Consider the following 144179-nt stretch of genomic DNA (forward strand, 5'->3'; position numbering starts at 1 on the left):
GTATTGGTTAAGCAGTGTCTCACCAGGGGGGTACCCCAGTATTCAGTCCTTGATGAACCAAGTCTTCAATGATTGCGATGGTGTCAGGTACAGGAACTTTGGTGAATAAGGAAACCACAACAAAACTGACAAGCAGGTCGTCTGGGGACAGGGAAATCCCCTTGATTGTCGATACCAGGTCAGTAGAGTTTAGTACCGCAGAGGTGGTTTTTCCAGTGAAAGGCCGCAAGATTTCAGACAAAAAACGAGCCAGTTTGTAGGTGGGGGAGTTGATAGTAGAGACAATGGGACGAAGAGGTGTATCTTCTTCATGTATCTTTGGCAAGCCATATAATCTTGGTGGCCTGGCTGCAGAAGGTTTCAACGAGAACTGTTTGGTTTGATCAATTAATGCGGTTGAATCAGAAATTATTTTGTTGGTTTTAATGACGAGGCTGTTGGCGGGGTCTCTTTTTATTTTTGTATAGCTGCCATCGTTGAGTAGTTCTTGAATTTTATTGTTGTATTCTATTTTGTCCATGATGACAGTGGCATTGCCTTTGTCGGCTGAGAGGATGACAATGTCATCCCTCTTTTTTAATTGAGCTAATTCAAAACGCTCAGCTTTGCTGATGTTGCTAGCTGGCATCTTAGCGTTTTTGAGGGTTGCAGAGATTTCAGATCTTGCTACGTCTGCAGCGATGTGACTGAGGCCCTTGAGAGCCACATCTACTCGGGCAATGATATCATTAACTGGTATGTGTCTAGGTGTGACTGCAAAGTTTAGTCCTTTAGCTAAAACGGATTTCAAACCATCAGAAATAGACTTGTTACTGCGATTAATTACGACTTTGTTAACGTCTAGCTTTTCAGTGTGTGGGTCAGGTCTCTTGTTTGAGAGACGGTTGAATTTGGAAATCAAGTTGTCCTTACATTTGGTCGACATAGCGGCAGTTGAAGAGGCAGTCATTTTGTCGACATGTTACCAATCCGATGTGGACATTGTTGCAGTCAAAGATAAGTGTGATTTGTAGAGTGTCTTGTCTAACTGATTTAGTTCGGTGCGCGTAAGTCTGATTTTCTCTGAGATAAGAGCTAAGCTAGTTCTAGACATAATTCGTTTAGCATTAAAAGAAGTTACAGCAACAGAGGTTAGTGTAAATGCGATTGGTATTACCTTAGAGTCGCGGCATCTCTTCAGAAAGGTGAGAGACTCGATTAGCTGAGCCTTTATATCCCGGAGTTTGTTGAAAGATCTTAAAGTTTTGTGGAATCCCACCCCGTAGTAGCGGTTAAATTTCGATTTAAAGCTTTCGTGACTGCAGGGATTCATCTTCTTGGTTCTTTCGGTTAAGTCACGTAGAATGGAAATAATAAAATAATAAAAATAAAACATAATAAAATAATTCTCACGACGTTTCGGCCACAATGCAAGCATCCGTCCTCAGGTGAAGAACAGGTCTGTCGAGAAGACAGAGTCTGAATGACACACTCCAGGCTTGGAGCGACTATTTAAGCTGGGACAAAATAATTTGCATATCAAGAGGAGTTTAGCATATTTATGGGAAATGCAGATATGCGATTAGTACTACTTGTGAAATGGGTAGGAGGTTTAGCGGATCCTGTTGAAGGATCCTGTTGAGGAGCCTTTCAAAACCATCACCTTACCCTACATTGCTGGGGTCACAAAAACGATCTCCAAAATCCTGATAAAACACAAGATCCAGGTCCGATTCAACACAGTACATAAAATCCGTGATCTGGTCCCGTCTGTAAAAGATGTGGTTCCAGACATACAGTACCCTGGCGTCTACAAACTAAGTTGCCTCTGTGGTAGCAGTTACATTTGTAATGCGAGCAAGGACAGGGTGGGCGCTGCCTCCGCACCACTCACACGGGCCGGTGTATTGGAGAGGCGGAGCCTGGTCGTCGGGGTGAGTGGGGGCGGAGACAGGGGCGGTATGAGAAGGTGGAGTTTGGGTCACGTGAGAGAGGGGATATACGGAGAGAGACGGAGGAGGAGCGGGGAGAGAAGAGAGTGAACCACGGAGGGAGCCACGCTGGCGGTGGAGGGAGAAGTGGCACCATTGCCACGTGGTCAGGGCCGATAGGCGTACTGGGGTCCAGCGTGCGTGGGCAGCGGAGCGTGCGGGACCGCACGGAGAGAGAGAGAGCCAGCAGCGTGTGCGGGGTACCCGAAGGGCGAGATGGGGCCCATCCCAGCGGTTCGCCATCTTTGTCCGGGTCCTCCGTCCACGCAGCCATCTGCTCTCAATGGCGCAAGCTGAACTTGGCGTCCTAACACCGAGCTACCCAGCGGGACGTCAGCGGCCCATGGCTGCACATGGGCAGCGAGATGCCCATTTCTTGCGACAGTTCAACCATCCTCGTAAGGATGAGAGGATCGAGAAGGTCGGCGGAGGAATCGGGGTAGGCGGCCATCGCGAGTGCCAACAGCGCGTCGCGATATACGCCAGAGGCGTTTCCTCGGGGCCCCGACGCCGCTGCATAAATTTCCTGTGAGCGGCTGATGGCGGCTCATAAACCTCCGCCATCTCAGCGAACGCGTCCTTCAGCGTCTTCTTCTTGTCGGCCGGGATGGAGCGGAACACCGCCAATGACACGTCGTCCAGCAGTGTAAGCAAAGCGCCCAACACCTCGGCCTCCGTCCACCGCACAGATCGAAAAGCGAACTCAAACCACCAAGTAAAGGCACTCCGGTCACCACCGGCAACAAATTCCTTGATGTTGGGGAGGCGATGGCTGCAGCCACCATTGTCATCTTTGGGTGTGCCCACTCCCTCCACCCGCGCGACATGCGGCTCCACCAAAATGGCGGCCACAGGCGGCGCAGCTGTGACCGTGCCCAAGATGGCGGGCTCACTCCACTCGGCGAGCGTAATGGCGGCCGTCTCCTCCGAGACCCCCCGAGGGAAGCCCTGGTCGTCCGCACTCGGCACCACATCCCGAGGCCGTCCCGGGGCAGCAGACGACGCGACCAATGTGACGAGGCTCAGCAGCACCGCGCGGAGAGATTCAATCTGCTCTGCCACCCGGCCTCTCCACGCAGCGCGGCGCCCAGCGCAGCAGCGGTCGCCGCAAGCGGCGCCGTCGCCCCCTAATGTAGCAAGCTCTGGTCGAGAGAGTCGTCGTCCAACGGCGGATCCGGTGGCTTCTTCTTCTTGAGGTGCCTAGACATCGTTGTTCTTGGCCCAAGCGGTCTCAAAAGTTACTTCTGACACCAATGTAATAAATTCGCTCCGGACGATATCGTGTCTTTTGTCTTTTTTTTATTCGTTCTTCATTCCACAGCTCATTCACACTCTGGGTTCCTCTTTCCCCTATTACTCCGTTCGCTCGCTGCCTCGCTCCCTCACACTGCTGGTTGATGGTGTGTGTGGGAGACAGCCTCTGGTCTGCCACGTGGCCGCTGGCGTGCCGGTGGCACAGACGTGGTCCCTCCTCAGCCCCTCTCCACACTGACCCGGAGCTGTCTCTCTCCACCCCTTATAACACCTGGCCCACGTGATACCATGCAGCCAATCATCAGCCTCACCTCCTGGAACCTTCCAGATGTTGCTATGCAGCCACAGGGCTATGCCCCTGGCTCGACGTCCCATTGGCTGTGGGCTGAGGCCGGCAGAGCCTATCACCATGGCCCAGTTACCCCCCGGGTGCATCCTCATATTACACTGGCAAGACCAATTCAGCAGTACTGAATTCAACTCACTTGGTCTCTCTAGTCAAGGACATTTCACTGTCCCCTGATGATGTCCTCTTCAGTTTTGACGTGGTCTCTCTATTCACCAAGGTTCCAGTGCCAGACACCATAACAATAATTGAAGACTTAGTCCAACATGGACTGAACTCTGATGTCCCTACACTGGTTAGGCACTGCCTCACCAACACGTACTTCACCTGGAATGGTACCTTCTACAAACAAAATGAGGGCACCCCTATGGGTTCCCCCTTGTTACCAGTGATAGCCAATGTTTTCATGGAGAAATTTGAGACAGACGCCATCCAGACATCCACCCTGTGACCTTCCCTGTGGAAGAGATATATGGATGATACTTTCGTCATATGGCCACATGGCCTACCAGCATTGAACCAATTTCTCGACCACATTAACTCCATACACCCATCCATCAAATTCACCATGGAAGTGTAGAAGGATGGCAAGCTACCATTCTTAGATGTTCTGTTTGAGAGAAGGTCCAATGGCTCTTTGGGACATTTTGTCTACAGGAAGGCCACCCACACAGATTCCTATCTGAATCCTGATTCCCACCACCATCCGGCATAAAATAATTCCTCTAAGCACAAGATCCAGGTCCAAATCAGTACAGTACACAAGATCCGTGATCTGATCCCATCCGTAAAGGATGTCATTCCTGACTTACAGTACCCTGGTGTCTACAAACTGAGTTGCATTTGTTGTGACTGTTATATCGGGGAAACGAAACGACATATATCTGACCGCATTCGCGAGCACAAGTCAGATTTAAAACACGGTAGGACGAATTTTTCTGCCGTAGCTGATCATTGTTACAACACAGCGGGTTCTCATGATATTGTTTTTTCCGATACCAAAGTACTCTGCAAGCCGTCTGGATACTACCAAAGATTTGTCCATGAAACATAGACATAACTTCAACCGAGAGGATGATTTCAAATAAAGCAATCATTGGAAGGATGTCATTAACCAAGTTAAACTTTAGCTGCCTTATAGTTTATAGTCATATCCATTGTTCTAGTCTTTAACTCCCAGCTTTATACACCACCATCACAAAGAAATGTTGATGTACAACGGTGTTTCAATAGCGCAAAAATTGTCCCCCATCCCACTCTCCCCTGCCCCCCCCCTTCTCCCCCCCCCATCCGTCGTACAGGCACTCTACTCACCCTCCCCCCGAAATCACAAAGATAAAGATGTTTATTTATCGGCTTAACTCAGCGAATCCCCTGCCCAACCGCCTGCGACGCCACACGGCCTGCCGCATGCTCCCCCCCCACGACTCCTTGGCTCCTCCCCCCCTTAGTACCGGAAATAACCACGTGTCTCTAAATAGCTCTCTTTATACGCTACAGTAATTTGACCGAGCAGTCACACCTGATGACGGAGGCTTGTGTTGCTTCCGAAATGTGATTTAATTTAGTTGTTTTTATTTTGTTTTCACCTACGTGACTTTACCGAAAAAACCAAAGAGTATAGTGACACTGGCTTAGTTGTAATGTTAGTTTAATAACACTGGCTTAATTGTAATGTTAGTTTAGTAACACTGGCTTAGTTGTAATGGTAGTTGAGCACCTGGCTCTGTCTGTGTGTGCTCTGAGAACCTGGCTTTGTCTGTGTGTGCTCTGGGTACCTGGCTTTGTCTGTGTGTACTCTGGGCACCTGTCTTTGTCTGTGCTCTGAGCACCTGGCTTTGTCTGTGTGTGCTCTGGGCACTCGCTTTGTCTGCGTGTGCTCTGGGCACCTGGCTTTGTCTGTGTGTGCTCTGAGCACCTGGCTTTGTCTGTGTGTGCTCTGGGCACCTGGCTTTGTCTGTGTGTGCTCTGGGCACCTCGCTTTGTCTGTGTGTGCTTTGGGCACCTGGCGTTGTCGGTGTGTGCTCTGGGCACCTCGCTTTGTCTGTGTGTGCTCTGGGCACCTGGCTTTATCTGTGTGTGATCTGGGCACCTGGCTTTGTCTGTGTGTGCTCTGGGCACCTCGCTTTGTCGGTGTGTGCTCTGGGCACCTCGCTTTGTCTGTGTGTGCTCTGGGCACCTGGCTTTGTCTGTGTGTGCTCTGAGCACCTAGCTTTGTCTGTGTGTGCTCTGAGCACCTGGCTTTGTCTGTGTGTGCTCTGGGCACCTGGCTTTGTCTGTGTGTGCTCTGGGCACCTGGCTTAGTCTGTGTGTGCTCTGGGCATCTGGCTTTGTCCGTGTGTGCTCTGGGCACCTGGCTTTGTCCGTGTGTGCTCTGGGCACCTGGCTTAGTCTGTGTGTACTCTGGGCACCTGGCGTTGTCTGTGTGTGCTCTGGGCAACTCGCTTTGTTTGTGTGTACTCTGGGCACCTGGCTTTGTCTGTGTGTGCTCTGGGCACCTGGCTTTGTCTTTCTGTGCTCTGGTCACCTGGCTTTGTCTGAGTGTTCTCTGGGCACCTGGCTTTGTCTGTGTGTGCTCTGGGCACCTCGCTTTGTCTGTGTGTGCTCTGGGCACCTGGCTTTGTCTGTGTGTGCTTTGGGCACCTGGCTTTGTCTGTGTGTGCTCTGGGCACCTGGCTTTGTCTGTGTGTGCTCTGGGCACCTGGCTTTGTCTGTGTGTGATCTGGGCACCTGGCTTTGTCTGTGTGTGCTCTGGGCACCTCACTTTGTTGGTGTGTGCTCTGGGCACCTCGCTTTGTCTGTGTGTGCTCTGGGCACCTGTCTTTGTCTGTGTGTGCTCTGAGCACCTAGCTTTGTCTGTGTGTGCTCTGAGCACCTGGCTTTGTCTGTGTGTGCTCTGGGCACCTGGCTTTGTCTGTGTGTGCTCTGAGCACCTGGCTTAGTCTGTGTGTACTCTGGGCACCTCGCTTTGTCTGTGTGTGCTCTGGGCATCTGGCTTTGTCCGTGTGTGCTCTGGGCACCTGGCTTTATTCGTGTATGCTCTGGGCACCTGGCTTTGTTTGCGTGTGCTCTGGGCACCTGGCTTTGTCTGTGTGTGCTCTGGGCACATGGCTTTGTCTGCGTGTGCTCTGGGCACCTGGCTTTGTCTGTGTGTGCTCTGAGCACCTGGCGTTGTCTGTGTGTGCTCTGGGCACCTGGCTTTGTCTGTGTGTGCTCTGGGCACCTGGCTTTGTCTTTGTGTGGTCTGAGCACCTGGCTTTGTCTGTCTGTGCTCTGGACACCTCGCTTTGTCTGTGTGTGCTCTGGGCACTTCGCTTTGTCTGTGTGTGCTCTGGGCACCTGGCTTAGTCTGTGTGTACTCTGGGCACCTCGCTTTGTCTGTGTGTGCTCTGGGCATCTGGCTTTGTCCGTGTGTGCTCTGGGCACCTGGCTTTGTCCGTGTGTGCTCTGGGCACCTGGCTTTGTCTGTGTGTGCTCTGAGCACCTGGCTTTGTCTGTGTGTGCTCTGGGCACCTGGCTTTGTCTGTGTGTGCTCTGGGCACCTGGCTTTGTCTGCGTGTGCTCTGGGCACCTGGCTTTGTCTGTGTGTGCTCTGAGCACCTGGCTTTGTCTGTCTGTGCTCTGGGCACTGGCTTTGTCTGTGTGTGCTCTGGGCACCTGGCTTTGTCTGTGTGTGCTCTGGGTACCTGGCTTTGTCTGTGTGTGCTCTGGGCACCTGGCTTTGTATGTGTGTGATCTGAGCACCTGGCGTTGTCTGTGTGTACTCTGGGAACCTCGCTTTGTCTGTGTGTGCTCTGCACCTGGCTTTGTCTGTGTGTGCTCTGGGCACCTCGCTTTGTCTGTGTGTACTCTGGGCACCTCGCTTTGTCTGTGTGTGCTCTGGGCACCTGGCTTTGTCTGTGTGTGCTCTGGGCACCTGACTTTGTCTGTGTGTTCTCTGGGCACCTCGCTTTGTCTGTGTGTGCTCTGGGCATCTGGCTTTGTCCGTGTGTGCTCTGGGTACCTCGCTTTGTCTGTGTGTACTCTGGGCACCTGGCTTTGTCTGTGTGTGCTCTGGGCACCTGGTTTTGTCTGTGTGTGCTCTGAGCACCTGGCTTTGTCTGTGTGTGCTCTGACCACTCGCTTTGTCTGTGTGTGCTCTGGGCACCTCGCTTTGTCTGTGTGTGCTCTGGGCACCTGGCTTTGTCTGTGTGTGCTCTGAGCACCTGACTTTGTCTGTGCGTACTCTGGGCACCTCGCTTTGTCTGTGTGTGCTCTGGGCATCTGGCTTTGTTCATGTGTGCTCTGGGTACCTCGCTTTGTCTGTGTGTACTCTGGGCACCTCGCTTTGTCTGTGTGTGCTCTGGGCACCTGGCTTTGTCTGTGTGTGCTCTGGGCACCTGGCTTTGTCTGAGTGTGCTCTGGGCACCTGGCTTTGTCTGTGTGTGCTCTGGGCACCTGGCTTTGTCTGTGTGTGCTGTGGGCACCTGGCTTTGTCTGTGTGTGCTCTGAGCACCTGGCTTTGTCTGTCCGTGCTCTGGGCACCTGGCTTTGTCTGTGTGTGCTCTGGGTACCTGGCTTTGTCTGTGTGTACTCTGGGCACCTGTCTTTGTCTGTGCTCTGGGCACCTGGCTTAGTCTGTGTGTACTCTGGGCACCTGGCGTTGTCTGTGTGTGCTCTGGGCAACTCGCTTTGTTTGTGTGTACTCTGGGCACCTGGCTTTGTCTGTGTGTGCTCTGGGCACCTGGCTTTGTCTTTCTGTGCTCTGGTCACCTGGCTTTGTCTGAGTGTTCTCTGGGCACCTGGCTTTGTCTGTGTGTGCTCTGGGCACCTCGCTTTGTCTGTGTGTGCTCTGGGCACCTGGCTTTGTCTGTGTGTGCTTTGGGCACCTGGCTTTGTCTGTGTGTGCTCTGGGCACCTGGCTTTGTCTGTGTGTGCTCTGGGCACCTGGCTTTGTCTGTGTGTGATCTGGGCACCTGGCTTTGTCTGTGTGTGCTCTGGGCACCTCACTTTGTTGGTGTGTGCTCTGGGCACCTCGCTTTGTCTGTGTGTGCTCTGGGCACCTGTCTTTGTCTGTGTGTGCTCTGAGCACCTAGCTTTGTCTGTGTGTGCTCTGAGCACCTGGCTTTGTCTGTGTGTGCTCTGGGCACCTGGCTTTGTCTGTGTGTGCTCTGAGCACCTGGCTTAGTCTGTGTGTACTCTGGGCACCTCGCTTTGTCTGTGTGTGCTCTGGGCATCTGGCTTTGTCCGTGTGTGCTCTGGGCACCTGGCTTTATTCGTGTATGCTCTGGGCACCTGGCTTTGTTTGCGTGTGCTCTGGGCACCTGGCTTTGTCTGTGTGTGCTCTGGGCACATGGCTTTGTCTGCGTGTGCTCTGGGCACCTGGCTTTGTCTGTGTGTGCTCTGAGCACCTGGCGTTGTCTGTGTGTGCTCTGGGCACCTGGCTTTGTCTGTGTGTGCTCTGGGCACCTGGCTTTGTCTTTGTGTGGTCTGAGCACCTGGCTTTGTCTGTCTGTGCTCTGGACACCTCGCTTTGTCTGTGTGTGCTCTGGGCACTTCGCTTTGTCTGTGTGTGCTCTGGGCACCTGGCTTAGTCTGTGTGTACTCTGGGCACCTCGCTTTGTCTGTGTGTGCTCTGGGCATCTGGCTTTGTCCGTGTGTGCTCTGGGCACCTGGCTTTGTCCGTGTGTGCTCTGGGCACCTGGCTTTGTCTGTGTGTGCTCTGAGCACCTGGCTTTGTCTGTGTGTGCTCTGGGCACCTGGCTTTGTCTGTGTGTGCTCTGGGCACCTGGCTTTGTCTGCGTGTGCTCTGGGCACCTGGCTTTGTCTGTGTGTGCTCTGAGCACCTGGCTTTGTCTGTCTGTGCTCTGGGCACTGGCTTTGTCTGTGTGTGCTCTGGGCACCTGGCTTTGTCTGTGTGTGCTCTGGGTACCTGGCTTTGTCTGTGTGTGCTCTGGGCACCTGGCTTTGTATGTGTGTGATCTGAGCACCTGGCGTTGTCTGTGTGTACTCTGGGAACCTCGCTTTGTCTGTGTGTGCTCTGCACCTGGCTTTGTCTGTGTGTGCTCTGGGCACCTCGCTTTGTCTGTGTGTACTCTGGGCACCTCGCTTTGTCTGTGTGTGCTCTGGGCACCTGGCTTTGTCTGTGTGTGCTCTGGGCACCTGACTTTGTCTGTGTGTTCTCTGGGCACCTCGCTTTGTCTGTGTGTGCTCTGGGCATCTGGCTTTGTCCGTGTGTGCTCTGGGTACCTCGCTTTGTCTGTGTGTACTCTGGGCACCTGGCTTTGTCTGTGTGTGCTCTGGGCACCTGGTTTTGTCTGTGTGTGCTCTGAGCACCTGGCTTTGTCTGTGTGTGCTCTGACCACTCGCTTTGTCTGTGTGTGCTCTGGGCACCTCGCTTTGTCTGTGTGTGCTCTGGGCACCTGGCTTTGTCTGTGTGTGCTCTGAGCACCTGACTTTGTCTGTGCGTACTCTGGGCACCTCGCTTTGTCTGTGTGTGCTCTGGGCATCTGGCTTTGTTCATGTGTGCTCTGGGTACCTCGCTTTGTCTGTGTGTACTCTGGGCACCTCGCTTTGTCTGTGTGTGCTCTGGGCACCTGGCTTTGTCTGTGTGTGCTCTGGGCACCTGGCTTTGTCTGAGTGTGCTCTGGGCACCTGGCTTTGTCTGTGTGTGCTCTGGGCACCTGGCTTTGTCTGTGTGTGCTGTGGGCACCTGGCTTTGTCTGTGTGTGCTCTGAGCACCTGGCTTTGTCTGTCCGTGCTCTGGGCACCTGGCTTTGTCTGTGTGTGCTCTGGGCACCTCGCTTTGTCTGTGTGTGCTCTGGGCATCTGGCTTTGTCCGTGTGTGCTCTGGGCACCTGGCTTTGTCCGTGTGTGCTCTGGGCACCTGGCTTTGTCTGTGTGTGCTCTGAGCACCTGGCTTTGTCTGTGTGTGCTCTGGGCACCTGGCTTTGTCTGTGTGTGCTCTGGGCACCTGGCTTTGTCTGTGTGTGCTCTGGGCACCTGGCTTTGTCTGTGTGTGCTCTAGGCACCTGGCTTTGTCTGCGTGTGCTCTGGGCACCTGGCTTTGTCTGTGTGTGCTCTGAGCACCTGGCTTTGTCTGTCTGTGCTCTGGGCACTGGCTTTGTCTGTGTGTGCTCTGGGCACCTGGCTTTGTCTGTGTGTGCTCTGGGTACCTGGCTTTGTCTGTGTGTGCTCTGGGCACCTGGCTTTGTATGTGTGTGATCTGAGCACCTGGCGTTGTCTGTGTGTACTCTGGGAACCTCGCTTTGTCTGTGTGTGCTCTGCACCTGGCTTTGTCTGTGTGTGCTCTGGGCACCTCGCTTTGTCTGTGTGTACTCTGGGCACCTCGCTTTGTCTGTGTGTGCTCTGGGCACCTGGCTTTGTCTGTGTGTGCTCTGGGCACCTGACTTTGTCTGTGTGTTCTCTGGGCACCTCGCTTTGTCTGTGTGTGCTCTGGGCATCTGGCTTTGTCCGTGTGTGCTCTGGGTACCTCGCTTTGTCTGTGTGTACTCTGGGCACCTGGCTTTGTCTGTGTGTGCTCTGGGCACCTGGTTTTGTCTGTGTGTGCTCTGAGCACCTGGCTTTGTCTGTGTGTGCTCTGACCACTCGCTTTGTCTGTGTGTGCTCTGGGCACCTCGCTTTGTCTGTGTGTGCTCTGGGCACCTGGCTTTGTCTGTGTGTGCTCTGAGCACCTGACTTTGTCTGTGCGTACTCTGGGCACCTCGCTTTGTCTGTGTGTGCTCTGGGCATCTGGCTTTGTTCATGTGTGCTCTGGGTACATCGCTTTGTCTGTGTGTACTCTGGGCACCTCGCTTTGTCTGTGTGTGCTCTGGGCACCTGGCTTTGTCTGTGTGTGCTCTGGGCACCTGGCTTTGTCTGAGTGTGCTCTGGGCACCTGGCTTTGTCTGTGTGTGCTCTGGGCACCTGGCTTTGTCTGTGTATGCTGTGGGCACCTGGCTTTGTCTGTGTGTGCTCTGAGCACCTGGCTTTGTCTGTCCGTGCTCTGGGCACCTGGCTTTGTCTGTGTGTGCTCTGGGCACCTGGCTTTGTCTTTGTGTGGTCTGAGCACCTGGCTTTGTCTGTCTGTGCTCTGGACACCTCGCTTTGTCTGTGTGTGCTCTGGGCACTTCGCTTTGTCTGTGTGTGCTCTGAGCACCTGGCTTTGTCTGTGTGTGCTCTGAGCACCTGGCTTTGTCTGTGTGTGCTCTGGGCACCTGGCTTTGTCTGTGTGTACTCTGGGCACCTGGCGTTGTCTGTGTGTGCTCTGGGCAACTCGCTTTGTTTGTGTGTACTCTGGGCACCTGGCTTTGTCTGTGTGTGCTCTGGGCACCTGGCTTTGTCTTTCTGTGCTCTGGTCACCTGGCTTTGTCTGAGTGTTCTCTGGGCACCTGGCTTTGTCTGTGTGTGCTCTGGGCACCTCGCTTTGTCTGTGTGTGCTCTGGGCACCTGGCTTTGTCTGTGTGTGCTTTGGGCACCTGGCTTTGTCTGTGTGTGCTCTGGGCACCTGGCTTTGTCTGTGTGTGCTCTGGGCACCTGGCTTTGTCTGTGTGTGATCTGGGCACCTGGCTTTGTCTGTCTGTGCTCTGGGCACCTCACTTTGTTGGTGTGTGCTCTGGGCACCTCGCTTTGTCTGTGTGTGCTCTGGGCACCTGTCTTTGTCTGTGTGTGCTCTGAGCACCTAGCTTTGTCTGTGTGTGCTCTGAGCACCTGGCTTTGTCTGTGTGTGCTCTGGGCACCTGGCTTTGTCTGTGTGTGCTCTGGGCACCTGGCTTAGTCTGTGTGTACTCTGGGCACCTCGCTTTGTCTGTGTGTGCTCTGGGCATCTGGCTTTGTCCGTGTGTGCTCTGGGCACCTGGCTTTATTCGTGTGTGCTCTGGGCACCTGGCTTTGTCTGTGTGTGCTCTGAGCACCTGGCTTTGTCTGTGTGTGCTCTGGGCTCTTGGCTTTGTCTGTGTGTCCTCTGGGAACCTGGCTTTGTCTGTGTGTGCTCTGGGCACCTGGCTTTGTCTGTGTGTGCTCTGGGCACCTGGCTTTGTTTGCGTGTGCTCTGGGCACCTGGCTTTGTCTGTGTGTGCTCTGGGCACCTGGCTTTGTCTGTGTGTGCTCTGAGCACCTGGCGTTGTCTGTGTGTGCTCTGGGCACCTGGCTTTGTCTGTGTGTGCTCTGGGCACCTGGCTTTGTCTTTGTGTGGTCTGAGCACCTGGCTTTGTCTGTCTGTGCTCTGGACACCTCGCTTTGTCTGTGTGTGCTCTGGGCACTTCGCTTTGTCTGTGTGTGCTCTGGGCACCTGGCTTAGTCTGTGTGTACTCTGGGCACCTCGCTTTGTCTGTGTGTGCTCTGGGCATCTGGCTTTGTCCGTGTGTGCTCTGGGCACCTGGCTTTGTCCGTGTGTGCTCTGGGCACCTGGCTTTGTCTGTGTGTGCTCTGAGCACCTGGCTTTGTCTGTGTGTGCTCTGGGCACCTGGCTTTGTCTGTGTGTGCTCTGGGCACCTGGCTTTGTCTGTGTGTGCTCTGGGCACCTGGCTTTGTCTGTGTGTGCTCTAGGCACCTGGCTTTGTCTGCGTGTGCTCTGGGCACCTGGCTTTGTCTGCGTGTGCTCTGAGCACCTGGCTTTGTCTGTCTGTGCTCTGGGCACTGGCTTTGTATGTGTGTGCTCTGGGCACCTGGCTTTGTCTGTGTGTGCTCTGGGTACCTGGCTTTGTCTGTGTGTGCTCTGGGCACCTGGCTTTGTATGTGTGTGATCTGAGCACCTGGCGTTGTCTGTGTGTACTCTGGGAACCTCGCTTTGTCTGTGTGTGCTCTGCACCTGGCTTTGTCTGTGTGTGCTCTGGGCACCTCGCTTTGTCTGTGTGTACTCTGGGCACCTCGCTTTGTCTGTGTGTGCTCTGGGCACCTGGCTTTGTCTGTGTGTGCTCTGGGCACCTGACTTTGTCTGTGTGTTCTCTGGGCACCTCGCTTTGTCTGTGTGTGCTCTGGGCATCTGGCTTTGTCCGTGTGTGCTCTGGGTACCTCGCTTTGTCTGTGTGTACTCTGGGCACCTGGCTTTGTCTGTGTGTGCTCTGGGCACCTGGTTTTGTCTGTGTGTGCTCTGAGCACCTGGCTTTGTCTGTGTGTGCTCTGACCACTCGCTTTGTCTGTGTGTGCTCTGGGCACCTCGCTTTGTCTGTGTGTGCTCTGGGCACCTCGTTTTGTCTGTGTGTGCTCTGGGCACCTGGCTTTGTCTGTGTGTGCTCTGGGCATCTGGCTTTGTCCGTGTGTGCTCTGGGTACCTCGCTTTGTCTGTGTGTACTCTGGGCACCTGGCTTTGTCTGTGTGTGCTCTGGGCACCTGGTTTTGTCTGTGTGTGCTCTGAGCACCTGGCTTTGTCTGTGTGTGCTCTGACCACTCGCTTTGTCTGTGTGTGCTCTGGGCACCTCGCTTTGTCTGTGTGTGCTCTGGGCACCTGGCTTTGTCTGTGTGTGCTCTGAGCACCTGACTTTGTCTGTGCGTACTCTGGGCACCTCGCTTTGTCTGTGTGTGGGGTTTGGATGTGGCCGTATCTCAGCCGATCGTCACCGCCGCACCACGCTCCCCCCTCACTCCCCGCCTCCCCCTCACTTCCCCCTCACTCCTCCCTCCCCTCACTTTCCCCTCCCTCTCCGCGGGGTCACGTGGGGGGCCCTCTCGTCGCTGACACCGTCCCGGGGTGTCATGGACGCCTCCGGGCTCTCGGCGGACGATTGGAATTACCTGGGCGAGGGAAACCGGAATCTGGTCGTCGCTCACCGCGAGGTGCCATCCCCTGGCCGCTCACCCCTCCCACCTCCCTTGACTACGCCGGCGCCTTCCCCGTTCGCCTCGTCTGCTCCCTCGCGCGTGTGCCTCGGTGTCTCGCGCCCCTACCCCCCCTCTCGGCTAGTTTCCCTACCTGACGAAGCGCGCCTCGGCCGGTAGGACGAGGGCCGGCGTACCGGTAGGCCTCATCGTGATCGGGAGTTTCTCTCCACACTCCCCTCTTCACCCACCATGATTTAAATCACGACAGCGATTAAACCGCTTCGGGGATCGTAAACGGAGTGGGGGTACAATGAGGTGGTGTCTGTGGGAGTCGGGGTGGTGTCTGTGGGAGTCGTGGTGGCGTCTGTGCGACTCGGGGTGATGTCTGTGGGAGTCGGGGTGGTGTCTGTGGGAGTCGGGGTGGCGTCTGTGGGAGTCGGGGTGGTGTCTGTGGGAGTCGGGGTGGCGTCTGTGGGAGTCGGGGTGGCGTCTGTGGGAGTTGGGGTGGCGTCTGTGGGAGTCGGGGTGGTGTCTGTTTGACTCGGGGTGGTGTCTTTGGGAGTCGGGGTGGCGTCTGTGGGACTCGGGGTGGCGTCTGTGGGACTCGGGGTGGCGTCTGTGGGACTCGGGGTTGCGTCTGTGGGACTCGGGGTGGCGTCTGTGGGAGTCGGGGTGGCGTCTGTGGGAGTCGGGGTGGCGTCTGTGGGACTCGGGGTGGCGTCTGTGGGAGTCGGGGTGGCGTCTGTGGGACTCGGGGCGGCGTCTATGCGACTCGGGGTGATGTCTGTGGGACTCGGGGCGGCGTCTGTGGGACTCGGGGTGATGTCTGTGGGACTCGGGGTGGCGTCTGTGGGAGTCGGGTGGCGTCTGTGGGACTCGGGGTGGCGTCTGTGGGAGTCGGGGTGGCGTCTGTGGGACTCGGGGCGGCGTCTATGCGATTCGGGGTGATGTCTGTGGGACTCGGGGCGGCGTCTGTGGGACTCGGGGTGATGTCTGTGGGACTCGGGGTGGCGTCTGTGGGAGTCGGGGCGGCGTCCGTGGGAGTCGGGGTGGCGTCTGTGGGAGTCGGGGCGGCGTCCGTGGGAGTCGGGGTGGCGTCTGTGGGACTCGGGGTGGCGTCTGTGGGACTCGGGGCGGCGTCTGTGGGACTCGGGGTGGCGTCTGTAGGAGTCGGGGCGGCGTCCGTGGGAGTCGGGGCGGCGTCCGTGGGAGTCGGGGTGGCGTCCGTGGGACTCTGGGTGGCCGGAATTGGTCAGTACAGCAAGTGGGTTGAGGGGGTGCTGATGGAGCTGTGTGTGTGAAATCACGGGACCGACCGCTGATGTCTCTCATCGCGTCTGTCCAGTGACACAAACTTTTTGATTGCCAAAAACTTTCTGACCCTGTCAACATCTCGAGACTCGGTGGAAGTTTTAACGGTATATGGAAATACTTATTTGTTTAATTGGGTATGCACGCGTGTGTATTGTTGTCGGTGTGGCGGTAAATGCACGCGTAGTGTAAACTACACCTTTTGTGTTACCAGATAAAGCCCACTCTGAGCTATGCAGATCTTTTTCAGAAGAGACCTGGCCACACACGATATCACAACGAAGTGGCTTATCATCATCACGTGTGACATTTATAGCAGCCAAATACTCCAAACGCATGATGGTCATTCTAAATGTGGAGGGGAAAACCGGAGGACCCGGAGAAAAATCCACGGTGACTACGGGGAGAGAGACACACACGCAAACTCCAAATATACAGCAGGCGTCAGGGTCGGAATCGAACCCACGACCTCCTGCATACCAGGCGAGGAAGTTAACATCTCCTAGCCACCGCGGCGCCTAGTATGCTGTCATTATCAGCCATGGTCAATCCACTGCTGGATGAACGCCTTCTCGTGTCGTCGCCGTCTTCTCGCGGGTGCGATTCCTCTGTTGGCTGCCACTCCGTGCTTGGTCTCAGTCACGGCTCTCTCCTCTTCGCGACGCGCCCTCCGATGAGCACGTTTGGTTCACATACGGTGCGAAATAAGTCACGCACATCCTGCCCATGCCTTCATCCCCCCCCCCACCACTCTATAGTTTCTTGGTGGTCAATACGATGCCTCCAAACTCGCGCTTTGTTCTCCCGGTCCCTCGGTGTACCCCAGTGGAGTTTTCTAGCGGGGTATTTATCCACGCGTTTCTCTACAATCGTCAGATTTGTGTTTTGCTTCACTTTGCCGTTGTCTACATGTCTGTAAGCGATCGCTTTAGTGCATCGTTTACACCACGCGTTGTTTACACCACGCATCGTTTACACCATGTTTATTTATGGGTCCTGTATTTTTTATTTTTTATTCCTCATGATAATACCATCGTGTTTCCGGCCGTATCTGCATTACAATTAATATGGCAGATTTAAATGAGTCTCTTATACATTAAACGTGCTATTTTACAATAATCTATATTAAACTTCTTTCTTCTTGAAAAAGTACATTTTTATATTGGGATTATGATTTGCTGTCTATTTAGTATTTTGCTTATCTGTTATTGTTTTTGTGACCAGAGCACGCCAAAAAGCAAACAGTACAATGCCAATGCACTGTCATTAATCATACTCTTGGGTCTTTCGGTCAAGTCACGTAAATAAAAAAAAATAGATCACGACGTTTTGATCGCAACACAAGCAATCATCTTCAGGTGAGAGAGAGAGAGAAAGCTGTTGAGACAAGGTCTTATATAGGCCTGAGATGGGTGCATCAAGGTAGGAGGGTGGAGCTAGAGATGGTCCAACCAACGGAGGCTGGGGCAGTGACCTTTGTATTGTGAGAGATTAGCATGTCAATGGCTGGGGCAGTGGCCTTTGTATTGCGAGAGATTAGCCTGTCCTGAGAAGGGTGCATCAAGGGGGTGGAGCTAGAGATGGTTCAACCACAGACGCTGGGGCGCTGGACACCCAGCCTGTCAATACAAAGACATCCAACCTAGTAATGAAACTCAGTCAGGTGACATCGGTAGAAAGGATGGAAACATCATAGCAAGTTAAGACTTTACCTGGTTAATCACGTCCTTCCAATGATTTCTCAATTTGTACCCATCTTCTCGGTTGAAGTTGTGTCTGTTTATAGATCTGGATGGCTTCATCAACAAATCTTTGATGATAGCCAGTGGGTTTGCAGAGTACCTTCATCTTGGAAAAAATCTATATTGTGTGAGCCCACAGCGTTAAAACAATGATCAGCCACGGCCGAAGTATTGGTCCTGCCGTGTTTCAGATCCGCCTTGTGTTCACGAACATGGTCCGAAACATGTTGTTTAGTTTCCTCAATGTAACTACTGCCGCAGACACAACTTAGTTTGTAGACACCGGGGTATTGCATGTCAGGGATCACATCCTTCACAGATGGGATCAGATCACGAATTTATGTACAGGGTTTAATCGAACCTGGATCGTGTGTTATTTCATGATTTTGGAAATCTTTTTGGTGACCCCTGCTATGTATGGCAAGGTAATGGTTTTGATTGGGTCCTCAGATGTTTTTTTCCCTACGGTTGGGGTGACAGCTTTGCGGATTGTACGGTGGGGGTTATCCATTCATCTTGAGGGCCTGGTGTACGTGCTCCAGTTCACTGGCTAGGTGCTGGTCGGAGATGCAACAGGCCCTATGGTGTAGGGTTTTGATGAGGGAATTCTTCTGGGCTGGATGGTGGTGGGAGTCAGGTTTTAGATAGGCATCCGTGTGGGTGGCTTTCCTGTAGACAGTGTCCCAATGAGCCATCTGGTCTCTTTTCGATTGAAACATCCAAGAATGGTAACTTGCCATTCTTTTCCACTTCCATGGTGAATTTGATGGCTGGGTGTATGGAATTTGTGGTTGAAGAATTGGTTCAGTGCTCGAGGGCCATGTGGCCAGATGACGAACGTCACCTTCCACAAGGAAGGGCGTAGGATGGATACCTGGATGGCATCTGTCTAAATTTTTTCCATGAAAACATTGGCTACCACTGGCGATAAGGGAAAACCCATTGGGGTACCTTCATCTTATTTGTAGAATGTACCATTCCAGGTGAAGTAAGTGTTGGTAAGACAGTGTCTCACCAGGGTTGGTGCATCAGCATTCAGTCCTTGTTGGACCAAATCTTCAATGATTGCAATGGTGTCAGGCACAGGAACTTTGGTGAAAAGAGAGACCACATCGAAACTAACAAGCAAATCACTTGGAGATAGTGAGATGTCTTTAATTACAGAAACCAAATGAGCTGAATTAAGTACAGCTGAGGTGGTCTGGCCAGTGAATTGAAGCAAGGTCTCAGACAGAAATCGGGTCAGTTTGTCGGTGGGTGAGTCAATGGTGGAGATGATAGGACGGAGCGGTGTACCTTCTTTATGGATTTTTGGTAAGCCATAAAATATGGGTGGTCTAGCAGCGGAGGGTTTTAGAGAGAGCCGCTTGGTTGGTTCAATTAATGATGTTGAATCAGTGATGATATTGTTGGTTTTTGTAACCAGGTGGTTGGTAAGATCTCTATTGATTTTGGTATAGCTGCCATCATTGAGTTGGTCCTGAATTTTGTTATTGTATGTGATTTAATCCATGATGACAGTGGCATTGCCCTTGTCAGCTGAGAGGATGACTGTCATCTCTCTTTTTCAGTTGAGCAAGCTCAAAACGCTCATCCTTGCTCAAGTTGTTAATGGGTGTCTTAGTGTTTTTGAGAATTGCAGCGATTTCCGATCTCGCCACATCTGCAGGAATGTGTTCCAAACCTTTGAGGGCTACGTCGACCTGGGTAATGATATCATCAACTGGGATGTGTTTAGGGGTGACTGCGAAATCAACCCTTTAGCTAGTACCGATTTTAGGCTGTCAGAAATTGGGCTGTTACTCTGATTGATAACAATCTTGTTAACGTCTAACTTGTTAATGTGTGGATCAGGCTTCTTCTTAGACAAGAGGCTGAATTTGGAAATCAGGTTAACTTTACATTTGGCTGACATTAAGGTGGCTGAAGAAGCTGTCATGTTATCTACACGGTCACAATCAGATGTAGACATTTTTTCTGTCAATGTTAAGTGTGATTGTAAGAGAGTCTTGTCTAAACTATCTAGTTCAATGTCATTTATCAATTAATGCATTAACCATGCACAGTACTTGTGGTGAACATGCAAACAAACATGGCTCTGATAATATGATGCATTGTCTATGAAACTGATTGGCCTACACCAGAGATAGCAGCCTTCTTTAGGGCCTAGTCTCACCCAGTGTCTAACCAGAGAATAAAGCCAAAACGCAAACAGTACAAAGACGATGTACGTATCAGAGCATTTATAGCTCGGGGTGAGCAGCTACAAAGGTCCCCATGATCTCGCTGTTATTCATTAAATCTTGACTTAAAGCTTTCGTGACTGCAGGAATTCATATTCTTTGGGTCTTTCGCTAGAGTCACGTAGATAGGTTCAAAGAAATAACAAAAACTATGACGTTTCGATCGCAACACAAGTGGTCGTCATCAGGAAAAGGGGGTTATCTTCATTGGCTGCTGACATTTGGGCTACGCCCATTTCAAACCTTTATAAACAGTTTGCCTTTAGAAGCTACCCCCCTTTTCCAGATGACGACCACTTGTGTTGCGATTGAAACATCGTAGTTTTTTGTTATTTTCTTTTAACCTATCTACGTCACTTTACTGTTCTTCATTATCTTCTTGGTTCTTTCGGTAAAGTCACGTAGAAGGGAAGTAATAAAATAATAAAAATAAAACATAATAAATAATTCTCACGACGTTTCGGCCACAACGCAAGCAGCCGTCCTCAGGTGAAAACCAGGTCTGTCGGGGAGACAGCGTCTGAATGAAACAGCACACGAGCTTGGAGCATATATATAAGCTGGGTTGGAAGGGGGGGAAAGGGCGCTTCGACAAAAGAATTTGCATATCAAGAGGAATTTAGCATATTTATGGGAAATGCAGGAATGTGATTAGTACTACATATACCCGTGCATTATGCAAGATTAGCAGCATCAAAGGGAGGGGATATGGGAAATGCAGGTATGTGAATAGTACTAATTATGCCCGTGCATTATGCAGGATTAGCAGCATCAAAGTAAGGGGTAGCATTAATAAAGGGAAGGAATGTTAATAGTATGTAGCTGCAGTAACTAAAACCAACACGTAAACAACTAAAGTATAAACTACATAGTATCATCAGTATACTAACTATACTCTACAATAAGCTGAGTTACTAACAGTAAGTAATACATTACAATTCTACGTCGTAAAAATTATATAATATGCTTCCATCTAAACTTTATTCTCTTACAACACACGAGTCTACACTGCACTATATACTGCCATAGACAAACCCAACATTAAATTACATACTGTATTGCTATAAACCACCCTATACCTTATACATTATAATATAACACTATGTATTATTCTACCCACCCTAATGTATATCATACTCCTATATATTCACTATACAATTACGATACTATATATTACTTTGGACATTTATTAAGCATATAAATGTTATACTATTTGTTATTATACACTGTACCATTGACCGTCGTGTCAATGGGTGAGTAGTGGTAGGAAACTTGCAGCGGAGTAAAGAAACCATTCCCTGCAGAGAATACAATGCCAGTGAGTGGAACGCGGTCTGAAAGTCACCGTAAACGTGAACACAATCAGTTAAGATCCGAAATGGTTTATTACGTCCTTCCAATGATTGCTAAGCCAGAATCCATCTTCTCGGTTGAAATTGTCTCTGTGTTTGTATATGTGGATTGCCTCATGAACGAATCTCTCATGGTAGCCAGATGGTTTGCAGAGAACCTCTGTCTTGGAGAAGTCAATGTCATGTGACCCCACTGAATTGTAACAGTGATCTGCCACGGCTGAGGTGTTTGTCCTACCGTGTTTCAAGTCTGCTTTATGTTCACGGATGCGGTCCGAGACATGTCGTTTCGTTTCTCCAATGTAACTGCTACCACAGAGGCAACTTAGTTTGTAGACGCCAGGGTACTGTATGTCTGGAACCACATCTTTTACAGACGGGACCAGATCACGGATTTTATGTACTGTGTTGAATCGGACCTGGATCTTGTGTTTAATCAGGATTTTGGAGATCTTTTTTGTGACCCCAGCAATGTAGGGTAAGGTGATGGTCTTGAAAGGCTCCTCAACAGGATCCTTCTTGATGGTTGGAGTGATGGCCTTGCGGATTGTGTAGTCGGAGTAACCATTAGCCTTAAGAGCTTGGCGTACGTGTTTGAGTTCACTGGCAATGTGTTCCTGGTCTGAAATGCATTGGTCTCTATGGTATAGAGTCTTGATGAGGGAATTCTTCTGGGATGGATGGTGGTGGGAATCCGGTTTCAGGTAAGCATCCATATGGGTTGCTTTCCTGTAGACAGAGTGGCTCATTGAACCATCAGGTCTCCTTTTAATTAGGACATCCAAAAAGGGTAGCTTGCCATCTTTTTCGACTCCCATGGTGAATCTGATGGCTGGGTGTATGGAATTGATGAGGACGGCTGCTTGCGTTGTGGCCAAAACGTCGTGAGAATTATTTTATTGTTTTATTTTTATTATTTTATTATTTCCCTTCTACGTGACTTTACCGAAAGAACCAAGAATATGAATCCCTGCAGTCACGAAAGCTTTAAATGGAAATGTTCTTCATTAGTGATTTATTTAACTGTGACATGTTTCCTACGTCTGGGAAGCGGCGGTATTGTCTTTTGTTGATGAAACCCGATTCAAGAGCTTATTGGCTCAAAGGATCATTCAAAATAAACTTGAAACTGAACTGAACTGCCACAGGAGGGAGAATAACAGCACTCGATGCATCGTGTAGGGGACACGTTGGGCGCGTGTCTCGAGGCCCTCCCTCAGATTTCCCGTTCGAGTGAGACTCGGCATTGGTGGTGCTCGTCTACGGTTTGCAGCCCTGAGCCCAGCTGTGGAAATTTCCTTATTCCTCACCACTTTTTTAATGCTTCATCACAAAGGGGGTTACTCATTTGAACTGATGGGCTGAAACCGACGACACCCCAAGCAGGATTTGAACTCGCGACCTTGAGGTTGCTGCGGGCGCCCGATCTCACACCGAGCAGCCGCCTTGCTGGTGAAAACTCCGAGGCAGCGGTGGCCAACTGGCGTCTTCCGAGCCCAGCACTCGCCTCTTTAATCCGCGTTGGTGAGATGTTGTGAGGTGTTAACTACCTCGCCTGGTATGCAGGAGGTCGTGGGTTGGATCCCAGCCCTAACGATGCCTGCTGCTGCATATTTGGAGTTTGCGGTGTCTCTCTCTCTTCCCGTGGTGGCGTGGATTTTTCTCCCGGTTTTCCGGTTTTTCCCTCCACATTTAGAATCAACATCACAAGTTTCGAGTATTTGGCTGCTATAAATTTCCACGTGATGATGATGAGCCACTTTGTTGAGTTTTCATTTGTGATAACCAGGTTGCTTCTGAATAAGAGCTCCATAGCTCAATGGGCCTTACCTGGTAAAATAAAAAGTTTAGTTTCAATCGAAGCGGGCAGGATGTAGAATGCCCTATCACAGTCGTAGTAAAGAATAATGAACGCCTCGTGTTGTGCTGAAAATTGCCAATATAACACACACACATATATATAGACACATATATATAGCTGTTTGCAGAACTGACGGCTACTTTTTGGTTCTTGGTCTGTTACAGGCTTTGCCAACCCCTGCTCTACGTCCATATTTCGTACGTGTCCACGCGTATCTGCTCTATTTAGCATGTGCAGTCCGACAACTATTCGATGCAAGGATCCTTCTGGAAAGTAATATACCGCTTTCCTGCGTAAATAGGGGGATTTAGTAGCGGAGGGAGGCTCATTTAGGCGAACGAAGGGCGTAGCCTTGCTTGCTGCCTCACCGCACAACAGCCAACTCGGTGGCAACCAGGTATTTATGAGTCACGCTAAGCGGCCGTTAATTCTCACTGGTGGTCATACGTGGAGTGATCCTACGACTCCCAGTCTCAGATCCGGCTGGAACTACTTTACAAGGGCGCACAGGGCGGCAGAGTGGGCCCAGTAGTAGCGCATGCGCCTCGAAGCAAGAAGGACCTGGGTTTCATTAACTAATAAGGTGCCTTTCTGTATGCGGTTTGTTTGTTGTCCCTCTGTTGTGCAGAGGGTGAGCATGTGGCTGAGGTTGTGTGACGAGGTGAGTGGTAGTGTAGCGGTTAGCGCTACGCTGCGCTATGAACCCGGAGACCCAAGTTCGATTGCCGCTCACGGCCAACACCAGTGACGGTTATCTGAATCGGTCCTGGGCCTCCCTTAGGTCGACTCAGCCTCAAACGAGTACCTTGTGCGGTGTGTAAACATCGCCACTGGGGAGACAATGGCGGCTGGGCGTGGTGCTGGCCACCCACCCGCTCATGTGCCGTACCGGCCTTCATAGGTGCTCGCTAACAGCACTTGCCCAACAGTCTGTTCAAGCTACATGGGGGATCTTTGTCTTTGTAATTGAGTGAGTGTTTGCAGTTTGCATGTCTTTCCCTGTTCTGCATGGGTATCCTCTGGGTTCCTCCCATAAATAAGCCTTCGCTTGCCACAAATGAACCACAATACCTCGCTGATCTCGTCAAGGAGCAGAAACCATTACGCAAACTTCGGTCACCCTCGCAGCAATGGCGGCTTTTGGCCGGCCATTGAAGAAAAACGGTGGTTACTGCATCACGCGCTTTGGCATGCGTATCTGCGGCTGTCTGGAACGCTCTTCCTTCAGATGTTAGGAAGCTACTGCGTGAGCTATGCACTTTTAAATCATCTATATTGAAAACTAATTTCTTTATAACAGATTTTTTTGTGTTTCTTGTCCTTTCCCTGCATCTACGATTATCGCGGTTGGCTACGTACGGTGCGAAAGGCGTTCAACGTGCACACGTACTGCAATGTAACCGGTGTTGGTCGAACATTCCAATGCTGAAAACCACCTGCAAATTATCATTCAATTGGGATTACACGGTAGCGACATGAGAAAACGTGGCAGGACGCTCACGAGACTCCGCTGCCGATCGAAGTCCTCGCATCACGCCGTGTCGGCTCTCGGTACTCGTTTGGACGTCCCTCACCACTTCCGGGCAGTGCGGACTGGTGACGGCTCATAAGTGGATAACTGTCCCTGTCGCGTTTTGCGCACGCCCGTCAATTACACCGCCAACAAATTTAATGAACCCACGTGCAACCAACGCGGCGGATATCAGGATGGATGAATTTCCCCGTGACTTCCTTGTGGCACCCATTTATGTTGAGACAACAGTGAAACCTTGGATTGCGAGCATAATTCGTTCCGGAAACGTGCTCGTAATCCAAAGCGTATATCAAAGCGAATTTTCCCCATAAGAAATCATGGAAACTCAGATGATTCGTTCCACAACCCAAAAATATTCATATAACAATGATTAATACAAAATACTGTACCTTTTTATATTTAGATTTAAATTCAATATAAAGTAATCAAATGTATTAATTACATTTAATCGTGGCAGGTGTGAGGGAGACGAGAGAGAGGAGAGGAGGAGGGTTATTGTGTCGGACGACTTTCACTGTCAGTAACGGAATCACTGCCATCTGTTGGCTCACTGGAATCTTTTTCTTTTTGAGCGACTTTAACAAGGAACCTATCCAATGACACTTACTTTTGCCCCATTTTAAACCTTTTTCTTCATGGGGGCCATTGTTGCAGTACAGTTACTAAAGAACAGTCACTATACATGGACACAAAATAAAAAAAATGCTTTACGCACACACACGTGGTCACAATACTATAGTAAACAGTATACGTTCGCACGGATGTTGACTATACGAGTGAGGCACGCCGACTGAGACCGAGCATGGGAGATGGTTACCCACAATCCCGCAGCGAGAGAGAGAAGAACCATTGGCTCAGTTGTGATCACGTGACGCTCGGCAGACAAAGCGTATACTGTACGTACTGCTCGTATTGCAAGACCTCGCTCGTTTATCAAATAATTATTTATTTGAAAAAATTTGCTCGTCATGCAAAACACTCGCAGACCAAGTTACTCGCAATCCAAGGTTTCACTGTATTTGGCAGCTGTTCTACATTCCACGTGATGAGCCACTTAGTTGAGCTGTAGTTTGTGATCACCAGGTCGCTTCTGAAAAAGAGCTCAGAATGTGGAGGGAAGACCCGGAAAAAAATCCACCCAACCATGGGAAGAGAGACACTCACATTCCACCGTGATGATGATGAGAGAGAGAGACACGCAAACTCCAAATATACAGCAGGCATCAGGGTTGTGATCATACCCACGACCTCTTGCATACTAGGCGAGGTAGCTAACATCTCATCACTGTGATGATGAATGAGAGAGAAAGAGGCAAACTCCAAACATTCAGCAGGCGTTGCAAAATCTCACGCACAGCCGTTTCAAAACCTTCGTGAAATACAACTGAGCACAAATAAATAAACGAGTTGGAACGGCTTTCTGCTGCTGCCCTGGAAAGCTGGTAGTGAGTCTATATTTAGGACAACCACTCTGCTGTTTATCTATCCTTCAAAGTGGTGCTTGTGTTAAAGACCCTGGAGGGAGGGATGATGGGCTGAGTCAATCCACCGCCCCTACCAACCGGGAGTTGAACTCGCAATCTCGCGATCGGTGCGAGCCGCTCGCTCCACTGCTGAGTCCCCTGGCCGGTAGTGCAGATGACAGGTAGCAAACGGGACTGACGGTGCAGGCGTCGCTCGCTAGAATCGGTGGTAACGGCACTGACGGTGCAGGCGTTACTCGCTAGAGTCGGTGGTAAGGGCACTGAAGGTGCACGAGTCACTCGCTAGAGTCGGTGGTAACGGCACTGACGGTGCACGAGTCACTCGCTAGAGTCGGTGGTAACGGCTGTGATGGTGCACGAGTCACTCGCTAGAGTCGGTGGTAACGTCACTGACGGTGCAGGCGTTACTCGCTAGAGTCGGTGGTAAGGGCACTGACGGTGCACGAGTCACTCACTAGAGTCGGTGGTAACGTCACTGACGGTGCACGAGTCACTCGCTAGAGTCGGTGGTAACGTCACTGACGGTGCACGTGTCATTCGCTAGAGTCGGTGGTAAGGGCACTGACGGTGCACGAGTCACTCGCTAGAGTCGGTGGTAACGTCGCTGATGGTGCAGGCGTTACTCGCTAGAGTCGGTGGTAAGGGCACTGACGGTGCACGCGTCACTCGCTAGAGTCGGTGGTAACGTCACTGACGGTGCACGAGTCACTCGCTAGAGTCGGTGGTAACGTCACTGACGGTGCACGTGTCATTCGCTAGAGTCGGTGGTAAGGGCACTGACGGTGCACGAGTCACTCGCTAGAGTCGGTGGTAACGTCACTGATGGTGCAGGCGTTACTCGCTAGAGTCGGTGGTAAGGGCACTGACGGTGCACGCGTCACTCGCTAGAGTCGGTGGTAACGTCACTGACGGTGCACGAGTCACTCGCTAGAGTCGGTGGTAACGTCACTGACGGTGCACGTGTCATTCGCTAGAGTCGGTGGTAAGGGCACTGACGGTGCACGAGTCACTCGCTAGAGTCGGTGGTAACGGCACTGACGGTGCACGTGTCACTCGCTAGAGTCGGTGGTAACGGCTGTGACGGTGCACGAGTCACTCGCTAGAGTCGGTGGTAACGGCTGTGACGGTGCACGAGTCACTCGCTAGAGTCGGTGGTAACGGCACTGACGGTGCACGCGTCACTCGCTAGAGTCGGTGGTAACGTCACTGACGGTGCACGAGTCACTCGCTAGAGTCGGTGGTAACGTCACTGACGGTGCACGTGTCATTCGCTAGAGTCGGTGGTAAGGGCACTGACGGTGCACGAGTCACTCGCTAGAGTCGGTGGTAACGGCACTGACGGTGCACGTGTCATTCGCTAGAGTCGGTGGTAAGGGCACTGACGGTGCACGTGTCACTCGCTAGAGTCGGTGGTAACGTCACTGACGGTGCACGAGTCACTCGCTAGAGTCGGTGGTAAGGGCACTGACGGTGCACGAGTCACTCGCTAGAGTTGTTGGTAACGGCTGTGACGGTGCACGAGTCACTCGCTAGAGTCGGTGGTAACGTCACTGACGGTGCAGGCGTCACTCGCTAGAGTTGGTGGTAACGACACTGACGGTGCACGAGTCACTCGCTAGAGTCGGTGGTAACGGCACTGACGGTGCACGCGTCACTCGCTAGAGTCGGTGGTAAGGGCACTGACGGTGCACGCGTCACTCGCTAGAGTCGGTGGTAACGGCACTGACGGTGCACGAGTCACTCGCTAGAGTCGGTGGTAACGGCACTGACGGTGCACGCGTCACTCGCTAGAGTCGGTGGTAACGGCACTGACGGTGCACGCGTCACTCGCTAGAGTCGGTGGTAACGGCACTGACGGTGCACGCGTCACTCGCTAGAGTCGGTGGTAACGGCATTGACGGTGCACGTGTCACTCGCTAGAGTCGGTGGTAACGGCACTGACGGTGCACGAGTCACTCGCTAGAGTCGGTGGTAACGTCACTGACAGTGCACGAGTCACTCGCTAGAGTCGGTGGTAACGGCACTGACGGTGCACGAGTCACTCGCTAGAGTCGGTGGTAACGGCATTGACGGTGCACGTGTCACTCGCTAGAGTCGGTGGTAACGGCACTGACGGTGCACGAGTCACTCGCTAGAGTCGGTGGTAACGTCACTGACAGTGCACGAGTCACTCGCTAGAGTCGGTGGTAACGGCACTGACGGTGCACGAGTCATTCGCTAGAGTCGGTGGTAACGGCACTGACGGTGCACGAGTCACTCGCTAGAGTCGGTGGTAACGGCACTGACGATGCACGAGTCACTCGCTAGAGTCGGTGGTAACGGCACTGACGGTGCACGAGTCACTCGCTAGAGTCGGTGGTAACGTCACTGACGGTGCACGAGTCACTCTCTAGAGTCGGTGGTAACGGCACTGACGGTGCACGCGTTACTCGCTATGGTCGGTGGTAACCGGACAGGCAAGAATCCGAAACGGCGCTGTGGCTGGAATCGTGATACCAAATGACGACGGCGATTTACCGGAGCGCTGCGCCCCGTGCCGGGGTGGCAGAGGGGGGTGGGAAACGATCGCCGAAGCCGCAGCCATGTGCCACGACGGGCCGACTGATTCACTGTGTCCAACCCGAGCCAACTTATCCGGCGCCTCCGTGCCGGCGTCGGTGCACAACGGGAGCCGTGTCTCCGCATGCTTGGGGTGGCGCGAGACGCCAGCGGCGGCGCTATAATTCACCCTTGGGTACGAATCGGCTTGGGCAGCATTGATTTTACACAATTAGATACTCTGTGATGACCATAGGGGTCTCTCTCTGTTGCTCCGTCGCCGGCGCTGTCTCCGCGTGGCTATTCGTGCGCCTGTTTAATTTGCATCAGGACCACACCGCACCCCCCCCCCCCCCCTTTGCCACGGCATTGAAAATGTGCACTGGCCATCTCTGAGCATCCACTCTCTTTCTCTCTCCCAGCTTCTCTCTGTCCGTTAGCTCTGAAGAAGGGCCATTGCCCGAAACGTCTCGTAATGTAATGTGAATGCCGCGTGGTGCTGCTGAGTTATCGTGAGCCGGCCCCGTCCGAGATTACACTCCAGTTCAGGTTTGACGCCACTCTCACCCTGCTCGTCGCGTCACTCTCCCGAGTTGCACAAGCGGAGTGCTCAGTCCCCCACTCAGTCCCCCGCTCAGTCTCCCACTCAGTCCCCCACTCAGTTCCCCCACTCAGTCTCCCACTCAGTCCCCCCATTCAGTCTCCCACTCAGTCTCCCACTCAGTCCCCCCACTCAGTCCCCCACTCAGTCTCCCACTCGGTCCCCCACTCGGTCCCCACTCAGTCTCCCGCTCAGTCCCCCGCTCAGTCCCCCGCTCAGTCCCCCGCTCAGTCCCCCGCTCAGTCCCCCGCTCAGTCCCCCCACTCAGTCCCCCGCTCAGTCTCCCGCTCAGTCCCCCGCTCAGTCCCCCGCTCAGTCCCCCGCTCAGTCCCTTCCTGGGGCCAGGATGACGTCAGACCTCAGGGAGTTGCTCTTTGTGTCACTGAGAGAATAAGGGAGGCGTGGGATCGTGGCAGTGACGAGGCGGTGGTGTGGGTGTTTGTACACGCCTAGGAATGTGTCCGAGCGAATGAATGTAAGCGGTGGCGTACTGGTTCACGCACTGCACTGCAGAGCTGGCGATCCCGATTCGATGCCCGCTCGCGACTGCCATCGGTCACGAGTATCTCAATGGGTTCTGGGCCTCACCTGGGTCGACTTAGCCTTACATGAGCACCTGGTTCACTGTTAAACATCAACACCGGGGAGACAAAGGCAGCCGAGTGTGGTGTTGGCCACACCTACTCCCCTTGTGTGCCGTGCCCGCCTTCATAGGTGCTCGCAAACAGAACTTGCCCCAACAGTCTGTTAAGGTTGTACGCATGTCCGGCCACCACATGCCCAGCCACCGCATGCCCAAGCAGCTTCTTTTTGGCCATATAGAGGGGGCTAAACGGGCGCACATGGGCTAGAGAAGAGATGGAGCTGATGCGATACAGGAGGGTGTGGAGCGGAATGGACTTACCAATGACCGGTGCCAGCGGTGTCAAGATTGGCCTCTGTGGAGGAGGTGGCTCGTGAAGGATGCTTCTGAGTAGTTGGAGGTAGTCGCCCTCTAGCAATAACGGAAGGCAGAGGAGCGACGCTCACAACAACGAGCGGAGCGCCGTGCAGCTACAATGCAGTTGGCACCGCTACTCGAAAGCCAGCAGCCCTTGCCGCCGTTGCACCCGGCTTGGCCGATTTCCGCGGCATGGGAACACCGTGCGGTCACCGGACCAATGGGGACATTCCCCTCCACATTTAGCAACGCGCGTTTAGAGTATTTGGCTGCGGCTGTAAATGTCCACGTGATGATGATAAACCACTTCCTTGAGCTGTCATGAAGAAGAGCTACGTAGCTTAGTGGTGGGCCTTGCCTGGTAAAATAAAAAATTGTTTACAGTTTAAATAGTTTAAGTGACTCAGCCCATCCCTCCCGTCTCCCTCCCTGATAGGAATAAAAAAAAATTTGTTCGGCCATTAGATTGTTGCTTTGTTTATCCCGTCGGTTTGGTTGTTAATGCTTGTAGTTTGCAGTTGATGATGATGATAAGCCACTACATTGATCTATCATTTGTGGCTAGGTTGCTTCTGAAAAAGAGCGACATAGCTTAGTTAGCCTTACCTGATAAAATATTTTTTTTTTCAGTTTTTAATTGTTTATATCAGGGGCGGGGAACCTTTTTTCTGCCAAGGGCCATTTGGATATTTATAACATATTTCGCGGGCCATACAAAATTATCAACTTAAAAATTTGGCTGTTATATTTGGTCAAACATTTAATTAACTCACCCCTAATGCGATGGGCTGGAACTGCTTCTCTTTGGTGATGCGTGTGATGTTAGCTGGTATTAATGATGTTGCTACTCGCAACTGCTTTTCCAGGTTTACTCCTAGATTGATTGAATTTCGAGTCCGGCCAGCGGTTGCCTTGGCAGGGCCAGACCAAAGGATTTCGCGGGCCTCATACGGCCCGCGGGCCGGACGTTCCCCACCCCTGGTTTATATGATGGGTTAGAATAAAACAGCTCCCAGTGAGGGGTTACGAGACCACTGCAGGGCAATGGTGATAGCAGGACTTAATGATGGAAGTGAACCATACTCTGGTTCTTTCGGTAAAGTCACGGAGGTAGAAAATACAATAAATCACGACGTTTCGATCGCAACACAATCAGTCGTCCTCAGGCGGACACACACCTGAGGACGACCGCTTTGACAGCTTCAAATCTAGATTGAAGTGAACCAAGTTTCAAATATGATTTGTAACTTTCATCCTAAGCGCCCACCTGGAATGCCCTTCCTTCCGATATTAGGATATTGGGAGCTATGCACTTTTAAATAATCACCGAGATTCATATTCTTAGGTTTTTTCGGTAAAGTCACGTAGGTAAAACATCAAAATTAATGAAAATAAAATAAAACAAAAATCACGACGTTTCGGAGGCAACACAAGTCTCCGTCATCAGGTGGGACCGTCACAGCCGAATTATCTGCATCAAGTGAGGCAATGATTCAAGATGTAATCCCTTATGAAGGGGGGAGGAGAGGGGGGGACTCATCAGAATGTAGTAGCCAATGAATGGAACGTATCGGGAGGGAGGGGGGCGGGGCTCAAAGACAGCACGGAGTGCTAAGTACAACGCATCGGGAGGGGGGGGGGCGGGGCCAAAAAAATGGACGACGGCTTGGACGCGGTTGCTGCTGCACACGTCAACACAATGGACAGAGAGGGGGAGGGGAGGCCTGATACACATGATAGACAAAAGAACGAAAATGCCCATGTTTATACCAATGCTGGCTGAACAATGAAGAGAGTACTGTTAAAAAATGACTGGGGATGTTAACACTCGGTAAAGTAAAGTAAAATAGTGCCTGTCAGATAAGATGGTCCAAAAAAGTGTAATTAAGTCTTTTTTGCGTGGTTGATAACATCTTTCCAATGATTACTAAGTTTGTACCCATCATCACGGTTGAAATTATGTCTGTGTTTGTATATTTGTATGGCTTCGTGTACAAACCTTTGATGGTAGCCGGGAGGTTTGCAGAGAACCTTGGTCTCGGAAAAGACAATTTCATGAGAGCCCACCGAGTTGTAGCAATGATTGGCAACGGCAGAAGAATCAGTTCTGCCGTGTTTCAGATCTGACTTGTGCTCGCGGACACGATCAGAAACATGACGTTTCGTTTCTCCAATGTAGCAATCACCACAAATGCAACTCAATTTGTAGACTCTAGGATACTGTAAGTCAGGAACGACATCCTTCACAGATGGAATCAGATCACGGATTTTATGCACTGTACTGAATCGGACTTGGATCTTATGTTTGTTTAGAATTTTGGAGATCTTTTTGGTCACGCCTGCTATGTATGGTAACGTGATGGTTTTGGTCGGAGTTTCATGTGGCTGTTTCTGTGTGGTGGGAGAGACAGCTTGGCGGATAGTACGGTCAGAGTATCCGTTCATCCTGAGGGCCCGATGTACATGTCTTAATTCACCGGTCAGGTGGTGTTTGTCAGAAATGCCATGGGCTCTGTGGTATAGCGTTTTGATGAGAGAATTCTTTTGAGATGGGTGGTGGTGGGAATCCGGTTTCAAGTAGGAATCTGTGTGGGTGGCTTTCCTGTAGACAGAATGTCCCAATGATCCGTCAGGCTTCCTCTCAAACAGAATATCCAAGAATGGTAGTTAACCGTCTTTCTCCACTTCCATGGTGAATCTGATGGATGGGTGTCTAGAATTGATGTGGTCCAAGAAGTGGTTCAATGCTGGGAGGCCATGTGGCCAGATGACGAAAGTGTCATCCACATACCTCTTCCACAGGGAAGGACGCAGGGTGGATGTCTGGATGGCGTCTGATTCAAACTTTTCCATGAACATGTTGGCTATAACTGGTGACAAAGGGGAGCCCATAGGGGTACCCTCATTTTGTTTGTAGAAGGTGCCATTCCAGGTAAAATAGGTGTTGGTGAGGCAATGCCTAACCAGCGCAGGTGCATCAGAATTCAATCCATGTTGGACTAAGTCCTCAATTATTGTTAGGGTGTCCGGTACTGGGACTTTGGTAAACAAAGATACTACATCAAAGCTGACGAGGATGTCATCAGGAGATAGTACCATGTCCTTAACCATAGAGACTAATTGGGTTGAGTTGAGTACTGCCGAAGAGGTCTTGCCTGTGAAAGGGAGCAGAGTATCTGATAGAAAACGGGCTAGTTTGTACGTAGGAGAGTTTATCGTCGACACAATGGGTCGTAGCGGGGTGCCTTCCTTATGGATTTTGGGAAGACCATAGAGTCTGGGAGGTCTTGCCGTCGATGGTTTTAGAGAGGGACGTTTGCTTGGTTCGATTAGGGAAGTCGAACTCGTGGTGATACTGTTGGTTTTCGTCGTTAGGCTTTTAGTGGGATCGTTTTTAATTTTGGAGTAACTCCCATCATTAAGAAGGTCCAGGATTTTGTTGTTGTATGAATCTTTATCCATGATGACCGTGGCATTGCCCTTGTCTGCCGAGAGGATGACTATATCATCTCTCTTTTTTAGGTCCGCGAGTTCAGAGCGTTCGTTTTTGCTGATGTTACTAGTGGGTTTCTTAGCATTCTTAAGAATAGTAGCTATTTCAGCTCTTGCTACATCCGCATGGATGTGTCCTATGCCTCTGAGGGCTACATCAATCTGAGAAATCATATCCTCTACTGGTATATATTTAGGGGTGACGGCGAAATTTAGTCCTTTGGCCAGTACCGTTTTTAGAGTGTCAGAAATTGGGATGTTACTCTGATTAATCACGGTCTTGTTAACATCCAGCTTTGCGATGTGTGGCTCTGGTTTCTTCTTAGATAGGAGGTTGAATTTAGAAATCAGGTTAGCTTTGCATTTGGCTGACATTGAGTCAGCAGAAGCAGAAGTCATGTTATCAACGTGGTTCCAATCAGAAGGTGACATTTTTTGTGTTAACATTAAATGTGTTTGTAAGAGAGTCTTGTCTAAATTATCGAGTTCAGATCGGAGTAACCTTATTCTCTCCAAGATTAGTGATAGGCTAGCTTTAAATAAGATCTGTTTAGAGTTCGGTGAGGACACAGCAGCGGATGTGAGTGTGAAAGCGATGGGTATTACCTTGTTATCTCGGCATCTCTTGAGGAAGGCCAGCGTCTCGAGAAGCTGTGACTTCTTGTCTCGTTGTCTGTTAAAAACTCTAACAGATAGGTGGAATTCCTCCCCGTAGAGGGCATTAATTCTAGATTTGAAGCTTTCGTGACTGCAATGATTTATATTCTTAGGTTTTTTCGGTAAAGTCACGTAGGTAAAACATCAAAATTAATGAAAATAAAATAAAACAAAAATCACGACGTTTCGGAGGCAACACAAGTCTCCGTCATCAGGTGGGACCGTCACAGCCGAATTAGCTGCATCAAGTGAGGCAATGATTCAAGATGTAATCCCTTATAAGCAAGTTGAAGGGGGGAGGAGAGGGGGGGGTCATCAGATGAGCCCCCCCCCTCTCCTCCCCCCTTCAACTTGCTTATAAGGGATTACATCTTGAATCATTGCCTCACTTGATGCAGCTAATTCGGCTGTGACGGTCCCACCTGATGACGGAGACTTGTGTTGCCTCCGAAACGTCGTGATTTTTGTTTTATTTTATTTTCATTAATTTTGATGTTTTACCTACGTGACTTTACCGAAAAAACCTAAGAATATGAATCATTGCAGTCACGAAAGCTTCAAATCTAGAATTAATGCCCTCTATGGGGAGGAATTCCACCTATCTGTTAGAGTTTTTAACAGACAACGAGACAAGAAGTCACAGCTTCTCGAGACGCTGGCCTTCCTCAAGAGATGCCGAGATAACAAGGTAATACCCATCGCTTTCACACTCACATCCGCTGCTGTGTCCTCACCGAACTCTAAACAGATCTTATTTAAAGCTAGCCTATCACTAATTTTGGAGAGAATAAGGTTACTCCGATCTGAACTCGATAATTTAGACAAGACTCTCTTACAAACACATTTAATGTTAACACAAAAAATGTCACCTTCTGATTGGAACCACGTTGATAACATGACTTCTGCTTCTGCTGACTCAATGTCAGCCAAATGCAAAGCTAACCTGATTTCTAAATTCAACCTCCTATCTAAGAAGAAACCAGAGCCACACATCGCAAAGCTGGATGTTAACAAGACCGTGATTAATCAGAGTAACATCCCAATTTCTGACACTCTAAAAACGGTACTGGCCAAAGGACTAAATTTCACCGTCACCCCTAAATATATACCAGTAGAGGATATGATTTCTCAGATTGATGTAGCCCTCAGAGGCATAGGACACATCCATGCGGATGTAGCAAGAGCTGAAATAGCTACTATTCTTAAGAATGCTAAGAAACCCACTAGTAACATCAGCAAAAACGAACGCTCTGAACTCGCGGACCTAAAAAAGAGAGATGATATAGTCATCCTCTCGGCAGACAAGGGCAATGCCACGGTCATCATGGATAAAGATGCATACAACAACAAAATCCTGGACCTTCTTAATGATGGGAGTTACTCCAAAATTAAAAACGATCCCACTAAAAGCCTAACGACGAAAACCAACAGTATCATCACGAGTTCGACTTCCCTAATCGAACCAAGCAAACGTCCCTCTCTAAAACCATCGGCGGCAAGACCTCCCAGACTCTATGGTCTTCCCAAAATCCATAAGGAAGGCACCCCGCTACGACCCATTGTGTCGACGATAAACTCTCCTACGTACAAACTAGCCCGTTTTCTATCAGATACTCTGCTCCCTTTCACAGGCAAGACCTCTTCGGCAGTACTCAACTCAACCCAATTAGTCTCTATGGTTAAGGACATGGTACTATCTCCTGATGACATCCTCGTCAGCTTTGATGTAGTATCTTTGTTTACCAAAGTCCCAGTACCGGACACCCTAACAATAATTGAGGACTTAGTCCAACATGGATTGAATTCTGATGCACCTGCGCTGGTTAGGCATTGCCTCACCAACACCTATTTTACCTGGAATGGCACCTTCTACAAACAGAATGAGGGTACCCCTATGGGCTCCCCTTTGTCACCAGTTATAGCCAACATGTTCATGGAAAAGTTTGAATCAGACGCCATCCAGACATCCACCCTGCGTCCTTCCCTGTGGAAGAGGTATGTGGATGACACTTTCGTCATCTGGCCACATGGCCTCCCAGCATTGAACCACTTCTTGGACCACATCAATTCTAGACACCCATCCATCAGATTCACCATGGAAGTGGAGAAAGATGGTAAACTACCATTCTTGGATATTCTGTTTGAGAGGAGGCCTGACGGATCCTTGGGACATTCTGTCTACAGGAAAGCCACCCACACAGATTCCTACTTGAAACCGGATTCCCACCACCACCCATCTCAAAAGAATTCTCTCATCAAAACGCTATACCACAGAGCCCATGGCATTTCTGACAAACACCACCTGACCGGTGAATTAAGACATGTACATCGGGCCCTCAGGATGAACGGATACTCTGACCGTACTATCCGCCAAGCTGTCTCTCCCACCACACAGAAACAGCCACATGAAACTCCGACCAAAACCATCACGTTACCATACATAGCAGGCGTGACCAAAAATATCTCCAAAATTCTAAACAAACATAAGATCCAAGTCCGATTCAGTACAGTGCATAAAATCCGTGATCTGATTCCATCTGTGAAGGATGTCGTTCCTGACTTACAGTATCCTGGAGTCTACAAATTGAGTTGCATTTGTGGTGATTTCTACATTGGAGAAACGAAACGTCATGTTTCTGATCGTGTCCGCGAGCACAAGTCAGATCTGAAACACGGCAGAACTGATTCTTCTGCCGTTGCCGATCATTGCTACAACTCGGTGGGCTCTCATGAAATTGTCTTTTCCGAGACCAAGGTTCTCTGCAAACCTCCCGGCTACCATCAAAGGTTTGTACACGAAGCCATACAAATATACAAACACAGACATAATTTCAACCGTGATGATGGGTACAAACTTAGTAATCATTGGAAAGATGTTATCAACCACGCAAAAAAGACTTAATTACACTTTTTTGGACCATCTTATCTGACAGGCACTATTTTACTTTACTTTACCGAGTGTTAACATCCCCAGTTATTTTTTAACAGTACTCTCTTCATTGTTCAGCCAGCATTGGTATAAACATGGGCATTTTCGTTCTTTTGTCTATCATGTGTATCAGGCCTCCCCTCCCCCTCTCTGTCCATTGTGTTGGCGGTGTGCAGCAGCAACCGCGTCCAAGCCGTCGTCCATTTTTTTGGCCCCGCCCCCCCCTCCCCCTCCCGATGCGTTGTACTTAGCACTCCGTGCTGTCTTTGAGCCCCGCCCCCCTCCCTCCCGATACGTTCCATTCATTGGCTACCACATTCTGATGAGCCCCCCCCCCTCTCCTCCCCCCTTCTACTTGCTTATAAGGGATTACATCTTGAATCATTGCCTCACTTGATGCAGCTAATTCGGCTGTGACGGTCCCACCTGATGACGGAGACTTGTGTTGTCTCCGAAACGTCGTGATTTTTGTTTTATTTTATTTTATTTTCATTAATTTTGATGTTTTACCTACGTGACTTTACCGAAAAAACCTAAGAATATGAATCATTGCAGTCACGAAAGCTTCAAATCTAGAATCACCGAGATTGACAAATTCATCTCTTTAGAACTGCGTGTTGTTGTGTTTAGCTTTCTGGCCTTTCCCCCCACACCTCCGATTAGCGCGGTTGGCTACGCACGGTGCTAAAGAAGTTCAGCATGCATACGTGCATGCCGTGAAGAAGGCCCATTGTCTGAAATGTTGCCTATTATTGAATTCGTTTTCCTTTTAAGGCCGCCTCCACATGTGGTGACGTTGCTTAAGAGAGTCCAGCAACCCTGGCTCGTCGCAGTGGCTCTGGTTATGTTCTTGGAAAAATCTGCAAATCGGTAAAATCCCTCATCCGCAAATGATGTCGTGGTGACGATGTCGTGGTGACAATGTCGTTGTGACAATGTGGTGATGATGAAGATGTTGTGACGATGTCGTGGTGACAATGTCGTGACGATGAAGATGTTGAGATGATGTTGTGGTGACAAAGTCGTGGTGACGATGAAAATGTTGTGACGTTGAAGATGTGAGGAAGTCGTGGGGACGATGTCGTTGTGACGATGTTGTTGCAGGGGAAGGAGGTCCTCAAGTTTCTCAAGTTTCCCGTGAATGCTGCACATGGCAACAAGGTGAATGTGTGAATGTATCTACTGCGTAACGCTGTGTAGAAGCTACCTGGTCTGTCGCTCCACATGAATCTCCGGGTCTTCTCAACCAGTTATGCCCTCCATTCTCCATGTTCGCGAAATGTGGACCACCCGAATCGAATATCTTCGCCGTTTAGAAATGCACAGAGACCCATTATACTCAAACAGAAACCTATAGACTCCAGACACAGACCCATAGACTCACACATAGACCCATAGACTCACATACAGTGAGGGAAAAAAGTATTTGATCCCCTGCTGATTTTGTACGTTTGCCCACTGACAACGAAATGATCAGTCTATAATTTTAATGGTAGGTTTATTTGAACAGTGAGAGACAGAATAACAACAAAAAAATCCAGAAAAACGCATGTCAAAAATGTTATGAATTGATTTGCATTTTAATGAGGGAAATAAGTATTTGACCCCTCTGCAAAACATGACTTAGTACTTGGTGGCAAAACCCTTGTTGGCAATCACAGAGGTCAGACGTTTCTTGTAGTTGGCCACCAGGTTTGCACACATCTCAGGAGGGATTTTGTCCCACTCCTCTTTGCAGATCTTCTCCAAGTCATTAAGGTTTCAAGGCTGACGTTTGGCAACTCGAACCTTCAGCTCCCTCCACAGATTTTCTATGGGATTAAGGTCTGGAGACTGGCTAGGCCACTCCAGGACCTTAATGTGCTTCTTCTTGAGCCACTCCTTTGTTGCCTTGGCCGTGTATTTTGGGTCATTGTCATGCTGGAATACCCATCCACGACCCATTTTCAATGCCCTGGCTGAGAGAAGGAGGTTCTCACCCAAGATTTGACGGTACATGGCCCCGTCCATCGTCCCTTTAGCAGAAAAACACCCCCAAAGCATAATGTTTCCACCTCCATGTTTAACGGTGGGAATGGTGTTCTTGGGGTCATAGGCAGCATTCCTCCTCCTCCAAACACGGCAAGTTGAGTTGATGCCAAAGAGCTCCATTTTGGTCTAATCTGACCACAACACTTTCACCCAGTTGTCCTCTGAATCATTCAGATGTTCATTGGCAAACTTCAGACGGGCATGTATATGTGCTTTCTTGAGCTGGGGGACCTTGCGGGCGCTGCAGGATTTCAGTCTTTCACGGCGTAGTGTGTTACCAACTGTTTTCTTGGTGACTATGGTCCCAGCTGCCTTGAGATCATTGACAAGATCCTCCCGTGTAGTTCTGGGCTGATTCCTCACCGTTCTCATGATCATTGCATCTCCACGAGGTGAGATCTTGCATGGAGTCCCAGGCCGAGGGAGGTTGACAGTTCTTTTGTGTTTCTTCCATTCGCGAATAATCGCACCAACTGTTGTCACCTTCTCACCAAGCTGCTTGGCGATGGTCTTGTAGCCCATTCCAGCCTTGTGTAGGTCTACAATCTTGTCCCTGACATCCTTGGAGAGCTCTTTGGTCTTGGCCATGGTGGTGGAATCTGATTGATTGATTTCTTCTGTGAACAGGTGTCTTATACAGGTAGCAAGCTGAGATTAGGAGCACTCCCTTTAAGAGTGTGCTCCTAAGCTCAGCTCGTTACCTGTATAAAAGACACCTGGGAGCCAGAAATCTTTCTGATTAAGAGGGGGTCAAATACTTATTTCTCTCATTAAAATGCAAATCAATTTATAACATTTTTGACATGCGTTTTTCTGGATTTTGTTGTTGTTATTCTGTTTCTAACTGTTCAAATAAAACTACCATTAAAATTATAGACTGATCATTTCTTTGTCAGTGGGCAAACGTACAAAATCAGCAGGGGATCAAATACTTTTTTCCCTCACTGTAGACCCATAGACTCACAGTGCAACCTGAGACTGCCTTTCTTTATAACTAAACACTCTGTGTTCAGCAGCTGGAGATGCATACCCCACCAAATGCCCTCCGCGTGCCCCCCGTGCGCCCTGCGTGTAGATGCTGGGTGCCCTGCCTGCCGTCCTAGACAGCACCATCGTGTACACCGGCAGCATCATGGCGCCGCTCCTGGGGAAGAACTTCGTCCATGCCGGGGTACAGAGCGCGGTGACGCGTAGCCTGCGAGGCCTGTCCCTTCCTCTCACCCCCACGCCTCCTGTCCGTGCCCTGTCAGCTCATCCACGCCATGTCCCTCTGTGTCCCCTCTGTGTCCCGTCTGTGTCCCGTCTATGTCCCGTCTGTGTCCTGTCTGTGCCCCGTCTGTGCCCCGTCTGTGTCCTGTCTGTGCCCCGTCTGTGTCCCGTCTGTTCCCCGTCTGTGCCCCGTCTGTGCCACAGGAGGTGGTGTCGGTGCCCCGAAGCTTTGCCCGGAGCCTGGCCGTGCAGATCGAGTCGGCGCGGCCCGGTGAGGAGCACCACACAGCTCCCCTAGAGAGCCCCCCCACACAGCCCCCCCAGAGAGCCCCTCTAGAGAGCCCCCCTAGAGAGCCCCCCCAGAGAGCCCCTCTAGAGAGCCCCCCCAGAGAACCCCCCCAGAGAGCCCCCCCAGAGAGCCCCCCCAGAGAGCCCCCCTAGAGAGCCCCCCTGGAGAGCCCCCCCACACAGCCCCCCCAGAGAGCCCCTCTAGAGAGCCCCCCTAGAGAGCCCCCCCAGAGAGCCCCTCTAGAGAGCCCCCCCAGAGAACCCCCCCAGAGAGCCCCCCCAGAGAGCCCCCCCAGAGAGCCCCCCCAGAGAGCCCCCCCAGAGAGCCCCCCCAGAGAGCCCCCCTAGAGAGCCCCCCCACACAGCCCCCCCAGAGAGCCCCCCTAGAGAGCCCCCCCAGAGAGCCCCCCCACATAGCCCCCCCACACAGCCCCCCCAGAGAACCCCCCCAGAGAGCCCTCCCAGAGAGCCCCCCACACAGCCCCCCCAGAGAGCCCCCCCAGAGAGCCCCCCCACACAGCCCCCCAGAGAACCCCAGAGAGCCCCCCCACACAGCCCCCCCACACAGCCCCCCCAGAGAGCCCCCCCAGAGAGCCCCCCCAGAGAGCCCCCCACACAGCCCCCCCAGAGAGCCCCCCCAGAGAGCCCCCCCACACAGCCCCCCCAGAGAGCCCCCCCAGAGAGCCCCCCCAGAGAGCCCCCCCAGAGAGCCCCCCCAGATAGCCCCCCTAGAGAGCCCCTCTAGAGATCCCCCCCAGAGAGCCCCCCTAGAGAGCCCCCCCAGAGAGCCCCCCTAGAGAGCCCCCCCAGAGAGCCCCCCTAGAGAGCCCCCCCAGAGAGCCCCCCCAGAGAGCCCCCCTAGATAGCCCCACCAGATAGCCCCCCCAGAGAGCACCCCCAGAGAGCCCCCCCAGAGAGCCCCCCCATAGAGCCCCCCTAGATAGCCCCCCCCAGATAGCCCGCCTAGAGAGCCCCCCCAGAGAGCCCCCCCAGATAGCCCCCCCAGAGAGCCCCCCCAGAGAGCACCCCCAGAGAGCACCCCCAGAGAGCCCCCCTTGAGAGCCCCCCTAGAGAGCTCCCCTAGAGAGCCCCCCTAGAGAGCCCCCCTAGAGAGCCCCCCTAGAGAGCCCCCCCAGAGAGCCCCCCCAGAGAGCCTCCCAGAGAGCCCCCCAGAGAGCCCCCCTAGAGAGCCCCCCCACCCCTCACAATGTTGTATGTAGAGGACGGCAGAGCTTGATTCTGCTGCAGCTGCCGCCTCCCTGCCCATCCGTGGTTCCTCCACAATGCACTGCGAGCCAATCAAAACAGGGGGGGGGGGGGGTCAAGTTACGGCTCGATTTGTGCGCATTGCTTGCTAGTGAATCGACGCCGCGCTTGGTGGTCCGATTAATCGACACCCTTAACCTGGCTGTCGGATCGACCTCGAGCAGAATCGATACAATGGGGGTGAGGTCGCTTCAGTTATGAGCGGATTGGAGGCTCGGGTCCCATTTGGAGATGGCCCGCCACTGACATGAGGAGCCGCCACAAGGCGCTATAAGAGCTTCGAGCCATCTTGAGAAGCCGCGAGCCGTGAGCGACGAGCCGTGAAGAGCCGCGAGCCGCGAGGAGCCGTGATGAGCCGTGAGCTGTGTGGCGCCATGATGAGCCGTGATGAGCCGTGAGCTGTGATGAGCCGTGATGAGCCGTGGTGAGCCATGATGAGCCATGATGAGCCGTGATGAGCCGGGAGCCGTGAGGAGCCGTGATGAGCCGTGATGAGCCGCGAGCCTTGAGCTGTGTGGAGCCGTGATGAGCCGTGATGAGCCGTGAGCTGTGCGGAGCCATGATGAGCCGTGAGCTGTGCGGAGCCATGATGAGCCGTGATGAGTCGTGATGAGCCGTGATGAGCCGTGATGAGTCGTGAGGAGCCGTGATGAGCTGTGAGGAGCCGTGAGGAGCCGTGATGAGCCGTGATGAGCCGTGAGGAGCCGTGATGAGCCGTGAGGAGCCGTGATGAGCCGTGGTGAGCCGTGAGCTGTGAGGAGCCGTGATGAGCCGTGATGAGCCGTGATGAGCCGTGATGAACCGTGATGAGCCGTGAGCTGTGCGGAGCCGTGATGAGCCGTGAGCTGTGAGGAGCCGTGATGAGCCGTGGTGAGCCGTGAGCTTGTGAGGAGCCGTGATGAGCCGTGATGAGCCATGAGGAGTCATGATGAGCCGTTTCCGGCGATCCGAGCGAGTGGGCGCCGTTTCTCGGCAGAGTCTCGGCACGACTCGCGCCTGGACGAGTGGAGTGGCCTGGCCGTGCGGCTGCCCAACCTGACGCGCCTGCAGAGCGGGACCACCTTGCCCACACCAGCGCCACCGACGCCAACGCAGCAGGGTCCCCCGCCGGCGACCAGAGGGCAGCAGCTGCTCCCCTTGCCGCCGCCGCCACCACCTCCACCCAGCGAGATCCCCACATTCTGCATCGAGATAAAAGTGCGTGTGTGTGCACGTGTGTGTGTGCACGTGTGTGTGTGCACGTGTGTGTGTGTGTGTGTGCACGTGTGTGTGTGTGTGCACGTGTGTGTGTGTGTGTGTGCACGTGTGTGTGTGTGAACGTGTGTGGGTGTGTGCACGTGTGTATGTGTGTGTACGGGTCAGCGGTAGTGTAGCGGTTAGCGAGCTGTGCTACAAACATGGCAACCCGAGTTCGATTCCCGCTCACGGCCACCACCAATACCAGTGAAGATTATCTGAACGGGTCCTGGGCCTCCCCTAGGTCGACTCAGCCTCATATGAGTACCTGGTGCGGTGTGTAAACATTGTCACGAGGTTGACAAAGGCGGCCGGGCGTGATGCTTGCCATCCAACCCTCTCGTGTGCCGTGCCAGCCTTCATAGGTTCTCGATAACAGCACTTGCCCCAACAGTGTTCAGGCTATACGGGGGGATTTTTGTGTGTGTTTGGAGCGGTAGTGTAGCAGTTGGCGTATTGTGCTATGAACCCAGCAACCCGAGTTCCTATTCCCGCTCATGGACAATACCAATGACGATTATTTGAACCGTTCCTGGGCCTCCCTTTGGTCAACTCAGCCTCAAATGAGTACCTGGTGCGGTCTATAAAACATCGCCACTGGGGAGACAAAAAACGGTCAGGCGTGGGTGGTGCTGGCCACCCTCCCCTCGTGTGCCATTCCCGCCAAACTTGCCCCAACAGTCTGTTAAGGTTACGCGGGGGATCTTTGTCTGTGTGCGTTGGTGCAGCCCAAGTGCGGCTTCCTGCCCGGCGCGGCAAGCGTGGTGAATCCTCTGAAGCGCCGCGTGTGCCGCTACTGCATGCAGCAGTACCTCAAGGTGAGAGCGCCTGCCACGGGGGGAGAGAGAGAGAGACACGCAAACTCCAAATATATAAAGCAGGCGTCGGGATCGAACCCACGACCTCCTGCATACCAGGAGAGGGCGGTAACATCTCACCGCCGTAGCGCCCCAAACCTGTGGAGGGGTTCCAAATTTTGGTGATACGCTTCCTCTCTGCCGCTTAACTTTTCACGTAGATGTTCTATCGCGGCTATTTTTGACAATGCATCGACCCATACCTGCAGTGATGGGGGGGCGGTGTGGGGGCTAGATTGGGGAGGGTTGGTGGGGTGAGTACGTGCTCTTTCCAGTTGGCTATTATGGTGCGTTTTGCCATAGTAATGTGTTGGCCTGCCTGGATAGGGTGGGGATGTTTGCATTGCGATCGACGTGACTATAAAGTAGCGAGTGATCGTCTGAAGGAAAAACAAAAACGTGTTAAATATCAGGGACAGTACCAGAAGGCTCCCTTCATTCGTTTGTTCAGAAGAAGAGCCACTCCGTGTTGTTTGGCAGTTGCCTGTCCCGGGTAGAGGACTATCCACCCCTCATAGTGACTGGAGCCAGAACCAGTTCACAGGACCTCCTGAATATCACAGAGATTCAGGTTGTACCAGTCCAGCTCCTGACAGAGTGAGCGTTCGAACATTCCACGTGGCCACTCGCAATGGCTTTTCGCCGTTTCTGGAGGAACCCCGAGGGTACGGGTTGAGTCTCCGATGTGGTGGCTTCGAGCGCCATGAGAACACCTTATTAGAATCAGCCTTCCCACCCCTGTGGCATTGCTCACAGCCATCACGGCGTTACCGTCCAGCACCGCCGACGATGTAGGGGGTTGTTTTTGCCGGATGCATGCACACGCACGCGCGCGGGCACACGTGCGTTGTACTGATGCCGTGGTTGCTGGAGGTGCTAGGATCGTTACTTTCAGAACCGGTAGTGCAGCGGTTAGTGCACTGCACTGCGAACCCGGCGACCCGAGTTCGATTCCAGCTCACGGCCACCACCAGCACCAGTGACGATTATTTGAACCAGTCCTTGTCCTTCTCTAGGTCGACTCAGCCACACATGAGTACCTGGTGCGGTGTGTAGTAAACATCGCCATTGAGACAAAGACGGCCGGGCGTGGTGCTCGCCACCCAACCCCCTCGTGTGCCGTGCTGGCTTTCATAGGCGCTGCTCACTAACGGCACTTGCCCCCAACATTCTGTTCCCCTTTTTCCCGTCCCGAGACGTCTGCAAGGTGCAGGGTGGGTGGGTGTCCCCATTCCCCACTGAATGTCAGAACGCGTAAGCTGTTCAGTGTTAATCTTATTCAGAGAAACGTAGCGCCGCAGTTTTTAAAGACGTTGTTACTCACTGCAGAAAACCATGGTGACACGACCGCCGCACGCCCCTCCCCGCGTGACCTTGTGGGGTTAAGGCTGCACTGGGAATCTTTGTCTTTGCCGCACACCGCCTCTGGCCACTTCTTGCGACCCTCGCTTGCTCCGTGATCACCGCGTGATCTCCGTGTGATCTCCGTGTGACCTCTGCGCGACCTATGCATTCTCCCCAGGTCGCCAACGGGAAGTGTCGGCAGGTCAGCGACTACTGCCCTCTTGACCTCTACTCGGGGTGAGTGCGCACACGTCGAATCATCATTGCTCACGGCCGTCACCGTCACTCACCCACTTGCCCACTCACCCACCCGCTCACCCAATCACTCTCCCGCTCACCCAATCACGCTCCCGCCCACCCACTCACTTATTCACCCACCTACTTACCGCGGGTGAGTTGGAGGGCGACTCTCACAGCCACTCGATTTAAAGCTTTCGTGACTGCAGGGATTCATCTTCTTGGTTTTTTTTCGGTAAAGTCACGTAGAAAGGAAGTAATAAAATAATAAAAATAAAACAATAAAACAACTCTCACGACGTTTCGGCTACAACGCAAGCAGCCGTCTTCAGGTGAAGAATGAGACACTGCCAAGCTAGGAGCTTATATATAAGCTGAGTTGGAGGTGGAAGAAGAGCGCCTTAACAAAAGAATGTGCATATCAAGAGGAATTTAGCATATTCATGGGAAATGCGTAGGAGGTGGGCGGGGGGGTTTCAAAGTCATATTATGCCCATGCATTATGCAGGATCAGCAGCACCAAAGGGAGGGGGCAGGGGGTAGCATTAAGAAAGGGAGGGCATGTTAATAGTATGTAGAAGCAATGAAACATGTGAATGGGAGAACGGTGGCAGGAGACCCGCAGCGGAGCAAATAATGCATTCCCTGTGGAGAACACAAGATACACAGTTGATGCCAGTGAGTGAACTGCGGTCTGAAAGTCACCGTAAACGTGAACAACAATCAGTTAAGATCCGAAATGGTTTATTACGTCCTTCCAATGATTGCTGAGCCAGAATCCATCTTCTCGGTTGAAATTGTCTCTGTGTTTGTATATGTGGATCGCCTCATGAACGAATCTCTCATGGTAGCCAGATGGCTTGCAGAGAATCTCTGTCTTGGAGAAGTCAATGTCATGTGAGCCCACTGAATTGTAACAGTGATCTGCCACGGCTGAGGTGTTTGTCCTACCGTGTTTCAGGTCTGCTTTATGTTCACGGATGCGGTCCGAGACATGTCGTTTGGTTTCTCCAATGTAACTGCTACCACAGAGGCAACTTAGTTTGTAGACGCCAGGGTACTGTATGTCTGGAACCACGTCTTTTACAGATGGGACCAGATCACGGATTTTATGTACTGTGTTGAATCGTACCTGAATCTTGTGTTTAATCAGGATTTTGGAGATCTTTTTTGTGATCCTAGCAATGTAGGGTAAGGTGATGGTTTTGAAAGGCTACTCAACAGGATCCTTCTTGATGGTTGGAGTGATGGCTTTTCGGATTGTGTAGTCGGAGTAACCATTAGCCTTAAGAGCTTGGCGTACGTGTTTGAGTTCACTGGCAATGTGTTCCTGGTCGGAGATGCATTGGGCTCTATGGTATAGAGTCTTGATGAGGGAGTTCTTCTGGGATGGATGCTGCTGATCCTGCATAATGCATGGGCATAATATGACTTTGAAACCCCCCCGCCCACCTCCTACGCATTTCCCATGAATATGCTAAATTCCTCTTGATATGCACATTCTTTTGTTCAGGCGCTCTTCTTCCACCTCCAACTCAGCTTATATATAAGTTCCTAGCTTGGTAGTCTCATTCTTCACCTGAAGACGGCTGCTTGCGTTGTAGCCGAAACGTCGTGAGAGTTGTTTTATTGTGTTTTATTTTTATTATTTTATTACTTCCCTTCTACGTGACTTTACCGAAAAAACCAAGAAGATCTCACAGCCACGTCTAAACAGCTACGCGATTTGTGCAGTGTTCCCCTTGAAGTTGCGTCGAGCATCTTCAGGACAGAGTTCGGGAAGCGAGAGTGGACTCTGCGACCGAGTTAATTCTGACTTCTTGGATATTGACGAAGATGAGACATCACGTCACTGATCACTAAGAAAGATGGCCCTTTTTCTTCCGTGCGGCTGCTGATGTGGACGCGGAGCACCGACTACAATTTCACATTCAGGTGGTCAAGCCCAGATAACCGCGTTAGGAGCAGCGGAGCCATGAATCATCATCGCCGCAATGTCTCTGCTTCAGGTTGTTGCGTCGTCATACGTTGCATGGTCTCTCTCAGATGACCACAGTCGCCAGACTACTACAGGAGAGTTTTTTTAATGATCCATTTGTGCATCATCGGGTATCTGGATCTGCCGCTGCTGGCATGGTTTGCGCAGCGGATGCGGTTTAGGGTAGACCACGAGCAGCTTCGTAGACGGTCAAAACCCTCGGGGATCTTCTGGCGTGCCTGGGGTCGTTCGCAAGTGGCACCGAGAACAGCTCTTCCTCTCTCTGCAGCCTACAGCGGGGCTGGCCGCTAAACGTTCGCTCGCCCCAACCAACGACGGAAGGGGCTGCTCTGTGGGGGGTGGGATCTCTGACTGCCTCGGTGTGCTTTGCAGGGACGGAAGCCGCATGTCTTTTGCCATCAGGAGCCTCATGAAGAATTCTCAGAACAACTTCAGGGTGTTCAAGGTGAAGCCGGACCTAAGCTCACCACATGGCTCATCAGCACTAAACTCACCACACGGCTCACTGGCACTAAACTCACCACACGGCTCACTGGCACTAAACTCACCACACGGCTCACTAGCACTAAACTCACCACACAGTTCACTGCCACTAAACTCACCACACGGCTCACTGGCACTAAACTCACCACACGGCTCACTGGCACTAAACTCACCACACGGCTCACTAGCACTAAACTCACCACACAGTTCACTGGCACTAAACTCACCAGATGGCTCACTGGCACTAAACTCACCACACGGCTTACTGGCACTAAACTCACCACACAGTTCACTGGCACTAAACTCACCACACGGCTCACTGGCACTAAACTCACCAGATGGCTCACTGCCACTAAACTCACCACACAGCTCACTGGCACTAAACTCACCACACAGTTCACTGGCACTAAACTCACCAGATGGCTCACTGGCACTAAACTCACCACACAGTTCACTGGCACTAAACTCACCACACGGCTCACTGGCACTAAACTCACCACACAGTTCACTGGCACTAAACTCCCACACGGCTCATTGGCACTAAACTCACCAGATGGCTCACTGGCACTAAACTCACCACACAGTTCACTGGCACTAAACTCACCACACGGCTCACTGGCACTAAACTCACCACACAGTTCACTGGCACTAAACTCACCACACGGCTCATTGGCACTAAACTCACCAGATGGCTCACTGGCACTAAACTCACCACACGGCTCACTGGCACTAAACTCACCACACGGCTCACTAGCACTAAACTCACCACAGTTCACTGCCACTAAACTCACCACACGGCTCACTGGCACTAAACTCACCACATGGTTCACTGGCACTAAACTCACCACACGGCTCACTGGTACTAAACTCACCACACGGCTCACTAGCACTAAACTCACCACACAGTTCACTGGCACTAAACTCACCAGATAGCTCACTGGCACTAAACCCACCACACAGTTCACTGGCACTAAACTCACCACACGGCTTACTGGCACTAAACTCACCACACAGTTCACTGGCACTAAACTCACCACACGGCTCACTGGCACTAAACTCACCAGATGGCTCACTGGCACTAAACTCACCACACAGCTCACTGGCACTAAACTCACCACACAGTTCACTGGCACTAAACTCACCAGATGGCTCACTGGCACTAAACTCACCACACAGTTCACTGGCACTAAACTCACCACACGGCTCACTGGCACTAAACTCACCACACAGTTCACTGGCACTAAACTCACCACACGGCTCATTGACACTAAACTCACCAGATGGCTCACTGGCACTAAACTCACCACACAGCTCACTGGCACTAAACTCACCACACGGCTCACTGGCACTAAACTCACCACACAGCTCACTGGCACTAAACTCACCACACGGCTCACTGGCACTAAACTCACCAGATGGCTCACTGGCACTAAACTCACCACACAGCTCACTGGCACTAAACTCACCACACAGTTCACTGGCACTAAACTCACCAGATGGCTCACTGGCACTAAACTCACCACACAGTTCACTGGCACTAAACTCACCACACGGCTCACTGGCACTAAACTCACCACACAGTTCACTGGCACTAAACTCACCACACGGCTCATTGACACTAAACTCACCAGATGGCTCACTGGCACTAAACTCACCACACAGCTCACTGGCACTAAACTCACCACACGGCTCACTGGCACTAAACTCACCACACAGCTCACTGGCACTAAACTCACCACATGGTTCACTGGCACTAAACTCACCACATGGCTCACTGGCACTAAACTCACCACACGGCTCACTAGCACTAAACTCACCACAGTTCACTGCCACTAAACTCACCACACGGCTCACTGGCACTAAACTCACCACATGGTTCACTGGCACTAAACTCACCACACGGCTCACTGGTACTAAACTCACCACACGGCTCACTAGCACTAAACTCACCACACAGCTCACTGGCACTAAACTCACCACATGGTTCACTGGCACTAAACTCACCACATGGCTCACTGGCACTAAGCTCACCACACGGCTCACTAGCACTAAACTCACCACAGTTCACTGCCACTAAACTCACCACACGGCTCACTGGCACTAAACTCACCACATGGTTCACTGGCACTAAACTCACCACACGGCTCACTGGTACTAAACTCACCACACGGCTCACTTGCACTAAACTCACCACACAGTTCACTGGCACTAAACTCACCAGATAGCTCACTGGCACTAAACTCACCACACAGTTCACTGGCACTAAACTCACCACACGGCTTACTGGCACTAAACTCACCACACAGTTCACTGGCACTAAACTCACCACACGGCTCACTGGCACTAAACTCACCAGATGGCTCACTGGCACTAAACTCACCACACAGCTCACTGGCACTAAACTCACCACACAGTTCACTGGCACTAAACTCACCAGATGGCTCACTGGCACTAAACTCACCACACAGTTCACTGGCACTAAACTCAACACACGGCTCACTGGCACTAAACTCACCACACAGTTCACTGGCACTAAACTCACCACACGGCTCATTGACACTAAACTCACCAGATGGCTCACTGGCACTAAACTCACCACACAGCTCACTGGGACTAAACTCACCACACGGCTCACTGGCACTAAACTCACCACACAGCTCACTGGCACTAAACTCACCACATGGTTCACTGGCACTAAGCTCACCACACAGCTCACTGGCACTTAACTCTTCACACAGTTCACTGGCACTAAACTCACCAGATGGCTCACTGGCACTAAACTCACCACACGGTTCACTGGCACTAAACTCACCACACAGCTCACTGGCACTAAACTCACCACACGGCTCACTGGCACTAAACTCACCACACGGCTCACTGGCACTAAACTCACCACACGGCTCACTGGCACTAAACTCACCACACGGCTTACTGGCACTAAACTCACCACACAGTTCACTGGCACTAAACTCACCACACGGCTCACTGGCACTAAACTCACCAGATGGCTCACTGGCACTAAACTCACCACACAGCTCACTGGCACTAAACTCACCACACAGTTCACTGGCACTAAACTCACCAGATGGCTCACTGGCACTAAACTCACCACACAGTTCACTGGCACTAAACTCAACACACGGCTCACTGGCACTAAACTCACCACACAGTTCACTGGCACTAAACTCACCACACGGCTCATTGACACTAAACTCACCAGATGGCTCACTGGCACTAAACTCACCACACAGCTCACTGGGACTAAACTCACCACACGGCTCACTGGCACTAAACTCACCACACAGCTCACTGGCACTAAACTCACCACATGGTTCACTGGCACTAAGCTCACCACACAGCTCACTGGCACTTAACTCTTCACACAGTTCACTGGCACTAAACTCACCAGATGGCTCACTGGCACTAAACTCACCACACGGTTCACTGGCACTAAACTCACCACACAGCTCACTGGCACTAAACTCACCACACGGCTCACTGGCACTAAACTCACCACACGGCTCACTGGCACTAAACTCACCACACAGTTCACTGGCACTAAACTCACCACATGGTTTACTGTCACTAAACTCACCACACAGCTCACTGGCACTAAACTCACCACACAGCTCACTGGCACTAAACTCACCACACGCTTCACTGGCACTAAACTCACCACAGAGCTCACTGGCACTAAACTCACCACACGTCTCACTGGCATTAAACTCACCAGATGGCTCACTGGCACTAAACTCACCACACAGCTCACTGGCACTAAACTCACCACACGGCTCACTGGCACTAAACTCACCACACAGCTCACTGGCACTAAACTCACCACATGGTTCACTGGCACTAAACTCACCACACAGCTCACTGGCACTTAACTCTCCACACAGTTCACTGGCACTAAACTCTCCACACGGCTCACTGGCACTAAATTCACCACACGGTTCACTGGCACTAAACTCAGCACACGGCTCACTGGCACCAAACTCACCAGATGGCTCACTGGCACTAAACTCACCACACGGCTCACTGGCACTTAACTCTCCACGCAGTTCACTGGCACTAAACTCACCACACGGCTCACTGGCACTAAACTCACCACACAGCTCACTGGCACTAAACTCACCACACGGCTTACTGGCACTAAAGTCACCGTACAGCTCACTGGCACTAAACTCACCACACGGCTCACTGGCACTAAACTCACCACACGGCTCACTGGCACTAAACTCACCACACGGTTCACTGGCACTAAACTCACCACACGGCTCACTGGCACCAAACTCACCAGATGGCTCACTGGCACTAAACTCACCACACGGCTCACTGGCACTAAAGTCACCGTATAGCTCACTGGCACTAAACTCACCACACGGCTCACTGGCACTAAACTCGCCACACGTCTCACTGGCATTAAACTCACCAGATGGCTCACTGGCACTAAACTCACCACACAGCTCACTGACACTAAACTCACCACACGGCTCACTGGCACTAACCTCACCACACAGCTCACTGGCACTAAACTCGCCACACGGCTCACTGGCACTAAACTCACCACACGGCGCACTGGCACTAAACTCACCACACGTCTCACTGGCACTTAACTTACCAGATGGCTCACTGGCACTAAACTCACCACACAGCTCACTGGCACTAAACTCACCACACAGCTCACTGGCACTAAACTCACCACACAGCTCACTGGCACTAAACTCACCACACGGCTCACTGGCACTAAACTCACCACACAGCTCACTGGCACTAAACTCACCACATGGCTCACTGGCACTTAACTTTCCACACAGTTCACTGGCACTAAACTCTCCACATGGCTCACTGGCACTAAACTCACCACACGGTTCACTGGCACTAAACTCACCACACGGCTCACTGGCACTAAACTCGCCACACGACTCACTGGCACTAAACTCACCACACGGCTCACTGGCACTAAACTCACCACACGGCTCACTGGCACTAAACTCACCACACGGTTCACTGGCACTAAACTCACCACACGGCTCACTGGCACTAAACTCGCCACACGGCTCACTGGCACTAAACTCACCACACGGCTCACTGGCACTAAAGTCACTGTACAGCTCACTGGCACTAAACTCACCACACAGCTCACTGGCACTAAACTCACCACACGGCTCACTGGCACTAAACTCACCACACGGTTCACTGGCACTAAACTCACCACACGGCTCACTGGCACTAAAGTCACCGCACAGCTCACTGGCATTAAACTCACCACACAGCTCACTGGCACTAAACTCACCACATGGTTCACTGGCACTAAACTCACCACATGGCTCACTGGCACTAAACTCTCCACACAGTTCACTGGCACTAAACCCACCACACGGCTCACTGGCACTAAACTCACCACACAGCTCACTAGCACTAAACTCACCACACGGCTTACTGGCACTAAACTCACCACACGGCTCACTGGCACTAAAGTCACCATACAGCTCACTGGCACTAAACTCACCACACGGCTCACTGGCACTAAAGTCACCACACGGCTCACTGGCACTAAACTCACCACACGGCTCACTGGCACTAAACTCACCACACGGCTCACTGGCACTAAACTCACCACACGGTTCACTGGCACTAAACTCACCACACGGTTCACTGGCACTAAACTCACCACACGGCTCACTGGCACTAAACTCGCCACACGGCTCACTGGCACTAAACTCACCACACGGCGCACCAGCACTAAACTCACCACACGGTTCACTGGCACTAAACTCACCACATGGCTCACTGGCACTAAACTCACCACACAGCTCACTGGCACTAACTCACCACACAGCTCACTGGCACTAAACTCACCACACGGTTCACTGGCACTAAACTCACCACGCAGCTCACTGGCACTAAACTCACCACACAGCTCACTGGCACTAAACTCACCAGACGGCTCACTGGCACTAAACTCACCACATGGTTCACTGGCACTAAACTCACCACACGGCTCACTGGCACTAAACTCTCCACACAGTTCACTGGCACTAAACTCACCACACGGCTCACTGGCACTAAACTCACCACATGGCTCACTGGCACTAAACTCACCACACGTCTCACTGGCACCAAACTTACCAGATGGCTCACTGGCACTAAACTCACCACACAGCTCACTGGCACTAAACTCACCACACAGCTCACTGGCACTAAACTCACCACACAGCTCACTGGCACTAAACTCACCACACGGCTCACTGGCACTAAACTCACCACACAGCTCACTGGCACTAAACTCACCACACGGCTCACTGGCACTTAACTTTCCACACAGTTCACTGGCACTAAACTCTCCACACGGCTCACTGGCACTAAACTCACCACACAGTTCACTGGCACTAAACTCACCACACGGCTCACTGGCACTAAACTCACCAGATGGCTCACTGGCACTAAGCTCACCACACGGCTCACTGGCATTAAACTCACCACACGGCTCACTGGCACTGAACTCACCACACGGCTCACTGGCACTAAACTCTCCACACAGTTCACTGGCACTAAACTCACCACACGGCTCACTGGCACTAAACTCACCACATGGCTCACTGGCACTAAACTCACCACACGTCTCACTGGCACCAAACTTACCAGATGGCTCACTGGCACTAAACTCACCACACAGCTCACTGGCACTAAACTCACCACACAGCTCACTGGCACTAAACTCACCACACAGCTCACTGGCACTAAACTCACCACACGGCTCACTGGCACTAAACTCACCACACAGCTCACTGGCACTAAACTCACCACACGGCTCACTGGCACTTAACTTTCCACACAGTTCACTGGCACTAAACTCTCCACACGGCTCACTGGCACTAAACTCACCACACAGTTCACTGGCACTAAACTCACCACACGGCTCACTGGCACTAAACTCACCAGATGGCTCACTGGCACTAAACTCACCACACGGCTCACTGGCATTAAACTCACCACACGGCTCACTGGCACTGAACTCACCACACGGCTCACTGGCACTAAACTCACCACACGGCTCACTGGCACTAAACTCACCACACGACTCACTAGCACTAAACTCACCACATGGCTCACTGGCACTAAACTCACCACACGTCTCACTGGCACTAAACTCACAACACAGCTCACTGGCACTAAACTCACCACACGGCTCACTGGTACTAAACTCACCACACAGCTCACTGGCACTAAACTCACCACACAGTTCACTGGCACTAAACTCACCACACGGTTCACTGGCACTAAACTCACCACATGGCTCACTGGCACTAAACTCTCCACACAGTTCAGTGGCACTGAACTCACCACACGGTTCACTGGCACTAAACTCACCACATGGCTCACTGGCACTAAACTCACCAGACGGCTCACTGGCACTAAACTTGCCACATGGCTCACTGGCACTAAGCTCACCACATGGCTCACTGGCACTAAACTCACCACACGGTTCACTGGCACTAAACTCACCACACGGCTCACTGGCACTAAACTCACCACACAGCTCACTGGCACTAAACTCACCACATGGCTCACTTGCACTAAACTCACCACACGGCTCACTGGCACTAAACTCACCAGACGGCTCACTGGCACTAAACTCACCACACGGTTCACTGGCTCTAAACTCACCACACAGCTCACTGGTACTAAACTCACCACACGGCTCACTGGCACTAAACTCACCACACAGTTCACTGGCACTAAACTCACCACATGGTTCACTGGCACTAAACTCACCACACAGCTCACTGGCACTAAACTCACCACACAGTTCACTGGCACTAAACTCACCACACGGCTCACTGGCACTAAACTCACCACATGGTTCACTGGCACTAAACTCACCACATGGCTCACTGGCACTAAACTGCCCACACAGTTCACTGGCACTGAACTCACCACACGGTTCACTGGCACTAAACTCACCACATGGCTCACTGGCACTAAACTCACCAGACGGCTCACTGGCACTAAACTTACCACATGGCTCACTGGCACTAAGCTCACCACATGGCTCACTGGCACTAAACTCACCACACGTTTCACTGGCACTAAACTCACCACACAGCTCACTGGCACTAAACTCACCACACAGCTCACTGGCACTAAACTAACCACATGGCTCACTGGCACTAAACTCACCACACGTTTCACTGGCACTAAAGTCACCGCACAGCTCACTGGCACTAAACTCACCACACAGCTCACTGGCACTAAACTCACCACACGGCTCACTGGCACTAAACTCACCACACGGTTCACTGGCACTAAACTCACCACACGGCTCACTGGCACTAAACTCACCACACAGCTCACTGGCACTAAACTCACCACATTGCTCACTGGCACTAAACTCACCACACGGCTCACTGGCACTAAACTCACCACATGGTTCACTGGCACTAAACTCACCACAAAGCTCACTGGCACTAAACTCACCACACAGCTCACTGGCACTAAACTCACCACACAGTTCACTGGCGCTAAACTCACATGGCTCACTGGCACTAAACTCACCACATGGTTCACTGGCACTAAACTCACCACATGGCTCATTGGCACTAAACTCTCCACACATTTCACTGGCACTGAACTCACCACACGGTTCACTGGCACTAAACTCACCACACAGCTCACTGGCACTAAACTCACCACATGGCTCACTGGCACTAAACTCACCACATGGCTCACTGGCACTAAACTCACCACACGGTTCACTGGCTCTAAACTCACCACACAGCTCACTGGTACTAAACTCACCACACGGCTCACTGGCACTAAACTCACCACACAGTTCACTGGCACTAAACTCACCACATGGTTCACTGGCACTAAACTCACCACACAGCTCACTGGCACTAAACTCACCACACAGTTCACTGGCACTAAACTCACCACACGGCTCACTGGCACTAAACTCACCACATGGTTCACTGGCACTAAACTCACCACATGGCTCACTGGCACTAAACTCCCCACACAGTTCACTTGCACTGAACTCACCACACGGTTCACTGGCACTAAACTCACCACATGGCTCACTGGCACTAAACTCACCACACGGCTCACTGGCATTAAACTCACCACACGGCTCACTGGCACTAAACTCACCAGACGGCTCACTGGCACTAAACTTACCACATGGCTCACTGGCACTAAACTCACCACACAGTTCACTGGCGCTAAACTCACATGGCTCACTGGCACTAAACTCACCACATGGTTCACTGGCACTAAACTCACCACATGGCTCATTGGCACTAAACTCTCCACACATTTCACTGGCACTGAACTCACCACACGGTTCACTGGCACTAAACTCACCACACAGCTCACTGGCACTAAACTCACCACATGGCTCACTGGCACTAAACTCACCACATGGCTCACTGGCACTAAACTCACCACACGGTTCACTGGCTCTAAACTCACCACACAGCTCACTGGTACTAAACTCACCACACGGCTCACTGGCACTAAACTCACCACACAGTTCACTGGCACTAAACTCACCACATGGTTCACTGGCACTAAACTCACCACACAGCTCACTGGCACTAAACTCACCACACAGTTCACTGGCACTAAACTCACCACACGGCTCACTGGCACTAAACTCACCACATGGTTCACTGGCACTAAACTCACCACATGGCTCACTGGCACTAAACTCCCCACACAGTTCACTTGCACTGAACTCACCACACGGTTCACTGGCACTAAACTCACCACATGGCTCACTGGCACTAAACTCACCACACGGCTCACTGGCATTAAACTCACCACACGGCTCACTGGCACTAAACTCACCAGACGGCTCACTGGCACTAAACTCACCAGACGGCTCACTGGCACTAAACTTACCACATGGCTCACTGGCACTAAACTCATCACACAGTTCACTGGCACTAAACTCACCACACGGTTCACTGGCACTAAAGTCACCGCACAGCTCACTGGCACTAAACTCACCACACGGCTCACTGGCACTTAACTTTCCACACAGTTCACTGGCACTAAACTCTCTACACGGCTCACTGGCACTAAACTCACCACACGGTTCACTGGCACTAAACTCACCAAACGGCTCACTGGCACTAAACTCACCAGATGGCTCACTGGCACTAAACTCACCACACGGCTCACTGGCATTAAACTCACCACAAGGCTCACTGGCACTAAACTCACCACACAGTTCACTGGCACTAAACTCACCACACGGCTCACTGGCACTAAACTCACCAGATGGCTCACTGGCACTAAACTCACCACACGGCTCACTGGCATTAAACTCACCACACGGCTCACTGGCACTGAACTCACCACACGGCTCACTGGCACTAAACTCACCACACGGCTCACTGGCACTAAACTCACCACACGACTCACTAGCACTAAACTCACCACATGGCTCACTGGCACTAAACTCACCACACGTCTCACTGGCACTAAACTCACAACACAGCTCACTGGCACTAAACTCACCACACGGCTCACTGGTACTAAACTCACCACACAGCTCACTGGCACTAAACTCACCACACAGTTCACTGGCACTAAACTCACCACACGGTTCACTGGCACTAAACTCACCACATGGCTCACTGGCACTAAACTCTCCACACAGTTCAGTGGCACTGAACTCACCACACGGTTCACTGGCACTAAACTCACCACATGGCTCACTGGCACTAAACTCACCAGACGGCTCACTGGCACTAAACTTGCCACATGGCTCACTGGCACTAAGCTCACCACATGGCTCACTGGCACTAAACTCACCACACGGTTCACTGGCACTAAACTCACCACACGGCTCACTGGCACTAAACTCACCACACAGCTCACTGGCACTAAACTCACCACATGGCTCACTTGCACTAAACTCACCACACGGCTCACTGGCACTAAACTCACCAGACGGCTCACTGGCACTAAACTCACCACACGGTTCACTGGCTCTAAACTCACCACACAGCTCACTGGTACTAAACTCACCACACGGCTCACTGGCACTAAACTCACCACACAGTTCACTGGCACTAAACTCACCACATGGTTCACTGGCACTAAACTCACCACACAGCTCACTGGCACTAAACTCACCACACAGTTCACTGGCACTAAACTCACCACACGGCTCACTGGCACTAAACTCACCACATGGTTCACTGGCACTAAACTCACCACATGGCTCACTGGCACTAAACTGCCCACACAGTTCACTGGCACTGAACTCACCACACGGTTCACTGGCACTAAACTCACCACATGGCTCACTGGCACTAAACTCACCAGACGGCTCACTGGCACTAAACTTACCACATGGCTCACTGGCACTAAGCTCACCACATGGCTCACTGGCACTAAACTCACCACACGTTTCACTGGCACTAAACTCACCACACAGCTCACTGGCACTAAACTCACCACACAGCTCACTGGCACTAAACTAACCACATGGCTCACTGGCACTAAACTCACCACACGTTTCACTGGCACTAAAGTCACCGCACAGCTCACTGGCACTAAACTCACCACACAGCTCACTGGCACTAAACTCACCACACGGCTCACTGGCACTAAACTCACCACACGGTTCACTGGCACTAAACTCACCACACGGCTCACTGGCACTAAACTCACCACACAGCTCACTGGCACTAAACTCACCACATTGCTCACTGGCACTAAACTCACCACACGGCTCACTGGCACTAAACTCACCACATGGTTCACTGGCACTAAACTCACCACAAAGCTCACTGGCACTAAACTCACCACACAGCTCACTGGCACTAAACTCACCACACAGTTCACTGGCGCTAAACTCACATGGCTCACTGGCACTAAACTCACCACATGGTTCACTGGCACTAAACTCACCACATGGCTCATTGGCACTAAACTCTCCACACATTTCACTGGCACTGAACTCACCACACGGTTCACTGGCACTAAACTCACCACACAGCTCACTGGCACTAAACTCACCACATGGCTCACTGGCACTAAACTCACCACATGGCTCACTGGCACTAAACTCACCACACGGTTCACTGGCTCTAAACTCACCACACAGCTCACTGGTACTAAACTCACCACACGGCTCACTGGCACTAAACTCACCACACAGTTCACTGGCACTAAACTCACCACATGGTTCACTGGCACTAAACTCACCACACAGCTCACTGGCACTAAACTCACCACACAGTTCACTGGCACTAAACTCACCACACGGCTCACTGGCACTAAACTCACCACATGGTTCACTGGCACTAAACTCACCACATGGCTCACTGGCACTAAACTCCCCACACAGTTCACTTGCACTGAACTCACCACACGGTTCACTGGCACTAAACTCACCACATGGCTCACTGGCACTAAACTCACCACACGGCTCACTGGCATTAAACTCACCACACGGCTCACTGGCACTAAACTCACCAGACGGCTCACTGGCACTAAACTTACCACATGGCTCACTGGCACTAAACTCACCACACAGTTCACTGGCGCTAAACTCACATGGCTCACTGGCACTAAACTCACCACATGGTTCACTGGCACTAAACTCACCACATGGCTCATTGGCACTAAACTCTCCACACATTTCACTGGCACTGAACTCACCACACGGTTCACTGGCACTAAACTCACCACACAGCTCACTGGCACTAAACTCACCACATGGCTCACTGGCACTAAACTCACCACATGGCTCACTGGCACTAAACTCACCACACGGTTCACTGGCTCTAAACTCACCACACAGCTCACTGGTACTAAACTCACCACACGGCTCACTGGCACTAAACTCACCACACAGTTCACTGGCACTAAACTCACCACATGGTTCACTGGCACTAAACTCACCACACAGCTCACTGGCACTAAACTCACCACACAGTTCACTGGCACTAAACTCACCACACGGCTCACTGGCACTAAACTCACCACATGGTTCACTGGCACTAAACTCACCACATGGCTCACTGGCACTAAACTCCCCACACAGTTCACTTGCACTGAACTCACCACACGGTTCACTGGCACTAAACTCACCACATGGCTCACTGGCACTAAACTCACCACACGGCTCACTGGCATTAAACTCACCACACGGCTCACTGGCACTAAACTCACCAGACGGCTCACTGGCACTAAACTCACCAGACGGCTCACTGGCACTAAACTTACCACATGGCTCACTGGCACTAAACTCATCACACAGTTCACTGGCACTAAACTCACCACACGGTTCACTGGCACTAAAGTCACCGCACAGCTCACTGGCACTAAACTCACCACACGGCTCACTGGCACTTAACTTTCCACACAGTTCACTGGCACTAAACTCTCTACACGGCTCACTGGCACTAAACTCACCACACGGTTCACTGGCACTAAACTCACCAAACGGCTCACTGGCACTAAACTCACCAGATGGCTCACTGGCACTAAACTCACCACACGGCTCACTGGCATTAAACTCACCACAAGGCTCACTGGCACTAAACTCACCACACGGCTCACTGGCACTAAACTCACCACACGGCTCACTGGCACTAAACTCACCACACGGTTCACTGGCACTAAACTCACCACATGGCTCACTGGCACTAAACTCTCCACACAGTTCACTGGCACTGAACTCACCACACGGTTCACTGGCACTAAACTCACCACATGGCTCACTGGCACTAAACTCACCAGACCGCTCACTGGCACTAAACTTGCCACATGGCTCACTGGCACTAAGCTCACCACATGGCTCACTGGCACTAAACTCACCACACGTTTCACTGGCACTAAACTCACCACACAGCTCACTGGCACTAAACTCACCACACAGCTCACTGGCACTAAACTCACCACACGTTTCACTGGCACTAAAGTCACCGCACAGCTCACTGGCACTAAACTCACCACACAGCTCACTGGCACTAAACTCACCACACGGCTCACTGGCACTAAACTCACCACACGGTTCACTGGCACTAAACTCACCACACGGCTCACTGGCACTAAACTCACCACACAGCTCACTGGCACTAAACTCACCACATTGCTCACTGGCACTAAACTCACCACACGGCTCACTGGCACTAAACTCACCAGACGGCTCACTGGCACTAAACTCACCACACGGTTCACTGGCACTAAACTCACCACACAGCTCACTGGTACTAAACTCACCACACGGCTCACTGGCACTAAACTCACCACACAGTTCACTGGCACTAAACTCACCACATGGTTCACTGGCACTAAACTCACCACAAAGCTCACTGGCACTAAACTCACCACACAGCTCACTGGCACTAAACTCACCACACAGTTCACTGGCGCTAAACTCACATGGCTCACTGGCACTAAACTCACCACATGGTTCACTGGCACTAAACTCACCACATGGCTCACTGGCACTAAACTCACCACACGGCTCACTGGCATTAAACTCACCACACGGCTCACTGGCACTAAACTCACCAGACGGCTCACTGGCACTAAACTCACCAGACGGCTCACTGGCACTAAACTTACCACATGGCTCACTGGCACTAAACTCATCACACAGTTCACTGGCACTAAACTCACCACACGGTTCACTGGCACTAAAGTCACCGCACAGCTCACTGGCACTAAACTCACCACACGGCTCACTGGCACTTAACTTTCCACACAGTTCACTGGCACTAAACTCTCTACACGGCTCACTGGCACTAAACTCACCACACGGTTCACTGGCACTAAACTCACCAAACGGCTCACTGGCACTAAACTCACCAGATGGCTCACTGGCACTAAACTCACCACACGGCTCACTGGCATTAAACTCACCACAAGGCTCACTGGCACTAAACTCACCACACGGCTCACTGGCACTAAACTCACCACACGGCTCACTGGCACTAAACTCACCACACGGTTCACTGGCACTAAACTCACCACATGGCTCACTGGCACTAAACTCTCCACACAGTTCACTGGCACTGAACTCACCACACGGTTCACTGGCACTAAACTCACCACATGGCTCACTGGCACTAAACTCACCAGACCGCTCACTGGCACTAAACTTGCCACATGGCTCACTGGCACTAAGCTCACCACATGGCTCACTGGCACTAAACTCACCACACGTTTCACTGGCACTAAACTCACCACACAGCTCACTGGCACTAAACTCACCACACAGCTCACTGGCACTAAACTCACCACACGTTTCACTGGCACTAAAGTCACCGCACAGCTCACTGGCACTAAACTCACCACACAGCTCACTGGCACTAAACTCACCACACGGCTCACTGGCACTAAACTCACCACACGGTTCACTGGCACTAAACTCACCACACGGCTCACTGGCACTAAACTCACCACACAGCTCACTGGCACTAAACTCACCACATTGCTCACTGGCACTAAACTCACCACACGGCTCACTGGCACTAAACTCACCAGACGGCTCACTGGCACTAAACTCACCACACGGTTCACTGGCACTAAACTCACCACACAGCTCACTGGTACTAAACTCACCACACGGCTCACTGGCACTAAACTCACCACACAGTTCACTGGCACTAAACTCACCACATGGTTCACTGGCACTAAACTCACCACAAAGCTCACTGGCACTAAACTCACCACACAGCTCACTGGCACTAAACTCACCACACAGTTCACTGGCGCTAAACTCACATGGCTCACTGGCACTAAACTCACCACATGGTTCACTGGCACTAAACTCACCACATGGCTCACTGGCACTAAACTCTCCACACATTTCACTGGCACTGAACTCACCACACGGTTCACTGGCACTAAACTCACCACATGGCTCACTGGCACTAAACTCACCAGACGGCTCACTGGCACTAAACTTACCACATGGCTCACTGGCACTAAGCTCACCACATGGCTCACTGGCACTAAACTCATCACACTGTTCACTGGCACTAAACTCACCACACAGCTCACTGGCACTAAACTCACCACACAGCTCACTGGCACTAAACTCACCACATGGCTCACTGGCACTAAACTCACCACACGGTTCACTGGCACTAAAGTCAACGCACAGCTCACTGGCACTAAACTCACCACACGGCTCACTGGCACTTAACTTTCCACACAGTTCACTGGCACTGAACTCTCTACACGGCTCACTGGCACTAAACTCACCACACGGTTCACTGGCACTAAACTCACCGCACGGCTCACTGGCACTAAACTCACCAGATGGCTCACTGGCACTAAACTCACCACACGGCTCACTGGCATTAAACTCACCACACGGCTCACTGGCACTAAACTCACCACACGGCTCACTGGCACTAAACTCACCACACGGCTCACTGGCACTAAACTCACCACACGGTTCACTGGCACTAAACTCACCACATGGCTCACTGTCACTAAACTCTCCACACAGTTCACTGGCACTGAACTCACCACACGGTTCACTGGCACTAAACTCACCACATGGCTCACTGGCACTAAACTCACCAGACGGCTCACTGGCACTAAACTTGCCACATGGCTCACTGGCTCTAAGCTCACCACATGGCTCACTGGCACTAAACTCACCACACGGTTCACTGGCACTAAACTCACCACACGGCTCACTGGCACTAAACTCACCACACGGTTCACTGGCACTAAACTCACCACACGGCTCACTGGCACTAAACTCACCACACAGCTCACTGGCACTAAACTCACCACATGGCTCACTTGCACTAAGCTCATCACACGGCTCACTGGCACTAAACTCACCAGACGGCTCACTGGCACTAAACTCACCACACGGTTCACTGGCTCTAAACTCACCACACAGCTCACTGGTACTAAACTCACCACACGGCTCACTGGCACTAAACTCACCACACAGTTCACTGGCACTAAACTCACCACATGGTTCACTGGCACTAAACTCACCACACAGCTCACTGGCACTAAACTCACCACACAGTTCACTGGCACTAAACTCACCACACGGCTCACTGGCACTAAACTCACCACATGGTTCACTGGCACTAAACTCACCACATGGCTCACTGGCACTAAACTCCCCACACAGTTCACTGGCACTGAACTCACCACACGGTTCACTGGCACTAAACTCACCACATGGCTCACTGGCACTAAACTCACCAGACGGCTCACTGGCACTAAACTTACCACATGGCTCACTGGCACTCAGCTCACCACATGGTTCACTGGCACTAAACTCACCACACGTTTCACTGGCACTAAACTCACCACACAGCTCACTGGCACTAAACTCACCACATGGCTCACTGGCACTAAACTCACCACACGGCTCACTGGCACTAAACTCACCACACAGCTCACTGGCACTAAACTCACCACACAGCTCACTGGCACTAAACTCAACCCACAGCTCACTGGCACTAAACTCACCACACGGCTCACTGGCACTAAACTCACCACACAGCTCACTGGCACTAAACTCACCACATGGCTCACTGGCACTAAACTCACCACACGGCTCACTGGCACTAAACTCACCAGACGGCTCACTGGCACTAAACTCACCACACGGTTCACTGGCACTAAACTCACCACACAGCTCACTGGTACTAAACTCACCACACGGCTCACTGGCACTAAACTCACCACACAGTTCACTGGCACTAAACTCACCACATGGTTCACTGGCACTAAACTCACCACAAAGCTCACTGGCACTAAACTCACCACACAGCTCACTGGAACTAAACTCACCACACAGTTCACTGGCACTAAACTCACCACATGGCTCACTGGCACTAAACTCACCACATGGTTCACTGGCACTAAACTCACCACATGGCTCACTGGCACTAAACTCTCCACACAGTTCACTGGCACTAAACTCACCAGACGGCTCACTGGCACTAAACTCACCACATGGCTCACTGGCACTAAACTCACCAGACGGCTCACTGGCACTAAACTTACCACATGGCTCACTGGCACTAAGCTCACCACATGGCTCACTGGCACTAAACTCACCACACGGTTCACTGGCACTAAACTCACCACACGGCTCACTGGCACTAAACTCACCACACAGCTCACTGGCACTAAACTCACCACATGGCTCACTGGCACTAAACTCACCACACGGTTCACTGGCACTAAAGTCACCGCACAGCTCACTGGCACTAAACTTACCAGATGGCTCACTGGCACTAAACTCACCACACAGCTCACTGGCACTAAACTCACCACACAGCTCACTGGCACTAAACTCACCACACAGCTCACTGGCACTAAACTCACCACACGGCTCACTGGCACTAAACTCACCACACAGCTCACTGGCACTAAACTCACCACACGGCTCACTGGCACTTAACTTTCCACACAGTTCACTGGCACTAAACTCTCCACACGGCTCACTGGCACTAAACTCACCACACGGTTCACTGGCACTAAACTCACCACACGGCTCACTGGCACTTAACTTTCCACACAGTTCACTGGCACAAAACTCACCACACGGCTCACTGGCACTAAACTCACCACACGGCTCACTGGCACTAAACTCACCACACGGCTCACTGGCACTAAACTCACCACACGGCTCACTGGCACTAAACTCACCACACGACTCACTAGCACTAAACTCACCACATGACTCACTGGCACTAAACTCACCACACTTCTCACTGGCACTAAACTCACAACACAGCTCACTGGCACTAAACTCACCACACAGCTCACTGGTACTAAACTCACCACACAGCTCACTGGCACTAAACTCACCACACAGCTCACTGGCACTAAACTCACCACACGGTTCACTTGCACTAAACTCACCACATGGCTCACTGGCACTAAACTCTCCACACAGTTCACTGGCACTTGACTCACCACACGGTTCACTGGCACTAAACTCACCACATGGCTCACTGGCACTAAACTCACCAGACGGCTCACTGGCACTAAACTTACCACATGGCTCACTGGCACTAAGCTCACCACATGGCTCACTGGCACTAAACTCACCACACGGTTCACTGGCACTAAACTCACCACACGGCTCACTGGCACTAAACTCACCACACGGTTCACTGGCACTAAACTCACCACACGGCTCACTGGCACTAAACTCACCACACAGCTCACTGGCACTAAACTCACCACATGGCTCACTGGCACTAAACTCACCACACGGCTCACTGGCACTAAACTCACCAGACGGCTCACTGGCACTAAACTCACCACACGGTTCACTGGCACTAAACTCACCACACAGCTCACTGGTACTAAACTCACCACACGGCTCACTGGCACTAAACTCACCACACAGTTCACTGGCACTAAACTCACCACATGGTTCACTGGCACTAAACTCACCACACAGCTCACTGGCACTAAACTCACCACACAGTTCACTGGCACTTAACTCACCACACGGCTCACTGGCACTAAACTCACCACATGGTTCACTGGCACTAAACTCACCACATGGCTCACTGGCACTAAACTCCCCACACAGTTCACTGGCACTGAACTCACCACACGGTTCACTGGCACTAAACTCACCACATGGCTCACTGGCACTAAACTCACCAGACGGCTCACTGGCACTAAACTTACCACATTGCTCACTGGCACTAAGCTCACCACATGGCTCACTGGCACTAAACTCACCACACGGTTCACTGGCACTAAACTCACCACACAGCTCACTGGCACTAAACTCACCACACAGCTCACTGGCACTAAACTCACCACATGGCTCACTGGCACTAAACTCACCACACGTTTCACTGGCACTAAAGTCACCGCACAGCTCACTGGCACTAAACTCACCACACAGCTCACTGGCACTAAACTCACCACATGGCTCACTGGCACTAAACTCACCGCATGGCTCACTGGCACTAAACTCACCAGACGGCTCACTGGCACTAAACTCACCACACGGTTCACTGGCACTAAACTCACCACACAGCTCACTGGTACTAAACTCACCACACGGCTCACTGGCACTAAACTCACCACATAGTTCACTGGCACTAAACTCACCACATGGTTCACTGGCACTAAACTCACCACAAAGCTCACTCGCACTAAACTCACCACACAGCTCACTGGCACTAAACTCACCACACAGTTCACTGGCACTAAACTCACCACATGGCTCACTGGCACTAAACTCACCACATGGTTCACTGGCACTAAACTCACCACATGGCTCACTGGCACTAAACTCTCCACACAGTTCACTGGCACTGAACTCACCACACGGTTCACTGGCACTAAACTCACCACATGGCTCACTGGCACTAAACTCACCAAACGGCTCACTGGCACTAAACTTACCACATGGCTCACTGGCACTAAGCTCACCACATGGCTCACTGGCACTAAGCTCACCACACGGTTCACTGGCACTAAACTCACCACACAGCTCACTGGCACTAAACTCACCACATGGCTCACTGGCACTAAACTCACCACACGGTTCACTGGCACTAAAGTCACCGCACAGCTCACTGGCACTAAACTCACCACACAGCTCACTGGCACTAAACTCACCACATGGTTCACTGGCACTAAACTCACCACACGGCTCACTGGCACTAAACTCTCCACACAGTTCACTGGCACTAAACTCACCACACGGCTCACTGGCACTAAACTCACCACACGGCTCACTGGCACTAAACTCACCACACGGTTCACTGGCACTAAACTCACCACACGGTTCACTGGCACTAAACTCACCACACAGTGTATTGGCACTGAAGTCACCACGGCTCACTGGCACTAAAGTCACCGCACAGCTCACCAGGACTAGAGCTCACTGCGTGTGTCTATGCATGTGTTTGTCTGTGGGGAGCAGTAGTGTAGCGGTTAGCGCGCTGCGTTACGAACCAAGCGACCCGGGTTCGACTCCCGCTCATGGTCAACACTGGTGACGATTATCTGAACAAGGTCCTAGGCCTCCCCTAGGTCGACTCCGCCTCAAATTAGTACCTTGTACGGTGTGTAGTAAACATCGCCACTGGGTGGTGCTGGCCACCCTCCCCTCGTGTGCGGTCCGGCTTTCACAGGTGCTGCTCGCTAACAGCACTTGCCCCAACAGTTTGCTAAAGATTCATACTCTTTGTTTTTTTCGGTAAAGTCAGGTAGGTAAAAACATTTTTTAAAAATTAAATCACGACGTTTCGGGCGCAACACAAGCGTCCTTCTTCAGGTGGGGACAACGTAGCCAAAGCACAACCGCTTAAGTGTGTCTAAGAGATGGCTGTGACGAGGAATTATATAGTCACAGGGGATGGAGAGAGGGGAGGGGCCATGGTGAGTGTGTGGGCGGGCTGTGGACTGGGAGGCAACGGTGTGAAGCACGGGGGGGGGGGGGGGGGCGCTGGGAGGCAACGCATGGAATTCAAACTGAAGCTTTGTGATGCAGGAGGTGGAAGTAGATAAGAAAGCTAAGATTAAGCAGCCTTTTGTTATGCTGCCGGGGGGGTAAATTAGAAATGCGCAAGATGAACAACAACGTGTGGTAATGGTGATGGTAGTGTGTGAAGCTGGGGGTAACAGACTGGGAATATGGATATGATTATGAAAATAAATCTAAACTGGTTGTTTAGCAGTAAACTGCACGGCAGCTAAAGTTTAACTTGGTTAATTACATCCTTCCAATGATTACTCAATTTGAATCCATCATCTCGGTTGAAGTTATGTCTATGTTTGTATATCTGGAAAATTAGAAAGGCGCAAGGTAAACTTGCACGCTCGAAATAACGTGTGGCAATGGTGATGGTAGTGTGTTAAGCTGGGAGTAGAAGACTGGGAATATGGATATGAATATGAAAATTAATATTAACTCGCTGTCTAGCAGTAAACTGCACGGCAGCTAAAGTTTAACTTGGTTAATTACATCCTTCCAATGATTGCTCAATTTGAATCTATCATCTCGGTTGAAGTTATGTCTATGTTTGTATATCTGGATGGCTTCATGGACAAATCTGTGGTAATATCCAGGAGGCTTGCAGAGTACCTTGGTATCGGAGAACACTGCCATGAGAACCAGCAGTATTATAACAGTGGTCAGCTACGGCCGAAGAATTCGTCCTGCCGTGCTTCGAATCTGACTTGTGCTCGCGAATGCGGTCAGAAATATGTCGTTTCGTTTCCCCGATATAACAATCACCACAGGTGCAACTCAGTTTGCAGACACCAGGGTACTGTAAGTTAGGAATGACATCCTTTATGGATGGGATCAGATCACGGATCTTGTGTACTGTACTGATTTGGACCTGGATCTTGTGTTTGTTTAGAATTTTGGAAATCTTGTTGGTAACGCCTGCTATGTATGGCAACGTAATGATTTTGATCGGATTCTCAGGGGGTTGTTTCTCCACGGTGGTAATCTTCAAATCTAGAATTAAGTTTGCTAAGGCTACACGGGGGCAGGGGGTGGTAACCTTTTTCTTTGTCTTTGTCTCGTCCAGAATGGCACCCTCATTTTCGGCTGCCGAGACGAGCAGGAGTGCCCCTGCGACCTGGGCGCCCTCGCCCACCACCTGCGCCCGCTCTTCCCACCGCCGCCGCCCGCACCGAGCGCGGCGCACGCGGAGGCCGCCATGCCGGCCCGCCGGCACCAGCGGCGGCGGCGGCAGCGGCGCGCGGAGACGGAGCGGGCAGTGGGCGGCCTAGTGGGCCTCATCGTCCACGCGCTGCTCAGCCCCCTGGGGGGGCCTGGCGGGGTGGACGTGGTTGGGGGGGGAGGGGCGGGGGGGCCCCCCCCTCCCCCGACCTGCCAGGCCAGCCTGTATGCACGCAGCAGGGGGCACGCGTCCAGCGGTGTGTGGCAAGCACGCACGCACTTACGTGCATGTGTGTAGAGTGAGATGGGAGTGTGTGTGTGTGTAGAGGAGTGGGGAGCGGTAGTGTAGCGGTTAGCGCGCTGCACTACGAACTTGGCGACCCGGGTTCGATTCCCCCTCACGGCAAACACCAGTGACGATTATCTGAACCGGTTCTGGGCCTCCCCTAGGTCGACTCAGCCTCAAATGAGTACCTGGTGCGGTGTGTAAACATCGCCGCTAGGGAGACAAAGGCAGTCGGGCGTGGTGCTGGCCACTCACCCCCTCGTGTACCGTTCCGGCCTTCATAGGTGCTCGCTAACAGCACTTGCCCCTACAGTCTGTTAAGGCTATACGGGGGATCTTTGTCTTTGTAGAGGAGTGTGTGTGTGTAGAGGAGTGTGTGCATGTGTGTAGAGTGAGAGGGGAGTGTGTGTAGAGGAGTGTGTGTGTGTGTGTGTAGAGGAGTGTGTGTGTAGAGTAGTGTGTGTAGAGTGAGAGGGGAGTGTGTGTGTGTGTAGAGGAGTGTGTGTGTATGTAGAGGAGTGTGTGTGAGTAGATTGAGAGGGATGTGTGTGTCAAGGAGTATGTGTGTGTGTAGTCTGGACCACTGGACGGGTTTCGCGGTATTGGAAGGATGCCCTGGTGGTCCCCTCTTTAAGAATGGGGACCGCATAGACTGCAACAACTACAGGGGCATCTCACTCCTCAGTGTGCCGGGAAAGGTCCTGGCAAGGATTATCCAACATCACCTTGCCAGGCTCGCTGAGGAGAGGCTTGCGGAGACTCAATGTGGTTTCAGGAAAAGGCGGTCCTGCACAGATGCCATATTTTCTGTCCGTCTGATACAATGGGAGGCTGAGCAATGCCCGGGTGCAGTCAAGGGATGGCTTCCTATTGGTCAACCATGTTATGTATGCCGATGATCTGGTAATTCCTGCTCACTCAGAGGAGCAGTTGGAAGCGCTGCTGCTGAACCTGGAGCGTGCCACTAAGAGGTGGGGCCTTACCATCAGCCCCAACAAAACTAAGCACCTGCCTGGGTATTTTGTACCATCGGACACTCCACCCCCACAACTCCCAATTGGTGATGGGGCAGTTGTGGATAGAGTGGAGAGTTTCCTATACCTGGGCAGTATGTTCATGACCGGCTCCGCTTTGACAGGAGAGGTTTGACTCCGAATCAGTCGAGTGGCATTATCTTTCCATCGGTTACGTAACGCTGTGTGGAAGCTACCTGATCTATCACTCCGCACGAAGCTTCAGGTCTTCTCGGCCACGGTCATTCCCTCCCTTCTCTACGCTTGCAAAACGTGGACACCCCTAATGGAAAATCTTCGCTAGTTAGAAACATTTAGGCTGGCCTGCCTACGATCCATCCTGGGTTTAACCAGGCTGGATTGTGTGAGGAGCTCACAAATCCTTGAAAGATGTGGACAAAGTCCCATCGGTGAGCTCCTCCGGCAGGCAAGGCTGCGTTGGCTGGGTCATGTAGCCCGTATGCCCAGCCACCGCATGCCTAAACAGCTTTTGTTCAGCCGGATCGAGGGGGCTAAACGGGCGCGGCACGGGCTAGAGAAGAGATGGAGTGATGTGGTACAGGAGGATGTGGAGCTGAGTGGACTTGATGACTGGTACCAGCGGTGTCAAGATCGGCCTCTGTGGAGGAGGCTCGTGAAGGACGCTACTGGGCAGTTGGAGGCAGTCGCCCTCCAACAACAACGGAGGGCTGAGGAGCGATGCTCACAACAACGAGCGGAGCGCCTGATGGCTAAAGCACAGCAAGTTGGCACAGTAGGGGACACAGGTGATGCATCAGCCAGTCATCTCAGTCAGTCGACCCGTGGCACCTGGGTCTGCCCCGTGACCTCCTGCCAGCAGGCGTTCGACACTTCACGTGGCCTCAAGGTGCACATAGCCTGGCACAAGCGTCGTGGTGACGTCATTGCCACTTAGTGGCGAATGGCGGGTTGTTGTGTGTGTAGAGGAGTGTGTGCATGTGTCAGTCATCTCAGTCAGCCAAACCCATGGCACCTGGGTCTGTCCCGAGACCTGTCAGCGAGCCTTTCACACTTCACGTGGCCTCAAAGTGCACCTGGCCTGGCACAGGCGGCGTGGTGACTTCGTCACTTAGTGACAAATGGCGGGTATTTGTATTGTGTGTGTAGAGTGAGAGGGATATGTGTGTGTAGATGAGTGTGTGTGTAGCTGTGCATGGGGAGCGGGAGTGCAGCGGTTAGTGCGCAGCACTACGAACCCGGCGACCCGAGATTGATTCCTGCTGATGGCCCTAGGTAGACTCAGCCTCAAATTAGTACCTGGTGCGTTGTTTAAAAATCGCCACTGGGGAGATAAAGGCGGCCGGGCGTGGTGTTGGCCACCCACCCCACCTGTGCATTGCTGGCCTTCATAGGTGCTGCTCGATAACAGCACTTGCCCCAAAAAGTCTCTTAAGGTTATTCAGGGATCATTGTCTGTGATGATACTGCTGGTGATGTTGTGTTGGTGGTGGTGATGATACTGCTGGTAATTCTGTGTTGGTGGTGGTCGTGATTACACAGTGATGGTGGTGTTGGTGATGATACTGCTGGTGATGCTGTGTTGGTGGTGGTGATGATACTGCTGGTGATGCTGCTGTGGCGGTGGTGATGATACAGTCTGTCAAGGCTACACGGGTTGAGGGGGGTGGTCGTTGCGGCGTGGAGGTGTCCGTGAGTTGAGGGGCCGAGCGCGTCTCTCCCCGCTTGGTTGTTGCAGGCGGTGAGGCGGCGCCGCTGCCGCAGGAGAGCGTGCTGGCACGCATCCTCGCAGTGCAGCGCCTTGACCTGCTCGACATCGAGGGCATCACCCCCCTGTACCAGCGCGTGCGGGCACACATGCACTCCGCCGGCAGGTGCGTGCTTGCGTGCGCAAGTGTATGCGAGAGTGTGAGTGTGTGCAATGCTGTGTGGAAGCCGCCTGGTCTGTCATTCCACACGAAGTTTCGGGCCTTTTTGGCCACAGTCATGCCCCTCCCCTCTCTATGCTTGTGAAACGTGGACCTCCCTAATGGAACATCTTCGCCAGTTAGAAACATTCAGGCTGGCCTGCCTACGATCCATCCTGGATTCAAGCAGGATGGATTGTGTGAGGATCTCACCAATCCTTGAAAGATCTGGACACAGTCCCATCGGTGACCTCCTCCGGCAGGCGAGGCTGCGTTGGCTGGGTCATCTAGCCCACATGCCCAGCCACCGCATGGTCAGCCCTCTTCTGTTTGGCCAGATAGAGGGGGCAGGACGGGCACAGCATGGGCTGGAGAAGAGATGGGCTGATGCGGTACAGGAGGATGTGGAGCTGAGTGGACTTGGCGATGACTGGTACCAGCTGTGTCGAGATTTCCCCCGGTGGAGGAGGCTCGTGAAGGACGCTGCTGGCCAGTTGGAGGCAGTCGCCCTCTAACAACGGAGGGAAGAGGAGCGACGAACACAACAGCAAGCGGAGCGCCGGGTGACTAAAACACAGCAAGTCGGCCCAGTAGGGGGCACAGCTGTTGCATCTACTGGTCGTCCCATGACCTCCTGTCAGCGAGCCTTCACGTGGCTTCAAAGTGCACCTTCTCTGACCTCACCTGCGACCCATTCACGCCCCCCCCCCCCCGCCGCCAGGTTCTGTGCGCAGCTGGATGAGCCGTTCCAAGCGGCGTTCCGCGCGGGGCTGGGTGACCGCTCCACACGAGACGACGGCTCCCTAGCGTTCGCCATCACAAAGGTAACACCGGAGCTACCCATCACACCATCGCTACCTGTAACACCGTCACTACCCATGAGGGGCCGTCCATAAATGACGTCACGCACCTGGGGGGGGGGGGGTCAGACATTTGTGACGATGTGTGACGACGGGGGGGGGGGGGGTTTGAGAAATGTGACGTCACATCAAAATGCGCATCTTTAAATAAATATAGACAATACGTTCTACTTCATTAAATGGACTTTTTTTATAAATATTTTCTCTTACAACATCAGAGTGCAGCGCCACATTAAATATGCACTACAATGACAATAGTTTAAAGCAATATGAAGAATGTTTTTTTTTTGGGGGGGGGGGGGCAGAGCTTTGTGACGTCATATTTGAGGAGGGGTCTGACTTTTTGTGACGCCATGTAACTAGGGGGGGGGTGGTCAAAAATCATCCAAATTCGCGTGACATCATTTATGGACGGCCCCTAACACCATCACTACCCTTAACACCGTCACTACCCCTAACACCGTCACAACCCCTAACACCGTCACTACCCCTAACACCGTCACCACCCCTAACACCATCACCACCCCTAACACCGTCACCACCCCTAACACCACCACTACCCCTAACACCATCACCACCCCTAACACCGTCACCACCCCTAAAACCATCACCAACCCTAACACCATCACCACCCCTAACACCGTCACCACCCCTAACACCATCACCACCCCTAACACCATCACCACCCCAAACACCGTCACCACCCCTAACACCGTCACCACCCCTAACACCGTCGCCACCCCTAACACCATCACCATCCCTAACACCGTCACCACCCCTAACACCGTCACCACCCCTAACACCGTCACCACCCCTAACACCGTCGCCACCCCTAACACCGTCACCACCCCTAACACCAACACCACCCCTAATACCATCACCACCCCTAACACCGTCGCCACCCCTAACACCGTCGCCACCCCTAACACCGTCACCACCCCTAACACCATCACCACCCCTAACACCATCACCACCCCTAACACCGTCGCCACCCCTAACACCGTCACCACCCCTAACACCATCACCACCCTTAACACCATCACTACCCCTAACACCATCACCACCCCTAACACCGTCACCACCCCTAACACCATCACCACCCCTAACACCATCACCATCCCTAACACCATCACCACCCCTAACACCATCACCACCCCTAACACCATCACCACCCCTAACACCGTCGCCACCCCTAACACCGTCACCACCCCTAACACCATCGCCACCCCTAACACCGTCACCACCCCTAACACCGTCACCGCCCCTAACACCATCACCACCCCTAACACCGTCACCACCCCTAACACCATCACCACCCCTAACACCGTTACCACCCCTAACACCGTCACCACCCCTAACACCGTCACCACCCCTAACACCGTCACCACCCCTAACACCATCACCACCCCTAACACCATCACCACCCCTAACACCGTCACCACCCCTAACACCGTCACCACCCCTAACACCATCACCACCCCTAACACCATCACCACCCCTAACACCATCACCACCCCTAACACCGTCGCCACCCCTAACATCGTCGCCACCCCTAACACTGTCACCACCCCTAACACCATCACCACCCCTAACACCATCACCACCCCTAACACCGTCACTACCCCTAACACCATCACGACCCCTAACACCATCACCACCCCTAACACCATCACCACCCCTAACACCATCACCACCCCTAACACCGTCACCACCCCTAACACCGTCACCACCCCTAACACCGTCACCACCCCTAACACCGTCACTACCCCTAACACCATCACTACCCCTAACACCATCACCACCCCTAACACCATCACTACCCCTAACACCATCACCACCCCTAACACTGTCACCACCCCTAACACCGTCACCACCCCTAACACCATCACCACCCCTAACACCATCACCATCCCTAACACCATCACCACCCCTAACACCATCACCACCCCTAACACCATCACCACCCCTAACACCGTCACCACCCCTAACACCGTCGCCACCCCTAACACCGTCACTACCCCTAACACCGTCACCGCCCCTAACACCGTCACCACCCCTAACACCGTCACCACCCCTAACACCGTCACCACCCCTAACACTGTCACCACCCCTAACACCGTCACCACCCCTAACACCGTCACCACCCCTAACACCATCACCACCCCTAACACCGTCACCACCCCTAACACCGTCACCACCCCTAACACCGTCACCACCCCTAACACCATCACCACCCCTAACACTGTCACCACCCCTAACACCGTCACCACCCCTAACACCATCACCACCCCTAACACCATCACCATCCCTAACACCATCACCCCACCCCTAACACCATCACCACCCCTAACACCATCACCACCCCTAACACCGTCACCACCCCTAACACCGTCGCCACCCCTAACACCGTTACCACCCCTAACACCGTCACCGCCCCTAACACCGTCACCACCCCTAACACCATCGCCACCCCTAACACCGTCACCACCCCTAACACCGTCACCGCCCCTAACACCATCACCACCCCTAACACCGTCACCACCCCTAACACCATCACCACCCCTAACACCGTTACCACCCCTAACACCGTCACCACCCCTAACACCATCACCACCCCTAACACCGTCACCACCCCTAACACCATCACCACCCCTAACACCATCACCACCCCTAACACCGTCACCAGCCCTAACACCGTCACCACCCCTAACACCGTCACCACCCCTAACACCATCACCACCCCTAACACCATCACCACCCCTAACACCGTCGCCACCCCTAACATCGTCGCCACCCCTAACACCGTCACCACCCCTAACACCATCACCACCCCTAACACCATCACCACCCCTAACACCGTCACTACCCCTAACACCATCACGACCCCTAACACCATCACCACCCCTAACACCATCACCACCCCTAACACCATCACCACCCCTAACACCGTCACCACCCCTAACACCGTCACCACCCCTAACACCGTCACCACCCCTAACACCGTCACTACCCCTAACACCATCACTACCCCTAACACCATCACCACCCCTAACACCATCACTACCCCTAACACCATCACCACCCCTAACACTGTCACCACCCCTAACACCGTCACCACCCCTAACACCATCACCATCCCTAACACCATCACCACCCCTAACACCATCACCACCCCTAACACCATCACCACCCCTAACACCGTCACCACCCCTAACACCGTCGCCACCCCTAACACCGTCACCACCCCTAACACCGTCACCGCCCCTAACACCGTCACCACCCCTAACACCGTCACCACCCCTAACACCGTCACCACCCCTAACACTGTCACCACCCCTAACACCGTCACCACCCCTAACACCGTCACCACCCCTAACACCATCACCACCCCTAACACCGTCACCACCCCTAACACCGTCACCACCCCTAACACCGTCACCACCCCTAACACCATCACCACCCCTAACACTGTCACCACCCCTAACACCGTCACCACCCCTAACACCGTCACCACCCCTAACACTGTCACCACCCCTAACACCGTCACCACCCCTAACACCATCACCACCCCTAACACCATCACCACCCCTAACACCATCACCATCCCTAACACCATCACCACCCCTAACACCATCACCACCCCTAACACCATCACCACCCCTAACACCGTCACCACCCCTAACACCATCGCCACCCCTAACACCGTCACCACCCCTAACACCGTCACCACCCCTAACACCGTCACCGCCCCTAACACCGTCACCACCCCTAACACCGTCACCACCCCTAACACCGTCACCACCCCTAACACTGTCACCACCCCTAACACCGTCACCACCCCTAACACCATCACCACCCCTAACACCGTCACCACCCCTAACACCGTCACCATCCCTAACACCGTCACCATCCCTTACACCGTCACCACCCCTAACACCATCACTACCCCTAACACCGGCACCACCCCTAACACCGTCACCACCCCTAACACCGTCACCATCCCTAACACCATCACCACCCCTAACACCATCACCACCCCTAGCACCATCACCACCCCTAACACCGTCACCACCCCTAACACCGTCACCGCCCCTAACACCATCACCACCCCTAACACCGTCACCACCCCTAACACCGTCACCACCCCTAACACCGTTACCACCCCTAGCACCGTCACCACCCCTAACACCATCACCACCCCTAATACCGTCACCACCCCTAACACCGTCACCACCCCTAACACCATCACCACCCCTAACACCGTCACCACCCCTAACACCGTCACCACCCCTAACACCATCACCACCCCAAACACCATCACCACCCCTAACACCGTCACCACCCCTAACACCATCACTACCCCTAACACCATCACTACCCCTAACACCATCACCACCCCTAACACCGTCACCACCCCTAACACCGTCACCGCCCCTAACACCATCACCACCCCTAACACCGTCACCACCCCTAACACCGTCACCACCCCTAACACCGTTACCACCCCTAACACCGTCACCACCCCTAACACCATCACCACCCCTAATACCGTCACCACCCCTAACACCGTCACCACCCCTAACACCATCACCACCCCTAACACCGTCACCACCCCTAACACCATCACCACCCCAAACACCATCACCACCCCTAACACCATCACCACCCCTAACACCGTCGCCACCCCTAACATCGTCGCCACCCCTAACATCGTCGCCACCCCTAACACCATCACCACCCCTAACACCATCACCACCCCTAACACCGTCACTACCCCTAACACCATCACGACACCTAACACCATCACCACCCCTAACACCATCACCACCCCTAACACCATCACCACCCCTAACACCGTCACCACCCCTAACACCGTCACCACCCCTAACACCATCACTACCCCTAACACCATCACTAACACCATCACCACCCCTAATACTGTCACCACCCCTAACACCATCACCACCCCTAACACCATCACCACCCCTAACACCATCACCACCCCTAACACCGTCACTACCCCTAACACCGTCGCCACCCCTAACACCATCACCACCCCTAACACCGTCACCACCCCTAATACCGTCACCACCCCTAACACCATCACCACCCCTAACACCGTCACTACCCCTAACACCGTCACCACCCCTAACACCGTCACCACCCCTAACACCGTCACCACCCCTAACACCATCACCACCCCTAACACCATCACCACCCCTAACACCATCACCACCCCTAACACCATCACCACCCCTAACACCATCACCACCCCTAACACCATCACCACCCCTAACACCGTCACTACCCCTAACACCGTCACCACCCCTAACACCATCACTACCCCTAACACCGTCACCACCCCTAACACCATCACCACCCCTAACACCGTCAACACCCCTAACACAATCACTACCCCTAACACCGTCACCACCCCTAACACCATTACCACCCCTAACACCATCACCACCCCTAACACCATCACCACCCCTAACACCGTCGCCACCCCTAACACCATCACTACCCCTAACACCGTTACCACCCCTAATACCATCACCACCCCTAACACCATCACCACCCCTAACACCGTCACTACCCCTAACACCGTCACTACCCCTAACACCCTCACCACCCCTAACACCGTCGCCACCCCTAATACCGTCGCTACCGTAACACCACCGCTACCCATGTGTGTACGTGTGGGCGTGTGTGCGTTGGCTGGGTCACACATCCCGCGTGCCCATCCACCACATGCCCAGCCACCGCAGGCCCAAGCAGCCAAATTGGCGCGGCATGCGCCGGAGAAGAGATGGGCTGATGCGGTGCCTGAGGTTGTGGAGGGGTGTGGAAAAACATTTGTGCTGGGGAGACAAAGGCAGCAGGGTGTATTGTTTGTGCGTGTGTCTGTATTGGCATAGTGCTTGCCACCCACCCCATCGTGTGCCGTGCCGGTCTTCATAGGTCCTGCTCGCTAACAGCACTGGCATCAACAGTCTGTTTTGGCTATCCAGGGGATCTTTCTTTTGTTGATTGCGTGTGAATGTGTGTGTAAGTGTAGTGTCGTGGTTAGTGCGCTGCACTTCGAACCCTGCGACCGAGTTCGATTCTCGCTCATGGCTGACACCAGTGACGATCATCTGAACCATTCTGGGCCTCCCCAAGGGCTTCTGAGCCTCAAATGAGTACCTGATGCGGTGTATAAACATCGCCACTGGGGAGACGAAGGTGGTGAGGCGTAGTGCTGGAAAACCACCCCCTCGTGTGCTGTGCCGGCCTTCATCAGTACCGCTCGCTAACAGCACTTGCCCCGACGGTCTGTTCAGGCTATACGAGGGATCTTTGTCTTTGCATGCTGCTCACGATGGCTCCGTCTCGCGGGTATCGCAATCTGGCACGTGGCTGGCTGTGCGTGCGTGTGGGTGCCACGTGCGTGCCACGTGTGTGCCACGTGTGGTGGCGCTTGCCACGTGCAGATCCGCCAGTATCTGGTCTCCATGACGGCAAAGGACGTGTCGGTGATGATCGCGGTGGCGCCCAGCAGGCCGGCACACGGGCAAGTATGGGGGTGGGGGTGGTGTTGAATGGTGGTGATGATGGTGGTGGTGATAATGATGGCGATATTGGTGGTGGTGGTGGTGATGATGATGATGGTGATAATGGTGGTGGTGATAATCAATGGTGGAGCCAGGATTTTCAGGTAGGGGGGGCAACCCCTCCAGCAATGAAAAATGATAGAGGAGTTGTTATTAAGGAAGGACTTGTCCCTTGCTTTTTATTTGACGTGTGTGCGGTGATGGCGCAGCCATTGATCAAGGGTCGAATTCAATCCGTGTGTGATCGGCATCGCGCTCGCTGAAGGTGAATGCCTTCAGGGAAGTCGTGTACTGTATACGCAACTGCGCACAATTCTGTGAGTCACTTATAACTGCTTTGCCGTTACTTATTGCCAATTATGGACTCAGACTATTCATCTCATAGAGTCCCTGGCACGTAATAATATGCTACACAGTGGCAGTGGGAGTCGCAAAATGCCGATTTATTACTAATAAACCCCAATGATCCGATCGAAATTAGGAATTTCGATCGGATCATTTGGGGGGCACGTGCCACCCACCACCCCCCCCCCCCCACTGGCTCTGCCAGTGGTGATAATGATGGTGGTGATGGTGGTGGTGGTAATGGTGGTGGTGATGTGGTTGTGGTGAGCGGCAGTGTCGTAGTTAGTGCCCAGCTCTATGAAACCGGCGACCTGAGATCGATTCCCACTCACGACCAACACCAGTGACGATTATTTGAACCTATTCTGGGCCTCCCCTAGGTCGACTCGACCTCAAATTTTTACTTAGTGCGGCGTGTAAACATCGCCACGAGGGCGACAAAGGCGGCCGGGCGTGGTGCTGGCCACCCACCCCCTCGTGTGCCGTTCCTGCCTTCATAGGTGCTCGCTAACAGCACTTGCCCCAACAGTCTGTTAAGGCTACACGGGGGATCTTTGTCTTTGATGATACTGTTGGTGATGATGATACTGCTGGTGGTGGTGGGTTTTGGTGATGATCCTGTGATGCTGTGTGGTGGTGATGCTGCTGCTAGTGATGCTGTGTGGTGGTGGTGATGATACTGCTTGTGATGTTGTGTGGTGGTGATGCTGCTGCTGGTGGTGGTTCTTCTACGTTGATGCCACTGCTACCCGCACTAATGGTGGATGAGAGGTGTGGGTGGGTGCAGAAAAAGTGGCAAGTTGCTGTTGGTGATGAATTCTATAACAAACTGCTGATGATGATGAATTCATTCACAAAACTGCTGCTGATGATGAATTCTATAACAACGATAAATTAAATTCTATAACAACGATAAATTATATGACGACGCTGCTGATCATGAATTCTATGGTAAAGCTGCTGATGATGAATCGTATGGCAAAGCTGCTGATGATGATGAATTCTATAACAACGCTGCTGATGATGAATCATATGGCAAAGCTGCTGATGATGATGAATTCTATAACAACGCTGCTGATGATGAATTGTATAACAAGGCTGATGATGATGATGATGAATTATATAACAAAGCTGCTGCTGATGATGATTAATTCTATAACAATGCTGCTGATGATGATGATGAAATCTGTGACAGATGATGATGATGAATTCTATAACAAAGCTGCTGATGATGAATTCTATAAAAATGCTGCTAATGATGATGATGAATTCTATAACAACGCTGCTGATGATGATGAATTCTATAACAATGCTGCTGATGATGATTAATTATATGACAAAGCTTCTGCTGATGATAATGAATTCTATAACAACGCTGCCGCTGATGATGAATTCTATAACAACGCTGCTGCTGATGATGAATTCTATAACACTGCTGCTGATGATGAATTATATAACAACGCTGCTGCTGATGATGAATTATATAACAAAGCTGCTGCTGATGATGAATTTTATGACAACACTGCCGCTGATGCCACTAAGACCCCCTCCACTGCTCTGCCTCCGCACCCCCACCCCCAAATCGCAACAACTCAGCCCCCCGGCCGAAGCAGTGGATGAGCTCCCCCCCACATACGTAGGCGCCGGCGCGGGCGCCTTCCCCCTGCGCTTTTCCGTCTCCGTGCTCGACCTGGACCCCAAGCCCATGGACAAGATCCCACACCACCATCAGCAACACTGCCTCATCCTGCGCAGCTACCTGATGGCGCACATGGGGTTGGCACCGGTGGGAGGCATGGGCTCGTTGGCGCCGGTGACCACGCCACACATCGGCGTGGAGGAGGAGGATGAGGAGGAGGAAGAAGAAGAGGAGGAAGAAGAAGAGGAGGAGGAGGAAGAGGAGGAGGAAGAGCGGCGAACTCCGGATACCGAATCTGGCTCCCCGGCGTCGTGGTCGATGCCGGTGACGTCGCCGCAATCGCCGGCACCACTGGGCCGGCCGTCGCCGCTGGCGCTGTGCGCCACGCTGAGGTCGTAGGGGTAGGGGCGGCGTGGCGCTGAGCGTCCCGCCGGCCGCTCCGTACAGAGCCTACCGTGACCGTAGAGCTACCCCACGCCGCCTCCACACTTCACACGCACACACACGTACGCACACACACGGACACACACCGTGAAGTTGGTGGGGCAAACGAGGCAGTGGTGGGGGGGGGGGGGGTTTCACACCACACGCACACACGCTCCTGCACGCATGCACCCACACGCGCTTAAATGGTGGGTGACTGCCGTGCGTCGTAACAGTTGGAACAGGTCACGCTACAGACAGTACCCGTTATGGCAGAATCTGGGTGCGGTGCTTCTGTGCACTTGCGACCGCTCCCTGCCTTCACCGTCGCACCATCACCAAATTCAGCGCTGACCGGCGTGTCGACTTTCACCCCCAGACCTACGCGATCGCCCCACGCTCGTCTGCGGTACCAAACCCTCAGCGAAGGGGGTCCATTGCATTTCCTGGAGCGGATCGCCTGCTGAGCGTGCGCCCAGCCTGTCGGTCCTGCCGTGCCTACTTTTTCCACTGCCATGCCAGCGCAGCTCGCGAGGCGCCAGGTTCCCCCCCTCCCCCCTCTCTCCTGTGTATGGGCCAGAGGTCGTCGCTTGAAAAAGAAGTGATCTCAGAGGTAGCTCTGTGATATCCGCTTCAGCGTAGCCTGTTCTGAGTGGACCAGAGGTCTATTGAAGAAGGGATCTCAGAGGTAGCTCTGTGATATCCGCTTTCACGAGGCCGTTCTCAACGCTGATCATTCGACTCCTCTTGAAACTCAGCGCTGTGGGCATCTTCCCCCACGCTGGGAGTGGTATCCATATTTAAGTTGTTTCGTTGCTGTAATTAAGGACTGTATTTATTCACGTCGAGGGGCTAAGGAAAGAGTCCCGGATACTGGTCTACACAGTAGTCGTCACCACCTGCTGCGTTCAGAAGCATCAGCGCGAGCTGCTGTAGAAGCTGTAGCCAAAAGCAAGAAGAGCAGCAGTGGAAGAAGCAGCAATATGATGAGAATCGCTCTCATCCACTGCAGCAATACCATCAGCAGCAGTGTTCGTAGCAGCAGAAATCTCATCAGCAGCAGCAGCTGTTGCAGACCGCGCTCATTGTTACGCAACAGAGCAGCGGCGGGGGTGGGGGGTTACACAACGCGCCCGTGCGCAATAACAAACAAAACAACACGGGCACACACACACACATGTGCTGAGTTGGCATGAGCTCTTCCCGTGTTAGCCGCCACCGCCGCCGCCGTCGGTGGCATGAATGCAGCAGCTGTGAATGCCACAGCCAGTCGCTCGCCCCGCTGTTTGTTACAAGCGACTTCCATCAACACCACTACCACTACCACCTCTTACTTCACCATCACCTCCACCATCACCACTGCCATGACCACTACCTCTACCATCACTACCAACAGCAACCTTTTGCCACTAAGTGGTGGTGACGTCACCATGGCACTTGTGCCAGGCTAGGTGCCCTTTGATGCCACGTGAGGTGTCGAAGGCGCGCTGGCAGGAGGTCATGAGACAGACCCAGGTGCCATAGGTTGACTGAGAAAACTGGCTGATGCACCACCTGTGCTCCCTACTGTGCCAACTTGCTGCGTTTTAGCCGCCCGGCGCTCCACTCATTGTTGTGAGCGTCGCTCCTCCGCCCTCCTTTGTTGCTGGAGGGCGACTGCCTCCAACTGCCCAGTAGCAGCGTCCTTCACGAGCCTCCTCCACAGATGCCGATTTTTACACCGCCTGTACCGTTCATCGGCAAGTCCACTCAGCTCCACGTCCTCCTGTGCCGCATCAGCCCATCTCTTCTCCAGTCGGTGCCATTCCCGTTTTAAGCCCCCTCTATCCGGCCAAACAGAAGCCGCTTGTGCATGCGGTGGCTGGGCATGCGGGCTACATGGCCACGCCAACGCAGCCTTGCCTGCTGGACGAGCTCACTGATGGGAATGTGTCCACATCTTTCAAGGATTCGTGAGCTCCTCACACAATCCAGTCGGGTTAAACCCAGGGTGGATCTTAGGCAGGTCAGCCTGAAGGTTTTCAAACTTGCCCACATGTTCCATTAGAGGGGTCCACGTTTTGCAAGCATAGAGGGGGGGAGTATGACTGTTGCCGAGAAGACCCGAAGCTTCGTGTGGACCAACAGGCCAGGTAGCTCCACACAGCGTTCCGCTGTTTATGAAACGATAATGCTGCACGATTGATTAGGAGTGAGACCCCCACTGCCAAACCTTACCTGGTCATAAGCACACTGCCCAGGTACGGAAACGTCTCCAACTCCTGCAACCACCACCAACACGACAGCCATCACCAATTACACGTGCACTTCTGTTCGAGTTTTAAGTGCAGTGTCTGCGGTGATTAGAGGTGATGCCGATTGCAGTGGGAGTAGTTATAGCGGTGGCATTGCGAGTGGTTGGTAGTGGTGGTGGTGATGGAGTTACTACAACTGCCGTGTCGGCTCTTGTGCCCTGGACTCTCCAATTCGCCAAGACGCCGGAATCGTTTGGGGACGAGTGTCTCCGATATAAATCTCCGCCAGCCCTGCCCCCCAGGCTACACTTGGAGCTGCCCTGGGCCTGCGTTTAGGGCCAGGGGCCCCCCAACCGTGCCCCGGTTGACCACGTGCTAATTTGGGGTTGTTCATCAGGAACAATGTTAAATTATTTGTCCGGGAAAACCTTTGCCGAGTCTCTGGACTCGCCGTGTAGGGAAAGCTCCTTGCTCCGTTGAGATTTTTGCTTTCGTTAATCCTTTTTTTTCGTGAATTTACTCAACAGACCGAGAGCCACAGCCCTGATCTCCCCCACCACCAGACACCCCTAAGCCGGTTTAACCCGTTCACGGGCGGCCCTGACCCCCCCCTCCTCCCCCCACCTGGTTTAGCCTCCTGTGAGGAGGTGAGGGTTCGAGTCGCACGTTAGGGATGTGGCTCGGAGGGCCTCGCTGATCTGTGCATAAACCACGTTGCCTCCTCACTGAAGTATGCACACGTGCGTGCGTGTTTGCGTCTATGCGTGCGTGCATATGTGCGCGTGTATGCGTGCACGTGTGTGTGCGCATGTGTGTGTGTAAACTAACTTTAGCCATGACATTTGAGCTCTGTTAGGCTTAGGGTTAAGAGCTTTGCACACTCGAACAGGGGTGTGGACTCGCCAGTGTGTAAGCTCACCTCGCCGGTGAGCTTGTGTGCACGTGATCTCGTCTGTAGGCTCACGACTGTGTGTGCGCGCTAATGTGTACAACTGCTGGTGTGTGTGCGCGTGCCCTGGTGTGTGACCTCACTGATGTGCGCCACACTCTTGTGGAAGGTCAATAGCGTGCAAGCACACGAGTAATGAGTGCCGTGAGTGTGCGGTGAGTGTGCGGGTTGACGCGTCTCCGTAGCAGTGTTACTCAGCCGCCCCTTCCTTCCCCACGTGCGGATTCATCTTGGCCCACCGCATGCTGGCTACGTGCGATTCAGATCTCCACGTGGACACCACGACGTCACGCGTTGCGATGTGCTCACACGATGTACACGTCACGTGCGCCAAGAGCTGCGTGCATTGCACGTGACGAACGCGATTGCAGGTGGACCTGGATCGACCGATGTCACGTCAGCGTGATGTACGTGGCCCGCACACGTGATGCGTACTCTGCTGATGTGTCTACAGAGGGGGGGGTGCCCCCTCCCCAATGCCTTCAAACTAAACCGGAAGTATTAAGTCCGACACTGACGTCCATGCGCGGACCCCCTCGCCCCCCCGCCCCCCAACCGCGGGGCCCGGGGCTGTCGCTCCAATTCGCCGTACCCCTCGGGGCGGCTTTGGCACGCGGGTGGCTGTGGTGCTGCACAGGTTGTGAGCACTGCGTGCGGGGGGCGGCCTGGCCCGTTGTGTGTGCGCGTGGCTGGGCAGGGCCACTGACATTGATCCCCTGACACGGGCGCCACGAGATTCTTTCCAAATTTAACAGCTGCACGTTTGAACGTCGAGCGGGTCCGTGTTTGTGCGTGTTTGTCTCTGTGTGTGTTACGTGCGGGTGGCGGTGGCGCAGTGGTTAGCGCGCTGCGCTCCGAAACCCGCCAGAGACCCTTGTTGGATTCCCGCTCACGGCCAACTGCGGCGATGATGATCTTCAACCGGTCCTGGGCCCTCCCCTAGGTCGACTCGGCCTTAACAATGTGTTATCTGTTGCGGTGTTGAAAAGCATCAGCAATGGGGAGACAAAGGCGGCCGGGCGTGGTTCTGGCCACCCACCCCCTCGTGTGTCGTGCCGGCTTTCATAGGAGCTGCTCGCTAACAGCACTTGCCCCGACAGTCTGTTAAGGCTACACAGGGGTGCGAGGGGGGAGACTTTGTCTTGTCTGTATGCTGGTGTGAGTGGGGTGTACACGTGTGTGAGTGTGAGTGGGGTGTACACGTGTGTACGAGTGTTTTTGTACGCGGAGGCGACAGTCTCCATGAGGCTCGGTGATGGGGATGACGGGGGATCAAGTGCTGGAAGACGGAAGGACGGATCGAGCGGGGGGGGGATGGGTGGGGGTGAGAGGGTGAGGATAGAGTGGGGGTGGTGTGAGTGGGGAGAGGGTTAGGATAGAGTGGTGGGGTGGTGTGAGTGGGGAGAGGGTTAGGATAGAGTGGGAGTGGTGTGAGTGGGGAGAGGGTTAGGATAGAGTGGGGGGGGGGGTGGTGTGAGAGGGTTAGGGCTGAGGATGTAGGAATTGGAGCAGCGATAGGATGTGATGGGTTGAATAGAGGGCTTTGGGGGTTGAAGGGAGCGAGGCAGGGAGGAGGATGGAATAGATGTGTCGCGATAGAAGATGGAGGCATGGAGGAGAATAAGGGACGCAGAATGGGGGGGGGGGGGGTGGATTGAGCGATTTAATGGATGGGGGGGGGGGGATTGTAAGCGGTTAGCTATTTGAGTGGGGAGTGGATTGTGAGTGAGTGAGTGGTGCGAGGGGCTGGCTGTGAGCAGCTGCTGTGCTGCACGCTGCCGCCGCCGCCGCCACTACCGCGTGGTTTTTCAATGAGATTTGTACTCCGCGGAGCTCAATAAAAAACTGAACTCGATGAGTTGGCTCCGCGCACGCGCTCCTTCGCTGGGTGGTGAGGAGCCTGGTGGTGGGGTGTGAGCGGGCTGCATGTGATCGCGGTTGTGTGTGCTGGGCAGGTGGAGGCAGTCGCCCTCCCGCAATAAACGCAGGGCAGAGGAGCGACGCTCACAACAATGAACGGAGCGCCGGGCGCATAAAATAGAGCAAGTTGGCAACAATAGGGGATGCAGCTGGTGTGCATCTACCGGTCATCTCAGTCAGCCAACCCATGGCACCTGAGTTTGTCCCGAGACCTGTCAGCGAGCCGTCGACACTTAACGTGGCCTCAAAGTGCACCTGGCCTGGCACAGGCGCCGTGGTGACATCACCCTCACTTGGTGGTGAATGGCGGGGTGTTTGTGTGTGTAACTCACTTCGTGGTGAATGGCGGGGTGTTTGTGTGTGTGTGTAACTCACTTGGCGGTGAATGGCGGAGTGTTTGTGTGTGTAACTCACTTGGTGGTGAATGGCTGGGTGTTTGTGTTGTGTAACTCACTTGGTGGTGAATGGCGGGGTGTTTGTGTATGTAACTCACTTGGTGGTGAATGGCGGGGTGTTTGTGTGTGTAACTCACTTCGTGGTGAATGGCGGGGTGTTTGTGTGTGTAACTAACTTGGTGGGGAATGGCGGGGTGTTTGTGTTGTGTAACTCACTTGGTGGTGAATAGCGGGGTATTTGTGAGTGTAACTCGGTGGTGAATGGCGGGGTGTTTGTGTGTGTAACTCACTTGGTGGTGAATGGCGGGGTGTTTGTGTGTGTTACTCACTTGGTGGTGAATGGCGGGGTGTTTGTGTGTGTAACTCACTTGGTGGTGAATGGCGGGGTGTTTGTGTGTAACTCACTTGGTGGTGAATGGCGGGGTGTTTGTGTGTGTAACTCACTTGGTGGTGAATGGCGGGGTGTTTGTGTGTGTAACTCACTTGGTGGTGAATTGCGGGGTGTTTGTGTGTGTAACTCACTTGGTGGTGAATGGCGGGGTGTTTGTGTGTGTAACTCACTTCGTGGTGAATGGCGGGGTGTTTGAGTGTGTAACTCACTTGGTGGTGAATGGCGGAGTGTTTGTGTTGTGTAACTCACTTGGTGGTGAATAGCGGGGTATTTGTGAGTGTAACTCTGGTGAATGGCGGGGTGTTTGTGTGTGTAACTCACTTGGTGGTGAATGGCGGGGTGTTTGTGTGTGTAACTGGCTGGTGAATGGCGGGGTGTTTGTGTTGTGTAACTCACTTCGTGGTGAATGGCGGGGTGTTTGTGTGTAACTCACTTGGTGGTGAATGGCGGGGTGTTTGTGTGTGTAACTCACTTGGTGGTGAATTGCGGGGTGTTTGTGTGTGTAACTCACTTGGTGGTGAATTGCGGGGTGTTTGTGTGTGTAACTCACTTGGTGGTGAATGGCGGGGTGTTTGTGTGTGTAACTCACTTGGTGGTGAATTGCGGGGTGTTTGTTTGTGTAACTCACTTGGTGGTAAATGGCGGGGTGTTTGTGTGTGTAACTCACTTGGTGGTGAATTGCGGGGTGTTTGTGTGTGTAACTCACTTGGTGGTGAATGGCGGGGTGTTTGTGTGTGTAACTCACTTCGTGGTGAATGGCGGGGTGTTTGAGTGTGTAACTCACTTGGTGGTGAATGGCGGAGTGTTTGTGTGTGTAACTCACTTGGTGGTGAATGGCGGGGTGTTTGTGTGTGTAACTCACTTGGTGGTGAATGGCGGGGTGTTTGTGTGTGTAACTCACCTGGTGGTGAATGGCGGGGTGTTTGTGTGTGTAACTCACTTTGTGGTGAATGGCGGGGTGTTTGTGTGTGTAACTCACTTCGTGGTGAATGGCGGGGTGTTTGTGTGTGTAACTCACTTGGTGGTGAATGGCGGGGTGTTTGTGTGTGTAACTCACTTGGTGGTGAATGGCGGGGTGTTTGTGTGTGTAACTCACTTGGTGGTGAATGGCGGAGTGTTTGTGTTGTGTAACTCACTTGGTGGTGAATGGCGGGGTGTTTGTGTATGTAACTCACTTGGTGGTGAATGGCGGGGTGTTTGTGTGTGTAACTCACTTCGTGGTGAATGGCGGGGTGTTTGTGTGTGTAACTCACTTGGTGGTGAATGGCTGGGTGTTTGTGTTGTGTAACTCACTTGGTGGTGAATGGCGGGGTGTTTGTGTATGTAACTCACTTGGTGGTGAATGGCGGGGTGTTTGTGTGTGTAACTCACTTCGTGGTGAATGGCGGGGTGTTTGTGTGTGTAACTAACTTGGTGGGGAATGGCGGGGTGTTTGTGTTGTGTAACTCACTTGGTGGTGAATAGCGGGGTATTTGTGAGTGTAACTCGGTGGTGAATGGCGGGGTGTTTGTGTGTGTAACTCACTTGGTGGTGAATGGCGGGGTGTTTGTGTGTGTTACTCACTTGGTGGTGAATGGCGGGGTGTTTGTGTGTGTAACTCACTTGGTGGTGAATGGCGGGGTGTTTGTGTGTAACTCACTTGGTGGTGAATGGCGGGGTGTTTGTGTGTGTAACTCACTTGGTGGTGAATGGCGGGGTGTTTGTGTGTGTAACTCACTTGGTGGTGAATGGCGGGGTGTTTGTGTGTGTAACTCACTTGGTGGTGAATGGCGGGGTGTTTGTGTGTGTAACTCACTTCGTGGTGAATGGCGGGGTGTTTGAGTGTGTAACTCACTTGGTGGTGAATGGCGGAGTGTTTGTGTGTGTAACTCACTTGGTGGTGAATGGCGGGGTGTTTGTGTGTGTAACTCACTTGGTGGTGAATGGCGGGGTGTTTGTGTGTGTAACTCACCTGGTGGTGAATGGCGGGGTGTTTGTGTGTGTAACTCACTTCGTGGTGAATGGCGGGGTGTTTGTGTGTGTAACTCACTTGGTGGTGAATGGCGGGGTGTTTGTTTGTGTTACTCACTTGGTGGTGAATGGCGGGGTGTTTGAGTGTGTAACTCACTTGGTGGTGAATGGCGGAGTGTTTGTGTTGTGTAACTCACTTGGTGGTGAATGGCGGGGTGTTTGTGTATGTAACTCACTTGGCGGTGAATGGCGGAGTGTTTGTGTGTGTAACTCACTTGGTGGTGAATGGCGGGGTGTTTGTGTGTGTAACTCACTTGGTGGTGAATGGCGGGGTGTTTGTGTGTGTAACTCACTTTGTGGTGAATGGCGGGGTGTTTGTGTTGTGTAACTCACTTGGTGGTGAATGGTGGGGTGTTTGTGTGTGTAACTCACTTGGTGGTGAATGGCGGGGTGTTTGTGTGTGTAACTCACTTGGTGGGGAATGGCGGGGTGTTTGTGTTGTGTAACTCACTTGGTGGTGAATAGCGGGGTATTTGTGAGTGTAACTCACTTGGTGGTGAATGGCGGGGTATTTGTGAGTGTAACTCTGTGGTGAATGGCGGGGTGTTTGTGTGTGTAACTCACTTGGTGGTGAATGGCGGGGTGTTTGTGTGTGTAACTGGCTGGTGAATGGCGGGGTGTTTGTGTTGTGTAACTCACTTGGTGGTGAATGGCGGGGTGTTTGTGTGTGTAACTGGCTGGTGAATGGCGGGGTGTTTGTGTGTGTAACTCACTTCGTGGTGAATGGCGGGGTGTTTGTTTGTGTTACTCACTTGGTGGTGAATGGCGGGGTGTTTGTGTTGTGTAACTCACTTGGTGGTAAATGGCGGGGTGTTTGTGTGTGTAACTCACTTGGTGGGGAATGGCGGGGTGTTTGTGTTGTGTAACTCACTTGGTGGTGAATAGCGGGGTATTTGCGAGTGTAACTCTGGTAAATGGCGGGGTGTTTGTGTGTGTAACTCACTTGGTGGTGAATGGCGGGGTGTTTGTGTGTGTAACTGGCTGGTGAATGGCGGGGTGTTTGTGTTGTGTAACTCACTTCGTGGTGAATGGCGGGGTGTTTGTGTGTAACTCACTTGGTGGTGAATGGCGGGGTGTTTGTGTGTGTAACTCACTTGGTGGTGAATTGCGGGGTGTTTGTGTGTGTAACTCACTTGGTGGTGAATTGCGGGGTGTTTGTGTGTGTAACTCACTTGGTGGTGAATGGCGGGGTGTTTGTGTGTGTAACTCACTTGGTGGTGAATTGCGGGGTGTTTGTTTGTGTAACTCACTTGGTGGTAAATGGCGGGGTGTTTGTGTGTGTAACTCACTTGGTGGTGAATTGCGGGGTGTTTGTGTGTGTAACTCACTTGGTGGTGAATGGCGGGGTGTTTGTGTGTGTAACTCACTTCGTGGTGAATGGCGGGGTGTTTGAGTGTGTAACTCACTTGGTGGTGAATGGCGGAGTGTTTGTGTGTGTAACTCACTTGGTGGTGAATGGCGGGGTGTTTGTGTGTGTAACTCACTTGGTGGAGAATGGCGGGGTGTTTGTGTGTGTAACTCACCTGGTGGTGAATGGCGGGGTGTTTGTGTGTGTAACTCACTTTGTGGTGAATGGCGGGGTGTTTGTGTGTGTAACTCACTTCGTGGTGAACGGCGGGGTGTTTGTGTGTGTAACTCACTTGGTGGTGAATGGCGGAGTGTTTGTGTTGTGTAACTCACTTGGTGGTGAATGGCGGGGTGTTTGTGTATGTAACTCACTTGGCGGTGAATGGTGGAGTGTTTGTGTGTGTAACTCACTTGGTGGTGAATGGCGGGGTGTTTGTGTGTGTAACTCACTTGGTGGTGAATGGCGGGGTGTTTGTGTGTGTAACTCACTTTGTGGTGAATGGCGGGGTGTTTGTGTTGTGTAACTCATTTGGTGGTGAATGGTGGGGTGTTTGTGTGTGTAACTCACTTGGTGGTGAATGGCGGGGTGTTTGTGTGTGTAACTCACTTGGTGGGGAATGGCGGGGTGTTTGTGTTGTGTAACTCACTTGGTGGTGAATAGCGGGGTATTTGTGAGTGTAACTCACTTGGTGGTGAATGGCGGGGTATTTGTGAGTGTAACTCTGTGGTGAATGGCGGGGTGTTTGTGTGTGTAACTCACTTGGTGGTGAATGGCGGGGTGTTTGTGTGTGTAACTGGCTGGTGAATGGCGGGGTGTTTGTGTGTGTAACTCACTTCGTGGTGAATGGCGGGGTGTTTGTTTGTGTTACTCACTTGGTGGTGAATGGCGGGGTGTTTGTGTTGTGTAACTCACTTGGTGGTAAATGGCGGGGTGTTTGTGTGTGTAACTCACTTGGTGGGGAATGGCGGGGTGTTTGTGTTGTGTAACTCACTTGGTGGTGAATAGCGGGGTATTTGTGAGTGTAACTCTGGTGAATGGCGGGGTGTTTGTGTGTGTAACTCACTTGGTGGTGAATGGCGGGGTGTTTGTGTGTGTAACTGGCTGGTGAATGGCGGGGTGTTTGTGTTGTGTAACTCACTTCGTGGTGAATGGCGGGGTGTTTGTGTGTAACTCACTTGGTGGTGAATGGCGGGGTGTTTGTGTGTGTAACTCACTTGGTGGTGAATTGCGGGGTGTTTGTGTGTGTAACTCACTTGGTGGTGAATTGCGGGGTGTTTGTGTGTGTAACTCACTTGGTGGTGAATGGCGGGGTGTTTGTGTGTGTAACTCACTTGGTGGTGAATTGCGGGGTGTTTGTTTGTGTAACTCACTTGGTGGTAAATGGCGGGGTGTTTGTGTGTGTAACTCACTTGGTGGTGAATTGCGGGGTGTTTGTGTGTGTAACTCACTTGGTGGTGAATGGCGGGGTGTTTGTGTGTGTAACTCACTTCGTGGTGAATGGCGGGGTGTTTGAGTGTGTAACTCACTTGGTGGTGAATGGCGGAGTGTTTGTGTGTGTAACTCACTTGGTGGTGAATGGCGGGGTGTTTGTGTGTGTAACTCACTTGGTGGTGAATGGCGGGGTGTTTGTGTGTGTAACTCACCTGGTGGTGAATGGCGGGGTGTTTGTGTGTGTAACTCACTTTGTGGTGAATGGCGGGGTGTTTGTGTGTGTAACTCACTTCGTGGTGAATGGCGGGGTGTTTGTGTGTGTAACTCACTTGGTGGTGAATGGCGGGGTGTTTGTGTGTGTAACTCACTTGGTGGTGAATGGCGGGGTGTTTGTGTGTGTAACTCACTTGGTGGTGAATGGCGGAGTGTTTGTGTTGTGTAACTCACTTGGTGGTGAATGGCGGGGTGTTTGTGTATGTAACTCACTTGGTGGTGAATGGCGGGGTGTTTGTGTGTGTAACTCACTTCGTGGTGAATGGCGGGGTGTTTGTGTGTGTAACTCACTTGGTGGTGAATGGCTGGGTGTTTGTGTTGTGTAACTCACTTGGTGGTGAATGGCGGGGTGTTTGTGTATGTAACTCACTTGGTGGTGAATGGCGGGGTGTTTGTGTGTGTAACTCACTTCGTAGTGAATGGCGGGGTGTTTGTGTGTGTAACTAACTTGGTGGGGAATGGCGGGGTGTTTGTGTTGTGTAACTCACTTGGTGGTGAATAGCGGGGTATTTGTGAGTGTAACTCGGTGGTGAATGGCGGGGTGTTTGTGTTTGTGTAACTCACTTGGTGGTGAATGGCGGTGTGTTTGTGTGTGTTACTCACTTGGTGGTGAATGGCGGGGTGTTTGTGTGTGTAACTCACTTCGTGGTGAATGGCGGGGTGTTTGTTTGTGTAACTCCCTTGGTGGTGAATGGCGGGGTGTTTGTTTGTGTTACTCACTTGTTGGTGAATGGCGGGGTGTTTGTGTGTGTAACTCACTTCGTGGTGAATGGCGGGGTGTTTGAGTGTGTAACTCACTTGGTGGTGAATGGCGGAGTGTTTGTGTTGTGTAACTCACTTGGTGGTGAATGGCGGGGTGTTTGTGTATGTAACTCACTTGGTGGTGAATGGCGGGGTGTTTGTGTTGTGTTACTCACTTGGTGGTGAATGGTGGGGTGTTTGTGTGTGTAACTCACTTGGTGGTGAATGGCGGGGTGTTTGTGTGTGTAACACACTTGGTGGTGAATGGCGGGGTGTTTGTGTGTGTAACTCACCTGGTGGTGAATGGCGGGGTGTTTGTGTGTGTAACTCACTTCCATTTGAATGGCGGGGTGTTTGTGTGTGTAACTCACTTGGTGGTGAATGGCGGGGTGTTTGTTTGTGTTACTCACTTGGTGGTGAATGGCGGGGTGTTTGTGTGTGTACCTCACTTCGTGGTGAATGGCGGAATGTTTGTGTTGTGTAACTCACTTGGTGGTGAATGGCGGAGTGTTTGTGTGTGTAACTCACTTGGTGGTGAATGGCGGGGTGTTTGTGTGTGTAACTCACTTGGTGGTGAATGGCGGGGTGTTTGTGTGTGTAACTCACCTGGTGGTGAATGGCGGGGTGTTTGTGTGTGTAACTCACTTCCATTTGAATGGCGGGGTGTTTGAGTGTGTAACTCACTTGGTGGTGAATGGCGGAATGTTTGTGTTGTGTAACTCACTTGGTGGCGAATGGCGGGGTGTTTGTGTATGTAAATCACTTGGTGGTGAATGGCGGGGTGTTTGTGTTGTGTAACTCACTTGGTGGTGAATGGTGGGGTGTTTGTGTGTGTAACTCACTTGGTGGTGAATGGCGGGGTGTTTGTGTGTGTAACTAACTTGGTGGAGAATGGCGGGGTGTTTGTGTTGTGTAACTCACTTGGTGGTGAATAGCGGGGTATTTGTGAGTGTAACTCGGTGGTGAATGGCGGGGTGTTTGTGTGTGTAACTCACTTGGTGGTGAATGGCGGGGTGTTTGTGTGTGTAACTGGCTGGTGAATGGCGGGGTGTTTGTGTGTGTTACTCACTTGGTGGTGAATGGCAGAGTGTTTGTGTGTGTAACTCACTTCGTGGTGAATGGCGGGGTGTTTGTTTGTGTAACTCCCTTGGTGGTGAATGGCGGGGTGTTTGTTTGTGTTACTCACTTGTTGGTGAATGGCGGGGTGTTTGTGTGTGTAACTCACTTCGTGGTGAATGGCGGGGTGTTTGAGTGTGTAACTCACTTGGTGGTGAATGGCGGAGTGTTTGTGTTGTGTAACTCACTTGGTGGTGAATGGCGGGGTGTTTGTGTATGTAACTCACTTGGTGGTGAATGGCGGGGTGTTTGTGTGTGTAACTCACTTCGTGGTGAATGGCGGGGTGTTTGTGTGTGTAACTCACTTGGTGGTGAATGGCGGGGTGTTTGTTTGTGTTACTCACTTGGTGGTGAATGGCGGGGTGTTTGTGTTGTGTAACTCACTTGGTGGTGAATGGCGGGGTGTTTGTGTGTGTAACTCACTTGGTGGTGAATGGCTGGGTGTTTGTGTGTGTAACTCACTTGGTGGTGAATTGCGGGGTGTTTGTGTGTGTAACTCACTTGGTGGTGAATGGCGGGGTGTTTGTGTGTGTAACTCACTTCGTGGTGAATGGCGGGGTGTTTGAGTGTGTAACTCACTTGGTGGTGAATGGCGGGGTGTTTGTGTGTGTAACTCACTTGGTGGTGAATGGCAGGGTGTTTGTGTGTGTAACTCACCTGGTGGTGAATGGCGGGGTGTTTGTGTGTGTAACTCACTTCGTGGTGAATCGCGGGGTGTTTGTGTGTGTAACTCACTTCGTGGTGAATGGCGGGGTGTTTGTGTGTGTATCTCACTTGGTGGTGAATGGCGGGGTGTTTGTGTGTGTACCTCACTTCGTGGTGAATGGCGGGGTGTTTGAGTTTGTAACTCACTTGGTGGTGAATGGCGGAGTGTTTGTGTTGTGTAACTCACTTGGTGGTGAATGGCGGGGTGTTTGTGTATGTAAATCACTTGGTGGTGAATGGCGGGGTGTTTGTGTTGTGTAACTCACTTGGTGGTGAATGGTGGGGTGTTTGTGTGTGTAACTCACTTGGTGGTGAATGGCGGGGTGTTTGTGTGTGTAACTCACTTGGTGGGGAATGGCGGGGTGTTTGTGTTGTGTAACTCAATTGGTGGTGAATAGCGGGGTATTTGTGAGTGTAACTCGGTGGTGAATGGCAGGGTGTTTGTGTGTGTAACTCACTTCGTGGTGAATGGCGGGGTGTTTGTGTGTGTAACTCACTTGGTGGAGAATGGCGGGGTGTTTGTGTGTGTAACTCACCTGGTGGTGAATGGCGGGGTGTTTGTGTGTGTAACTCACTTTGTGGTGAATGGCGGGGTGTTTGTGTGTGTAACTCACTTCGTGGTGAACGGCGGGGTGTTTGTGTGTGTAACTCACTTGGTGGTGAATGGCGGAGTGTTTGTGTTGTGTAACTCACTTGGTGGTGAATGGCGGGGTGTTTGTGTATGTAACTCACTTGGCGGTGAATGGTGGAGTGTTTGTGTGTGTAACTCACTTGGTGGTGAATGGCGGGGTGTTTGTGTGTGTAACTCACTTGGTGGTGAATGGCGGGGTGTTTGTGTGTGTAACTCACTTTGTGGTGAATGGCGGGGTGTTTGTGTTGTGTAACTCACTTGGTGGTGAATGATGGGGTGTTTGTGTGTGTAACTCACTTGGTGGTGAATGGCGGGGTGTTTGTGTGTGTAACTCACTTGGTGGGGAATGGCGGGGTGTTTGTGTTGTGTAACTCACTTGGTGGTGAATAGCGGGGTATTTGTGAGTGTAACTCACTTGGTGGTGAATGGCGGGGTATTTGTGAGTGTAACTCTGTGGTGAATGGCGGGGTGTTTGTGTGTGTAACTCACTTGGTGGTGAATGGCGGGGTGTTTGTGTGTGTAACTGGCTGGTGAATGGCGGGGTGTTTGTGTGTGTAACTCACTTCGTGGTGAATGGCGGGGTGTTTGTTTGTGTTACTCACTTGGTGGTGAATGGCGGGGTGTTTGTGTTGTGTAACTCACTTGGTGGTAAATGGCGGGGTGTTTGTGTGTGTAACTCACTTGGTGGGGAATGGCGGGGTGTTTGTGTTGTGTAACTCACTTGGTGGTGAATAGCGGGGTATTTGTGAGTGTAACTCTGGTGAATGGCGGGGTGTTTGTGTGTGTAACTCACTTGGTGGTGAATGGCGGGGTGTTTGTGTGTGTAACTGGCTGGTGAATGGCGGGGTGTTTGTGTTGTGTAACTCACTTCGTGGTGAATGGCGGGGTGTTTGTGTGTAACTCACTTGGTGGTGAATGGCGGGGTGTTTGTGTGTGTAACTCACTTGGTGGTGAATTGCGGGGTGTTTGTGTGTGTAACTCACTTGGTGGTGAATTGCGGGGTGTTTGTGTGTGTAACTCACTTGGTGGTGAATGGCGGGGTGTTTGTGTGTGTAACTCACTTGGTGGTGAATTGCGGGGTGTTTGTTTGTGTAACTCACTTGGTGGTAAATGGCGGGGTGTTTGTGTGTGTAACTCACTTGGTGGTGAATTGCGGGGTGTTTGTGTGTGTAACTCACTTGGTGGTGAATGGCGGGGTGTTTGTGTGTGTAACTCACTTCGTGGTGAATGGCGGGGTGTTTGAGTGTGTAACTCACTTGGTGGTGAATGGCGGAGTGTTTGTGTGTGTAACTCACTTGGTGGTGAATGGCGGGGTGTTTGTGTGTGTAACTCACTTGGTGGTGAATGGCGGGGTGTTTGTGTGTGTAACTCACCTGGTGGTGAATGGCGGGGTGTTTGTGTGTGTAACTCACTTTGTGGTGAATGGCGGGGTGTTTGTGTGTGTAACTCACTTCGTGGTGAATGGCGGGGTGTTTGTGTGTGTAACTCACTTGGTGGTGAATGGCGGGGTGTTTGTGTGTGTAACTCACTTGGTGGTGAATGGCGGGGTGTTTGTGTGTGTAACTCACTTGGTGGTGAATGGCGGAGTGTTTGTGTTGTGTAACTCACTTGGTGGTGAATGGCGGGGTGTTTGTGTATGTAACTCACTTGGTGGTGAATGGCGGGGTGTTTGTGTGTGTAACTCACTTCGTGGTGAATGGCGGGGTGTTTGTGTGTGTAACTCACTTGGTGGTGAATGGCTGGGTGTTTGTGTTGTGTAACTCACTTGGTGGTGAATGGCGGGGTGTTTGTGTATGTAACTCACTTGGTGGTGAATGGCGGGGTGTTTGTGTGTGTAACTCACTTCGTGGTGAATGGCGGGGTGTTTGTGTGTGTAACTAACTTGGTGGGGAATGGCGGGGTGTTTGTGTTGTGTAACTCACTTGGTGGTGAATAGCGGGGTATTTGTGAGTGTAACTCGTTGGTGAATGGCGGGGTGTTTGTGTTTGTGTAACTCACTTGGTGGTGAATGGCGGTGTGTTTGTGTGTGTTACTCACTTGGTGGTGAATGGCGGGGTGTTTGTGTGTGTAACTCACTTCGTGGTGAATGGCGGGGTGTTTGTTTGTGTAACTCCCTTGGTGGTGAATGGCGGGGTGTTTGTTTGTGTTACTCACTTGTTGGTGAATGGCGGGGTGTTTGTGTGTGTAACTCACTTCGTGGTGAATGGCGGGGTGTTTGAGTGTGTAACTCACTTGGTGGTGAATGGCGGAGTGTTTGTGTTGTGTAACTCACTTGGTGGTGAATGGCGGGGTGTTTGTGTATGTAACTCACTTGGTGGTGAATGGCGGGGTGTTTGTGTTGTGTTACTCACTTGGTGGTGAATGGTGGGGTGTTTGTGTGTGTAACTCACTTGGTGGTGAATGGCGGGGTGTTTGTGTGTGTAACACACTTGGTGGTGAATGGCGGGGTGTTTGTGTGTGTAACTCACCTGGTGGTGAATGGCGGGGTGTTTGTGTGTGTAACTCACTTCCATTTGAATGGCGGGGTGTTTGTGTGTGTAACTCACTTGGTGGTGAATGGCGGGGTGTTTGTTTGTGTTACTCACTTGGTGGTGAATGGCGGGGTGTTTGTGTGTGTACCTCACTTCGTGGTGAATGGCGGAATGTTTGTGTTGTGTAACTCACTTGGTGGTGAATGGCGGGGTGTTTGTGTGTGTAACTCACCTGGTGGTGAATGGCGGGGTGTTTGTGTGTGTAACTCACTTCCATTTGAATGGCGGGGTGTTTGAGTGTGTAACTCACTTGGTGGTGAATGGCGGAATGTTTGTGTTGTGTAACTCACTTGGTGGCGAATGGCGGGGTGTTTGTGTATGTAAATCACTTGGTGGTGAATGGCGGGGTGTTTGTGTTGTGTAACTCACTTGGTGGTGAATGGTGGGGTGTTTGTGTGTGTAACTCACTTGGTGGTGAATGGCGGGGTGTTTGTGTGTGTAACTAACTTGGTGGAGAATGGCGGGGTGTTTGTGTTGTGTAACTCCCTTGGTGGTGAATAGCGGGGTATTTGTGAGTGTAACTCGGTGGTGAATGGCGGGGTGTTTGTGTGTGTAACTCACTTGGTGGTGAATGGCGGGGTGTTTGTGTGTGTAACTGGCTGGTGAATGGCGGGGTGTTTGTGTGTGTTACTCACTTGGTGGTGAATGGCAGAGTGTTTGTGTGTGTAACTCACTTCGTGGTGAATGGCGGGGTGTTTGTTTGTGTAACTCCCTTGGTGGTGAATGGCGGGGTGTTTGTTTGTGTTACTCACTTGTTGGTGAATGGCGGGGTGTTTGTGTGTGTAACTCACTTCGTGGTGAATGGCGGGGTGTTTGAGTGTGTAACTCACTTGGTGGTGAATGGCGGAGTGTTTGTGTTGTGTAACTCACTTGGTGGTGAATGGCGGGGTGTTTGTGTATGTAACTCACTTGGTGGTGAATGGCGGGGTGTTTGTGTGTGTAACTCACTTCGTGGTGAATGGCGGGGTGTTTGTGTGTGTAACTCACTTGGTGGTGAATGGCGGGGTGTTTGTTTGTGTTACTCACTTGGTGGTGAATGGCGGGGTGTTTGTGTTGTGTAACTCACTTGGTGGTGAATGGCGGGGTGTTTGTGTGTGTAACTCACTTGGTGGTGAATGGCTGGGTGTTTGTGTGTGTAACTCACTTGGTGGTGAATTGCGGGGTGTTTGTGTGTGTAACTCACTTGGTGGTGAATGGCGGGGTGTTTGTGTGTGTAACTCACTTCGTGGTGAATGGCGGGGTGTTTGAGTGTGTAACTCACTTGGTGGTGAATGGCGGGGTGTTTGTGTGTGTAACTCACTTGGTGGTGAATGGCAGGGTGTTTGTGTGTGTAACTCACCTGGTGGTGAATGGCGGGGTGTTTGTGTGTGTAACTCACTTCGTGGTGAATCGCGGGGTGTTTGTGTGTGTAACTCACTTCGTGGTGAATGGCGGGGTGTTTGTGTGTGTATCTCACTTGGTGGTGAATGGCGGGGTGTTTGTGTGTGTACCTCACTTCGTGGTGAATGGCGGGGTGTTTGAGTTTGTAACTCACTTGGTGGTGAATGGCGGAGTGTTTGTGTTGTGTAACTCACTTGGTGGTGAATGGCGGGGTGTTTGTGTATGTAAATCACTTGGTGGTGAATGGCGGGGTGTTTGTGTTGTGTAACTCACTTGGTGGTGAATGGTGGGGTGTTTGTGTGTGTAACTCACTTGGTGGTGAATGGCGGGGTGTTTGTGTGTGTAACTCACTTGGTGGGGAATGGCGGGGTGTTTGTGTTGTGTAACTCAATTGGTGGTGAATAGCGGGGTATTTGTGAGTGTAACTCGGTGGTGAATGGCAGGGTGTTTGTGTGTGTAACTCACTTCGTGGTGAATGGCGGGGTGTTTGTGTGTGTAACTCACTTCTTGGTGAATGGCGGGGTGTTTGTGTTGTGTTACTCACTTGGTGGTGAATGGCGGGGTGTTTGTTTGTGTTACTCACTTGGTGGTGAATGGCGGGGTGTTTGTGTTGTGTAACTCACTTGGTGGTGAATGGCGGGGTGTTTGTGTGTGTAACTCACTTGGTGGTGAATTGCGGGGTGTTTGTGTGTGTAACTCACTTGGTGGTGAATGGCGGGGTGTTTGTGTGTGTAACTCACTTGGTGGTGAATTGCGGGGTGTTTGTTTGTGTAACTCACTTGGTGGTAAATGGCGGGGTGTTTGTGTGTGTAACTCACTTGGTGGTGAATTGCGGGGTGTTTGTGTGTGTAACTCACTTGGTGGTGAATGGCGGGGTGTTTGTGTGTGTAACTCACTTCGTGGTGAATGGCGGGGTGTTTGAGTGTGTAACTCACTTGGTGGTGAATGGCGGAGTGTTTGTGTGTGTAACTCACTTGGTGGTGAATGGCGGGGTGTTTGTGTGTGTAACTCACTTGGTGGTGAATGGCGGGGTGTTTGTGTGTGTAACTCACCTGGTGGTGAATGGCGGGGTGTTTGTGTGTGTAACTCACTTTGTGGTGAATGGCGGGGTGTTTGTGTGTGTAACTCACTTCGTGGTGAATGGCGGGGTGTTTGTGTGTGTAACTCACTTGGTGGTGAATGGCGGGGTGTTTGTGTGTGTAACTCACTTGGTGGTGAATGGCGGGGTGTTTGTGTGTGTAACTCACTTGGTGGTGAATGGCGGAGTGTTTGTGTTGTGTAACTCACTTGGTGGTGAATGGCGGGGTGTTTGTGTATGTAACTCACTTGGTGGTGAATGGCGGGGTGTTTGTGTGTGTAACTCACTTCGTGGTGAATGGCGGGGTGTTTGTGTGTGTAACTCACTTGGTGGTGAATGGCTGGGTGTTTGTGTTGTGTAACTCACTTGGTGGTGAATGGCGGGGTGTTTGTGTATGTAACTCACTTGGTGGTGAATGGCGGGGTGTTTGTGTGTGTAACTCACTTCGTGGTGAATGGCGGGGTGTTTGTGTGTGTAACTAACTTGGTGGGGAATGGCGGGGTGTTTGTGTTGTGTAACTCACTTGGTGGTGAATAGCGGGGTATTTGTGAGTGTAACTCGGTGGTGAATGGCGGGGTGTTTGTGTTTGTGTAACTCACTTGGTGGTGAATGGCGGTGTGTTTGTGTGTGTTACTCACTTGGTGGTGAATGGCGGGGTGTTTGTGTGTGTAACTCACTTCGTGGTGAATGGCGGGGTGTTTGTTTGTGTAACTCCCTTGGTGGTGAATGGCGGGGTGTTTGTTTGTGTTACTCACTTGTTGGTGAATGGCGGGGTGTTTGTGTGTGTAACTCACTTCGTGGTGAATGGCGGGGTGTTTGAGTGTGTAACTCACTTGGTGGTGAATGGCGGAGTGTTTGTGTTGTGTAACTCACTTGGTGGTGAATGGCGGGGTGTTTGTGTATGTAACTCACTTGGTGGTGAATGGCGGGGTGTTTGTGTTGTGTTACTCACTTGGTGGTGAATGGTGGGGTGTTTGTGTGTGTAACTCACTTGGTGGTGAATGGCGGGGTGTTTGTGTGTGTAACACACTTGGTGGTGAATGGCGGGGTGTTTGTGTGTGTAACTCACCTGGTGGTGAATGGCGGGGTGTTTGTGTGTGTAACTCACTTCCATTTGAATGGCGGGGTGTTTGTGTGTGTAACTCACTTGGTGGTGAATGGCGGGGTGTTTGTTTGTGTTACTCACTTGGTGGTGAATGGCGGGGTGTTTGTGTGTGTACCTCACTTCGTGGTGAATGGCGGAATGTTTGTGTTGTGTAACTCACTTGGTGGTGAATGGCGGAGTGTTTGTGTGTGTAACTCACTTAGTGGTGAATGGCGGGGTGTTTGTGTGTGTAACTCACTTGGTGGTGAATGGCGGGGTGTTTGTGTGTGTAACTCACCTGGTGGTGAATGGCGGGGTGTTTGTGTTGTGTAACTCACTTGGTGGTGAATGGTGGGGTGTTTGTGTGTGTAACTCACTTGGTGGTGAATGGCGGGGTGTTTGTGTGTGTAACTAACTTGGTGGAGAATGGCGGGGTGTTTGTGTTGTGTAACTCACTTGGTGGTGAATAGCGGGGTATTTGTGAGTGTAACTCGGTGGTGAATGGCGGGGTGTTTGTGTGTGTAACTCACTTGGTGGTGAATGGCGGGGTGTTTGTGTGTGTAACTGGCTGGTGAATGGCGGGGTGTTTGTGTGTGTTACTCACTTGGTGGTGAATGGCAGAGTGTTTGTGTGTGTAACTCACTTCGTGGTGAATGGCGGGGTGTTTGTTTGTGTAACTCCCTTGGTGGTGAATGGCGGGGTGTTTGTTTGTGTTACTCACTTGTTGGTGAATGGCGGGGTGTTTGTGTGTGTAACTCACTTCGTGGTGAATGGCGGGGTGTTTGAGTGTGTAACTCACTTGGTGGTGAATGGCGGAGTGTTTGTGTTGTGTAACTCACTTGGTGGTGAATGGCGGGGTGTTTGTGTATGTAACTCACTTGGTGGTGAATGGCGGGGTGTTTGTGTGTGTAACTCACTTCGTGGTGAATGGCGGGGTGTTTGTGTGTGTAACTCACTTGGTGGTGAATGGCGGGGTGTTTGTTTGTGTTACTCACTTGGTGGTGAATGGCGGGGTGTTTGTGTTGTGTAACTCACTTGGTGGTGAATGGCGGGGTGTTTGTGTGTGTAACTCACTTGGTGGTGAATGGCTGGGTGTTTGTGTGTGTAACTCACTTGGTGGTGAATTGCGGGGTGTTTGTGTGTGTAACTCACTTGGTGGTGAATGGCGGGGTGTTTGTGTGTGTAACTCACTTCGTGGTGAATGGCGGGGTGTTTGAGTGTGTAACTCACTTGGTGGTGAATGGCGGGGTGTTTGTGTGTGTAACTCACTTGGTGGTGAATGGCAGGGTGTTTGTGTGTGTAACTCACCTGGTGGTGAATGGCGGGGTGTTTGTGTGTGTAACTCACTTCGTGGTGAATCGCGGGGTGTTTGTGTGTGTAACTCACTTCGTGGTGAATGGCGGGGTGTTTGTGTGTGTATCTCACTTGGTGGTGAATGGCGGGGTGTTTGTGTGTGTACCTCACTTCGTGGTGAATGGCGGGGTGTTTGAGTTTGTAACTCACTTGGTGGTGAATGGCGGAGTGTTTGTGTTGTGTAACTCACTTGGTGGTGAATGGCGGGGTGTTTGTGTATGTAAATCACTTGGTGGTGAATGGCGGGGTGTTTGTGTTGTGTAACTCACTTGGTGGTGAATGGTGGGGTGTTTGTGTGTGTAACTCACTTGGTGGTGAATGGCGGGGTGTTTGTGTGTGTAACTCACTTGGTGGGGAATGGCGGGGTGTTTGTGTTGTGTAACTCAATTGGTGGTGAATAGCGGGGTATTTGTGAGTGTAACTCGGTGGTGAATGGCAGGGTGTTTGTGTGTGTAACTCACTTCGTGGTGAATGGCGGGGTGTTTGTGTGTGTAACTCACTTCTTGGTGAATGGCGGGGTGTTTGTGTTGTGTTACTCACTTGGTGGTGAATGGCGGGGTGTTTGTTGTGTTACTCACTTGGTGGTGAATGGCGGGGTGTTTGTGTTGTGTAACTCACTTGGTGGTGAATGGCGGGGTGTTTGTGTGTGTAACTCACTTGGTGGTGAATGGCTGGGTGTTTGTGTGTGTAACTCACTTGGTGGTGAATTGCGGGGTGTTTGTGTGTGTAACTCACTTGGTGGTGAATGGCGGGGTGTTTGTGTGTGTAACTCACTTCGTGGTGAATGGCGGGGTGTTTGAGTGTGTAACTCACTTGGTGGTGAATGGCGGGGTGTTTGTGTGTGTAACTCACTTGGTGGTGAATGGCAGGGTGTTTGTGTGTGTAACTCACCTGGTGGTGAATGGCGGGGTGTTTGTGTGTGTAACTCACTTCGTGGTGAATCGCGGGGTGTTTGTGTGTGTAACTCACTTCGTGGTGAATGGCGGGGTGTTTGTGTGTGTATCTCACTTGGTGGTGAATGGCGGGGTGTTTGTGTGTGTACCTCACTTCGTGGTGAATGGCGGGGTGTTTGAATTTGTAACTCACTTGGTGGTGAATGGCGGAGTGTTTGTGTTGTGTAACTCACTTGGTGGTGAATGGCGGGGTGTTTGTGTATGTAAATCACTTGGTGGTGAATGGCGGGGTGTTTGTGTTGTGTAACTCACTTGGTGGTGAATGGTGGGGTGTTTGTGTGTGTAACTCACTTGGTGGTGAATGGCGGGGTGTTTGTGTGTGTAACTCACTTGGTGGGGAATGGCGGGGTGTTTGTGTTGTGTAACTCAATTGGTGGTGAATAGCGGGGTATTTGTGAGTGTAACTCGGTGGTGAATGGCAGGGTGTTTGTGTGTGTAACTCACTTCGTGGTGAATGGCGGGGTGTTTGTGTGTGTAACTCACTTCTTGGTGAATGGCGGGGTGTTTGTGTTGTGTTACTCACTTGGTGGTGAATGGCGGGGTGTTTGTTTGTGTTACTCACTTGGTGGTGAATGGCGGGGTGTTTGTGTGTGTACCTCACTTCGTGGTGAATGGCGGGGTGTTTGTGTTGTGTTACTCACTTGGTGGTGAATGGTGGGGTGTTTGTGTGTGTAACTCACTTGGTGGTGAATGGCGGGGTGTTTGTGTGTGTAACTCACTTGGTGGTGAATGGCGGAGTGTTTGTGTTGTGTAACTCACTTGGTGGTGAATGGCGGGGTGTTTGTGTATGTATCTCACTTGGTGGTGAATGGCGGGGTGTTTGTGTGTGTAACTCACTTCGTGGTGAATGGCGGGGTGTTTGTGTGTGTAACTCACTTGGTGGTGAATGGCGGGGTGTTTGTTTGTGTTACTCACTTGGTGGTGAATGGCGGGGTTTTTGTGTTGTGTAACTCACTTGGTGTTGAATGGCGGGGTGTTTGTGTGTGTAACTCACTTGGTGGTGAATGGCTGGGTGTTTGTGTGTGTAACTCACTTGGTGGTGAATTGCGGGGTGTTTGTGCGTGTAACTCACTTGGTGGTGAATGGCGGGGTGTTTGTGTGTGTAACTCACTTGGTGGTGAATGGCGGAGTGTTTGTGTGTGTAACTCACTTGGTGGTGAATGGCGGGGTGTTTGTGTGTGTAACTCACTTGGTGGTGAATGGCGGGGTGTTTGTGTGTGTAACTCACCTGGTGGTGAATGGCGGGGTGTTTGTGTGTGTAACTCACTTCCATTTGAATGGCGGGGTGTTTGTGTGTGTAACTCACTTGGTGGTGAATGGCGGGGTGTTTGTTTGTGTTACTCACTTGGTGGTGAATGGCGGGGTGTTTGTGTGTGTAACTGGCTGGTGAATGGCGGGGTGTTTGTGTGTGTTACTCACTTGGTGGTGAATGGCGGAGTGTTTGTGTTGTGTAACTCACTTGGTGGTGAATGGCGGGGTGTTTGTGTGTGTAACTCACTTGGTGGTGAATGGCGGAGTGTTTGTGTGTGTAACTCACTTGGTGGTGAATGGCGGGGTGTTTGTGTGTGTAACTCACTTGGTGGTGAATGGCGGGGTGTTTGTGTGTGTAACTCACCTGGTGGTGAATGGCGGGGTGTTTGTGTGTGTAACTCACTTCCATTTGAATGGTGGGGTGTTTGTGTGTGTAACTCACTTGGTGGTGAATGGCGGGGTGTTTGTTTGTGTTACTCACTTGGTGGTGAATGGCGGGGTGTTTGTGTGTGTACCTCACTTCGTGGTGAATGGCGGAATGTTTGTGTTGTGTAACTCACTTGTTGGCGAATGGCGGGGTGTTTGTGTATGTAAATCACTTGGTGGTGAATGGCGGGGTGTTTGTGTGTGTAACTAACTTGGTGGGGAATGGCGGGGTGTTTGTGTTGTGTAACTCACTTGGTGGTGAATAGCGGGGTATTTGTGAGTGTAACTCGGTGGTGAATGGCAGGGTGTTTGTGTGTGTAACTCAATTGGTGGTGAATGGCGGGGTGTTTGTGTGTGTAACTGGCTGGTGAATGGCGGGGTGTTTGTGTGTGTTACTCACTTGGTGGTGAATGGCAGAGTGTTTGTGTGTGTAACTCACTTCGTGGTGAATGGCGGGGTGTTTGTTCGTGTAACTCCCTTGGTGGTGAATGGCGGGGTGTTTGTTTGTGTTACTCACTTGTTGGTGAATGGCGGGGTGTTTGTGTGTGTAACTCACTTCGTGGTGAATGGCGGGGTGTTTGAGTGTGTAACTCACTTGGTGGTGAATGGCGGAGTGTTTGTGTTGTGTAACTCACTTGGTGGTGAATGGCGGGGTGTTTGTGTATGTAACTCACTTGGTGGTGAATGGCGGGGTGTTTGTGTGTGTAACTCACTTCGTGGTGAATGGCGGGGTGTTTGTGTGTGTAACTCACTTGGTGGTGAATGGCGGGGTGTTTGTTTGTGTTACTCACTTGGTGGTGAATGGCGGGGTGTTTGTGTTGTGTAACTCACTTGGTGGTGAATGGCGGGGTGTTTGTGTGTGTAACTCACTTGGTGGTGAATGGCTGGGTGTTTGTGTGTGTAACTCACTTGGTGGTGAATTGCGGCGTGTTTGTGTGTGTAACTCACTTGGTGGTGAATGGCGGGGTGTTTGTGTGTGTAACTCACTTCGTGGTGAATGGCGGGGTGTTTGAGTGTGTAACTCACTTGGTGGTGAATGGCGGGTATTTGTGTGTGTAACTCACTTGGTGGTGAATGGCAGGGTGTTTGTGTGTGTAACTCACCTGGTGGTGAATGGCGGGGTGTTTGTGTGTGTAACTCACTTCGTGGTGAATCGCGGGGTGTTTGTGTGTGTAACTCACTTCGTGGTGAATGGCGGGGTGTTTGTGTGTGTACCTCACTTCGTGGTGAATGGCGGGGTGTTTGAGTTTGTAACTCACTTGGTGGTGAATGGCGGAGTGTTTGTGTTGTGTAACTCACTTGGTGGTGAATGGCGGGGTGTTTGTGTATGTAAATCACTTGGTGGTGAATGGCGGGGTGTTTGTGTTGTGTAACTCACTTGGTGGTGAATGGTGGGGTGTTTGTGTGTGTAACTCACTTGGTGGTGAATGGCGGGGTGTTTGTGTGTGTAACTCACTTGGTGGGGAATGGCCGGGTGTTTGTGTTGTGTAACTCACTTGGTGGTGAATAGCGGGGTATTTGTGAGTGTAACTCGGTGGTGAATGGCAGGGTGTTTGTGTGTGTAACTCACTTCGTGGTGAATGGCGGGGTGTTTGTGTGTGTAACTCACTTGGTGGTGAATGGCGGGGTGTTTGTTTGTGTTACTCACTTGGTGGTGAATGGCGGGGTGTTAGTGTGTGTACCTCACTTCGTGGTGAATGGCGGGGTGTTTGAGTTTGTAACTCACTTGGTGGTGAATGGCGGGGTGTTTGTTTGTGTTACTCACTTGGTGGTGAATGGCGGGGTGTTTGTGTGTGTACCTCACTTCGTGGTGAATGGCGGGGTGTTTGTGTGTGTAACTCACCTGGTGGTGAATGGCGGGGTGTTTGTGTGTGTAACTCACTTCGTGGTGAATGGCGGGGTGTTTGGTGTGTAACTCACTTCGTGGTGAATGGCGGGGTGTTTGTGTGTGTAACTCACTTGGTGGTGAATGGCGGGGTGTTTGTTTGTGTTACTCACTTGGTGGTGAATGGCGGGGTGTTTGTGTGTGTAACTCACTTCGTAGTGAATGGCGGGGTGTTTGAGTGTGTAACTCACTTGGTGGTGAATGGCGGAGTGTTTGTGTGTGTAACTCACTTGGTGGTGAATGGCTGGGTGTTTGTGTGTGTAACTCACTTGGTGGTGAATTGCGGCGTGTTTGTGTGTGTAACTCACTTGGTGGTGAATGGCGGGGTGTTTGTGTGTGTAACTCACTTCGTGGTGAATGGCGGGGTGTTTGAGTGTGTAACTCACTTGGTGGTGAATGGCGGGTATTTGTGTGTGTAACTCACTTGGTGGTGAATGGCAGGGTGTTTGTGTGTGTAACTCACCTGGTGGTGAATGGCGGGGTGTTTGTGTGTGTAACTCACTTCGTGGTGAATCGCGGGGTGTTTGTGTGTGTAACTCACTTCGTGGTGAATGGCGGGGTGTTTGTGTGTGTACCTCACTTCGTGGTGAATGGCGGGGTGTTTGAGTTTGTAACTCACTTGGTGGTGAATGGCGGAGTGTTTGTGTTGTGTAACTCACTTGGTGGTGAATGGCGGGGTGTTTGTGTATGTAAATCACTTGGTGGTGAATGGCGGGGTGTTTGTGTTGTGTAACTCACTTGGTGGTGAATGGTGGGGTGTTTGTGTGTGTAACTCACTTGGTGGTGAATGGCGGGGTGTTTGTGTGTGTAACTCACTTGGTGGGGAATGGCCGGGTGTTTGTGTTGTGTAACTCACTTGGTGGTGAATAGCGGGGTATTTGTGAGTGTAACTCGGTGGTGAATGGCAGGGTGTTTGTGTGTGTAACTCACTTCGTGGTGAATGGCGGGGTGTTTGTGTGTGTAACTCACTTGGTGGTGAATGGCGGGGTGTTTGTTTGTGTTACTCACTTGGTGGTGAATGGCGGGGTGTTAGTGTGTGTACCTCACTTCGTGGTGAATGGCGGGGTGTTTGAGTTTGTAACTCACTTGGTGGTGAATGGCGGGGTGTTTGTTTGTGTTACTCACTTGGTGGTGAATGGCGGGGTGTTTGTGTGTGTACCTCACTTCGTGGTGAATGGCGGGGTGTTTGTGTGTGTAACTCACCTGGTGGTGAATGGCGGGGTGTTTGTGTGTGTAACTCACTTCGTGGTGAATGGCGGGGTGTTTGGTGTGTAACTCACTTCGTGGTGAATGGCGGGGTGTTTGTGTGTGTAACTCACTTGGTGGTGAATGGCGGGGTGTTTGTTTGTGTTACTCACTTGGTGGTGAATGGCGGGGTGTTTGTGTGTGTAACTCACTTCGTAGTGAATGGCGGGGTGTTTGAGTGTGTAACTCACTTGGTGGTGAATGGCGGAGTGTTTGTGTTGTGTAACTCACTTGGTGGTGAATGGCGGGGTGTTTGTGTATGTAACTCACTTGGCGGTGAATGGCGGAGTGTTTGTGTGTGTAACTCACTTGGTGGTGAATGGCGGGGTGTTTGTGTGTGTAACTCACTTGGTGGTTAATGGCGGGGTGTTTGTGTGTGTAACTCACTTTGTGGTGAATGGCGGGGTGTTTGTGTTGTGTAACTCACTTGGTGGTGAATGGCGGGGTGTTTGTGTATGTAACTCACTTGGCGGTGAATGGCGGAGTGTTTGTGTGTGTAACTCACTTGGTGGTGAATGGCGGGGTGTTTGTGTGTGTAACTCACTTGGTGGTGAATGGCGGGGTGTTTGTGTGTGTAACTCACTTTGTGGTGAATGGCGGGATGTTTGTGTTGTGTAACTCACTTGGTGGTGAATGGTAGGGTGTTTGTGTGTGTAACTCACTTGGTGGTGAATGGCGGGGTGTTTGTGTGTGTAACTCACTTGGTGGGGAATGGCGGGGTGTTTGTGTTGTGTAACTCACTTGGTGGTGAATAGCGGGGTATTTGTGAGTGTAACTCTGTGGTGAATGGCGGGGTGTTTGTGTTGTGTAACTCACTTGGTGGTGAATGGCGGGGTGTTTGTGTGTGTTACTCACTTGGTGGTGAATGGCGGGGTGTTTGTGTGTGTACCTCACTTCGTGGTGAATGGCGGGGTGTTTGTGTGTGTAACTCACTTCGTGGTGAATGGCGGGGTGTTTGTGTGTGTAACTCACTTCGTGGTGAATGGCGGGGTGTTTGGTGTGTAACTCACTTCGTGGTGAATGGCGGGGTGTTTGTGTGTGTAACTCACTTGGTGGTGAATGGCGGGGTGTTTGTTTGTGTTACTCACTTGGTGGTGAATGGCGGGGTGTTTGTGTGTGTAACTCACTTCGTGGTGAATGGCGGGGTGTTTGAGTGTGTAACTCACTTGGTGGTGAATGGCGGAGTGTTTGTGTTGTGTAACTCACTTGGTGGTGAATGGCGGGGTGTTTGTGTATGTAACTCACTTGGCGGTGAATGGCGGAGTGTTTGTGTGTGTAACTCACTTGGTGGTGAATGGCGGGGTGTTTGTGTGTGTAACTCACTTGGTGGTGAATGGCGGGGTGTTTGTGTGTGTAACTCACTTTGTGGTGAATGGCGGGGTGTTTGTGTTGTGTAACTCACTTGGTGGTGAATGGCGGGGTGTTTGTGTATGTAACTCACTTGGCGGTGAATGGCGGAGTGTTTGTGTGTGTAACTCACTTGGTGGTGAATGGCGGGGTGTTTGTTTGTGTTACTCACTTGGTGGTGAATGGCGGGGTGTTTGTGTTGTGTAACTCACTTGGTGGTGAATGGCGGGGTGTTTGTGTGTGTAACTCACTTGGTGGTGAATGGCTGGGTGTTTGTGTGTGTAACTCACTTGGTGGTGAATTGCGGCGTGTTTGTGTGTGTAACTCACTTGGTGGTGAATGGCGGGGTGTTTGTATGTGTAACTCACTTCGTGGTGAATGGCGGGGTGTTTGAGTGTGTAACTCACTTGGTGGTGAATGGCGGAGTGTTTGTGTGTGTAACTTACTTGGTGGTGAATGGCGGGGTATTTGTGTGTGTAACTCACTTGGTGGTGAAAGGCAGGGTGTTTGTGTGTGTAACTCACCTGGTGGTGAATGGCGGGGTGTTTGTGTGTGTAACTCACTTCGTGGTGAATCGCGGGGTGTTTGTGTGTGTAACTCACTTCGTGGTGAATGGCGGGGTGTTTGTGTGTGTACCTCACTTCGTGGTGAATGGCGGGGTGTTTGAGTTTGTAACTCACTTGGTGGTGAATGGCGGAGTGTTTGTGTTGTGTAACTCACTTGGTGGTGAATGGCGGGGTGTTTGTGTATGTAAATCACTTGGTGGTGAATGGCGGGGTGTTTGTGTTGTGTAACTCACTTGGTGGTGAATGGTGGGGTGTTTGTGTGTGTAACTCACTTGGTGGGGAATGGCGGGGTGTTTGTGTTGTGTAACTCACTTGGTGGTGAATAGCGGGGTATTTGTGAGTGTAACTCGGTGGTGAATGGCAGGGTGTTTGTGTGTGTAACTCACTTCGTGGTGAATGGCGGGGTGTTTGTGTGTGTAACTCACTTGGTGGTGAATGGCGGGGTGTTTGTTTGTGTTACACACTTGGTGGTGAATGGCGGGGTGTTTGTGTGTGTACCTCACTTCGTGGTGAATGGCGGGGTGTTTGAGTTTGTAACTCACTTGGTGGTGAATGGCGGGGTGTTTGTTTGTGTTACTCACTTGGTGGTGAATGGCGGGGTGTTTGTGTGTGTACCTCACTTCGTGGTGAATGGCGGGGTGTTTGTGTGTGTAACTCACCTGGTGGTGAATGGCGGGGTGTTTGTGTGTGTAACTCACTTCGTGGTGAATGGCGGGGTGTTTGGTGTGTAACTCACTTCGTGGTGAATGGCGGGGTGTTTGTGTGTGTAACTCACTTGGTGGTGAATGGCGGGGTGTTTGTTTGTGTTACTCACTTGGTGGTGAATGGCGGGGTGTTTGTGTGTGTAACTCACTTGGTGGTGAATGGCGGGGTGTTTGTGTTGTGTAACTCACTTGGTGGTGAATGGCGGGGTGTTTGTGTATGTAACTCACTTGGCGGTGAATGGCGGAGTGTTTGTGTGTGTAACTCACTTGGTGGTGAATGGCGGGGTGTTTGTGTGTGTAACTCACTTGGTGGTGAATGGCGGGGTGTTTGTGTGTGTAACTCACTTGGTGGTGAATGGCGGGGTGTTTGTGTGTGTAACTCACTTTGTGGTGAATGGCGGGGTGTTTGTGTTGTGTAACTCACTTGGTGGTGAATGGTGGGGTGTTTGTGTGTGTAACTCACTTGGTGGTGAATGGCGGGGTGTTTGTGTGTGTAACTCACTTGGTGGGGAATGGCGGGGTGTTTGTGTTGTGTAACTCACTTGGTGGTGAATAGCGGGGTATTTGTGAGTGTAACTCTGTGGTGAATGGCGGGGTGTTTGTGTTGTGTAACTCACTTGGTGGTGAATGGCGGGGTGTTTGTGTGTGTTACTCACTTGGTGGTGAATGGCGGGGTGTTTGTGTGTGTACCTCACTTCGTGGTGAATGGCGGGGTGTTTGTGTGTGTAACTCACCTGGTGGTGAATGGCGGGGTGTTTGTGTGTGTAACTCACTTCGTGGTGAATGGCGGGGTGTTTGGTGTGTAACTCACTTCGTGGTGAATGGCGGGGTGTTTGTGTGTGTAACTCACTTGGTGGTGATTGGCGGGGTGTTTGTTTGTGTTACTCACTTGGTGGTGAATGGCGGGGTGTTTGTGTGTGTAACTCACTTCGTGGTGAATGGCGGGGTGTTTGTGTGTGTAACTCACTTGGTGGTGAATGGCGGAGTGTTTGTGTTGTGTAACTCACTTGGTGGTGAATGGCGGGGTGTTTGTGTATGTAACTCACTTGGCGGTGAATGGCGGAGTGTTTGTGTGTGTAACTCACTTGGTGGTGAATGGCGGGGTGTTTGTGTGTGTAACTCACTTGGTGGTGAATGGCGGGGTGTTTGTGTGTGTAACTCACTTTGTGGTGAATGGCGGGGTGTTTGTGTTGTGTAACTCACTTGGTGGTGAATGGTGGGGTGTTTGTGTGTGTAACTCACTTGGTGGTGAATGGCGGGGTGTTTGTGTGTGTAACTCACTTGGTGGGGAATGGCGGGGTGTTTGTGTTGTGTAACTCACTTGGTGGTGAATAGCGGGGTATTTGTGAGTGTAACTCTGTGGTGAATGGCGGGGTGTTTGTGTTGTGTAACTCACTTCGTGGTGAATGGCGGGGTGTTTGTGTGTGTAACTCACTTCGTGGTGAATGGCGGGGTGTTTGTGTGTGTAACTCACTTGGTGGTGAATGGCGGGGTGTTTGTTTGTGTTACTCACTTGGTGGTGAATGGCTGGGTGTTTGTGTTGTGTAACTCACTTGGTGGTGAATGGCGGGGTGTTTGTTTGTGTTACTCACTTGGTGGTGAATGGCTGGGTGTTTGTGTGTGTAACTCACTTGGTGGTGAATGGCGGGGTGTTTGTGTGTGTAACTCACTTCGTGGTGAATGGCGGGGTGTTTGAGTGTGTAATTCACTTGGTGGTGAATGGCGGAGTGTTTGTGTGTGTAACTCACTTGGTGGTGAATGGCGGGGTGTTTGTGTGTAACTCACTTGGTGGTGAATGGCGGGGTGTTTGTGTGTGTAACTCACCTGGTGGTGAATGGCGGGGTGTTTGTGTGTGTAACTCACTTCGTGGTGAATGGCGGGGTGTTTTTGTGTGTAACTCACTTCGTGGTGAATGGCGGGGTGTTTGTGTGTGTAACTCACTTGGTGGTGATTGGCGGGGTGTTTGTTTGTGTTACTCACTTGGTGGTGAATGGCGGGGTGTTTGTGTGTGTAACTCACTTCGTGGTGAATGGCGGGGTGTTTGTGTGTGTAACTCACTTGGTGGTGAATGGCGGAGTGTTTGTGTTGTGTAACTCACTTGGTGGTGAATGGCGGGGTGTTTGTGTATGTAACTCACTTGGCGGTGAATGGCGGAGTGTTTGTGTGTGTAACTCACTTGGTGGTGAATGGCGGGGTGTTTGTGTGTGTAACTCACTTGGTGGTGAATGGCGGGGTGTTTGTGTGTGTAACTCACTTTGTGGTGAATGGCGGGGTGTTTGTGTTGTGTAACTCACTTGGTGGTGAATGGTGGGGTGTTTGTGTGTGTAACTCACTTGGTGGTGAATGGCGGGGTGTTTGTGTGTGTAACTCACTTGGTGGGGAATGGCGGGGTGTTTGTGTTGTGTAACTCACTTGGTGGTGAATAGCGGGGTATTTGTGAGTGTAACTCTGTGGTGAATGGCGGGGTGTTTGTGTTGTGTAACTCACTTCGTGGTGAATGGCGGGGTGTTTGTGTGTGTAACTCACTTCGTGGTGAATGGCGGGGTGTTTGTGTGTGTAACTCACTTGGTGGTGAATGGCGGGGTGTTTGTTTGTGTTACTCACTTGGTGGTGAATGGCTGGGTGTTTGTGTTGTGTAACTCACTTGGTGGTGAATGGCGGGGTGTTTGTTTGTGTTACTCACTTGGTGGTGAATGGCTGGGTGTTTGTGTGTGTAACTCACTTGGTGGTGAATGGCGGGGTGTTTGTGTGTGTAACTCACTTCGTGGTGAATGGCGGGGTGTTTGAGTGTGTAATTCACTTGGTGGTGAATGGCGGAGTGTTTGTGTGTGTAACTCACTTGGTGGTGAATGGCGGGGTGTTTGTGTGTAACTCACTTGGTGGTGAATGGCGGGGTGTTTGTGTGTGTAACTCACCTGGTGGTGAATGGCGGGGTGTTTGTGTGTGTAACTCACTTCGTGGTGAATGGCGGGGTGTTTTTGTGTGTAACTCACTTCGTGGTGAATGGCGGGGTGTTTGTGTGTGTAACTCACTTGGTGGTGAATGGCGGGGTGTTTGTTTGTGTTACTCACTTGTTGGTGAATGGCGGGGTGTTTGTGTGTGTAACTCACTTTGTGGTGAATGGCAGGGTGTTTGAGTGTGTAACTCACTTGGTGGTGAATGGCGGAGTGTTTGTGTTGTGTAACTCACTTGGTGGTGAATGGCGGGGTGTTTGTGTATGTGTAGTGGTGATACGCGCTGGGGTAGCGATCGTGTGCCAGCGCGTCGTGATTGGATGGGTGTGTGGTGATGCGCGCTGACGGTGAGGGATCAGGGGTCAGCGCGGGATCGTGGGTTGTGTGGTGCTGATTGGCTGGGTGCCGGTGACGCGCTGGTGAGGGAGTGATCGGGTGGCAGCGCGGCGTGATTGGTTGGTGAGTGGAAACACGCGCTGGGGGAAAGCGGATCGTAGAGATAGCGCGTCGTGATTGGTTCACTAAGGAGCGATGCTCACGTCGAGGTCCGCATCCGCTCCGTCTCCCGGGAGGAGGGACTATATAAGGTGATGCACACAGGCGTAAGGGGTGAGTGTAACCAGCGAAGACTGAAGACGGAGAGGAAGAGATAGGGCCCTGCGGTACCCAGTCCCGCTGTCCTGTGGGGACCGGGACTCTGTGTAACCCAGAGGCGGAGTGTAGGGTGAGCATGCAGTGTCAGCATGCAGAGTGTGTAGCCAGAGGCATAGAGTCTACACGAGACGAGTGATGTGTGTGTAGCCAGAGGCCTAGAGTCTACACGAGATAAGTGAAGAGTGTAGCCAGAGGCATAGGGTCTACACGAGACGAGTCTACACGAGACGAGTGATGTGTGTGTAGCCAGAGGCCTAGAGTCTACACGAGATAAGTGAAGAGTGTAGCCAGAGGCAGAGAGTCTACACGAGCTAAGTGAAGAGTGTAGCCAGAGGCATAGAGCCTACACGAGTTAAGTAAAGTGTGCCGTCGGAAGAATAGAGACCACACGTTGTATTGTGACAAGTCAAGATTTAATAAAAAGTGTGTTACCCGTCAAGGAGTTTCCTGCCGTCATTTCCAATACTTCAACTGGCGTCAGAAGTGAAACTGTCTTCCAAGCATGGATACAAGGAAGACCAATCGGACCCACGGGATTGACCGCGAGGACAACCTTGACGACCCGGGCCAGCTGCCGTCGGGGGGTGAGGATGAAGAATGTCCCACGCTGCAAGATCCGCCGACGGCGCCGGAGGAGCGACGGGGGACCGAGGCCGTGCTCCGTGAGGCGCACTCTCGTCTGGCGGAGCTGCTGCTCGCCGCCGCGTCCATCCTGGCGGAATCAGCTCGTCGGCTGGTGCGGAGACGGCGGCGGACATTCTACAGGGTCGCCCCGCAGATTCCCGCCAAAATGACTTGGCGATTCCCGCCATTTCATCGGCCTCGACTTTTGGCGGGAACGGCGACCGCCACGTGGCGGCGGTTCTCCAAGCGCGCCTTCTTACGTCATCAACGCGCGCTGCGGACCGCCATCAGTCATCCGCCATTGGGGCCGCCATCTTACACACCGACGGGGCGGCGGGAAGGAACCACGACGCGGAGGACGACTTCATTTTTCAACAGCGCCTTCCCGCATTGTCAGCCTTCAAGGCGGAAGGCGGGGACTGGGGCCAATTTCAGCGCAGGTTTTTGGCGCATCAGGAGATGTCTGCCTGGTCCGATGCTACGGCGCTGCGGGCACTGCCTGCCATGTTGGACGACAACGCGCTCGCGGCCTTCATGTCAGCTCGGAGGTCGGACCGCTCCACGCTTAAGGCAGCGCTGGGTCTCATGGCCAAGGTCTACGGACCTCCCTCGGCGTGCCGCCATCATTTTTATGCAAGGCGGAAGGCGGACATGGAGACCGCGCTCGCCTATCGCACAGCGTTGCTGGCTCTCGCCGATGCTGCATTCCCTCGTATGGACGAGGAGGGCCAGGATGGGATGGTTTTGGAGCAGCTGCTTAAGTTGGCGCAGGACCTGGGGGTCCCCATCAACACGGCCGACGAGATCGACATTTCTTCCCTACGGGTCGCTACGAGTATACAAGCGCACGAGGTCCTTCAACGCAAACAGGGGATCGTCTGCAACGCTGCCGTGGCCTCAGCTCCGGGTCCGGTGATCACCGAACCCCAAGTCGTCAGTCCACGAGAGGAGGCGTTCACCGCGGGACGACCAGGGGACTGGAGGTCGGGGGGTCGGTCGCCTCTGCGATCGGCCCGCAAGCTGGAGCAACCGAGATCACCGACGGCCCTCATCACGTGCTATAACTGCGGCCTCCGGGGCCACGTGGCGTCCGGTTGCCGCGCTCCACGTCAGCGCGCCATGGGATCTCGGCTGGACGACGACCAAGGCCCCAAGTCATCCCTACAAACCCCGGCAAGTCGCGGCACCTCACATGCTCGGCCCACACACTCGACACGCATGGGCCGTCGCGGGGCGACGGAGGAGGGCCGGTTAGGGTTCGGGGATTCGGTTCGGCGAGGGGGTTTCGGCCGAGACCGGGAAGACATTAAATGGTCGGAGTTGGGGCACAGAATTGTGGCTGCTTCAGCGGGTTCATCCGTCGTTGCGGGATCTATTGATGGGGTCGAGGTCAGGGTATTGGTGGACACGGGGGCGTCGGCGACTATTATATCGGACCTCATTTATAACATTCTCCCCGTCCAATGCCGTCCGCTGCTCCCAGTGGATGTGCCATTTTACGCCGCTAATGGGGGATCGTTGGGCATTATCGGTCAGATTAGGGCGTCCATTTGCATTGGAGATATCAAATTGTCGGGACCTTGTTTTCGTTTCGTCTTCTTTGGCGGTTCCTTGTCTACTGGGCACTGATTTTTTGGCTAAGATGCCCATTAAAATTCTAATCGATCAGCGTTGCATTGAACTACCATCGGGTCGCCGTATTTCATTTTTGACGAACCCTACTGAGATTCGGACGGCGTGCGCTACGATACAAGCGTTGGCGACACAGACCGTGCACGTGCCCCCGGGTTCACAGATGTTAATTCCCCTCCGGTTGCGGAAACCATGGGCGGAGGGGACTTCGGAACAAGGCATGCTTTTGGGTCCTTCTAACAGGGCTGTCGGGGGGGTCGATTTGTCGGTGGCTCACACTTTGGTTCGGGCTGACAAGGATCCGTTTGTGATGGTTTTAAACGCTGGGTCGCGGCCAGCCGTCATTCAGCAGGGTACCGTGCTGGCTCACGCGGCGCGGGTCCCTGCGGAAGAGCGGCTGGTTGCGCACGTTGATCCGAGCCCCACGCAGAACATTGAACCGAGGGAGGACTTTGAATGGGTCCATTCGCTGTGCGCGGCCTCGGACGATTTGTCAGGGGTGCAGTTGGGTGCGCTGCGCGAGTTACTAATGGAATTTTCTGATGTGTTCAGTAAACATAAATATGACATTGGGTGTACGGATTTGTTACACCACCACATTGATACGGGCGATGCGGCACCGGTCAGGCTAAATCCCTTCCGACTGAGTCCTGCTGAGAAGGAACATGTTCAGTCGGCCGTTAACGATATGCTTGAAGCCGACATTATTTCGCCTTCCTCCAGTCCTTGGGGAGCACCTATTGTGCTGGTTAAGAAGCAGGACGGGTCCTTGCGATTTTGCGTAGATTTCCGTCGCCTGAATAAGATCTCTGTGGCTGACGCGTATCCGCTCCCCAGGATGGACGAGTCCCTCGATGCATTGTCCGGTGCGCGATATTTTTCGACTCTTGATTTATTATCGGGATTCTAGCAGTTGCCACTCGACGAAGAGTCTAAACCTAAGACAGCATTTCGGACTCCAGGGGGCCTGTTCCAGTTTAACCGGTTACCCATGGGACTTCACTCCTCTCCAGCGACGTTTCAGCGCCTTATGGAGTTGGTTTTGTCGGGCTTGCAATGGGAGACGTGCTTTATTTACCTTGACGATGTCATTGTTTTCAGTAAAACATTTGAGGAACACCTCCAGCGATTGAGAGGGGTGTTCTTGCGAATGCGATCGGCTAAATTGAAATTTAAACCGGCCAAATGCCACCTTTTTCGTAAGTCCGTTAGATACTTGGGTCACATTGTCGACTCTTCGGGGATCTCTACCGATCCCGCGAAGACGGACTGTGTCAGTTCATGGCCGACACCCACGTCAGTTGCAGACGTGCGCAGTTTCATCGGTTTTGCTTCGTATTACCGCCGATTCGTTGAGCACTTCGCCACTATTGCAAAACCCTTGCACGCTCTAACGGCGAAAGGTGTGAAGTTCCGATGGGGACCGGAGGAGGAGGCCGCGTTCTGCTCCCTCCGGGACGCCTTGGTGGGTGCCCCACCCTTGCGTTATCCGGATTTTGCGAGTCCCTTCTTGCTAGATACGGATGCTAGCAACACGGGCATTGGGGGGGTACTGTCCCAGGTCGTTGGGGGAGTCGAAAGGGTGGTCGCTTATGGTAGCAGGGTGTTGTCTCCGGCGGAGCAGCGCTACTGCGTCACCCGTCGTGAACTGCTCGCCATTGTTTTTTTTGTACAACAGTTCAGACCGTATCTCTATGGTCGTCACTTTACGGTCCGGACGGACCACGCGGCGCTACAGTATTCATTGAGGGTCGCCCAACCCTCGGGCCAATTGTCACGGTGGTTGGAAGTCCTCCAAGACTATCAGTTCACGACCACATACCGTAAGGGGTTGCGACACACAAATGCCGATGCCCTGTCGCGATTGTTGCCTTGTCAGAAATGTGCGTGTCTATCGGGATCGGCGCGCTGTAAACCGCCGGTTGTGGAAGATAGGGGGGCATTGGCTGCGACCGCGGGCGCACCAATCGGGGATGTCCCCGCTACCTCTCAGGATCGGGACTCGCTGCTCTCACTGTCGCTGAGTGAGTGGGGCCGCCTCCAAATGGCGGACAGCTCCCTGCTAGCATTGCGCCGCAGGGTGGGAGGTCCTAAAGAGGACCAGGAGCGAACTGGCTCCTATGTACTTAAACAGGGCATGTTGATGAGATGGGACAGTTTGTCCCGGCGGCATGCACTGGTGGTGCCTTCTGCTGTAAGGGGGAAAGTTGTTTTGGCCGCACACGAACGCCTCTTGCATTTGGGAGTAAACAAAACGCTTGCCCTGCTTCAGCGTGATTATTATTGGCCGGGAATGGGGGGCGACGTGGTAAATATTCTGAAGGGATGCGTTGAGTGCGCCAGGCGAAAACCACCGCCCGTGGCAGCTAATCCACCGCTGCAATCTATTCAAGTCTCGCGCACTAACGAGCTCGTTGCGCTCGATATTCTGGGGCCCTTTCCAGTCACGCCTAGGGGTAATAAGTACCTGTTGGTGGGGGTCGAATATTTTACCCGGTGGCCTATGGCGTGGCCACTCGCCAACCAGTCGGCGGCGGCTGTGACGGACGCCTTTGTCCAGGGCTACGTCCTGGACAAGGGGGCTCCCGAACGCCTGCTGACCGACCAAGGGAAAACATTTTCAAGTAAATTGCTGCAAGAGGTGTGCGATCTGTTGGGTACTAAGAAGGTGCGTACCTCCCCGTACCACCCGCAGACGGACGGGATGGTGGAGAGACTCCACAAGACCTTGACTTCTATGCTGTGCCAGCGGGTGTGTGAGGCACATGTTGATTGGGACCTGCAGGTCCCGGGGGTCCTCGCCGCGTATAGAATGGCCCCCCATGCAGCGACGGGGTTTTCCCCATTCTATCTGATGTACGGTCGGGAAGCCGACCCGCCAATGGAAACGCAGCTTGGCCTGTCCGCACCACGAACTAATTCTAAATTGGCAGAACATATTAAATTTAATATTCATAAGCTGACAGAGGCAAGGGAGGCCGCACGGCTTAATTCGCGGGCTCGCCAAATTGCTAACGAGCGGTTGCGTGCACGAAAGGTGTCCGTGCACGACTGGAGACCGGGTGACAGGGCCTGGCTGCATTGCCCTCAGGCGCCTTTGGCTACGTCGCCTAAATTGTTGAAGCCATGGCGGGGACCCGTGGAGGTCGTGCGTGTTGCACGCCCCCAGTGCGTTCAGATAAAATGGGGAAAATGACGGTGGTACGTCCACCCCTCCCGACTGAAACCGTTCTCGCCTCCATATGGCCTCCCCTTGTGTCGTGAGGGCCGAGCATGTGACGTGACCGACGACCCAAAGGGGAAAATGTCTTTGCCTGATCCTCACATGCTTCCGCCTGATCTCCTCCCAGGTGTCTCGGAACTGACAGCTGCCGACCACCGGCGGCCGGATCTTCGCGGCGGGGCCGGTCCTTTCAGGCCCGACCCGCGCCGTCTAGAGCAACCGGAACCACCGGACGGTCGTCAGCGTCCCGTCCCATATGACGGACCGGCCAGACGGACTCGCGCCAGGTCGCGCTACTTTTCATGACCTACCATGTGAGGAGTCGAGGAAGTTGGAGCGCCTCGTCGCTGCGTTAGTCACGGGGACGCTGGGCGCGTTCATTTTCTGGAAATCGCTTTTATTATGTTGTTCGTCGGGCTGTATATAGCTTCTTATAAGGTGTTGTGTGTGGTATTGTTGACTTTTCTTGTGTTAATTGTCAAATTGTACATAGGTTACTGTTGTGTTGTTGTTGTTGTGTTACGGGGCACACTGGGGGGGGTTTTGTTGTGTTAACGTTGTGTGAGGTTGTTGGTAAGCAGCCGGGACGGCTGCGAGCTATGTGGGGGGGGGGGTGATGTAGTGGTGATACGCGCTGGGGTAGCGATCGGGTGCCAGCTCGTCGTGATTGGATGGGTGTGTGGTGATGCGCGCTGACGGTGAGGGATCAGGGGTCAGCGCGGGATCGTGGGTTGTGTGGTGCTGATTGGCTGGGTGCCGGTGACGCGCTGGTGAGGGAGTGATCGGGTGGCAGCGCGGCGTGATTGGTTGGTGAGTGGAAACACGCGCTGGGGGAAAGCGGATCGTAGAGATAGCGCGTCGTGATTGGTTCACTAAGGAGCGATGCTCACGTCGAGGTCCGCATCCGCTCCGTCTCCCGGGAGGAGGGACTATATAAGGTGATGCACACAGGCGTAAGGGGTGAGTGTAACCAGCGAAGACTGAAGACGGAGAGGAAGAGATAGGGCCCTGCGGTACCCAGTCCCGCTGTCCTGTGGGGACCGGGACTCTGTGTAACCCAGAGGCGGAGTGTAGGGTGAGCATGCAGTGTCAGCATGCAGAGTGTGTAGCCAGAGGCATAGAGTCTACACGAGACGAGTGATGTGTGTGTAGCCAGAGGCCTAGAGTCTACACGAGATAAGTGAAGAGTGTAGCCAGAGGCATAGGGTCTACACGAGACGAGTCTACACGAGACGAGTGATGTGTGTGTAGCCAGAGGCCTAGAGTCTACACGAGATAAGTGAAGAGTGTAGCCAGAGGCAAAGGGTCTACACGAGCTAAGTGAAGAGTGTAGCCAGAGGCAGAGAGTCTACACGAGCTAAGTGAAGAGTGTAGCCAGAGGCAGAGAGCCTACACGAGTTAAGTAAAGTGTGCCGTCGGAAGAATAGAGACCACACGTTGTATTGTGACAAGTCAAGATTTAATAAAAAGTGTGTTACCCGTCAAGGAGTTTCCTGCCGTCATTTCCAATACTTCATATGTAACTCACTTGGTGGTGAATGGCGGGGTGTTTGTGTTGTGTAACTCACTTGGTGGTGAATGGTGGGGTGTTTGTGTGTGTATCTCACTTGGTGGTGAATGGCGGCGTGTTTGTGTTGTGTAACTCACTTGGTGGTGAATGGCGGGGTGTTTGTGTATGTAACTCACTTGGTGGTGAATGGCGGGGTGTTTGTGTGTGTAACTCACTTGGTGGTGAATGGCGGGGTGTTTGTGTTTGTAACTCACTTGGTGGTAAATGGCGGGGTGTTTGAGTGTGTAACTCACTTGGTGGTGAATGGCGGGGTGTTTGTGTTGTGTTACTCACTTGGTGGTGAATGGCGGGGTGTTTGTGTTGTGTAACTCACTTGGTGGTGAATGGCGGGGTGTTTGTGTGTGTAACTCACTTCGTGGTGAATGGCGGGGTGTTTGAGTGTGTAACTCACTTCATGGTGAATGGCGGGGTGTTTGAGTGTGTAACTCACTTGGTGGTGAATGGCGGAGTGTTTTTGTTGTGTAACTCACTTGGTGGTGAATGGTGGGGTGTTTGTGTGTGTAACTCACTTGGTGGTGAATGGCGGAGTGTTTGTGTGTGTAACTCACTTGGTGGGGAATGGCGGGGTGTTTGTGTTGTGTAACTCACTTGATGGTGAATAGCGGGGTATTTGTGAGTGTAACTCGGTGGTGAATGGCGGGGTGTTTGTGTGTGTAACTCACTTGGTGGTGAATGGCGGGGTGTTTGTGTGTGTAACTGGCTAGTGAATGGCGGGGTGTTTGTGTTGTGTAACTCACTTCGTGGTGAATGGCGGGGTGTTTGTCTGTGTAACTCACTTGGTGGTGAATGCCGGGGTGTTTGTTTGTGTTACTCACTTGGTGGTGAATGGCGGGGTGTTTGTGTTGTGCAACTCACTTGGTGGTGAATGGCGGGGTGTTTGTGTGTGTAACTCACTTGATGGTGAATGGCTGGGTGTTTGTGTGTGTAACTCACTTGGTGGTGAATTGCGGGGTGTTTGTGTGTGTAACTCACTTGGTGGTGAATGGCGGGGTGTTTGTGTGTGTAACTCACTTCGTGGTGAATGGCGGGGTGTTTGAGTGTGTAACTCACTTGGTGGTGAATGGCGGAGTGTTTGTGTGTGTAACTCACTTGGTGGTGAATGGCGGGGTGTTTGTGTGTGTAACTCACTTCGTGGTGAATGGCGGGGTGTTTGTGTGTGTAACTCCCTTGGTGGTGAATGGCGGGGTGTTTGTTTGTGTTACTCACTTGTTGCTGAATGGCGGGGTGTTTGTGTGTGTAACTCACTTCGTGGTGAATGGCGGGGTGTTTGAGTGTGTAACTCACTTGGTGGTGAATGGCGGAGTGTTTGTGTTGTGTAACTCACTTGGTGGTGAATGGCGGAGTGTTTGTGTATGTAACTCACTTGGTGGTGAATGGCGGGGTGTTTGTGTTGTGTTACTCACTTGGTGGTGAATGGTGGGGTGTTTGTGTGTGTAACTCACTTGGTGGTGAATGGCGGGGTGTTTGTGTGTGTAACTCACTTGGTGGTTAATGGCGGAGTGTTTGTGTTGTGTAACTCACTAGGTGGTGAATGGCGGGTTGTTTGTGTATGTAACTCACTTGGTGGTGAATGGCGGGGTGTTTGTGTGTGTAACTCACTTCGTGGTGAATGGCGGGGTGTTTGTGTGTGTAACTCACTTGGTGGTGAATGGCGGGTTGTTTGTGTATGTAACTCACTTGGTGGTGAATGGCGGGGTGTTTGTGTGTGTAACTCACTTCGTGGTGAATGGCGGGGTGTTTGTGTGTGTAACTCCCTTGGTGGTGAATGGCGGGGTGTTTGTTTGTGTTACTCACTTGTTGCTGAATGGCGGGGTGTTTGTGTGTGTAACTCACTTCGTGGTGAATGGCGGGGTGTTTGAGTGTGTAACTCACTTGGTGGTGAATGGCGGAGTGTTTGTGTTGTGTAACTCACTTGGTGGTGAATGGCGGAGTGTTTGTGTATGTAACTCACTTGGTGGTGAATGGCGGGGTGTTTGTGTTGTGTTACTCACTTGGTGGTGAATGGTGGGGTGTTTGTGTGTGTAACTCACTTGGTGGTGAATGGCGGGGTGTTTGTGTGTGTAACTCACTTGGTGGTTAATGGCGGAGTGTTTGTGTTGTGTAACTCACTTGGTGGTGAATGGCGGGTTGTTTGTGTATGTAACTCACTTGGTGGTGAATGGCGGGGTGTTTGTGTGTGTAACTCACTTCGTGGTGAATGGCGGGGTGTTTGTGTGTGTAACTCACTTGGTGGTGAATGGCGGGGTGTTTGTTTGTGTTACTCACTTGGTGGTGAATGGCGGGGTGTTTGTGTTGTGTAACTCACCTGGTGTTGAATGGCGGGGTGTTTGTGTGTGTAACTCACTTGGTGGTGAATGGCTGGGTGTTTGTGTGTGTAACTCACTTGGTGGTGAATTGCGGGGTGTTTGTGTGTGTAACTCACTTGGTGGTGAATGGCGGGGTGTTTGTGTGTGTAACTCACTTCGTGGTGAATGGCGGGGTGTTTGAGTGTGTAACTCACTTGGTGGTGAATGGCGGAATGTTTGTGTGTGTAACTCACTTGGTGGTGAATGGCGGGGTGTTTGTGTGTGTAACTCACTTGGTGGTGAGTGGCGGGGTGTTTGTGTGTGTAACTCACCTGGTGTTGAATGGCGGGGTGTTTGTGTGTGTAACTCACTTCGTGGTGAATGGCGGGGTGTTTGTGTGTGTAACTCACTTCGTGGTGAATGGCGGGGTGTTTGTGTGTGTAACTCACTTCGTGGTGAATGGCGGGGTGTTTGTGTATGTAAATCACTTGGTGGTGAATGGCGGGGTGTTTGTGTGTGTAACTCACTTGGTGGTGAATGGCTGGGTGTTTCTGTGTGTAACTCACTTGGTGGTGAATTGCGGGGTGTTTGTGTGTGTAACTCACTTGGTGGTGAATGGCGGGGTGTTTGTGTGTGTAACTCACTTCGTGGTGAATGGCGGGGTGTTTGAGTGTGTAACTCACTTGGTGGTGAATGGCGGAGTGTTTGTGTGTGTAACTCACTTGGTGGTGAATGGCGGGGTGTTTGTGTGTGTAACTCACTTCGTGGTGAATGGCGGGGTGTTTGTGTGTGTAACTCCCTTGGTGGTGAATGGCGGGGTGTTTGTTTGTGTTACTCACTTGTTGCTGAATGGCGGGGTGTTTGTGTGTGTAACTCACTTCGTGGTGAATGGCGGGGTGTTTGAGTGTGTAACTCACTTGGTGGTGAATGGCGGAGTGTTTGTGTTGTGTAACTCACTTGGTGGTGAATGGCGGAGTGTTTGTGTATGTAACTCACTTGGTGGTGAATGGCGGGGTGTTTGTGTTGTGTTACTCACTTGGTGGTGAATGGTGGGGTGTTTGTGTGTGTAACTCACTTGGTGGTGAATGGCGGGGTGTTTGTGTGTGTAACTCACTTGGTGGTTAATGGCGGAGTGTTTGTGTTGTGTAACTCACTTGGTGGTGAATGGCGGGTTGTTTGTGTATGTAACTCACTTGGTAGTGAATGGCGGGGTGTTTGTGTGTGTAACTCACTTGGTGGTGAATGGCGGGGTGTTTGTTTGTGTTACTCACTTGGTGGTGAATGTCGGGGTGTTTGTGTTGTGTAACTCACTTGGTGTTGAATGGCGGGGTGTTTGTGTGTGTAACTCACTTGGTGGTGAATGGCTGGGTGTTTGTGTGTGTAACTCACTTGGTGGTGAATTGCGGGGTGTTTGTGTGTGTAACTCACTTGGTGGTGAATGGCGGGGTGTTTGTGTGTGTAACTCACTTCGTGGTGAATGGCGGGGTGTTTGTCTGTGTAACTCACTTGGTGGTGAATGCCGGGGTGTTTGTTTGTGTTACTCACTTGGTGGTGAATGGCGGGGTGTTTGTGTTGTGCAACTCACTTGGTGGTGAATGGCGGGGTGTTTGTGTGTGTAACTCACTTGATGGTGAATGGCTGGGTGTTTGTGTGTGTAACTCACTTGGTGGTGAATTGCGGGGTGTTTGTGTGTGTAACTCACTTGGTGGTGAATGGCGGGGTGTTTGTGTGTGTAACTCACTTCGTGGTGAATGGCGGGGTGTTTGAGTGTGTAACTCACTTGGTGGTGAATGGCGGAGTGTTTGTGTGTGTAACTCACTTGGTGGTGAATGGCGGGGTGTTTGTGTGTGTAACTCACTTCGTGGTGAATGGCGGGGTGTTTGTGTGTGTAACTCCCTTGGTGGTGAATGGCGGGGTGTTTGTTTGTGTTACTCACTTGTTGCTGAATGGCGGGATGTTTGTGTGTGTAACTCACTTCGTGGTGAATGGCGGGGTGTTTGAGTGTGTAACTCACTTGGTGGTGAATGGCGGAGTGTTTGTGTTGTGTAACTCACTTGGTGGTGAATGGCGGAGTGTTTGTGTATGTAACTCACTTGGTGGTGAATGGCGGGGTGTTTGTGTTGTGTTACTCACTTGGTGGTGAATGGTGGGGTGTTTGTGTGTGTAACTCACTTGGTGGTGAATGGCGGGGTGTTTGTGTGTGTAACTCACTTGGTGGTTAATGGCGGAGTGTTTGTGTTGTGTAACTCACTTGGTGGTGAATGGCGGGTTGTTTGTGTATGTAACTCACTTGGTGGTGAATGGCGGGGTGTTTGTGTGTGTAACTCACTTCGTGGTGAATGGCGGGGTGTTTGTGTGTGTAACTCACTTGGTGGTGAATGGCGGGGTGTTTGTTTGTGTTACTCACTTGGTGGTGAATGGCGGGGTGTTTGTGTGTGTAACTCACTTCGTGGTGAATGGCGGGGTGTTTGTGTGTGTAACTCCCTTGGTGGTGAATGGCGGGGTGTTTGTTTGTGTTACTCACTTGTTGCTGAATGGCGGGGTGTTTGTGTGTGTAACTCACTTCGTGGTGAATGGCGGGGTGTTTGAGTGTGTAACTCACTTGGTGGTGAATGGCGGAGTGTTTGTGTTGTGTAACTCACTTGGTGGTGAATGGCGGAGTGTTTGTGTATGTAACTCACTTGGTGGTGAATGGCGGGGTGTTTGTGTTGTGTTACTCACTTGGTGGTGAATGGTGGGGTGTTTGTGTGTGTAACTCACTTGGTGGTGAATAGCGGGGTGTTTGTGTGTGTAACTCACTTGGTGGTTAATGGCGGAGTGTTTGTGTTGTGTAACTCACTTGGTGGTGAATGGCGGGTTGTTTGTGTATGTAACTCACTTGGTGGTGAATGGCGGGGTGTTTGTGTGTGTAACTCACTTCGTGGTGAATGGCGGGGTGTTTGTGTGTGTAACTCACTTGGTGGTGAATGGCGGGGTGTTTGTTTGTGTTACTCACTTGGTGGTGAATGGCGGGGTGTTTGTGTTGTGTAACTCACCTGGTGTTGAATGGCGGGGTGTTTGTGTGTGTAACTCACTTGGTGGTGAATGGCTGGGTGTTTGTGTGTGTAACTCACTTGGTGGTGAATTGCGGGGTGTTTGTGTGTGTAACTCACTTGGTGGTGAATGGCGGGGTGTTTGTGTGTGTAACTCACTTCGTGGTGAATGGCGGGGTGTTTGAGTGTGTAACTCACTTGGTGGTGAATGGCGGAATGTTTGTGTGTGTAACTCACTTGGTGGTGAATGGCGGGGTGTTTGTGTGTGTAACTCACTTGGTGGTGAGTGGCGGGGTGTTTGTGTGTGTAACTCACCTGGTGGTGAATGGCGGGGTGTTTGTGTGTGTAACGCACTTCGTGGTGAATGGCGGGGTGTTTGTGTGTGTAACTCACTTCGTGGTGAATGGCGGGGTGTTTGTGTGTGTAACTCACTTCGTGGTGAATGGCGGGGTGTTTGTGTATGTAAATCACTTGGTGGTGAATGGCGGGGTGTTTGTGTGTGTAACTCACTTGGTGGTGAATGGCTGGGTGTTTGTGTGTGTAACTCACTTGGTGGTGAATTGCGGGGTGTTTGTGTGTGTAACTCACTTGGTGGTGAATGGCGGGGTGTTTGTGTGTGTAACTCACTTCGTGGTGAATGGCGGGGTGTTTGAGTGTGTAACTCACTTGGTGGTGAATGGCGGAGTGTTTGTGTGTGTAACTCACTTGGTGGTGAATGGCGGGGTGTTTGTGTGTGTAACTCACTTCGTGGTGAATGGCGGGGTGTTTGTGTGTGTAACTCACTTGGTGGTGAATGGCGGGGTGTTTGTTTGTGTTACTCACTTGGTGGTGAATGGCGGGGTGTTTGTGTGTGTAACTCACTTCGTGGTGAATGGCGGGGTGTTTGTGTGTGTAACTCCCTTGGTGGTGAATGGCGGGGTGTTTGTTTGTGTTACTCACTTGTTGCTGAATGGCGGGGTGTTTGTGTGTGTAACTCACTTCGTGGTGAATGGCGGGGTGTTTGAGTGTGTAACTCACTTGGTGGTGAATGGCGGAGTGTTTGTGTTGTGTAACTCACTTGGTGGTGAATGGCGGAGTGTTTGTGTATGTAACTCACTTGGTGGTGAATGGCGGGGTGTTTGTGTTGTGTTACTCACTTGGTGGTGAATGGTGGGGTGTTTGTGTGTGTAACTCACTTGGTGGTGAATGGCGGGGTGTTTGTGTGTGTAACTCACTTGGTGGTTAATGGCGGAGTGTTTGTGTTGTGTAACTCACTTGGTGGTGAATGGCGGGTTGTTTGTGTATGTAACTCACTTGGTGGTGAATGGCGGGGTGTTTGTGTGTGTAACTCACTTCGTGGTGAATGGCGGGGTGTTTGTGTGTGTAACTCACTTGGTGGTGAATGGCGGGGTGTTTGTTTGTGTTACTCACTTGGTGGTGAATGGCGGGGTGTTTGTGTTGTGTAACTCACCTGGTGTTGAATGGCGGGGTGTTTGTGTGTGTAACTCACTTGGTGGTGAATGGCTGGGTGTTTGTGTGTGTAACTCACTTGGTGGTGAATTGCGGGGTGTTTGTGTGTGTAACTCACTTGGTGGTGAATGGCGGGGTGTTTGTGTGTGTAACTCACTTCGTGGTGAATGGCGGGGTGTTTGAGTGTGTAACTCACTTGGTGGTGAATGGCGGAATGTTTGTGTGTGTAACTCACTTGGTGGTGAATGGCGGGGTGTTTGTGTGTGTAACTCACTTGGTGGTGAGTGGCGGGGTGTTTGTGTGTGTAACTCACCTGGTGGTGAATGGCGGGGTGTTTGTGTGTGTAACGCACTTCGTGGTGAATGGCGGGGTGTTTGTGTGTGTAACTCACTTCGTGGTGAATGGCGGGGTGTTTGTGTGTGTAACTCACTTCGTGGTGAATGGCGGGGTGTTTGTGTATGTAAATCACTTGGTGGTGAATGGCGGGGTGTTTGTGTGTGTAACTCACTTGGTGGTGAATGGCTGGGTGTTTGTGTGTGTAACTCACTTGGTGGTGAATTGCGGGGTGTTTGTGTGTGTAACTCACTTGGTGGTGAATGGCGGGGTGTTTGTGTGTGTAACTCACTTCGTGGTGAATGGCGGGGTGTTTGAGTGTGTAACTCACTTGGTGGTGAATGGCGGAGTGTTTGTGTGTGTAACTCACTTGGTGGTGAATGGCGGGGTGTTTGTGTGTGTAACTCACTTCGTGGTGAATGGCGGGGTGTTTGTGTGTGTAACTCCCTTGGTGGTGAATGGCGGGGTGTTTGTTTGTGTTACTCACTTGTTGCTGAATGGCGGGGTGTTTTTTGTGTGTAACTCACTTCGTGGTGAATGGCGGGGTGTTTGAGTGTGTAACTCACTTGGTGGTGAATGGCGGAGTGTTTGTGTTGTGTAACTCACTTGGTGGTGAATGGCGGAGTGTTTGTGTATGTAACTCACTTGGTGGTGAATGGCGGGGTGTTTGTGTTGTGTTACTCACTTGGTGGTGAATGGTGGGGTGTTTGTGTGTGTAACTCACTTGGTGGTGAATGGCGGGGTGTTTGTGTGTGTAACTCACTTGGTGGTTAATGGCGGAGTGTTTGTGTTGTGTAACTCACTTGGTGGTGAATGGCGGGTTGTTTGTGTATGTAACTCACTTGGTAGTGAATGGCGGGGTGTTTGTGTGTGTAACTCACTTGGTGGTGAATGGCGGGGTGTTTGTTTGTGTTACTCACTTGGTGGTGAATGTCGGGGTGTTTGTGTTGTGTAACTCACTTGGTGTTGAATGGCGGGGTGTTTGTGTGTGTAACTCACTTGGTGGTGAATGGCTGGGTGTTTGTGTGTGTAACTCACTTGGTGGTGAATTGCGGGGTGTTTGTGTGTGTAACTCACTTGGTGGTGAATGGCGGGGTGTTTGTGTGTGTAACTCACTTCGTGGTGAATGGCAGGGTGTTTGAGTGTGTAACTCACTTGGTGGTGAATGGCGGAGTGTTTGTGTGTGTAACTCACTTGGTGGTGAATGGCGGGGTGTTTGTGTGTGTAACTCACTTGGTGGTGAGTGGCGGGGTGTTTGTGTGTGTAACTCACCTGGTGGTGAATGGCGGGGTGTTTGTGTGTGTAACTCACTTCGTGGTGAATGGCGGGGTGTTTGTGTGTGTAACTCACTTCGTGGTGAATGGCGGGGTGTTTGTGTATGTAAATCACTTGGTGGTGAATGGCGGGGTGTTTGTTTGTGTTACTCACTTGGTGGTGAAGGTGGGGTGTTTGTGTGTGTAACTCACTTGGTGGTGAATGGCGGGGTGTTTGTGTGTGTAACTCACTTGGTGGGGAATGGCGGGGTGTTTGTGTTGTGTAACTCACTTGGTGGTGAATAGCGGGGTATTTGTGAGTGTAACTCGGTGGTGAATGGCGGGGTGTTTGTGTATGTAACTCACTTGGTGGTGAATGGCGGGGTGTTTGTGTGTGTAACTCACCTGGTGGTGAATAGCGGGGTATTTGTGAGTGTAACTCGGTGGTGAATGGCGGGGTGTTTGTGTGTGTAACTCACTTGGTGGTGAGTGGCGGGGTGTTTGTGTGTGTAACTCACCTGGTGGTGAATGGCGGGGTGTTTGTGTGTGTAACTCACTTCGTGGTGAATGGCGGGGTGTTTGTGTGTGTAACTCACTTCGTGGTGAATGGCGGGGTGTTTGTGTGTGTAACTCACTTCGTGGTGAATGGCGGGGTGTTTGTGTATGTAAATCACTTGGTGGTGAATGGCGGGGTGTTTGTGTGTGTTACTCACTTGGTGGTGAATGGCTGGGTGTTTGTGTGTGTAACTCACTTGGTGGTGAATTGCGGGGTGTTTGTGTGTGTAACTCACTTGGTGGTGAATGGCGGGGTGTTTGTGTGTGTAACTCACTTCGTGGTGAATGGCGGGGTGTTTGAGTGTGTAACTCACTTGGTGGTGAATGGCGGAGTGTTTGTGTGTGTAACTCACTTGGTGGTGAATGGCGGGGTGTTTGTGTGTGTAACTCACTTCGTGGTGAATGGCGGGGTGTTTGTGTGTGTAACTCCCTTGGTGGTGAATGGCGGGGTGTTTGTTTGTGTTACTCACTTGTTGCTGAATGGCGGGGTGTTTGTGTGTGTAACTCACTTCGTGGTGAATGGCGGGGTGTTTGAGTGTGTAACTCACTTGGTGGTGAATGGCGGAGTGTTTGTGTTGTGTAACTCACTTGGTGGTGAATGGCGGAGTGTTTGTGTATGTAACTCACTTGGTGGTGAATGGCGGGGTGTTTGTGTTGTGTTACTCACTTGGTGGTGAATGGTGGGGTGTTTGTGTGTGTAACTCACTTGGTGGTGAATGGCGGGGTGTTTGTGTGTGTAACTCACTTGGTGGTTAATGGCGGAGTGTTTGTGTTGTGTAACTCACTTGGTGGTGAATGGCGGGTTGTTTGTGTATGTAACTCACTTGGTAGTGAATGGCGGGGTGTTTGTGTGTGTAACTCACTTGGTGGTGAATGGCGGGGTGTTTGTTTGTGTTACTCACTTGGTGGTGAATGTCGGGGTGTTTGTGTTGTGTAACTCACTTGGTGTTGAATGGCGGGGTGTTTGTGTGTGTAACTCACTTGGTGGTGAATGGCTGGGTGTTTGTGTGTGTAACTCACTTGGTGGTGAATTGCGGGGTGTTTGTGTGTGTAACTCACTTGGTGGTGAATGGCGGGGTGTTTGTGTGTGTAACTCACTTCGTGGTGAATGGCAGGGTGTTTGAGTGTGTAACTCACTTGGTGGTGAATGGCGGAGTGTTTGTGTGTGTAACTCACTTGGTGGTGAATGGCGGGGTGTTTGTGTGTGTAACTCACTTGGTGGTGAGTGGCGGGGTGTTTGTGTGTGTAACTCACCTGGTGGTGAATGGCGGGGTGTTTGTGTGTGTAACTCACTTCGTGGTGAATGGCGGGGTGTTTGTGTGTGTAACTCACTTCGTGGTGAATGGCGGGGTGTTTGTGTATGTAAATCACTTGGTGGTGAATGGCGGGGTGTTTGTTTGTGTTACTCACTTGGTGGTGAAGGTGGGGTGTTTGTGTGTGTAACTCACTTGGTGGTGAATGGCGGGGTGTTTGTGTGTGTAACTCACTTGGTGGGGAATGGCGGGGTGTTTGTGTTGTGTAACTCACTTGGTGGTGAATAGCGGGGTATTTGTGAGTGTAACTCGGTGGTGAATGGCGGGGTGTTTGTGTATGTAACTCACTTGGTGGTGAATGGCGGGGTGTTTGTGTGTGTAACTCACCTGGTGGTGAATAGCGGGGTATTTGTGAGTGTAACTCGGTGGTGAATGGCGGGGTGTTTGTGTGTGTAACTCACTTGGTGGTGAATGGCAGGGTGTTTGTGTGTGTAACTCACCTGGTGGTGAATGGCGGGGTGTTTGTGTGTGTAACTCACTTCGTGGTGAATCGCGGGGTGTTTGTGTGTGTAACTCACTTCGTGGTGAATGGCGGGGTGTTTGTGTGTGTAACTCACTTGGTGGTGAATGGCGGGGTGTTTGTTTGTGTTACTCACTTGGTGGTGAATGGCGGGGTGTTTGTGTGTGTACCTCACTTCGGGTTGAATGGCGGAGTGTTTGAGTTTGTAACTCACTTGGTGGTGAATGGCGGAGTGTTTGTGTTGTGTAACTCACTTGGTGGTGAATGGCGGGGTGTTTGTGTATGTAAATCACTTGGTGGTGAATGGCGGGGTGTTTGTGTTGTGTAACTCACTTGGTGGTGAATGGTGGGGTGTTTGTGTGTGTAACTCACTTGGTGGTGAATGGCGGGGTGTTTGTGTGTGTAACTCACTTGGTGGGGAATGGCGGGGTGTTTGTGTTGTGTAACTCACTTGGTGGTGAATAGCGGGGTATTTGTGAGTGTAACTCGGTGGTGAATGGCAGGGTGTTTGTGTGTGTAACTCACTTCGTGGTGAATGGCGGGGTGTTTGTGTGTGTAACTCACTTGGTGGTGAATGGCGGGGTGTTTGTTTGTGTTACTCACTTGGTGGTGAATGGCGGGGTGTTTGTGTGTATACCTCACTTTGTGGTGAATGGCGGGGTGTTTGAGTTTGTAACTCACTTGGTGGTGAATGGCAGAGTGTTTGTGTTGTGTAACTCACTTGGTGGTGAATAGCGGGGTGTTTGTGTATGTAAATCACTTGGTGGTGAATGGCGGGGTGTTTGTGTTGTGTAACTCACTTGGTGGTGAATGGTGGGGTGTTTGTGTGTGTAACTCACTTGGTGGTGAATGGCGGGGTGTTTGTGTGTGTAACTCACTTGGTGGGGAATGGCGGGGTGTTTGTGTTGTGTAACTCACTTGGTGGTGAATAGCGAGGTATTTGTGAGTGTAACTCGGTGGTGAATGGCAGGGTGTTTGTGTGTGTAACTCACTTGGTGGTGAATGGCGGGGTGTTTGTGTGTGTAACTGGCTGGTGAATGGCGGGGTGTTTGTGTGTGTTACTCACTTGGTGGTGAATGGCGGAGTGTTTGTGTGTGTAACTCACTTCGTGGTGAATGGCGGGGTGTTTGTGTGTGTAACTCACTTCGTGGTGAATGGCAGGGTGTTTGTGTGTGTAACTCACTTGGTGGTGAATGGCGGGGTGTTTGTTTGTGTTACTCACTTGGTGGTGAATGGCTGGGTGTTTGTGTGTGTAACTCACTTCGTGGTGAATGGCGGAGTGTTTGTGTTGTGTAACTCACTTGGCGGTGAATGGCGGAGTGTTTGTGTGTGTAACTCACTTGGTGGTGAATGGCGGAGTGTTTGTGTGTGTAACTCACCTGGTGGTGAATGGCAGGGTGTTTGTTTGTGTGTAGGGGTTATTACGGAGAGAAGGGCGGAATAAAAACACAGAGTGTCTCCACCCACACACGGGTGTCTACATCCACGTCCGCATCCGTTAACCACTGGGGGGCCATGGGGGCTCTGTGATCCCCCATAACCCCGCCCCTCGGAGGGAATTCCTATAAAAGGCGGGGAGCCAGAGAGCTCGGGGCCAGTGTGGAAGAAGCTTACCAGTGAAATTTGAAGACCGGCAGAAATGGCCCTGGGACTCCCCTGTCTCGCTGCCCTTGTCAGGGCCGAGCTGGGCAAGCCAGCGGCGCGGCCCTAAGAGCTTCCGGACCTCTGCTCTTGTAAGATCAAGGCCGGCTTAGCTGGGTGCCGGGATCCGTGCTTTACCAGGGCCGGATCAGACAGCCTCCAGTAGCACTATTAGAGGAGGACTGGGAACAGGACAGGGGTGTTTTCCTATCTAGTATGGGTGAAGGCGCCGTTACCCCTTCAAGTATTGTACTGTCCTTGAGTTTAATAACAGAGTGTGCCTCGACTCCGTCGTCAGCCTCCCTGGAACTCACTACATCTGGCGTCAGAAGTGGTCGAAAGAATGGATACGAGACGGACAGCTCGTACCCAAGACCCCGGAGAGGACGACAGCTTGGGAGAGGCGGTGCAAGATATCGCCACCGACGTACCTGAGCAACCGCTGCCGACTCCACCACCTGCAGGGCAGTTTTAGAGAGCCGGGACGTCGGCTGATGAGTTGCCATTGGCCCACTCGCGACTGGCGGAGTTCCTATATGCAGCGGCCGCCACGCTTGAGCAGATAACTCGCCTGGGGCCGGGGGGAGCGGCGCAGCGTGAAGACGGACAGTGCCCGCCAGAAACTCCCGCCTTTGTGATGGGCCGGAGGCTTGAACTTCCCGCCACGGGTACAGTAGGAGCCGAGGGAGGGGCCCCAGCACGTCACGCGGGCGGCGGGGCCCAACCAGCAAGCACCACGTCATCGGCGGGGGCGGGTTGCAGTGGCTACCTATCAGCGGTCGCCGGGTCATCAACAGCGGACAACTGCACCGACCAAGCCGAAACCAGCGCGTCACCAACGCCACCATTGCTCCCCATACAGTCCATGGAGACAGTACGCGAGCTGGGCGATCGTCGGAGACGGAGCCGACATTTAAGCAACGCCTACCGGCCCTGCAGGAGTTCGTATCGAGCGGCGGCGACTGGGGTGGGTTTCAGCGCCGTTTCCTCGCCCACCAAGAGATGGCTGGGTGGATGGACAACGAGGCGCTGCGTGCTCTTCCGGTGATGCTGGATAGCGACGCCCTTGGCACCCTCACCGCTGCACCCAGGTCAGAACGCTCCACACTTCGGTCGGCGCTGCAAGTGCTGGCCACGGTTTATGGGCCGCCTTCCGATTGTCGCCAGCTTTTCTACGAGCGGCAGAGGGGCGACAAGGAGTCACCACTCGCATACCGCACGGCCCTGTTGGCGTTGGCGAAGGCGGCCTTCCCGCGTATGGACGAGGAAGGGGTGGATGCGATGGTGGCCGAAAATTTTTTGCTGTTGGCCGACGACTTGAACTTCATCATGCTGGCACAGGATGATGCGGACATGTCTTCATTGCGGGCTGCAAGGCACATCCATGCCAACCTGATTTCCCAACGGAGGAAGGCCAACAAGGCAGCTGCGGGACACACTGTGGCGGCAACCACCTCTGAATCCGAGGGGGTCTTCGCTGCGGGCCGTTCTGCGGGATGGCGGTCTGACGGGCGACCGGCTCGGGACGAACCGAACCACCGAGAGCAGCCCAAGTCTTCTGGAGCACTCGTCGTGTGCTACAACTATGGTCTCCGGGGCCACGTGGCTTCGGGATGCCGGGCTCCTCGACAGCGCGGAGCAAGAACTGGGGCTGAGGACGGCCCTCTTCAAAAGCCTCCACAACATCCTCCGGCAAGTCGTGGCACCCCACATGTTCGGCCTGCACGCACACCCACTTCTTTCTCACATGCTCCGACACACGATTCTCGGGGTTCAGGTGCTGGTGCGTCGGGTCGCGGCTTGATGGGGAGGGCGCTTCAACCGGGCCAATGGTCCGAGTTGGCTCACCGTGTTGTGGCTGCGTCGGCGGGGTCGTCCGTTGTCACGGGGCACATTATAATATCCTGCCCGTTCAGAGTCGGCCGTTGCTTCCCGTCGACATACCTTGTTACACTGCAAACGGGGGCTCGTTAGGTATCGTCGGCCAAATTCGAGCGCAAATTTCTATCGGGGACATTAAATTATCTGGGCCGGTGTTGGTCTCCTCCTCTCTGGCAATTCCGTGCCTGTTGGGGACAGACTTTTTGGCCAACATGCCTGTCAAAATTTTAATTGACCAGGGATGCATCGAACTTCCATCTGGCCGATGTATAACGCTCTTGCCCTCCACCCCTGCCTTGGGTACAGCCTGTGCAACGGTACAGGCGCTCGTTGCTCGAACGGTGCGCGTACCCCCGGGGGCACAGATGCTCGTGCCTCTGCGGTTGCGTCGACCGTTCGCTAAAGGGGTCTTAGACCAGGGCATTTTGCTGGGGCCGTCTAGGGCCGGGGTGAATGGGCCAGATTTGGTGACGGCCCAGACAATTGTTAAAGGGGATGAGGACCCGTTTATCGCGGTCCTCAATGTCGGGACACGGACGGCGGTGGTTTCCCCGGGAACCGTGTTCGCACATGCGATTCCGGTACCTGCGGAAACGCCGATCATTGGCCAGGTGGCCACCGCTTCTCAGCCGCAACTGCAGTCAGACCATGATGAGGGTTGGCTGGAGGCGCTTTGTGCTGAGACACCTGACCTATCTGACTCACAACGTGCTAAATTGCATACCCTTTTGCGAGAATTTTCCGACGTCTTTAGTAAGCACAAATATGATATCGGATGTACGAAATTGCTGCGCCACCATATTGACACCGGTGACAATGCTCCTATCCGCCAAAATCCTTTTCGGTTATTTCTCCCTCAACCAGCCCTTGGGGTGCACCCATAGTGTTGGTTAAAAAGCAGGATTGGTCCCCCTAAGGTTCTGCGTTGATTTTCGGCGTTTGAATAAAATCTCGGTGGCCGATGCTTACCCGCTTCCTCGAATGGACGAATCTCTGGATGCCCTGGCTGGATCACGATTCTTCTCTACCTTGAATTTGCTGTCAGGGTTTTGGCAACTTCCTTTGGATGACGAATAAAAGCCCAAAACGGCTTTTCGAGCGCCGCACGGCGTCTTCCAATTCAATCGTTTGCCTATGGGGCTCTACTCAGCTCCCGCAACATTCCAGCGCCTAATGGAATTGGTTCTCGCTGGCTTGCAATGGGAGGTCTGTTTGATTTACCTAGACGACGTGATCTTATTTAGTAGGACATTCTAGGAACATCTTGATATGCTTCGGGCCGTCTTTCTCAAAATGCGCGCAGCTAATTTGAAATTTAAACCGCAAAAGTGCCATTTGCTCCGCGAATCTGTGAGATATTTGGGTCACATCGTCGGACGGTCAGGTATCTCAACCGATCCCGCCAAAACGCGTTGTCAGCTCCTGGCCGACTCCTACCTCGGTGGGGGAGGTTAGGAGCTTCATCGGTTTTGCTTCATATTACTGGTGGTTTGTCGCGGAATTCGCTTCCATCGCTAAGCCGTTACATGCCTTAACGGCGAAGGGGTTGAAATTTAATTGGGGGCCGGAAGAGTAGGCCGCCTTTAACTCTCTTCGTGATGCCTTGGTGGGGGCCCCACCGTTGAGTTACCCCGATTTTTCTCTACCTTTCGTGCTCAACACTGATGCGAGCAACACAGGGATTGGGGGCGTGCTTTCCCAAGTTGTTGGTGGCGTGGAGCGCGTTTTGGCTTACGGTAGTAGAGTATTGTCTCCTGCCGAGCAAAGATACTGCATCACCCGCCATGAACTGTTGGCTATTGTTTTCTTTATTCAACAGTACCGGCCATATCTGTACGGCCGGCATTTCACCGTCCGTACAGATCATGCGGCATTGCAGTATGCCCTGCGTATTCACCAGCCATCGGGGCAGTTGTCCCGATGGCTGGAGATCATTCAGGATTTCGATTTCGAAACAATATATCGCAAGGGGATTCGCCACACTAATGTCGATGCCCTGTCGCGCCTGCCGGCCACTTCGAATTGCACTTCTTTCTTGGGCTCGGGGCGTTGCAAATCGGCGAGCGACGGCCAGGATCGGGTCCTTGCGGCCGCCGTTGAGGCTCCTTCGGGCGTTGGCCCTATTGATATGGGAGGGAAGGATTCCCTACTGGGCTTGTCAGGTGCGGAGTGGGGGCGCCTCCAAATAGTGGATACTTCCCTCCTGGTGCTACGGCGTCGCGTGGAAGGATCCGGTCAGGGGAAGTCGGGCGTTGACTCATGGGGGTTGTGCCAGGGCCTCCTCATGCATTGGGACGGGACGATCCGCCGCCACAGGCTGGTGGTGCCTTCCACGTTGAGGGGTAGGGCTGTATGGGCTGCTCATGAGCGGCTCTTGCACCTGGGCACCCACAAAACCCTTGCCATGCTCCAGCTTAATTTCTTTTGGCCGGGCATGGCAAGGGATGTGGACGATCTCTTGCAGTCTTGTACCCAGTGTGCTCAACGGAAGCTGCCAGCAAGGGGAGCCAGCCCACCGCTCCAGTCTATTTCGGTCTCCCGGGTTAATGAGCTGGTCGCTCTTGATATTTTGGGGCCGTTTCCCTCCACGCCTAGGGGTAATAAGTACCTACTGGTTGGCGTGGAATATTTCACGCGATGGCCTATGGCTTGGCCCCTCGCCAACCAGTCGGCAGCAGCCGTTGCGGAGGCTTTTGTCCAGGGCTATGTCCTCGACAAGGGCGCTCCGGAATGGTTGTTGACCGATCAGGGAAAGAATTTCACTAGTTCCCTTTAACACGAGGTGTGTGAGCATCTCGGTACGAAGAAAATTCGTACTTCCCCTTACCACCCACAAACGGATGGGATGGTAGAACGCCTGCATAGGACTATTACGTCCATGCTATCACACCAGGTATTTGAGTCCCAAACTGATTGGGACCTTCAGATCCCGGGAGTTCTGGCAGCTTACAAGATGGCTCCTCACGTGGCGACTGGATTCTCGCCATTTTTTTTTTAATGTATGGCCGCGAAGTTGACCCGCCTGTCGCGGCCCAGCTGAGAATTTCCACTCCACACGCTAAGTCCAAATTAGCTGACCATGTTAAATTTAATATCCTCAAGTTGGCTGAGGCGCGGGAGGCGGCTATTCAAAACTCTGACTCTCGCCAGAAGGCGAATGAAAGGTTGTGATTGCGCCGGTCACACACGCACGAATGGCACCCGGGCGACAGAGCGTGGCTACACTGTCCCCAGGTGCCATTGGCTACCTCGTCTAAACTGTTGCGACCATGGAGAGGCCCCGTGGAAATTGTGCAGGTTGTACGACCCCAATGTGTTCGCTTTAAATGGGGGAAGCATTGGTGGTTCGTCCACCCTTCACGGTTGAAGCCGTTCTTTGTGCCACATGCTTCCTCTCACAACTGCGGCCGAACATGTGGGGGGTCCACTGACTCCTGGAGGGCGGGTTCAACACCAGCCTCTGATCCGTTGCTAACTGTTCCGCCTTCAAGGGTCCAAGGATTAACGCCCTCTCAGCCGCCAGCCTCCCCCGAGGGGGTCGGCGCAGGCTCGTCATAGAAGCCGGAAGGCCGTGCGCCTGAATTGTCAACACCCGCCGCCGGCCCGACCGGGTCGGGCCCTTGTGACGGGCCCGCTGCACGGACACGCGCCAAAACGCGCCAGTTGTTGTGAATTGCTTCCCGCGTGTGTTCCGCTGCCGTGGGGTCTCGCTCACCTTTTTTTTTGGGGGGGGGGGGGGGAATCACACTCTCTACATATGTTTGCATGTTGGGGCTGGGGTATTTATAGGGGACTGTCGGTTGTTTGTTACTCTTGTTATTGTTACAAGGCACACGCATGTTGACTGTGTTAAGTCTTTATTGTTGTTTTTTTAGGGGTTTTGTTGCAGCCGGGACGGCTGCGGGCCGTACAGGGGGGGGTGATGTAGGGGTTATTACGGAGAGAAGGGCGGACAGAAAACACAGGGTGTCTGCACCCACACACGGGTGTCTACATCCACGTCCGCATCCGTTAACCACTGGGGGGCAATGGGGGCTCTGTGATCCCCCATAACCCCGCCCCTCGGAGGGAATTCCTATAAAAGGCGGGGAGCCAGAGAGCTCGGGGCCAGTGTGGAAGAAGCTTACCAGTGAAGTCTGAAGACCGGCAGAATAGGCCCTGGGACTCCCCTGTCTCGCTGCCCTTGTCAGGGCCGAGCTGGGCAAGCCAGCGGCGCGGCCCCAAAAGCTTCCGGACCTCTGCTCTTGTAAGAGCAAGGCCGGCTTAGCTGGGTGCCGGGATCCGTGCTTTACCAGGGCCGGATCAGACAGCCTCCCGTAGCACTATTAGAGGAGGACTGGGAACAGGACAGGGGAATTAGTCCTAGGGGTGTTTTCCCATCTAGTACGGGTGAAGGGGCCGTTACCCCTTCAAGTATTGTACTGTCCTTGAGTTTAATAAAAGAGTGTGCCTCAACTCCGTCGTCAGCCTCCCTGGAACTCACTACATGTGTAACTCACTTGGTGGTGAATGGCGGGGTGTTTGTGTGTGTAACTCACCTGGTGGTGAATGGCGGGGTGTTTGTGTGTGTAACTCACTTGGTCGTGAATGGCGGGGTGTTTGTGTGTGTCACTCACTTGGCGGTGAATGGCGGAGTGTTTGTGTGTGTAACTCACTTGGCGGTAAATGGCGGAGTGTTTGTGTGTGTACCTCACTTCGTGATGAATGGCGGGATGTTTGTGTACGTAACTCACTTCGTGGTGAATGGCGGAGTGTTTGTGTGTGTAACTCACCTGGTGGTGAGTGGCGGGTGTTTGTGTGTGTAACTCACTTGGTGGTGAATGGCAGGGTGTTTGTGTGTGTAACTCACTTCGTGGTGAATGGCGGGGTGTTTGTGTGGGTAACTCACTTGGTGGTGAATGGCGGAGTGTTTGTGTGTGTAACTCACCTGGTGGTGAATGGCAGGGTGTTTGTGAGTGTAACTCACTTCGTGGTGAATGGTGGGGTGTTTGTGTGTGTAACTCACTTGGTGGTGAATGGCGGGGTGTTTGTTTGTGTTTCTCACTTGTTGGTGAATGGCGGGGTGTTTGTGTTGTGTAACTCACTTGGTGGTGAATGGCGGGGTGTTTGTGTGTGTAACTCACTTGGCGGTGAATGGCGGAGTGTTTGTGTGTGTAACTCACTTGGTGGTGAGTGGCGGGGTGTTTGTGTGTGTAACTCACTTGGTGGTGAATGGCGGGGTGTTTGTGTGTGTAACTCACTTGGTGGTGAATGGCAGAGTATTTGTGTGTGTAACTCACTTGGTGGTGAGTGGCGGGGTGTTTGTGTGTGTAACTCACTTGGTGGTGAATGGCAGGGTGTTTGTATGTGTAACTCACTTCGTGGTGAATGGCGGGGTGTTTGTGTTGTGTTTCTCACTTGGTGGTGAATGGCGGGGTGTTTGTGTGTGTAACTCACTTGGCTGTGAATGGCGGAGTGTTTGTGTGTGTACCTCACTACGTGGTGAATGGCGGGGTATTTGTGTGTGTAACTCACTTGGAGGTGAATGGCGGAGTGTTTGTGTGTGTAACTCACTTGGCGGTGAATGGCGGAGTGTTTGTGTGTGTACCTCACTTCGTGGTGAATGGAGGGGTGTTTGTGTGTGTAACTCACCTGGTGGTGAGTGGCGGGGTGTTTGTGTGTGTAACTCACTTCGTGGTGAATGGCGGAGTGTTTGTGTGTGTATCTCACCTGGTGGTGAGTGGCGGGGTGTTTGTGTGTGTAACTCACTTAGTC

General features: G+C 52.3%; 1 protein-coding gene across 1 annotated transcript; it reads left to right on the top strand.

Annotated features, from left to right (window-relative positions):
* Window positions 1-14206: 14206 nt before the first annotated feature.
* IPPK (inositol-pentakisphosphate 2-kinase) lies at window positions 14207-88105 on the top strand. Its single transcript, XM_078874003.1, has 13 exons — window positions 14207-14322; window positions 38096-38152; window positions 40098-40193; window positions 40436-40502; window positions 42762-42982; window positions 43750-43839; window positions 45401-45459; window positions 47831-47903; window positions 70480-70831; window positions 73591-73726; window positions 74481-74583; window positions 81093-81172; window positions 83154-88105. The coding sequence occupies exons 1-13, from the start codon at window positions 14242-14244 to the stop codon at window positions 83593-83595; spliced, it is 1857 nt and encodes a 618-aa protein (XP_078730129.1). The 5' UTR covers window positions 14207-14241; the 3' UTR covers window positions 83596-88105.
* The last annotated feature ends 56074 nt before the right edge of the window (window positions 88106-144179 follow it).

This window comes from Lampetra fluviatilis, chromosome 38, assembly GCF_964198595.1.
Source record: "Lampetra fluviatilis chromosome 38, kcLamFluv1.1, whole genome shotgun sequence".
Taxonomy (NCBI): domain Eukaryota; kingdom Metazoa; phylum Chordata; class Hyperoartia; order Petromyzontiformes; family Petromyzontidae; genus Lampetra; species Lampetra fluviatilis.

Coding starts and splice junctions, on each gene's coding strand:
- IPPK (XM_078874003.1), top strand. CDS start 14,242: ATGGACGCCTCCGGGCTCTCGGCGGACGATTGGAATTACCTGGGCGAG. Junction 70,832..73,590: donor CAGGGGGCACGCGTCCAGCG/GTGTGTGGCAAG, acceptor TGGTTGTTGCAG/GCGGTGAGGCGGCGCCGCTG. Junction 73,727..74,480: donor CACATGCACTCCGCCGGCAG/GTGCGTGCTTGC, acceptor CCCCGCCGCCAG/GTTCTGTGCGCAGCTGGATG.